The sequence below is a fragment of the Ylistrum balloti genome, unplaced genomic scaffold (genome assembly GCF_031769215.1).
Source record: "Ylistrum balloti isolate Yb309-2 unplaced genomic scaffold, AGI_CSIRO_Ybal_v1 Utg369998, whole genome shotgun sequence".
NCBI classification, from domain to species: domain Eukaryota; kingdom Metazoa; phylum Mollusca; class Bivalvia; order Pectinida; family Pectinidae; genus Ylistrum; species Ylistrum balloti.
This window is the reverse complement of record NW_026782077.1, coordinates 35,770-179,948: the sequence shown is the minus strand read 5'-3', so window position 1 is coordinate 179,948 and position 144,179 is coordinate 35,770. Positions and strand designations below refer to the sequence as shown.

The following is a 144,179-nucleotide window of genomic DNA, read 5'->3' as shown; positions in this document are numbered from 1 at the left end:
TGAGTAAACGTTGTTTTCATTATAACACACAATCTCTTGAGTAAAGGTTGTTTTCATTATAACACACAATCTCTTGAGTAAACGTTGTTTTCATTATAACACACAATCTCTTGAGTAAAGGTTGCTTTCATTATAACACAATCTCTTGAGTAAAGGTTGCTTTCATTATAACACACAATCTCTTGAGTAAACGTTGTTTTCTAATATTTTAGCCAAATAGATATTTTTGTGGCACGTTTTAATCTGACAGGTTTATGGTGCGAATACCGTTTATATGGAATATGAGAAACAAATTCTAACTTTTCCATACTTTTGCCAGAAGATGCGTCGCCCTACTGTGGCCTATAATAGAAACAGACTATAGACAATCAAGTATCATTAGCCAGTGTTGTCTCTCTCTACGATGGTCTATAATAGAAACAGACTATAGATAATCAAGTATCATTAGCCAGTGTTGTCTCCCTCTACGATGATCTATAATAGAAACAGACTATAGATAATCAAGTATCATTAGGCGGTGTTGTCTCCCTCTACGATGATCTATAATAGAAACAGACTATAGATAATCAAGTATCATTAGGCGGTGTTGTCTCCCTCTACGGTGGTCTATAATAGAAACAGACTATAGATAATCAAGTATCATTAGGCGGTGTTGTCTCCCTCTACGGTGGTCTATAATAGAAACAGACTATAGATAATCAAGTATCATTAGCTAGTGTTGTCCCCCTCTACGGTGGTAGACTATAGATAATCAAGTATCATTAGCTAGTGTTGTCCCCCTCTACGGTGGTAGACTATAGATAATCAAGTATCATTAGCTAGTGTTGTCCCCCTCTACGGTGGTAGACTATAGATAATCAAGTATCATTAGGCGGTGTTGTCTCCCTCTACGATGATCTATAATAGAAACAGACTATAGATAATCAAGTATCATTAGGCGGTGTTGTCTCCCTCTACGGTGGTCTATAATAGAAACAGACTATAGATAATCAAGTATCATTAGCTAGTGTTGTCCCCCTCTACGGTGGTAGACTATAGATAATCAAGTATCATTAGCTAGTGTTGTCCCCCTCTACGGTGGTAGACTATAGATAATCAAGTATCATTAGCTAGTGTTGTCCCCCTCTACGGTGGTAGACTATAGATAATCAAGTATCATTAGGCGGTGTTGTCTCCCTCTACGGTGGTATATAATAGAAACAGACTATAGATAATCAAGTATTATTCGCCGGTGTTGTCTCCCCCTACTGGGGTCTTTGATAGAAACAAACTAAAGATAATAAGGTTTTATTCGCCGGTGTTGTCTCGCCCTACTTTGACCTATAGTCGCCGCCAAAGTAATTTACTTCTGAAGCAACTTTACAACATCATTTTCTTTATCTACTTTTCAAGTAATTCAATGTTTTTTCTTATATTTCGTTTATGATAGTATAAACAAATCAATTCTGAGATATCAAAATGCCTGGCCGTCTCTCACTCTTATTGAGATCACGTATGATAGTTTGCAGCCAAATTGTCAATACGAAAGATGCCAGATACGTTTGAAGTGAAAATGTCCGTTTTTGCCAATTTTTCCTGTTTAACAAAAACAATTGAAGCTGATACACGCACGGAGGTATGTCAATCCTTAAATCTCGTTAGTTGGTCGTTTCACCGAAGTTTTCTCGCCACACTGACCATCATACTTTTAAAATCTACCAAATTTGGCCCTTGTGTTTTGTATAATGTCTTTTCTTTTCTAAAGGTCGTTACACTAAAGTTTTCTCACCACATCGAACTTCACTAAAAAAAATGCTCTTGTTTTTTCTATAATGTCTTTCTATTTGTGAAGATTTTATTTGTGAAATTTCATTTCAAAAACTTTACGTGTATACAACTGAAACATGGCGAAAAATTTCACGAAAATATCGTTTTTAACGTGGGATTAGAAAACCATAAAGGAACATTTGTCCTTGAAATAATCATGGATGTTTAAACCACATTTCTCGTACACACTATCTCTGTGTCTGAAATCGAGACATATTTAATAAACACCTGTCTATCAGCACCAGAATCAGACAAAACATATATCATTTCCTTCTGTTTGTCTAAATTGAATAGTCATGCCAGATAATTCCAAAAATACATATGCCTATGTGAAATACAGTCCCTCTAACCACTTGAGGATTACACATACATCCAGGAATTCGAATTCTGCGTTTTTGATCCAAGATATCAACTGCAACAAATTGTTTCAAGTGTTCACAATAGCATATTCAAATGCATATTGTTTACATTAAGTTCTCCTCACAAAGATTTTATCATTTCAAATGTTCAGAATTAAACTGGTGTATGAAACCTGTCGACACAGTGTAAAATTCGGAATAAAGAAAAAATACATTTTAAAGTCACCGGTAGTTACTGATACGGCGTCAGGATAATTACTAACTATTACTAACAGAAATCTTTTTGATTTTTGGACGGAATTTAAAAAAAAACTAGACAAATGCTTATCTTTCCTTACTGTTTATCAATTTCGGTACAACAGTATCCGTTTTGCGAGTAACGGGACATTTTCGTTTTTCCCTGAACATTTGACACAAGGACTTATTCCTAACCCACGATATATATGTATGATAGTGGAATTGTCATGTCCCTATGGTCTATCTACATTACAGCAGTATTGACACCCTCCATTAAAATATCACTTCAGCTTGATACATTTGTTTTCAAACGATAGCAGGAGCTGGAAATAGTCGTGTCGTTTGAAGTTGAGCACATCAGAAAATCTATGATTGTCCTTGATCTTTTAAACACCGCTGTACATCTCAGCGAACTTGTCTAGTGTGTTGGGCGAGAACTATATGGAAATAGTTCCCTTTGAAATTGAATCTTTTGAAATAGCACAACTTGGGTTATATATATATATATATATGTTAAAGGAGGTGGAGGTGGGGTTTATTCTTGAATTGCCATTAAACTATTTTTATTTAGACTAAGTTCGTTTCAATTTTAGATATTTTCCGCATCCGGCTTTTACTGTTCAGAAAGTAACTAAAATAAAAACCGGTTTCGCTACAGCCTTAATATCCACTTACATTCCGGATTATTTCCCAAATGTCTTTTACTGTCGTGACAAACTGAACGTAACCTCATTGCTACTTTCAGACCATACCGTTACGATCTTAAACTGAATTCTGTCATTACTGTTTTTTTCATTAAAACGATATCTTAAAGAATCGTGTAATACTTGGTCGGTCACGTGCAGGTTGGTACGAGGTCGGGCTCTTCCCTATATCAGTCATCATTCTCTCCCTTTTACAGATCGTTATCTACGACAACTGGTTTTGTAATTACTACATATGAACGCTGGACTGTAATTTATGATGCAAAACAGCCAAACGCTGTAATCAACTTTCCTTTAATGTCGATTTTTCCTTGGTAACAATTCCTTCCGTAAATCGATTTTTGCCAATATGAAGCGATCTCAGCCGCCAAGAAGGTATATTTATACGAGAATATTAACTCGGCGGTCACAATTGTAACATGTCGTGTAGTCACAAAATTCGATCCAAAGCATTGACAATCAAAATCTCTTGATATTAATTCATTGTTTCGTTACAAAGCTATTATAAAGCCAAACCTCTAGTCCAGTCCTGCCCTGCCAAGCTCAGTCCAGTCCAGTCCAGTCCTGGCAAGCCCAGTCTAGTCCAGTCCAGTCCAGACCAGCCCTGTCAAGTCCAGTTCAGTCCAGTCCAGCTGAGTCCAGTCCAGTACAGTCCAGCTCAGCTCAGTCCAGCTGAGTCCAGTCCAGTCCAGCCCAGCTCAGTCCAGTCCAGTCAAGTCTATTCCAGTCCATCCTAGTCTTTCTTCTTTTAGCTTCAATCTATAGCTATTCATGAAACAGCTCGCTCACCTTGTCATGGGGTTCATACTTTGATAAATGGTATGTGGCCTCTGACCCGAGCCATGATATATGATATATAAATATAAACGGTGTTGAAAGTCTTAGGTACAGGAAAGTGAATGGCGTAAACTTCATAAATCATTGAAATTTAATAATGCAATATTTCCCTCCTGGCATGGGGGTCTTACTGTTCGCTTCCGCAAACAAGATTATCACCCCATGCACGATCAATACTAAGCGTCTGTTTGTCAGTCCGGCCAAACTGGATTATATATCATATTTTTAATTTCGGCTACAAAACACGGTTCCATTGGGAATCGGTATACTGTTAGGCAGCCGAGCTCTGAGAATTTATGTTAGAAGTTTCTTGCAATTTTCTTGTATTACTAATAGAACGGCAACTCTATCGGGTTAACACCACATGATTTAAACAGCCAATCAGCTGGACGGCTGTGTCAGGTGGTTCAAGGCTAAATAAGACAAGGTAAAAGTCTTGTCAATAAAACAGTCCATTAAGGTTCAAAATACTCAAATAACATTTCACTCCCGAAAAAGATGTAACAAGGTAACTTTGCTCTAAAATGGCGTCGTTCTTTGTTACCTCGGTTTACACTGGCTGCGTCATGATTTTTCAAAGGAAAGTCCGTTAAAAATGGCGTGTCGTATTAAATACCAGCTAAATTAAGATCGCGGTTAATGGCTAACGTACATCGCTTTTTTATGTTTGATTTATGTCTTCATAACGAAAAAGCAAATTGAGATCGAAAGAGTGAGGGCATATTCGCTTTTGTGCTGTTTGTCAAATTTAACCTAGGTCAGAACTATTGAACAGTAAGAGGTAGGGCTTTCATATGTGTGTTCCTTGTGACAAGACCTTTCCGCTGGTACCAGCCTTTTTGACCATGCAACCTTTATCGTGACCTTTGACCTACATTTGAAAAAAAAATTTAACATTGGCCATGACTATTTCAAGGTTAGAAGTAGGACCTTCATTTTTGGCACGTGCGTTCCTTTCGACAAGACCTGTCTGGCGATACCAAATTTTTTGACCATGTGATTTTAATCTTGTTGCAACCGGGGGCACATTTTTGCATAAACACACCATGTTTATTCAAAATATATATGTATCTATTGTCGTCCTTAGAACAAAACCTTATATACACCTTCTCCACAATATATATTTACATATGGAAAAAACAATCACTATCGTGGAAACATTATCTATAATGATAATTACTGTTAAACTCAAAATCTGCTACTAGAATGACGTCACGAAAAACTGCACATGTCCGTGAAGATTTTTAAAGTAAGGTATACGGGAAGTTGAGGATTTCCGAACTAAATTGTATCCAAGTTTAATGTAACATTCAAAGTAGTGAAATTTTTTATCGAAATATTCCCTTCATTGGTATAAAGATGACACTAAATTTTTAAAAAATGTGAAAGACGCTCATACAAGAATTACCATACGTACACGAAGTATTATTTATAAGTTTGTCCCCAACAGATCACAATGAAGAACACTACAATGGCGTCTACATCGTGCGTTATAAATATTGAACTTGCGACAACCTATACTATAATACATGGGCAAGGGATATGGCAAATCTGACCTTGAAGAAGGTATGCTTTATACCAAGGTGTTACAAACCGCCTCCTGTATACCAACTCCGAGGAGTAAAAGGGCTTGGCAATGGGAGAAGATTATACGTGTCTTCAGATATTTTATCAACAACTTTTTAATCTCCTTCCTGGAGAGTTCCACAAATGGAACACTAGAGTTAACTCCCCTGTACTGTCACATTTGTGTATATGTATCGTAAAGATCACACCCACCGACACAATATTTGATAAACCAGACAAATGTGTGTACAAATTAAAATGAACAGAAACTGTAACGTTATCAAGTGATATTTTACCGTTGGATTTAATACAATTGTGTATAGTATCCGTGACAGGACTGGTTGGATGATAACAATATTGTCTGTTAATAATAGCTAACAATCTAGAGAGTGAATGGTTGATTAGAAATATCAGTGAAATATGCACCAGAAAATTTTACAGTTTGAATATTCATGCATAAGCTAGTTCTGTGCCCGTTAGTGGAAATAACGCAGATTTTTTCATAATATGTGAAGTAATTGATACGAAATATTCTACTCATACTCATTAAGACTTGGATTACAAACCACCATCTCAATATGCAGAAGGAGCTTACAAAGCTTCCTAAAGGGAGATAATTAACACTACAAGCTTATTCAAGCAACATATCACGGTTACCAGATCTTAGACTCGTAGTTATCAAATTTTATGTTGTTGAAGAAAAGGCTCATCTCAAATAGAATTATGAAAACAATATTTAAAAACGGTTACAATCAGTTGAAATCAAATAAATATGCACGTCAACTGCATTCATACCACATATAATCACATATAATCTTTTTGTTTAAATGTCCATATTCAAATGGCGTAATGTTTAGTTGTTCAAACATTCTATTCAAGTCACAAAATACATGTGTGGTTCATATCAAGTAAATTCTGACAGCGTACTAACAGGATGATCCCCAGAAACATAGGAAGGCAATACATAAGCGAACTGTTGTGTACATATCCCAGTGATGTTGACTTAACTTCCTTTAAAGCAGCATGAAATAGTATACAAATTAGTGAGGTATGAGAGGACTACACAGACAAGGAAACATTATCCACACGTCATTTACACAATTTTGATGAACTGTTGTAATACTTTTACAAGTTCATATCGCGCTTATGTCAACACAATTTGTCAAACACTTCAACGGTTCAGTATATATCAAATGTGGCATGCTAACCTGGGAACTGAGAGTAGCTTTAATTTCTTATACACTCACATTTACTTTTGAAATCATTCAAACTTATAATTCGGTTTTTGGAAACTTACCGGCACACTGAAGCAAGTCTACATACATTGATATTGAGTCAACATAACATACTATATATACCAAAACCTATCTGTTAAACAGTTAATATAGGAATAACACTGGTCCCATCGTAGACAAATTTTTATTCAATTTACACCGAGCAAAAAATCTTCTACAAAACCATTCAACCAAAAAATAAACAAAGGTTTAAAATAAATAATGACACGTATAAAAGAGTATACTATTTATAATACATTACATCAGGTGTCAACTGTTTACCCTGAAGCTTCAGTTCACTTAATCCAGAATCCTCATGACAATCCCTCCTCTGAGCTGCTGCGACAACACGTGAATGGCTATTTTTTCTCCACTTTTCTTCGCTAGAGTTAGAGCTGCCATGATGTCTTTCGGTGCTCCGGCGTTTACAAATAGACGTAATGTATCGTTTATTATAAACTTCCCTAATATTTCATAATCAGGTTTACCAAGCATAGTTCCTTTTCTCCATTTCATTGGCGTGAAAACCTACTATTGTCTGACCATTTGTCAATCTGAGGTTAGAACAATATTCCATTTCAACGAAAAATATTGAGTTTTGGCCATTGTTGAGAAAATAACGATTTTTAAGTTTTGACAGAACATCTCCCCAAGATTTGTCCTTTAATGTATTAAACCATAAAATGGCTGAGCCACGTAAATGCAAATAGAAGACAGCAACTATTCGAGCATCCTGGTAAGAGTCAATCAGATCTTTAAAAAATACATACGATTCAAATTGCGAAAGAAATTTTGCTGCTTTTTCGTAGGGGTACTCTGAAAAATTCTCAAACTTAAACCATTTATTGGACATGCTGTAAATACAAGGATGTGAATCACGTGATACAGTTGGAACATCCAATGTTTCATCATTGTCCATATAAAATGTGACATGTAGATCACATAACGGGGTGTCTCTCTCTAATTTTTTGAAGGAGTTTTCAATCTGTATTGTAACTGGAGTGCTGTTGATTACAACAGGACCAGGGTATGACGTACATGTAAGACAAAATCTGTCCAGAAATTCTGTTGTAAATATATCAGAAAATGATTCATCAGGGGTATCCTGTGTTATGGATGAGGTACCACACTGGGGTTTTGATAGCTAGTGATTGGTTTCTCCTCATTGTAATGTTCGTTTCCCGCTCAATCATAATGGCTGCTCCACGTGGGGGAAAGGTAGACACCACGTTAAAACTACAACACATTGATATGATGATAGTGGATTTATCAGACAATGGTACATAAAATATTCGACGATATTGTCATTTAAAAAATCCTTGGTACTAAGGATTCTCCACCAGTGTTTTGGGGCTTAGCAATGAGAGGAGATAACACGTGTCTTCAGACCTTTTCACAGACATTTTAGTAACAACCTTTTAACTTCTTTCCTAGAGAGTTCAACAAACATAGCACTAGAGTTAACTCCCCTGTACAGCAACTATATATATATATCATATATATAACACAAGACATAAGGGGACAAAATCACAAACGCACTGTGTCATTTCAGTTGATTCTTCAGAATCCTTCAAAAACCTCTCAATATTAAAAGGGGAATAAGTCATACACACTTGGAGTTTTATTACCTCCCGTTAATCATACAATTATGCAATATGGTAACAATAAATTTGTCAATACGGGCATATGATGCAAGACCCTAATGATACAGGTGAGACCATATTACATGTAAAGCTACAATAATCAGCAATACTAATCGACATGAGCGCGTAATACGACATGGTAATTATATTCATTTGGAGTTCTTGCCATTTTAGTGCTATCATTGTTCCATGGTTAGAAGTACGAGTGGCATCTACAGTCTAATAAATGACACTTGGATTATTTATTTTCTCACACATTTTTCATCTTACACGTAATGCTATTTATAGAATTAGTGGTTAACAAATAAACGTGATTTAGGGAGACGTACAATGGGAGCCAGTGTTACATAATAACGTTACTATTGGATTAAAGGGACGGCATCGTAAAAACATTAATTTTTGTGATTGATTTTACGTGTTTTATACACTTCCATTTACGTTTCGATGGTATCCCGATATTCACGGCCGATTTCCAATGTACAGCCTGACTACTTCTTTGATTCAAGAAACCTCTCTCAAATTTAACGTTACGTAATAGTTCTGAGACGAGGCAGTCAATTTCGTAAACACGAAAACATGATGGGTGGTAGAAATGGCAGCGATATAGTAAATAAAATTCCGTTTTTCAGCACCACATTTTGTTATGAGTGTGGCATTTCTTATTTGATAATTCTAAGTCAGTTCAAAATTACTTAATAAGTGACATCAATCGCCAACATTGTCGCGACTAATTCAGGAGGGAAGCCATTTTTGTTACCAGGCGACAGTGTTTTGTGCGCATGCGCTATCATACATGATAAAAAATGTCCATATCCAGAGTGCTGAATAACAGAAAAGGATTTCCCTTTTATAATTATTAATCAACCTCTTTATGTGCATATTTCAGCAAAAACCATCTGTCACTGATATAGGACGTTTTGGCGATAAATGTGCCGAAACACTATCTTCATGCTATATGTCACATCAGGCGTTACAGAAACAGCGATTTCATATCGTTACATCTAACTGTGACTGCGTTTTAAATATTGACGGAAATAGAGGTTCTTCCCAAAGTAATTACTTATTGGGCCGCCAAACAGCACAAAAGATCGAACACAAGCTCGAAGAATTTGTGTTTGGAATTAACAAATTTAAAAACACTCTGTGTTCATTAATTTAACAGTAAGCTTGGTAACGAATACACGCTGCAAATTGACGTACAAAAACACTTAAACCAAAGCAAACACTCTTTGATAATCGAATTGTGTTTTCAAGCGATTTAATGATTTTTACACTCGACAACAGAAAAATGATTCCAATTTCGTTTGATAAACGTTAAAATTTCAACTTAATTGAACAATATATATATATATATATATGGTCGATTCTAATCATTTGAAGATTTCTCAAACATCCCGTGTTCCAATTAATAATCACCGATTTGGAAATTTCACTTGACGTTCAATTTATTGTCATTTGAACAAACAACTTCATAAACATAAAAAAAAAATAAAAAAAAAATAAAAAAAAAAAACAAGAAAGCAACAAAATATTGTCGAGAGCTAAGTGTTAAGTTGGAGAATATGCATGACGACTCTGAACAGAATGTTAGGGGAAGGAGAGAGTAGTACACGTGTACCTTGGAGGAGAGGACAGTTTACACGTGTATGTTAGAAGTCTCTGTACACGTGTATGCTGAATGTGTTTGTGTACAGTGTGTGCTCGGAGTGTGTACAACATTAAATATGTATAGAAGTGTAAATGTGTATATGCTGAAAATGTGTGTAAACGTGCATGTAGGGAATCTGTGTGTAGTTGATTGTACAAAGGTAGGCGTGTGTACACCTGATTGCCGGATATATATGTAAAACTGTGTATCATGAATAGGTACACGTTATGTCGTGTGTACATGTATGTGTATGTTGCTTGCATGAATACAAGTGTATGTTATAAGCGCAAGTATATAAACGTGTATGTTGGAGGTGTAAATATCTACACGTGTATGTTGGAGGTGTAAGTATCTACACGTGTATGTTGGAGGTGTAAATATATACACGTGTATGTTGGAAGTGTAACTATATACACGTGTATGTTGGAGGTGTAACTATGTATACGTGTATGTTGGAGGTGTAAGTATATACACGTGTATGATGGACGTGTAAGTATCTACACGTGTATGTTGGAGGTGTAAGTATCTACACGTGTATGTTGGAGGTGTAACTATGTACACGTGCATGTTGGAGATGTGAGTACATACACGTGTATGTTGGATGTGTTACTATGTACAGGTGTATGTTGGAGATGTGAGTATACGTTTGTGTTAGTTTGAATTAGTGGGAGTTTTTATGCGAATTGTTAACATAGGGGAGGTAATTCAAATAATGGCTGGGAGCTAGGTGTTTAAATCGTATAACCAGTACAGTACCAATCTCGATCACAGGTACTTCTGCACTCAATTTTAATAGCACTTAAAAATGACAAACCACGCAATCATGTTATAGTTTGTTATTTATAGGATAAGAAATTAGGCTAAGATTTTTTAAGCGTATTCGAAATCATCATTTAATGATTTACTAAATAAATGTCATTCAACGCCGGTATTGAAGTTTAACTCCGGTATTTAAAGGTGTTTAGTGATCAATGCCGTTCAATACAAGACACATAGGAATAATACGCAAAATTAATAACTAGGTACGACTTCTTTTTTTTAAAAAAATGAATATGTTGTCGCAATTATGCCATTAATGACACAAATCAAACGAAATATGTGTGTAACCACAACCCTTGAATTTTGCAGCTCATTGTTTGTGTTTATCTATTTGATTATCGTCGGTCTTCTTCTTCCATTCTATATTCTCTGGCGCGGAAACCTGTCTGGAAGTACGTGAAATAATGAGATCTCCCGCTGGAACTCTTCTTTGAGAAAAGAGAATTTAGTCTACTTCCGGAAACATGTGGCTGGGAGTTACTTCAGTATGCCTTGTGACTGTGTCGTTAGTGTCATCCTGCTTGTCAGAAGAGGTTTGTCAGGCGAAACAGGATGCAAGAGGGGAAAGTTGCGCCACAGAATCAGCACAGAAGAAAGAAGATAGCAAGTATACGCCTTGTAAGTTAACATATTGATAGATTTAATTAAGCGCGCTTACCATTAGTATTGTTTACATGGTCAAACCGATCAAATAAAAACAATTGGAAGTCAATCAGCAATACATAAGTTGGTCTCTCATTTTGACTCAGCAAACAAGTGTCATCAGTCCTTTTTGTACCTTTTAATATTAGATTCCATGTATACTTGAAACACTGAATGGATGTTTGAGCATATGTCACTATAGGTTAATTGAAAAAGTAACATGAAGTGTGATGTGCTTTTTCAAATTTCTGTATTTGTGTAAAAAAAAAAAAAAAGAGAGAAAAAATACTGGAAGTATTTTATGGGAGCAAGATCACTCTGTATAATGACAGTTTAGGGGAAATGTAAACATTGAATGGACATCATTTTTTGTAGCAGCAACAAATTTTATCTACATCGCCTCTGTATTGCTCTCATTTTCAATCAACCTGTAAAGCAAAAAATATATTTACTTGAACTTTGAGTGTTGTGTTTGCTACAAAAGAGATCATGTTAATCTATTAATGCTATTTATAGACCCTCCTACCGGAATAGTGTACATCACTATATCCCTTATACATTCTTTTGTTAACAGCATCCAATACCAGATGGAAGAACTACCTGAAGAAGATTGACAAGGCTTTGACAGATTATACAGAGTGCAGCTCAGACCTCTGTTCCTGTCATCAAGAGTGAGTGGTTTCTTGAGAATTAATTTTGATGGTCAGACTTAAAGAATTCTGTAACAAATAGTGGGGTATAAGATGTCAGAGAATGTAAGCTCAAGACTGAGACAGATGAGTCTCAAACATGGATGGGAAACAGATTCTTTTTCTCTTAACATGACTGTGTCAAGAGTGCATAAAACTTAATAAACTTGTTTCATTTTCAATTACTTTTTATTCATTTAGATCTGCTTTTGTGACATGGCACCAGATGTCACATTAAGATACCAGACAGATCTGATGAGACCAAAAAAATCAAGTACTTGTTAGCGTGTGAGATTTTCAGGTCTCATGTAGAAAAGATTTTTATATCATGTTTATACAGCCTCAACATTAGAGACAATTAATGATATCTCCCCATGATATGTGTGTGAAAATATGCCCATGGTTTTACAGTGTGATCAGTAATGACCTACGAGTCTGGGAAGAAAAACCAGGTGGAATTACGAAAGACATGATCACTGAATCCATACAGAGAGGAGTACACTACCAAATCATCAATCACAAACTGTATCGGGAGGACCAATGCATGTTTCCTAACAGGTATAAACCTCCAATATTCTTGTCAAAATTCTCTGTTTTCCTTGTTATGGACTGTAGACTTGAGGTCTAGATCCTAGACAGTTTATAACTACATAAGATAAACGATTATTTCTGACATACAAGTGGGATTTAAGGGTTCCTTGGTACTTGTATGAAAGAACAAGAAAAACACATAGCTGCTGAGTGCCTGGAGAGGAATAAAACCCAAAATGTCTCTGGCATTATAACCCACAGCTCCACAAACTTGGCCAGCATGCTTCATCTCACTAATGGATAATTTATTAATTAAGTGTCTTTCTACCAAAATGCTTTATTTTGATTGTTTTTAAAGCAACTAACTCATTAATCTATTATTAACAGGTGCTCTGGCGTGGAACATTTCATCCTTCTTATTATAAAAAAATTGCCGGACATGGAGATGTTGATAAATGTGCGAGACTGGCCCCAGTCATCAAAACATGGTCCACCAATCCCTGTCTTCTCCTTTAGTAAAGTGGTGAGGACAGTCATTAGACCTATTGACATCATAGAATGTCATTAGACCTTTTGACATCATAGAATGTCATTAGACCTGTTGACATCAGAGAATGTGATTAGACCTATTGACATCATAGAATGCCATCAGACCTATTGGCATCATAGAAAGTCATCAGACCTATTGACATCATAGAATGTCATTAGATGCTTTAGATGTCTTAATGTGTGACCTGATAATGTCCTTCTTCACATCAAAACTCCAATGAAATTTTCAAAGAAAAAATTTTCGTGTTAATGCTACTATTAAACTCTCACACTGCATAGTAAGTGATGATTTTGTAAATACCAAAATACACAAGAAATATCAGATGATATCTATTGATTGAGAGTATCAAATTTCTTATTGTTACTTGTATGTGCAAAAATTTATATGCTATTTTTCCAAAATTGATCTCAAGATACTTTAATCAGATTACTACTGATATAAAGATATATCCTTACTTTTGGTTTCTTGTGTGCAATTGTTTTAAAAGCATTTTGGCATTGATGAATTGTCTCCCTTGAATTTGATCATATGACCTAGGTGTAAAGTGTAGGCTTATGATAACTGACAAATTTGATTTAAAACAGTATTGTATATGTAAATTAGATTTTTCTTCTTTTCGTAAGAAAAACACACTTTTTTTTTAGAAAAAGGGAGTAATTACTTAAAACTTAATTTTAAACATACATAATACGTCTTTTTCTTCAGTCAAACATTTTTCTCATTTTATTTGCTATTTCAATATTTTTGATGTTTCGTAGATGAACCAACATTGGGACATTATGTACCCTGCTTGGACGTTTTGGGAAGGAGGACCAGCTGTTTGGCCAATTTATCCAACAGGACTTGGACGTTGGGACGAGCAGAGAGAAATTATTCCTAGGTTAGCAGTGATTAGAGAGGAAAAGGAGAGATCTCCATAATTAAAAAAATTGTTTTAAATCAGAAATGGTATCTTAAGTTTGCACTTAATCTCCATCTTGTATTGTATTGTATATAGCTATCAATACTGACAAGATCAGAAAACACTGGATTGTGAAAAGACGGAATAGAATATATTGCGTTGCAAAAAAAAAAAACCAATTCGAAAAGGACACACATTTCTTTTTAATTGTAGGGAAGCAAAAAAATGGCCGTGGACAGCGAAACAAGATAAAGGTTACTTCCGAGGGTCTCGCACCAGTTCTGAACGAGATCCTCTCATATTGTTGTCTCGTAAACATTCAGACTTGGTGGATGCTAAATACACAAAGAACCAGTCCTGGCGCTCCAAGGAGGTGAGTTTTGACATAGAATTTTTTTCCATACATCATTTACTATTGATTGGTGCAGAGTGTTTTCTCGGATTCCGACACATTTTTTAGTTTTTATCTATAAAAAATCAAATGTCAGTTAGGTCAGAGGTCAGTAATGTCCACTGTCAGTAATGTTACAGGGTCAATAATGTCCATTGTCATTAAGGTCAGGGGTCAGTAATGTCCATTGTCAGTAAGGTCAGAGGTCAGTAATGTCCAGTGTCAGTAAGGTCAGAGGTCAGTAATGTTCAGTGTCAGTTAGGTCAGAGGTCAGTAATGTCCAGTGTCAGTAAGGTCAGAGGTCAGTAATGTCCAGTGTCAGTTAGGTCAGAGGTCAATAATGTCCAGTGTCAGTAATGTTACAGGGTCAATAATGTCCATTGTCATTAAGGTCAGGGGTCAATAATGTCCATTGTCATTAAGGTCAGGGGTCAGTAATGTCCATTGTCATTAAGGTCAGGGGTCAGTAATGTCCATTGTCAGTAAGGTCTGAGGTCAGTAATGTCCATTGTCATTAAGGTCAGGGGTCAGTAATGTCCTTTGTCAGTAAGGTCAAAGGTCAGTAATGTCCATTGTCATTAAGGTCAGGGGTCAATAATGTCCATTGTCATTAAGGTCAGAGGTCAGTAATGTCCAGTGTCAGTAAGGTCAGAGGTCAGTAATGTCCATTGTCATTAAGGTCAGGGGTCAGTAATGTCCATTGTCAGTAAGGTCAAAGGTCAGTAATGTCCATTGTCATTAAGGTCAGGGGTCAATAATGTCCATTGTCATTAAGGTCAGGGGTCAGTAATGTCCATTGTCAGTAAGGCCAGAGGTCAGTAATGTCCAGTGTCAGTAATGTAAGGATCAGTTATGTTAGGGGTCAATAATGTCTGTTGTCACTAAGGTCAAGGGTCAGTAATGTGAGGTTAAGTAATGTCAGGGGTCGGTAGTGTGTGGGATCAATAATTCCAGGTGTAAGTAATGTCAGAGGTCAGTAAGGTCAGGGGTCAGTAATGTCAGATATCTATATCTGTGAAAGAATTTTCAACATCAATATGAGACATTCAGCCTCCTTTCCACAGGATACATTAGGTGAAGATCCAGCTGATGAGGTACGCTTAGAGGATCACTGTCAATACAAGTAAGTGGGATATGATTCTGTTTTTGATAAATTATGTAAAGAACTTTAGATTTTAATGAGGAACAAAAGAATTTGAACCAATTTTTTTGTTATTTGGATTTGGACAAATGTATGAAGTTTAACTTTCTATAATTTTTGTGATGTTTTGATTTCTATTTATGTGTTGTTTGCTTTGTGATAACTTTCTGTGTTCTGATTTTTGTGTTATATGTTTTTTTGTTGTGATTATTTTTTCAGTATGATGCTTTTTTTGTAGGTACTTGTTTAACTTTCGAGGAGTGGCAGCAAGTTTTCGACTGAAGCATCTCTTTTTGTGTGATTCTCTTGTATATCATGTTGGAGAAGAATGGCTGGAGTTTTTCTACCCTGCTCTGAAACCATGGGTCCATTATATACCGGTCAGACAGGACCTGACCGATGTCCAGTAAGTCTTCTCTTCCTCCTCTGTAAAACCTTGAGTCCACTATATACTGGTCAGACAGGACCTGACCAATGTCCAGTAAGCCTGCGTCCTCCCCTGTAAAACCTTGAGTCCACTATATACTGGTCAGACAGGACCTGACCAATGTCCAGTAAGCCTGTGTCCTCCCCTGTAAAACCTTGAATCCACTATATACTGGTCAGACAGGACCTGACCAATGTCCAGTAAGCCTGTGTCCTCCCCTGTAAAACCTTGAATCCACTTTATACTGGTCAGACAGGACCTGACCAATGTCCAGTAAGCCTGCGTCCTCCCCTGTAAAACCTTGAATCCATGTATACTGGTCAGACAGGACCTGACCGATGTCCAGTAAGTCTTCTCTCCCTCCCCTGTAAAACCTTGAGTCCACTTTATACTGGTAAGACAGGATCTGATCGATGTCCAGTAAGTCTTCTCTCTCTCCCCTGTAAAACCTTGAGTCCACTATATACTGGTCAGACAGGACCTGATCGATGTCCAGTAAGTCTTCTCTCTCTCCCCTGTAAAACCATGAGTCCACTATATACTGGTCAGACTGGACCTGACCAATGTCCAGTAAGTCTTCTCTCTCTCCCCTGTAAAACCTTGAGTCCACTATATACTGGTCAGACTGGACCTGACCAATGTCCAATAGCCTCCCTCCCCTCTAAGTTTTCTTATTTCTATAGAACCCTGACAAGATTTAAAAACCGTCTGATTATATTTAGAGATTTTACAAAAAATCTGAGATAAATGTTTTCATAAACATCATTTGTTATGATACAGATTTCTGAAATCTGTTATTTTCACTATTTTTTGGTCATAAATTCTGTTGTTTTTTTCTACCCCAGGGATCTGCTCGAGTTTGCCAAACAAAACGACGATGTAGTAAAAAAGATAGCAGACAGGTAATTTACTATGTATAAACCCGTGTATATGATATAAAGTGAGCTTTAAGTTAGGTGATGTTTTCACTTTATCTGTGATACATAGACTATTGTGTTTATGTCTGATTGATAATCAAGCCCAGATATCTGGCTGTGGTTGAAATGTAACAATTGTATTAAATTGGGTTTTTTTTAAGCGTTTTTGCTATATGTATTTTGTGGAAATAAATTTGTTAATATGAATTTCAACAGAATTACGTAAAGGTCTATATATTTTTTTTGTTTATTGTGCAACGTTAAGGAAATGATATGTATAAACAGCATTGTAAGGGGTGACGAAATGTTGATTTGTATAAACGGCTTTTAAGGGGTAAGGAAATGTTGATTTGTATAAACGGCTTTTAAGGGGTAAGGAAATGTTGATTTGTATAAATGGCTTTTAAGGGGTAAGGAAATGTTGATTTGTATAAACGGCTTTTAAGGGGTAAGGAAATGTTGATTTGTATAAATGGCTTTTAAGGGGTAAGGAAATGTTGATTTGTATAAACGGCTTTTAAGGGGTAAGGAAATGTTGATTTGTATAAACGGCTTTTAAGGGGTAAGGAAATGTTGATTTGTATAAATGGCTTTTAAGGGGTAAGGAAATGTTGATTTGTATAAACGGCTTTTAAGGGGTAAGGAAATGTTGATTTGTATAAATGGCTTTTAAGGGGTAAGGAAATGTTGATTTGTATAAACGGCTTTTAAGGGGTAAGGAAATGTTGATTTGTATAAATGGCTTTTAAGGGGTAAGGAAATGTTGATTTGTATAAATGGCTTTTAAGGGGTAAGGAAATGTTGATTTGTATAAGCAGCTGTGTCAGTGTAACTAAAACAGGTTTTAATTTGTTACATTTATCATTTTTTTTATTTATTACAGAGGACGGCAATTTATATGGGACCATCTCACAATGGAGGATATTTCTTGCTATTGGGAAAAACTTCTTAAACGATACGCCAAACTTTTGAAATATACCCCCAAAAGAAACAAGGACTACAAACAGATTAAACCCAAGATGTCTTAGCCCACAAGTCACTGATCGTGTATCAGAAATGTCATTTTGTTTCTCCAACATCTGTCATTTTATATCAGACATTGTAGAAGTTAGATCATATTAAGATTTGTACATGGATTTATGTAGTGGTAAATGGTTGTGATATCTAGTAGTTGAAAGTTAAGATCAGAACAAGATAATTCATACAGTTGTTGACATTTTTTCCCCATATTTGAACAGAATCCCATTCCATTTTTTATCCTGTCAGAATTTAATTGTTTTATATGAGACAGTCCATAGTTAAGAGAACTATCAACTCATTATGCAATTTTGTTACAGACACCCTCCCTACACATGGTAGCTACAAATCTGTACACGGCAGCTAGCTAAATACATTTGCTATGTGAATTATTGACATATCTAGAAAACATCAAGCATTGAATGAGTAATTATTACTAATACAAATGTATTAACATTTCACAGCTTGGTGCAACAGATGTGAGGATGAGGGGTAAGGGGTAGGGCAGAAGGGATGAGTGGGGGCAGTGGGTTCCGCTGAAAAGGGGGTTAGGGATAAGGGGTAGGTCAGAAGGGATGAGTGGGGGCAGTAGGCTCCGCTGAAGAGGGGGTTAGGGGTAAGGGGTAGGGCAGAAGGGATGAGTGGGGCAGTGGGTTCCGCTGAAGAGGGGGTTAGGGGTAAGGGGTAGGGCAGAAGGGATGAGGGGGCCAGTGGGTTCCACTGAAGAGGTGGTTAGGGGTAAGGGGTAGGGCAGAAGGGATGAGGGGGGCAGTGGGTTCCGCTGAAGAGGGGGTTAGGGGTAAGGGGTAGGGCAGAAGGGATGAGTGGGGGCAGTGGGCTCCGCTGAAAAGGGGGTTAGGGATAAGGGGTAGGTCAGAAGGGATGAGTGGGGGCAGTAGGCTCCGCTGAAGAGGGGGTTAGGGGTAAGGGGTAGGGCAGAAGGGATGAGTGGGGGCAGTGGGCTCCGCTGAAGAGGGGGTTAGGGGTAAGGGGTAGGGCAGAAGGGATGAGGGGGGCAGTGGGTTCTGCTGAAGAGGGGGTTAGAGGTAAGAGGTAGGGCAGAAGGGATTAGTGGGGGCAGTGTTGAGCTTGCAGTGCTACCTATCACTCCCACACTGGGAGCCGAGGGAGATATAAGTTTGTGGTGTGTACGTCTGTCTATCTGTCCTTCACCTTTTTATCTGGAATTGGCTTTTTCTCCTGCCCTACTTGTCACTTGAACTTCTTACTTGAGCAATAGTTTCACTTAGGTCAGACTGTGTGTCTTTTATGAAAAGTAGGTCACATTGACCTATATTTTGACCTTCAACCTAAACTAGAAATGGGTGATCAGTTTCAAGTTATGGGTTTACTACCTCTTTCAGTTGGTGTAATCACTTATTCATGTGAACTTCTATAATATTGCTTACTAAAATTATTCATTCATATTTATACCATCAAATACAATTCTACATGGTTAAATAACATGGTTAAATAACATGGATACATCTTAAAAACAAACAAAAAAATATGTATTTATTTGTGATGGCAACATCAGCACTGTTCCTGATTAAATATAGTGGATCCATCAACCAGTTTTCATCTACAATTAGTTCTGCCAAAATTTGTCTTGTGGTATTGGAATGTACTTCACATGAGAGTGGGGACTGTTGTTTGTTGTATTGTTTCAATAATTCTGAGTTGTCTCCCTTTAACAATTTTCCTTGAATGAGGAAAGCGAGAGATTTGAAGTTAGCCCTTTACTTGCATTTCCAGTTCATTGCAAAAATTATTTTACAACAATGCAGTTGTGATTTCTTTTTGTATAGCCTTATCTTGTGAAAGTGTTAAATGTAATGTTTTTAGTCTTCAGTGTTTTGTTGGTGCTGGTTAGAAAAAGTTTGTATGAAATGTTGTATTTTTTCTATCTAAAAACAAAGAAATCAGTGATTTTTGTGTTCATTTATGTACAGATTTTGTAAACAAGTTAATGATTTCAACCTACAATATAGACAATCTAATCTAACTACTGCAATGGTCTAGAAGCTATGTGTTCACAGCAACAAGATATTCTTAGGATTATTTTATAAAAATTATGAAACTTGTGTGTTGGATTTCAGATGATACATTGTTGTGAGACTAAATGTTAAAAATGTTACAAATCATCATGAGAATGACAAGGTTGTTTGTTTTACATCGTCCCACCTGATTGTCTTACTACGTCAAGTGATTGACTTTATATATTAAAACCATTTGTTCTGTAGTGTCATAGTCAAACTATACCTTACTCTATTTATCATTAAACGGTTGTAACTGGTGTCTGAATCTCTGTATATGTATCAAAGGTTGTCAATTTGAAGAATAAAATTTTCATATTTTTTTTATTAATTATAGTTTTTCAATTTTTTTTATTCGCTTAAAGGGTTATAGGTGTAATACTAACAATTACAAATGTTCTTCAATAATCTATTGCATTGAAGTAGGTATAGCTGAGGACTGGAATCCCTGAGACAATCCATGTGGCATTTCAAGTGAGACCTTTTGCCATAAGGAAAGGTGAAAGTTTTATACACTATTTCACCCAACCACCCAGCAATGACTGACCTTGGGTCAATATTTTACTGGCACGGTATATTAAATTTATCAGTCAGAGAGGGCTGGATAAGTTTTTCATATGAATTATCCTTACATTCAAGATTGAAAGGGCCAAGTATAGTATATTAAATGGTTATATGACTTCTTCAGAACCATCAAGCTTAGGGTCATGATTGTTGTATACCAAACATGCCAAACAAGAACAACTGACCAGGAGCTTCTCAAGCGAAGTCATATTTATCTAACAATAAACCCAATTCTGGCACTTACTGTATACAGGGATATTTTTGCCCTTGTACCATTATACACATTTCACATGTTCATTTTGACCTTTAAGGATTATGCAAAATTGTTAAATATGTGTAGCAAATTTTCGACCCGTGTTAAATTAGCCCTCCCTGTTACTGGACTAAAAGGGTGAAAATAAAACTGGGGTGAAAATTTCCTGGTATACAGTAATAAGACCACCCAAGTATATTGCAGTCCAGAAGAATTACATGCAATGCTATATCATTGTTCTGTGAAAAGGCCAGTCCCTGATTAAGATGCAATATTTTGGCAACCTGGTCTGATAGCAGGGTATTTATATTTTGGCCAAAAATTTTACTACAGTGGCTAAACCACAGATTGAAAATATTTATTAAATGTTCTTTTTTGGTCATATTGACCCATGGTCAGCCTGGGTCATTTTTAAGTGGGGTTCCCTTGTAATAGCTGGTGGCTACCGCATTGAACAACATGTGGGAGGCCCATCACATGCCATTCAGAGCAAAATAATGTAAAATTTTCTTGCCCATGGACACAGCTGCATAAGCACATTCCTGAGAAACACTGTTCCCCATGGATACAGAACAATGACCGATAAGAAACAGAAAATCCAAACACATTTTAAATATATATCTTTTTATTTCTGTAGATGATAATAATCTTCATAAACTTTGGCAATAATACAATAGAATAAAAACGATTGTTTTACATATCACATACATGTCTTTTAAGCTGACTTTGTATGTAGATACTTCACTTACTTACTGTGTAATAATGTAGGAATTACCTCTCCCTACAGAGAAATTTCATCACTTTGTAATTACATTACCCTATGTAGGAATTACATCTCCCTGTGTAGGAATTACATCGCCCTGTGTAGGAAGTACATGGCCCTGTGTAGGAATTACATCTCCCTGTGTAGGAATTACATCTCCCTGTGTAGGAATTACATCGCCCTGTGTAGGAATTACATCTCCCTATGTAGGAAGATTCTCTAGGTTTATGAAATACAGCTAGTTGTATTTATGATTCATAAGATCGTATTGCAATAGAAATCTTCATGGTATGAATATCTACAAAAGTACGTTACTGATTGTGGATATCCTTGTTCCAGTATCACACGTTGTATCCCTCCTCTAGTGTCATGGGACATCACAGTGGAGAATGACTACACCCTACACTGTGATAGTACATCACAGTGGAGAATGACTCCACCCTACACTGTGATAGTACATCACAGTGGAGAATGACTCCACCCTACACCGTGACAGTACATCACAGTGGAGAATGACTCCACCCTACACCGTGATAGTACATCACAGTGGAGAACGACTCCACCCTACACCTTGACAGTACATCACAGTGGAGAATGACTCCACCCTACACCTTGACAGTACATCACAGTGGAGAATAAATCCTCCCTACAACGTGACAGTAGATCACAGTGGAAAATGACTTCTCCCCAGCTACATCATGATAGTAGATCACAGTGGAAAATGACTTCTCCCCAGCTACATCATGATAGTAGATCACAGTGGAAAATGACTTCTCCCCAGCTACATCATGATAGTAGATAGACTGCTGATAACACAGACACCAGTGATCCACATGTTCAGGTGTCAAATTCCTTCTCTGGTCCACAGTGACTTAACATCACAATGGACGATGCTTCCACATCACAATCTTATCACCTTATCTTGTATAATGTGGAACCAGTGTGGAGATACAGGTCCTTTTAAATAATGCTGTAAATCATAAGATAAATCAAACACTTTTAAATGAGACTTTAGCAGGTAAAACAAATTCCAGCAAGACACTCTAACAACCTGTAAATAATCACATCCCAGTAGTCTAGAGTAGGACTAGGATTTATTTGGTCCCCATTGTAAACAGGTCTACTGTAAAAAGTCATTCAACTGTTACACCTGCTGGTTTAACCTAAAATACATGTTTCTTCATACAAAGTCACTCTAACTGATCAAACATCAAAAGTAACCACATTTCTCTCAAAGTTGTTCAAATTTCTGCACAGGGTGCACGAGTACTCAGATAAAAAGGGGAAAATGGTCAATACCAGAATGATAGAAATAACTTTAACATTAATTTTAAATATGATTTGGTTTTCTTCTTCACACAATGAAAAAATGAACTTAAAAAAAAACTGAAATTTAACAGGTGCTTGTTTGATGAGGGAGATTTAAAAACATCCTATTGATTGAGTTTGTGAGGTGAGAATGTCAGATGTTGAATTATTTGTGGCACATGTTTAATTGCGGGGTGACCTTAATTGTCCCAGTCATCTTCGTCGTCATGATCTTCTGTGTCATCTTCTATATCGTCCGAGTCCTCTTCCTCATCATGATCCTAGGTATTATCTCCTCAATCATCCCAGTCCTCATCGTCATCATGGTCCTCTGTGTCGTCTCCCTGTGGTTTAGGTGGAGGTGGGATCATTGAAGATATCTTATCCATGGCACCACCACTACCTCCTTTGGAATCATTACCGCCAGACTTGTCGCCACCAGCAGTTTTTTCGCCAGAGATACCTTTCCGCCTCATCTGCAGCCTACTAAAGAGGTCAGACATAAGGTCACCTCCTCCACCTCCTCCTCCTGTCTCTTCTTTTTCTGCTTTCTGTTTTTTCTTTTTCTCCACCTTTCTATCTTTTCCACTCTTCAGCCCTGCTTTGCCTGACCCACCTGCCTTTCTTATGGCGTCCATCAGATTAGAGCGACTGTCACCAGCATTAGCAACTGCTTCTGGTATCCCTTCGGGAACCCCACTTGGAGGCCCTTCAGGGGCATCTGCAGGGGGAGGAGGGGGTGGTGGAGGGGGTGGTGGAGGAGCCCCTGGAGGGGGAGGAGCAGGAGGGCCAGGAGGAGGCGGTGGTGGTGCTGGTGGAGGGGGTCCAGCTGGTGGTGGAGGTGGAGGGGCACTGCCTCCTGAGGATGGGGCCATATCTGTTACATTCGGGACTTCAGCCTCGGGTACTACTGATGGAAGATCTGGCATGTTTCCTCCCATCACAGATGGTGCTATAGAGGGAATGGTGTCGGCAATGTAGACCAGGTCATCAGCCACACCTAAAACAGGTTAAGATAATGGTCAGTATGAGATACGACATGTCAGCAATGTAGACCAGGTCATCAGCCACACCTAAAACAGGTTAAGATAATGGTCAGTTTGAGATATGACATGTCGGCAATGTAGACCAGGTCATCAGCCACACCTAAAACAGGTTAAGATAACGGTCAGTTTGAGATATGAAATGTCGGCAATGTAGACCAGGTCATCAGCCACACCTAAAACAGGTTAAGATAACGGTCAGTATGAGATACGACAATGTCACTTTCTTCAATAGGAAAAGAAAGTCTTAGATAACAAGAAAGTTTGCTGGGGTCACTAATATTTATTCTGACATCGTGTGGCAGAAGAGCTAGAGGTAGGTAAGTAGAAGTAAGTACTTTTGAACAAGAAGATGATGCAAATAAACCAATTTTCACTTCATTTTCCAAATTCATTTAGACAAATTGCATGATGGTTCCGTTGGGACGAGGAATCAAACTTACCTGGAAGGTCAGGTAATGATGAGGGTACAGCAATTTCTGGTACATCCCCAAGGTGAGGAATATAGAAATAACTATCAGCCTGCTGGCGCTGTAGCTCTTCCCGCTGAGCAATGGTGAGGGGTGCTTCTGCTATCTCTTCCTCCTCCTCAATTGCAGTACGCGTCTTTGTCACAACTCCAAGAGGATCAAGCATCACATACTTCTTATACCTGTAAGTAACGAACATCAGATGAAATCTAAACTTAACCCTAAAATAATGTGATTCAGGATATACCGTAGTACATGTAATTATCAAAACATTTTCTTTATGAAACAACAATACCGTGGAGCAGAACAATGTACACCTGTATCAGGTGTGGTATCCAAAGGAATACTAATACAAAAACAATACAAAAATTCCTCTGCAGAAGCACAATATCATGTCATTATAATTAGCCTTCCAAGTTTCAAAGAAACTGGCTAAAAATTGAAGACGATCTCTGAATAAATTTTAAATGCTGAAAGAAAAAAAAAATGGGAAATAACTCCTCATAACATTGTTGAACTCTAATGCTGTTTCTGATCAGGAAAACACAACTTCCTGGGTACTTTTAATAAGTATATATAACATCAATCTAAAAGTGTGGAAGGAGACCTTCGAACAAAATTCTAATTACAAACTGAAAAAAATAGACAACCGAAATTCTGATAACAAATAAGATCATTATGAGGCAGTTGACTTTTACTCCTAAAAAAGCAGTCAAATCAAATTGCCGTTCAAGAAAATATAAGTTAATGTCAAGGCGAGAAAGCAAATTTGACAGAGTTATTGAAAACTGGGGGAGGAGATCCTTGAAAATTAAAAAATTGCAATGGCTGGACAGACAAATGGACAATGCCTTAATATGTCCTGTCAAAATCTTTAATGGCCTTTGTACACGTTACTTAACATTGAATGTTATTTCTTGTTATTTGAATATTGTTCAAAAGTTTATAACACATTTATAAAAATGCAGTTTCTGTCTAGAATTTCCTAATTTTAAAGCATCATAACAAAAATAAAGGATAAATGCTGAGATTTAGTATCAGATACCTAATTCTTAAACCACACTCCATGTCCTTGCGGAAATAATACACATCAAAAATAAAGAAAAATGATTATTAAAAATTCAACATACAAGTTCTCCGAAGTGTTGAAGAGAAGCAGTGAGCTGACAGATTCCACAGATTTGGGAAGTCCCCCAAGTCCCTCCTGCTGTTTTTCTCCTTCCTTTTTCTTGATGTTCAGGTGAACCATGTAGAACTGTAGTTTATCCTTCAGAGCCTTGTCATCAAGAGTCTTGTGTTTCTGCTGTACATGGTAATGTGGCCGTTTCACATTAGTGATACCATTGGGGGAACTCGTTGGGAACAACATCTGATGTTCCTCAGAATGTGCGGCAGCGGGATACTTTGATGGGGCAAAGACTTTAGTGGCTTTGTTACTTCCCTTGATTTTATCCACTTTGGCCTGGGCTAGACTTAGCCTGTCATTGACTTTCTGTAATCGAGTACGATGATCACTTACCCTGGTATTAATTCTTTGAAATATTTCATTTGCAACTTTGTCAAGATATTCTAAAGAGTCTGCTATTTGGTGCACGGTTTCATCTCTGCGTAAATCAGGGGGGATCCCCGGAACATTGCAGGATTGTAAGGACATCACTCCCGGCATTGAACTTCTGATCAATATATATGTCACACTCAGTCTGGCTCAACTACAAACATGAAAATTTGCATTGATAGAAAAATGTCAGTCACATTGTTGCCAATTGTATCTTAACCTAAAATTAGTAACTTGTCAAATGTCATTTAATATGTAGTTTGAAAACAACCTTTGACGTCTGATCTTAAGATAGAAGAACAAGGCTCTATACCTTTGTCTTACGGAGCAAAATATACGTGTACTTCTTCTAATTGTACAGAACTCGTCTCGAGCCCGTGATCATATGATCATCACACCATCCTACTTTTAGCAGCTGATCATAATCAGTGTAGCGACACGCCTCTCTCATGTTTCTTTCATGTATATTATAAGTTATTTCATATAAGTTATTTCACACAAACGAATCTTACATTTTGTTCCTGTAGTCGGACTAGCGTACGTCCAGTGCCATGTAGGTATTATAAGTTCAGTGGCGGATCTTCACTCCGGATTGTCAATGAACATTTCACTCGCTGGTGGGACGATATCACTTCCGCTTACCAAAGGGAGCAGTCATTATTTTGAACCTTGTCCGTTTTCTGTTCCGTACTTTACAAATGCCCAGGATTTTGTCCTCGATCTGAATTTAGCGGAATCTTTTAAACGATTGCTGTGAATGTGACATTCTGCAGCTCTGATTTTTTTAGTCAGCTTTTAGTATTTATCCATTAGTTCCTAGTTTTACTGCACTTCCGGATGCTGTTGTTGACACTGGCAATGCATTTACTACAATGCTATACTATTTCCAAATTAATGTTTTCCTTGTTTTATGCAACTCATATGGTATCAGGTATTTTCCCCTGCATAAAACATGACACCGTTTCTTTGAATCCTCACTGGCCATTAATAAGTCGTAGTTATATTTTTCGCCTGCTTGATTTTCAAGACTCTGTGACATAACTTTAGCCATAGTTTTACTGTTTGACAACACTGGAAATACACAGTATTTGGTTTAGCAGGTCGGTATCCATTATGTTCTTTAGCAGGTCGGTATCCATTGTGTTCATACTGCCTGGAATGACCATGGACTTGGATGGCCATTCTTATTCTTTGGTAATTAGAAAAACTCGCAATGGAAACAAATGTTATATTACTGTTACAAGTGAGCTGGATGGTACCATCCGCATGGCTAAATTTATTAGAAATTCAACACGGATAGCCTGAATGTGTGTATTTTATGTTTCTGTGTCATATATATGATAATATGCAGGAAACTCTATCTCAATACAACAGTATGTTTATCATATTCAAATTATTTTAGACACTTTATGATGTGTACATTCTATGTTATAAGGAAAGGGCGTTAATAACACTGACATTACTTGTGTCTAACCCTTTCGTCTTTTGGCAATGAACTATTTGAACTGGAAGAAGGAAAGGTCCACTTACAGCAGACAATATCTTAACTGCATTTTTTAGAATGCATAGCAATCTGATACACTCCATGTATTGAATTAATAATAACCCATAAACATCCTTATGAGTTCCATATTACTGACCAGAAGTGTTGACATTGTGGGGTTATACAGAGAGCCTATAGTCAGTAGTTCAGTTAATATCTTACTTTAATGTACAGTCTCAAAGAATTTGCCTACAGACATCTGCCTTTAAACACCTGGATACAAATGATGATTCTGTTACTGCACCCTTGGTAAAAACAACATGGTGTACATGCATGAAATGTTTCACTGATTGGACTCCAAATTAAATTGGCGCCATAAAACCCAACACATTAAGTTTTGAAACAGTATTTCCTTTCCTTTTTATACACCGCCGGAGGCAGTTGTATATTGGCATCATCTTCTCCGTCGGTCCGGCTGTACGTTCATTTCTTGTGAACGCAACTCCTCCTAAGCTAATCATCAGATTTTCATGAAACTTGCTCAATGTCACTACTACAATGGGTAGATGTGGATGATGGGGCGATTTCTTGGTTTGTTGATTTTTGTAAGATTTATGCCATTTTCAACTTTGTGTCTGTAGCTTGCTCATTGCTTATGTATACAGACATGTTAAAAGTGACGACGGCACTCTTGTTGAAACTTGTTAAAAAGAGAGCCATTTTGCTTTTTTGATCAATACAAAATTCAAATGGCCTAACTACGGACCAAAGGGAAAGATATAAGTAAGAGAAATATTCCTGCATTACATCAAAAAATGATAGCAAGGATTGTTTATGGATGAACAGACCCGAGATGAAGGGCAATTTGAACAGCTCACCATCTAATGATGGGCTAGAAATGTCTAAAGGTTCACACCTGAAGCCTGAGGAACATCATTTAGACAAGATCATAAAATATGACAACAGTGCCTGCAATGACTTGATATTTCCTACAAGCAACATACTTTAATACTTTAACTGTGTGCTATGCAAATCATACTGAAGACTGAACTTGTTTTAGCTGGATCCAAACAGCTGTCCTTCTGTGTAACTGGTGTACTGGAGACCATGATAATGGGATCAAAATAGAGAAATCTGATCACAAGGTCATGTGTTGTCCATTGTCTACCTGAGAAAGAGACAAGTGAATCATAAACAACATTAAAGATTAAAACTGCTGTTACTTATTGATCTCGACTTGAGAATACACATATAAATAAAAAAAATTGCTTGAATAACCGTGTAACTATATATTTACCTTTGCTATGACCAAAAGCAGTAGAGATTACATTAATTTTTGTATAACAACAATGATGTGATCATAGCAGCTGCACTATACAGTAATAGTACACTCGAAACATGAGGCCCATAGGGCCTGTATCACTTTCCTGGATCTTAAAGCCCAGTAATGGTACACACACATGCCTTTAGGTTGGGTATTTCAAATATTTCTAAATTAAAACTCCAGTCATTTAAACCCTTTCATGTTGAAAGACCAATGAGTAAATTCTTATATCATTACTGTCTTTCTCTTTTGATGCCAAGTGAGAGTTTATATGGTTATTGGGTTTGTATCTCGGCTAAGTCAAAAATATGACACAGAAATAATGTCCCTAAAGGTGTGCAGTACTTAAAGAGTCCATTCTTACATAACAAATGTGTTGATCTCTTGATATCAATAAATTCTATATATATAATGTTATGAGGAGGGATATCCACCGTTTGAAAGGTATAACCGCAAAATTAAGTTCAGAGGGGCCAGTTCATCATCATAAATGTGTTTATCTCTTAATGCCCAGCATGTTATTTATAGTTATGGGATGGGGATCTCAACTGTTTCAAAAATATAACCCAGAAACTGTCTCAAGGGGTGGAGCCAGGCCTAAGGGCCAATTTTAAATTACCTGCGGAATCAAAACATAGGAAATCGAGAAAGAATAAGATAGCCCTCTGACAGCCATTTTGTATAACTGATGAGATAAATGATTTATGACGTATTCTATAAATCTTCAATGAAATGAAAGCGAAGTCAGTTTTTGTTTATCATATCATTAACTTGCTTATTTTCAATGTGAAAATATTACAATAAAATATTTTTCCTCTTTTGCCAATATTCTGTTTTAATTGACAGAAAAAAACCTGTTCAGAACATACCAGTATGTACATAGAGACAATTCAAGCTCCATGTAGATCTGAATTATGGAAAAAACTTTAAAATGGCACTATTAATGGCATAATTATTAAAGTCTAAATAATAAGAAATTGTAGGTGACAATCAGAATCTGAAATGTGTATTTAGATTCTATGTTTTCTTATGACAGATTATATACTTGGTTAGAAATTAAGCTCAATGTTGAGTTAAACAATTAACTCTAACCATGGCACAAGTTATCAAGTCCAGTTAACAGTAGACTAAGAAACAATTTCCATCACCTATTACCCGTCTCTGTGTCAAACCAAAACTCCAAGTATCCCCTCTGTATTTCTCGCTCAAATGTCCTCGCTCGGTTATGGCCAAGAGTTTCCTTGACAGAAAATGTCTTACACAATGCAAGGGATATCAACATTTGCTCCTTCCATTTGTAGCACAAAATGTTTATGACAGCTTATTATATAATTACAGCACAGAGCATGCAGTTTATCTGGTGAAATGACATGGTGTATTTACATGCATGTATTTAAAGTAACCTAATAAATCTTTGTTGTATAGATACATATCTTATATGTTGAGATATTTACAACTGCATTCAGTGCTTAAATTGTGTAATTTGACCAAAGTCTGCGTAGATTTTCAACTAATGAACGTGCAATGGCATATTTGTAGGAACATTGCAAGAAATATAAAAAAAAAAATGAAGTTACACGTCATTGACACATTAATGCCAACTGAAAGCAATGCAGTGCTGAAGTATTGTTCATGTACATTAATTGTTCAAAAATTGTTAACTCCACATTGCTGCTGAAGATCTTGAATCAATTTGCTTAAAGTAAAATTAACATCTCCTGAAATGTATGTCAAATGAGAAAAAGGAGGATCTACGTAGCAAAATTCTTCATGTGAACTCGACTCATAATGAAAATATTTAGTAATTCAACTCATCAAACTCACTATAATATACAAAAGTAAAAAAATGAAAATTCCAGACAGTCTTTGAAGGTAGTCGTCTCTTGCCTCAAAAAATAGAAAGGAACTTGGTCATTATAAAAAATCAATGTCCACATTTTGTTCTAAAAGGCAAGAAACATCCTTTTATACTGGTAATGAGTATATAAATTGATCAAATATTCAAATTTATATTTAATCATACAGTAACTGAATGACTCATTTTTCACTACATTCCATTTAGCAAGAAACAAATCATATGCATTAAACAAACATGTTGAAAAATTACTTTGCACTAAAATAGAAGGTTTTGAAATTTTCAAAATAGTTTTTTGGAACCATAGCAAGAATTTACGAAGCATTTTTATTAAATTATGACTCTTAACATTAGGCAACATATTAAAAAGAACATATTGGCTTTGTTCAGGCAATGACTATTATTTTATTGTCTAAATCCTACACTGTCTGTTGTTCACATGAAATGAAAACACACCCTTCTAGCTTTGCATAATGCAGTTGCTCAGCAATGTTGTGTATGCTCCCAGTTTCAAAGTAACATGAATTTTCACTGCATGGTTGCTATTTCCTGTTATGTAGTGGACTTGGACATTGCCTATGACATAAGTCTGGAGAGAGTTAATGCTTGAAATAGTTACCACTATGATACTGCGACTCATTTCCTCTGGTATCCTATTCCCACTGACTGATGATACCTACAAAGGAGAAACTAGAACACAAGATGGTGCCCAGTTAAAATCGCCCTTTGTCTGTAGTCCCTAAGTAATCTATCCATGTTATTGCTATATCTTCTGAAGTACTGGAGATGTTTCAGATCAAAGTAGAAAAGTATAACAATGATCAGTGTCATATATAAAGATCATTCAATGTTGGGTGCCAAGTTCCCACTCTTGTCCAAAACAGATGATTTCAACTTTGCATTTGCAATATAGTTTACCAATGTACAAGGAAAGAAATGTACACTTTTCAACATTTAGCTCAACATTTACATAGTTCAGGTGCAATTTTGGTTGAAAAATGAACATTAAATTGAGTAAGGACAAAAAATACCTCTTTTTTTTAAATAAAAGTACATACATGTTACACTCTGCTTTTTTCTCTCTAGGAGCAAAAAGAAAGTACATCACATCATAATCACTGAACAAAGTGTAAGGGTGATCTAGCCGTGGTGATATCATTCCTCCAGACATTTACAAGGAAAGCAAGGATGAATACCTGATGAAATAAACCAGTGCAAATACATCTTCTTTTTATTTTGTATTACTGGAACCACTGTATTTAGTTTAACAATAAAAATTAAGGATGTTATACAAGTTTGATAAGTGCTTTACACTACCCGCAGTATATATATCTAAAGATATATACAAACATTTTGTCAGTATTCGAAATCAACAATTACGCCTAAACTAACACTATTAGCAAGTCAAATAACTGATATTTTTGTTGTAGGTGAAGAGTCTGTGTACAGGAATTTGATTATAATTTTATTTCAAACTATAATTGTGATATAGACCTGTTCTTAAGTCATTAAGACACCAGACATTTGAGCTTTTTCACCCAAAGGTGAAAAGACCTATTCTTATTAATTCTTATACTTCTTCCGTATTTTACGGAGTCTCTATTTTTAGATGAGTGAAAGAAAGGTTTATTGTTTTGTTAGTATGTTTTAATGAAGGTCTGAAGGTGCTACAGGGACATCTTCACATAGGTCAAACATCCAATATGGCCGCCATGACGTCATAAACTAAAAACATTAAAACTGCTGTAACTTAAAAACCATTCATTGTGGAGAGTTTGTGCATGTATATTATTTGTAGAAAATTTCCTTATCTATTTTTTGTCATGACATGTTACAAGAAAATATGTTGAATAAAAAAGTTCGCTGTTGGGTCAAAGGTCACACATTTTTCAAGATTTAAAAAAAATTCTTCCATAAATCGATGCAGAAAGATTATCTGATGAATTTGATGTCTTCACTTTTTTCGTAACGTTTTTCGTTACCGTTTTACGCCATTTTGAAAATTTCCTTTGATCTTTTGAAAGCCCGACAAAAAGTTTGAACTTGAATTATTCCAAAATCTTTAATAAATATCTTATTTAATTGGTATGAGAAGGTTTCCCCATGTTTATTGTAGTGATTGGTGAGATTTAAACCAGGTTGAAAAAGCAAAATGAATGGTCGCCATGACGTCATGTCTGATTTTAGCTTAAGTGTCAGTATCTCATGTACGGCTTAATGTAAAGAATTCAACTTTTGGATATGTGATGTAGAATTAGATATAAATAACATTTCTCATGAAACTTTTTTCTATAAAACGACAACTTTCGGTTTCCAGAAGGGGGTCAAATTTCAAAAGTGCGATTTTGTGATACAAAATTCAAAAAATCTTCTTTTCAAAAACCAAAAGGCCTAAGGTCATGATATTTAGTTAAAGTCATACTCAAGTGGTGGAAAATGAAGTTTGTTAATATGAACGACCTTGATCGATGTTCAAGGTCATTGGAGTCAATTATGTTAAATTCATTAAAATAATGTTTTCCTATAGCCAAAACGCGCAGAGTTATCATATTTGCTATGTAACATGCTTGGATAAAGTACTACCAAAGTGAACAAAAAATATACATTCATACGTCAACTTCCGGTTTTCGGTAGGCATCAATGTTCAAGGGTTCAATTTTGTGATATAAAATTTAAAAATCTTCTCTTCAAAAACCAAAAGGCCTAAGGTCATGATATTTCTTCAATATCATACTCAAGTGGTGGAAAATAATGTTTGTTGATATGAATGACCTTGATTTATGTTCAAGGCCACAGGGGTCAAATATGTGAAAATGTTTAATATAACATTTTTTTCAACATACCTATTGCACAGGGTTCTCATATTTGATATGTAGCATGCTTGGATAAATTACTATCATTATTGGACAAAAAAACACACCGTCATACGTCAACTTCCGGTTTTCGGTAGGCGTCAAACTTCAAGGGTTCAGTTTTGTGAAATAACCTTTAAAAATCTTCTTCTCAAAAACCAAAAGGCCTTAAGTCATGACGTTTGGTCAGCATCATACTCGAGTGGTGGAAAATTAATTTAATATAAATTACCTTGACACATGTTCAAGGTCTTTGGGGTCTTATTCTTTTTCTTCTTCCGTATTTTGAGTAGTCTCTTTTTTTTAGATGAGTGAAAGAGATTTTTAATTGTTTGGTTAGTATGAAAAGTCCATTAAATTGTTTCAAACAATTTCTAGTTGTCACTTGTATTTGTAAAACAAATTTCAACTACATGACCAAAAATTGGTTCTAATATAAATCGTTACGGAAATTGACACAGGTAGCCATATCTCAAGCTTAAGATGCAGGTAGACCTATTGTTTTGGAAAATTTAAGTCGAAACAGAGTACATTCCAGAAACGAGTGAATGGGCAAATACGTAGCTGCGTCTGAAGTCCACATTAGACTTCCGGTATTCGGGTACAGCTATCGATTCAGTTAGGCGTCGTGGCGTCTAAATTACTCGTGTTTCCGGTTTCGCCCCTGTCATAGCACATCCACACAACTTTACTCTGTGTCAATTTTCAGGTAAGAAAATTGCAGAGTCATTGAGACATCTGCCTGATTATCATGATCTACACAGCATATGGTTAGGGAAACATTAGTTGACGATGAAAACCGTCTGTTGAATAACATCATGCTTCGTTCACAAATTCAGCAATCAAAACATGACATGTTGAAACGGATTTAAGCTATCAGACAAAGCTTATATGTATCATTGTTTTTGTGTTGTCATGGTTTATAATTGACATTAGTGACATTATTCCAGTTTTTGTGAGATGGGACTTATTATTAGTTCTCTCCTAATAAGCATTGAACAGTGTCGCGATATTTCAACACCCTAAGGATGCCGGCCCAAGGGATGTAACTCGTGATCCGTATATTCTTAATGTATCCTCCAGCACATAGTGAGCATGAAAAATTACAAGTTGCACAGTCTTTTAATCATTTGAGTATTATTGTTCTGTATCATCATTAATCTTCCATGGTTAGAATTTTTATAGGAGACATCTCCTGATCATCATATAACTTTAGATATGGATATTGCGACATTTGTTTTGCCTGCGTCCATTATTTACTTACGACTATTACTTATTACTTATGACCAGGGACGTATATGACGTATATACGTCCCTGTTATGACTGATAAGTGGATTCAGGTTTCAAACTCCTATAGTATAGAAATATCTTGCTGGCTGATTTTATTATCTGATGTTGCTGTGAAAGGAGCCTGTCATAAAAGTTGCCTGTTGTAAACCTCTAACATTGTTGAGTAGTCCGACCTAAATTGCAGATTAGTTCAACTTTTCATTGTGATTCCAATTTTCTCTTTGCCTTGTAAATGATATGATACTTTAGAGTGTTTGATTCTGAAGATAAAATAAAGCAAAAAATGTGTGTTTTTGTAGCATATTGGAAAAAATTATGGTAAGTAAGTAAGGACAAAAATATTGACATGAGATCTTGATTTTATCAATTCATCTTTGAACTGGAAATAGGAAATATTTTTGTTTTGCCAAAATGAAAGTAGCAGAAAATCACATGTTTGCATAATGCTCAATCCAATCAAACTAATTTCCAAACATTTTTGTAATGCTGGGTGATGCTGATAGCAGATGATAAGTTGGTTTGAATAATCTTTCCCAGTCTCCATCATCCTGAACAATGCAGATAATAAGTCTCCAATATCTTTGTTCAAAAGTGGCGATATTTTATCTTATCAACAAGAAAATAGGAAATCTAAGGAATTATGTCGACTTCAGAAAATGATACAGTAATGTTTTAAGGTCTTGCCATTCTTACAAAACTTCCTGAGAAGGAGATGGTTGAAATGGGCTCTGTTTTTTATATCGTGATCTGTGTTCGATCAATTAGAATGTAGATTATTTTGATGGCTTTAAACCGAAATTCTTGTGAAGAGATTGTAAGCATGAAATAAGATTTTTTTCAGTATTTCAATCATTAACTTATATATTTGAATAATAACATTTTTTTTTATATCTACATGAATACTTAAGTAGATATTTTGTGGATCAAGATAATTCTGAAGCAATCATCAGTTTCTAACTTCAATCAATACTACACTAAAAGTTCCATTGACCCAGCTGGCCAATGATGATCACATTTGAACCAATTTTTCTATTTCTACACAAAAAGTCCATATTCAATACTTAGGGCTCACATTAAATCCAACTTTAAAGGATATGCACACATTGTCTTAAATCCATTTCTGTGACGAATTTGAAGTTTTAACAAAAATCCTTTCAAATTATATAAATCCACTTATTGTATAGAAGAAATAGCTGTCATACATGGAGATCTTTCCAGTAATATTTTTAGAGCATCGTTAATTTTGTTTAATCCGTTTCAGGTTCTGATCTAAAACAGAAGTTGAAGAATGAAGGCTTTGATTCTAGTGGGAGGCTATGGAACAAGGCTACGACCTTTGACATTAAGTTGTGCAAAGCCGTTGGTAGAGTTTGGAAATAAACCTATGCTTCTACATCAATTAGAAGCACTGGTTGAGGTAAACAGGAACTTTTCTCTCTCATTGTGTGATTACTGTTATTAAAAGAATATTGTTTTAAATGTTACAAAAAAGCACTGTAACACAATAACATATATAGGCACCAGTGTATGTCAACACCTGATGATAAATATAACTATATAATTGACAGTTCTTATTGAAATCCTTGCAAATAGTTCTGATTCTCCTGTAATAAGCCATCCTTTTGCTTACTTCGAATCTGAGGTTGTAATTGGTACCTCCATGATACTTGCAGGTTATCATGTGTTATATAAACATGCACGTTTCATAAACAATATAGAGTATTGCAGAACCCCATATTCAATAGCTTTTTATCCATATATGTAGTATAGCATTGGTCTCTGTAATCAGGAATTTCATTTTGGAGTCATATGATGAATATATTTTTATTTTGTACTAGAATGACTACCATAGAGAAGATGATTTGAACTCTTTCTGTATTTTCTGCAAACTAAACATCAAATTTGATATACTGTTTTAAAATTCCATTACACTGTATTGTATTTACTGCAGTCTGTGTATGGAAAAAGTTCTGTATAATAATCAATACAACGTGTTGTTTATAGTTTTTATGTATGATTGGTTTACTAGGCTGGTGTCACACACATTGTACTAGCTGTGAGTTACCGTGCCGACCAGATGGAACAGGAGATAAGGAATGTGGAAAAGAAGGTAAGATATGCGATCAAATACCTGGTATTTATCACGATCAAACGTGACATTTTACATCCAGTTTCTCTATCAGACTGGATGGTCACCAAGGTAGTCATATACCTGGTATTTATCACAATCAAACGTGACATTTTACATCCAGTTTCTCTATCAGACTGGATGGTCACCAAGGTAGTCATATACCTGGTATTTATCACGATCAAACGTGACATTTTACATCCAGTTTCTCTATCAGACTGGATGGTCACCAAGGTAGTCATATACCTGGTATTTATCATGATCAAACGTGACATTTTACATCCAGTTTCTCTATCAGACTGGATGGTCACCAAGGTAGTCATATACCTGGTATTTATCATGATCAAACGTGACATTTTACATCCAGTCTCTCTATCAGACTGGATGGTCACCAGAACTACATTTTTCCCATTAAGTATATTTTCTATGTTCTCAGTTACATCATCTGATATGTACTTAATTTTGATACTAAAGGTTGTACACAGCATGATTTCCCTGTAACACTTTTCAAGGACAGATAGAGTTGTGGGTCTTTCTTGTTATTTTATTGTCCATGCCATTTGATTGCATTACAAATACTATAACCGGTACCCATGTCAGTCCATCATGTCCTGTCATGTTCTCTCTTGTTCAAAATCAATGTCGATCTTGGTAACCTCTTACTGCTTTCTACAACTAGATATTTCATATTACATGTTTATATATGAATGTTTTGCTTTTAATTTTCAGTTGGGTGTGAAGATAATTATATCATTGGAGTCTGAACCTTTAGGAACAGGTAACAAAATATCAAAGATATTGATCTGTGAATCAAACTTTAAACATATTTGTTAACTTGAAGCTGCATCATTGTGTGTTTCGACTAATCTATATCAGTGACATGGCACTGCATTGTTGTTGTTTTTGTCTTACAGCTGGGCCCTTAGCATTAGCCAAGGATCATTTAAATCAAGATAACGAACCCTTCTTCGTCCTCAACAGTGATGTTATATGTGACTTTCCCTTTAAACAAATGGTTCAGTTTCACAAACATCACGGCCGAGAAGGAACGATAATGGTGAGAACGTTTACTTACGTTATACTTATCTCATGCATATCAGATTTTACAACATCAACATTATTATAGATAAATTGTATAAACACCAAAATTATAGTTAAAGATGTCAAGGAATAGGAGTCAGAAATGTGAAAGATGGAATCATTTAATACAAGGGCAATATTACTGTTTAATATTTCTACTCAAATTAGATCGCAGTTAATTTCCAGATACCTCAGTGACCTCAAATGATGTATGAATAAAATATATTGTAGTCATTTTCTGCCTCCCTCACTATTTTTCCCTTTTCTTTATTAAAATTTGTCCCTTGGTATCAAAATGCAGTTGACAATACTTTGTAGACTAAGTAATTCTGATCCTGATTGTAAGTAAAATATGAAATGTTTTTCACGAAGCAATAATTGTTTTATGTGAAACTGTTGTTCATTGGATGAATTAAATTGTTGCAGGTGACTAAAGTCGATGAACCGTCCAAATATGGTGTTGTTGTTTATGATGCAGAAAATGGCAGAATACAACGCTTTGTTGAAAAACCACAAGAATATGTCTCCAATAAAATTAATGCTGGGATGTATATATTTAACCCATCAATTCTCAACAGGATTCCTGTAAGTACTGCTTGTCTGATTGTATTTTACATTCTCTTCCATTACATTTTCCACTGCTTTGCTTTACAGTAACCACATAGATAACAATGGTAAAGGTATATATAATGTTATATTAGGATTTGGCTTCAAATAGTGTTATACTGTTAAGTGAATTTGAAATTCACCTTCACAGTGTGAATGGAACTGGTGTATATTGACATGCAGTTTCTATACATTTCTACAATGATAGTAATTTGGATGTGTCCATAGCTCCAAAGGTCAGATATTTGAATTGTTGCTTAGTTTTTACCTTAAGAAGGAGCGGGTGAACTCTAGTCTGGTTTTTACCTTGAGGAGGGGAGGGTGAATTCTAGTCTGGTTTCTACCTTGAGGAGGGGAGGGTGAATTCTAGTCTGGTTTTTACCTTGAGGAAGGGAGGGTGAACTCTAGTCTGGTTTTTACCTTGAGGAGGGGAGGGTGAATTCTAGTCTGGTTTCTACCTTGAGGAGGGGAGGGTGAACTCTAGTCTGGTTTTACCTTGAGGAGGGGAGGGTGAACTCTAGTCTGGTTTTTACCTTGAGGAGGAGAGGGTGAATTCTAGTCTTGTTTTTACCTTGAGGTGGGGAGGGTGAATTCTAGTCTTGTTTTCTCTTTGCCCAATCTCCTGCTACAATCCTTTGTTTATGTCATTGATATCAAGTTTGATGATTCAGAATCTGTTATGAAATACTAATGCTGATTTCAGTTGAAACCTACTTCTATTGAAAAAGATGTTTTCCCACACATGGCCAGTGATGGTGATCTATACACCATGGAACTGCAAGGTATGTCTTGAAGATGTATGAAAACTTAATATCTCAGGCTTTTTTTTATTGAAAAATATATTCACAAGAAAATTATGTATTGTCATTTGGCCTCAATCAGTTCATTTATCACTTAAATTATTTGTACATTTATGTATATCAATAACACTTGTGATCCAATTTCATATAATAATGTAGATTTAACAAATGACAAGGGAGGTAATTCAAACACAATTGTATGACAAATTGAACTAGGATTTATACAGGAAGGACGAATGCAGGTTTATACTAATCTTATTTTAATTCCATATGAGTTTTGACAAAGCTTTTAAAAGGTATAATTAAATATTCATGTCTGTCACGAATTGGTGATGAAGCAGTTTGTCAGGGTATATGAAAGGGGTCCTGTTTAGTAATTAAATGTAAACTGTTGTTTTTATTATCTGTTATGTTGATTAGAAACTGTATAAACAATAGATACAATGATTGTCAGTACAACTTAAAAAGTTATTGATAGAATTGTTTTTGCTTACTAAAGGGAGAGCATATAGTTGTCGCTTTGTCTGTTTGTCTGTCAGCCATAATTTTGCCTGAAGCAAAACTCAAAAACTACAAGAGGTATCAACATAAAACTTTAAAGTAAATAGATCTCAATGAGGGGAAGTGCAGTGTACAAGAACCATAACTCTCTTTTGCATAATATAGGAGTTGTTGCCCTTTGTTATTTTGCATACTTAGATAAGTCTCATTCTAAGAGCATAACCAGTCTCTGATGGCCCTTTTTCATTTAGTTGTTATAAGTTTGTGATCAAGTCTATGTATAAAAAAAACAACATCATTTCCTTAAAAAAAATACCCCATTAAGTTTGTCAGAAAAAGATAATAATTTGGACTGATTTTTATTTCAAATTAGAAAATTTCATAATTATGTTATTGAAAGCTTACCATGTTATTTTACATGACAGGATTTTGGATGGATGTTGGCCAGCCAAAAGATTTTCTCACAGGAATGTGTATGTACCTAGGCTCCCTACGTCAGAAGTCCCCTGACCAGTTACACAGCGGACAAGGCATTGTTGGAAATGTTTTAGTCGTAAGTTGATTAAATCAAACCAAATTCTGATTTTGTTTCAATAAAATTTAATTGGTTAGTGTTATTAGAAAGAAAAAGAACTTTCTAATATCAATTCTTTTTTAAACTTACCAATATATTCCTCAATAATTCCAATCCCAGCCCCAACCATATCTATTGTGAATCAGTACAGTTACTCACAATGCTTTATCCTTGTGCTGTAATAAGCCAACTCCCTGACTTTGAGTAACAAGTCATGTATTGGCCCTCTGGGGTTCTGTAATAAGCCCACCCCCTGACTTTGACTTTGAGTAAGAAGTAATGTGTTGTCCTTGGGATCTTGTAATTAATCCAACACCATCACCCCAACCCCTCTCCCGTTCATTCCCGAAGTTCCGACTTTAAGGAAGAAGTAATGATTTGAACATTGTAGTCCTGTAATGAGTCCACCCATAAACTTTTTATAAAAAGTTATATGTTGTTGGCCTCATTAACTTATTACAGAATAAATACCTTGTAATATCTTTTATCACAGGACCCAAGTGCAAAGATTGGTAAAAACTGTCGCATTGGTCCAAATGTGACTATAGGACCAGATGTCGTTATAGAGGATGGTGTGTGTGTGAAACGATGTACGATACTTAAAGGGGCGACCATCAAATCTCACTCCTGGCTAGAATCTTGTATCATAGGCTGGAAATGTGTTTTAGGGCGATGGGTAAGTATACTAAGAACAGAGAACACCTTCTGAGGTTGATTGGAAAATGTGCTAAAATAAAACAGAATTCCTTCCTAGGTTGATGGGAAAATGTGCTAAAAATAAAACAGAGAACACCTTCCTAGGTTGATGGGAAAATGTACTAAAAATAAAACAGAGAACTCCTTCCTAGGTTGATGGGAAAATGTACTAAAAATAAAACAGAGAACATATTCGTAGATGTATTGGTAAGTATACTAAATTCAAAAAGGGAGCTTCTTCCTAGTGTTCTCATCACTTCATTGGTGCTTGAGTGGAATTACATGTACATGGAGTTTATTGATTTATGATAAATGTTCAGAAATATATTGATGTTCAGTATAGATATATTGATGTTCAGTATATAGATATATTGATGTATATTGATGTTCAGTATAGATATATTGGTGTTCAATATAGATATATTGATGTTCAGTATAGATATATTGGTGTTCAATATAGATATATTGATGTTCAGTATAGATATATTGGTGTTCAATATAGATATATTGATGTTCAGTATAGATATATTGGTGTTCAATATAGATATATTGATGTTCAGTATAGATATATAGATGTTCAGTAGAAATATATTGGTGTTCAGTATAGATATATTGATGTTCAGTAGAAATATATTGATGTTCAGTATAGATATATTGATGTTCAGTATAGATATATCGATGTTCAGTATAAATATATCGATGTTCAGTATAGATATATTGATGTTCAGTATAGATATATCGATGTTCAGTATAAATATATTGATGTTCAGTATAAATATATTGATGTTCAGTATAAATATATTGATGTTCAGTATAGATATATTGATGTTCAGTATAGATATATTGATGTTCAGTATAGATATATTGATGTTCAGTATAGATATATTGATGTTCAGTATAAATATATCGATGTTCAGTAGAAATATATTGATGTTCAGTATAGATATATTGATATAGATATATAGATGTTCAGTATAGATATATTGATGTTCAGTATAGATATATAGATGTTCAGTTTAGATATATTGGTGTTCAGTATAGATATATTGATGTTCAGTAAAAAACATTATCGTTACGCAATCTGTTACAGAAATACAACTGTTCCAAAGAGATGGGGTATTTTAGGGTAGTTTGGACACGAAAATTAATTATATTTTATTACCTGATATATTTTCCGAACTCCAATTGATTGATGAAAATTACGACATTCATATCGTACCTTGTGTTGACACTTAGTAAATTCGCAAATGCCTTGTCGATGATGCGTTTCCAAACAAATTTACTGAGGGAAATGTGCACGTAACGTTTGTTGACACGAAAAATTACATACATTGGTCTATTTTCAATCCTATTTTTTTTCGCAGCATTAATCAAATCCTGTACAAAACAAGCATTTTTATCGATAGACCGATCATTTTGCAGTTGATTAACAACTTTTACAGCACCACAATTCTTCAGGCATTTAATAAATATGACTCGAAGTTTCACTACTCCAGAAATGTCACACTTTTTGCCTATAATTTATCCACTGACGGTGTACAACTTGTTCTGCTTCCTTGTTATTTAATCAATGAGATCAATTTGTTTTTTCATATGACGATAAAAATAAACCAACTTTGATATTTAAACAATGTTTATTCTCCATACTTGGATGATTTTGTTTGTTTTTTTATTGGATAAACTACTTTGACACTGAAATTTCATTAGCGAATTCTCGCCCATATACATGTGATAAAATTATGATTTTTGTTTTTTATGAATTTAATTATTTATTTATTTTATTCATTTATTTTTCAAGGTGAGGATGGAGAATGTGTCTGTGTTGGGTGAGGATGTTACAGTTAAGGATGAGCTGTACATCAACGGTGGACGAATTCTACCACACAAATCTATAGGAACATCAGTACCAGAACCACAGATCATCATGTAGTCTACAAATCATAGGGTGGATGGTCTGTGTACATCAGTCTCTCATCAGCTCTCAGTGTCAGTTTTAACACAAAACTGTTAACAAAAATCCCTTTTTTTATTTTTATTTAATTTATTGATAAAAAAAATTACAAAGTTTATTTAACAGAAATATGCAATCAAGGAAGACAATCTATGTAGGATTTTGAATAAAGGAATATAGACTAAAATGTAATAGGATTTCTTATGATAGAATTTCTCTAGATGTTTAAGATCTGAAGAGGTTGTTTTATAAACAATAATTGATTTTATGTAACATTCCAGCATGTTTTTAATGGAACTCTGCTAGATATGAGGTTTTGTGGTTTTAAAGTCATCTTTAGTCAAATCAAAATTGATGTTTAAATATCTGCTTTTGTGGAATTGGGTCACGGATCAAATCACTATATTTTTACCTTTTTTATGAAAGGTGAATATTTCAAAATCTTCACTTTTTGATATACAACAAAAATAGATTCATTTTCTGTATAATTTTTTACATGCCGCTGGAGGCATTCATATATTGGCATCATCTCTTCCGTGTGTCTGTCTGTATATCCATTTCTTGTGAACGCAACTCCTCCTAAACTAATCTTCAGATTTTCATGAAACTTGTTCAATGTCATAACTACAACTGGTTCGTTGATTTTTGTAAGATTTATGTCATTTTCAACTTTGTATCTGTAGCTTGCTCATAGTTGAGCCTTGTGAACGCAACTCCTCCTAAACTAATGATAAGATTTTCATAAAACTTGCTCAATGTCACTAATACAATGGGTAGATGTGCATGAAGGGTCAATTTTACGGTTCATTGATTTTTGTAAGATTTATGATACAGACATGTTAAAAGTGATAATTAAAAGGACCAAAGTTGATCTTTATATTTTGTGGCTGCGTATATTGTGTCGACGGCACTCTTGTTAATTTTTGTTTTGTTTAACATAGATCAGTGCAATTTGTCACGGGGGTTACTCCAACATATATTGTACATATATCTGAAGCTGCAGTAAACATGTTGTGTTCTCTTTCCTTAAACAGTCAAAGTAAATTAAAACAATTCAATTTCCCCTTTTTTTTCTTTTTTATTTGCAACAAACACCAACTCATTGTCTAAGCTATGCTGTATAATTATATAGAAGGCATTTTATAATACATCAGTAATGTAGTATTATGTGGACCAGAACTGTGGTTAGAATCTCTTTTTGATTTACTTGTCATTAAGGTCTTTAATTAGCAATACACCTTGGATGATTTTTCTTTTCAAAATAATAAAAAAGAATCTTGACCTTCTTATTAATGTAGCATAATAACATTGTTTACAGCTTTGTTTACAGCTGGAAATATCAGAAATAAACATTTTCAATTATGAAGTAATTCAGTTTGAAAAAAAGTTCCTGAATTCAAATGCATACAGATTCGTGGACCTTATGGTTTGTTTTGTGGGATGAATGAAAAGTACTTTTAACAAGTAAAGGGTGTATTCATTATGTTACTGTATTGTCAGTCATTTATGCGATGATGAAATTTTTGCTTTTTCCTGGTACATGAACGTGATCATGAAAATACGATCCCTGAAATGATAAGACACGTGTGTATACATGTCATTTTATATTCAGATTGTGAATTTTTCATTCATGGAAATATTGTTCATTGGTTTGAAATGAAAATTGCAAAAATTTGATTTGTATGATTGCTATGAAATCCATGAATATTTTGAGACACTGCTGTAAATAGAGGGGACAAAATCAGGTGCATCTCTATAAATATACTGCTTGTTCACGAAAGAAAGATTACCTGTCTGGCATAATTGGGCTGTATTTTTGATTGATGGGGTGTAGTTTTGACTTGTTTGACCAGCATTATACATTTCCTTTTTTAATTATGTGTATTTCATGTTGTGTATCATTGTACAAGTCACAAAGATTAAACAGTAAACAAACAAAAAAAACCCCCAACCAGTATATATATGTAATTTCACATGATCGGATGATATGAGTGAAGTGTTGATAAGTGTACCTAGATATGTATCTGTGGCAAGTATTGACACATATGAACATATGCTAAAGCTGAAACCATTCTATGCAAATTGTGTCAGAAAGTTGAGTTTTATAGCAAAGATTTAAACATAAATTCTATACACCAAACCATTAAGACTCTGCTGAAAAAAATCAATCTCTCTAATTGTGAGATTAACTAGCACATTACGTGAACTGTTTGTTTGGTAGAAACTTTAGTTTTTGTGGCTATGGAAAACTAATAAGACTGAGGATGAAAAGGTTATTTTTACTGTCACATTAAATATATCAAATATTAAAAGATTTTACCCTTAAAATGATGTCCTAGGTTTTGAACCAAACAAGTCAAATATTTATGGATATGGGAATTCCAAGTGTTGTGAAAATACCAAAACTGGTATTACTGTTGCACTGATCTAGCAGAAAGTATTTTTCTAGTCGCGGGAAACATCTAGTATTTAACCAGTGTGACCAGTCTGATTAGGATTTAAGGAGTGTCATCAAATTTTGTATCTTTTCTGATAGTGTTATCAGTGGTCACCGATAACAGTGTCATTGTATTAGAAATATGTACATGTGTTCTGAAAACTAAGAGTATTATCAGTTGTTGTTAGAGTCTAGCTGACAGAGTGGATGACATAGAGTGTAGCTCATTGTAGCTGAGTATTTACTGTGTAGATTTTTGTTTTGTTTTGGGTGTATTTATTTTTTAAACATTTATCAGTGTAAATATGCTTAAGGCTAGTTTTTCAAGGGTTCAACAGTTCAGTAATAAGATACAAATAAAGAAAACTAGACAATGTGATATGATGAATAAACATTGGTAATCATAGGAAGCAGAAAAAGACACAGTGAAATATTTAAAGATTCTTGTTGTCTATTCAGTAATTCTAACAAGAATAAAAACAAAAAAGAAAAAAAAAGCTAACTTACAGAAATTTAAATCATGGAAAATAACTTTATGTTTACAGTTAAAAAGTTTAACAACATTAAACAACATTTATTTGAGAGAATTGAATTGTGAAAACTGCTTAGTATGATGATATAGGTTTTTTGTTATAGATAGAGATGTTGATCCTGGGTGATGTAAAACTGCTGTGTGAAGATGTGAGTGATTTAACATACTTGTATGTATATATAGGTATTGTCTGGATGTGTTTTTTATACAGCCGATATTTTGTAATACAAAGTGATATTCTGGCAGCAGCTATCGTCTTCGATTTCATCTGTGAAATAGAAGCAGTCATGACTTTAAATATTTATAAAGATCTCAAATGTACACATAAATATCATGTTGACTAAATATAAGGTGAGTACTTTTAGGAAGTAAAGGTATGATTGTGTAACTGCCTTAGCTGATACCATGCTAGTTTACTTACATATGTAATGTTATGCCATGAATTTATATATATATATATATACATATATATATTTGGTCTGTAGTAAGGAGGATAAAAATCCTCAATAGTTTTTATGTGATGGTTTTTAATTATACCCTGTCATATATACATGTCAGAATAAAACTTTGGTTATTTGGAGTTCTATTTACTTTGAGGGATTTAGTTTAGATAACTGGGAAATACTGGCTTTAATTGTGTAAGGAACCAGAAAACCAATGCATATATGTTTATTTATAATTACACACTTGTAAAGTACATAACAATGTAGATAGTTGGATTTTAGCTTAAGCTGGTTGTTTTATTGCAGGGTCTCATACTGATGGCATAATAGACAAAAAACATTGACAAAGATTATTGGTGATGACAATATAGATGATCTTGTGATGAATAAACTTTGTATCATTTAATGTAATAAAATCTTGTTGATTGCACTTCCATTTGAAAAAGAATGTTTAATTATTTTTAATCAACATCATTAGAAGAACTATGGATGGGCCATAATTGACATTTTATGAAAGTGTTTTGTGAATATCCCCATTCCACAGTGTGATTTCTATCGGATTTTGAATATAGTCACTATTCAACAATTAGGATGTTGACATTTGAAGTTAATGTTTTTGTTTCTAGGTACATTTAGAAATTAATCAATGTAATCCAGATCAGGAGCACAGAACAAAACCTGAACGGTTTACAAGTTGACCGATGCCAAAATGATAGAGAACAAAGCACTTGTGAGCTGCTCATCGAAAGGAAAAGCAAAATATTGACTTTTTCATTCCTGATGCAATGACAAAAGAGTTGACTAGTTTAAAGTAAAAAAGAAATGAAGAAGTTTAAGCAGTTTAACTCTGAACGGAGAATGCAATTTTACAATGAATAAGATCAGCGAAAAATTAAAAGTTGAGATGTTAAAATGCAGAATGAAAGAATCAACACCAAAGATGGGAGTAAAACAATTAAAGGAACACCCAACCAAATGGCAGCACCGAATAAAAATCAAGATTGAACTCTTCAACACACAATACGAGTGACGATAAATGAAAATGAAAAATTTAAGAAGTTTAATACCGAATGAAAGTGATGGAAATGAAATTGGAAAATTTGCATATGTAGACACAGAAAAGTTCTTCAACAATAGTATCCAAACAGTACCTACTTCTGTCTATAGTATTAGTACAGTATCTACTTCTGTCTATAGTAGTACAGTACCTACTTCTGTCTATAGTATTAGTACAGTATCTACTTCTGTCTATAGTATTAGTACAGTACCTACTTCTGTCTATAGTATTAGTACAGTATCTACTTCTGTCTATAGTATTAGTACAGTACCTACTTCTGTCTATAGTATTAGTACAGTACCTACTTCTGTCTATAGTATTAGTACAGTATCTACTTCTGCCTATAGTATTAGTACAGTACCTACTTCTGTCTATAGTATTAGTACAGTACCAACTTCTGTCTATAGTATTAGTACAGTACCTACTTCTGTCTATAGTATTAGTACAGTATCTACTTCTGTCTGTAGTATTAGTACACTATAGTATTAGTACAGTATCTACTTCTGTCTATAGTACAGTATTTACTTCTGTCTATAGTACAGTACCTACTTCTGTCTATAGTATTAGTACAGTATCTACTTCTGTCTATAGTATTAGTACAGTATCTACTTCTGTCTATAGTATTAGTACAGTATCTACTTCTGTCAGTATCTACTTCTGTCTATAGTATTAGTACAGTATCTACTTCTGTCTATAGTATTAGTACAGTATCTACTTCTGTCTATAGTATTAGTACAGTATCTACTTCTGTCTATAGTACAGTATCTACTATTGTCTATAGTACTGTATCTACTTCTGTCTATAGTATTAGTACAGTATCTACTTCTGTCTATAGTATTAGTACAGTATCTACTTCTGTCTGTAGTATTAGTAAAGTATCTACTTCTGTCTATAGTATTAGTACAGTACCTACCTCTGTCTATTAGTACAGTATCTACTTCTGTCTATAGTATTAGTACAGTATCTACTTCTGTCTATACTATTAGTTCAGTATCTACTTCTGTCTATAGTATTAGTACAGTATCTACTTCTGTCTATAGTATTAGTACAGCATCTACTTCTGTCTATAGTATTAGTACAGTACCTACTTCTGTCTATTAGTACAGTATCTACTTCTGTCTATAGTATTAGTACAGTACCTTCTTCTGTCTATTAGTACAGTAGGTACCTTCGCTGAAAAGTACCCAAGTCACACCATATATGATATCCTGGTATGCTTAACCTTTCACAGGGTCATGGATTTGTAATAAAACAGTTAAAGTGTCCAGTTCTTAATTAGGTAGATCTGATGTGAAAAGGCACGGGGTCACGTGTCAGACCACGTTATTTTTCCATGGGTACACCAGCTTTCTTCCACAATAGGATCCCCCGCGCGATCCAACTAGGCAAATAAAGTGATATATATAAGCTGATAGCTTTTGTGAAATAAATCAAGATGCAATTAAGACTGTCGTCGATGAGACGGAAGGCGTTTACTCTTCCGGAACTCCCAGGGCTCTTTGTGTAAATGGTGTTTACATCTCGCAGTTAATTGAAAGTTGAAGGACTTGTTCCTGGTATCACGATCCCCAAGATGTCGACATTTTGCATATCAACTGACAAGGTTTGAAATATCGATCACAGTTTGATGGTGATCACGATGGCCTCCTTGAAGGCTGTTCTGTTTCCTTTATTCGGTGTAGGGTCCAATGAGTATGATGCTTGTTTGTATGCGTGGTGGGTTCTTGTTTTTACCTTGTTCTCATAGATAACCTGTCATAATTTATTTAGATTGACCAAGATTTAGATGGCGAGTGTCGTCGGTGAAGCAGGGGACTACCTTCCAGAACACTTGGTCTTATTCTACATGTAGTTTTTCAGTGTTTTGTCCACCATGTACCCTCTTTTCCTCGATATAAAGTTTAAATTCTGTTTACATGTCGATATATATATCTATCTATGAACATTTCCGTTCGCTCCTTTTCCATCAGACTAATAAAAGACACTTGGTGCTAGATAGTATCATACTCAAAACCAACATAGTCTATTTGTACAAGATTAAACACAAATTATTTCTAAATGTTTTGCTGTAAAAAGAAAATTGTAAGGATATCACTCACTTACATATGTTGAAATACTAGAAGAAATACGTAATATGTTCCACAATAAAAATGTATTTTGGTCTTTACATTGCATAACCTGGGTAGAGAGTTTGTTTTCAGCAGTATTAGACAAAATCAGTTAGAAACAGTAAGCTGACCCTCTTTGACATCAGTTCCAGTGGGGAACGAATATTCGGGGGATCTGTTTGTTGTTAGTGTTCTGGTTCCCTTCGGGTCACCTCGTCATATTCTTTTTGTACTTTTTTTTTCAGGAGTCTCCGTGTAAATCTTTCCTTTAATCATATCTTGTCCTATTTTTACTGAGCCTGAGTTTAGAATATGATTATGTTGACATGTTGATATGTCCTTGTTGGTTTTGGTAACCGTTTCAAAGTCGACTTTTTGTCCACGTTTTTTATAGAACACATCCAAACTGGATACTTAAAAATAATTTAACTGGTGCAGTTATCACAGACAGAAATACGAGCTCTTCAGTGCGATGAAATAAATCGGTAATTATTATTATTATTTTTACAGAACAATGGGACAATGGGACAAAGATTGCTCAGTAAATAGCAACTTTATATACAAATTTTTAATTCGATACAGTATGCCTAAATAGTTAATTATACTGCTTCATACAACTCTTTTGTCCTTCTAGGGCTCGTTAGTAAGGCGAAGGGCCTAAACTTTGAAAAGAGGAGGTGAGCGAGGAAAACCAAACGGATCGAAAGATATGTCAAAATTAGGTAGGAAGGTGCATCAATCCCTTAACTCAACAAATGTGTGAATTTTCACCTACATTTCTACAATGTGTCTGGTACTTTCGAAAGAATATTAGATACATGTATATGAATTAAAACGTGACTTTCAGGTTACAGCAAACCACGGGGTGACGTATTCCAGTTTATTTAGCGGGGAGATTGAAGAAAGTTCATGTTTATATATTTTTGAATGAATTGTTGTCTGTGATTTGTTATTTGTCTAATACAGAGGTGGCGCCTGGGGAATATTGGGCGTACTGTATATATCGTCTTACAAAATTTTGTGATTACCAGAGTTATTTCCCTTTGAGCAGAAACTTGGAATGTGGTATCAAAAGTACAACATGTTTCAAGTATGTTCCATATTTTATTTGGTAATTTGAATTTAGCAAAATAATTATAAATATACATCTTAACATGTTTGTTCAATAATACGTTTTATATAGAAGATTAGTTTAACTGGGAGACGCTTAAAATTTAAACAAGGGACAGTTACAAAGCTGATTTGTGTATCAGTCAACATTGTATACGCTATGTAATACAGACAATTTCCAAACGTGTCCAGCCAAAGTTCTTTTGTATTTGTTAAAACGATCGACAATGTGTGTTATTGACAATGGTCAGACATTTTATCATGCACATTTTTTGAAACTCGAAACAGCTGACGCTGATTCTGCTTAAAGTGCTGTATGCGTGTTGTATTACACAGCCTAAACTTTAACAATTATATCTTTATTGTTTTCACAGTCATTCCTAATTTGGTCCTGCGGTATCGAGTTCTAAATTTGCATTATGAGACGTTTGTACAGTCTTTGAAGCTGATATATTTTTTTTAGTGTAAAATTTCAGACATTTTCTCCTGGATTTTGTCATTTGTTATGTAATTGAAACTGATCCTGTTCATAATTAGTGTGTTTCAGTCTTAAAAAATATATTCCCTTGATCTTTTAATGAGAGACCCGGGCCCGGGGGTAGGTTGGTGAAGGGTTGGGGGGGTGGGGGTATGGGGGGGGGGGTGGGTGTCACAGACTCTCGCACATCTATGAGCAAGTGTTAAACAGAAGAGTGTAGCCGAATTGACTTCCGTTCATTGTTACCAACTTTATTCTTCGGTCTTTAATCTGTTTACCATTTCGTCACACTATTTCCGACCTCAGTGTACATAGGATTATAATGTCTCGTACACTACTTACGTCAGTGTTAGTACGCTCCACACTCAAGGTAACAGTGTAGATCTCGTACACTATGTACGTTAGTGCTAGTACGCTCCAAACTGGTTTTCTGTCTGATGAAGGTGACTGTATAGATGACTTATACTACGTAAGTCAGTGATAGTACCCTCCGCACTGCTCATTTGTCTGATGAAGGTGACCGTATAGATCTCGCACACTACGTACGTCAGTGTTAGTACGCTCCACACTGGTCATTTGTCTGATGAAGGTGACAGTGTAGATCTCGTACACTACTTACGTCAGTGTTAGTACGCTCCACACTGGTCATTTGTCTGATGAAGTGTAGATTTCGTACACTACTTACAGTGCTAGTACGCTCCACACTTGTCATTTGTCTGATGAAGGTGACCGTGTAGATCTCGTACACTACTTACGTGACCGTATAGATCTCGTACACTACTTACGTCAGTGTTAGTACGCTCCACACTGGTCATTTGTCTGATGAAGGTGACAGTGTAGATCTCGTACACTACTTACGTCAGTGTTAGTACGCTCCACACTGGTCATTTGTCTGATGAAGGTGACCGTGTAGATCTCGTACACTACTTACGTCAGTGCTAGTACGCTCCACACTTGTCATTTGTCTGATGAAGGTGACCGTATAGATCTCGTACACTACTTACGTCAGTGTTAGTACGCTCCACACTTGTCATTTGTCTGATGAAGGTGACAGTGTAGATCTCGTACACTACTTACGTCAGTGTTAGTACGCTCCACACTTGTCATTTGTCTGATGAAGGTGACCGTATAGATCTCGTACACTACTTACGTCAGTGTTAGTACGCTCCACACTCGTCATTTGTCTGATGAAGGTGACCGTGTAGATCTCGTACACTACTTACGTCAGTGTTAGTACGCTCCACACTTGTCATTTGTCTGATGAAGGTGACCGTGTAGATCTCGTACACTACTTACGTCAGTGTTAGTACGCTCCACACTGGTCATTTGTCTGATGAAGGTGACAGTGTAGATCTCGTACACTACTTACGTCAGTGTTAGTACGCTCCACACTTGTCATTTGTCTGATGAAGGTGACCGTGTAGATCTCGTACACTACTTACGTCAGTGTTAGTACGCTCCACGCTGGTCATTTGTCTGATGAAGGTGACCGTATAGATCTCGTACACTACGTACGTCAGTGTTAGTACGCTCCACACTGGTCATTTGTCTGATGAAGGTACGCTCCACACTCAGTGTTAGTACGCTCCACACTCATTTGTCTGATGAAGGTGACCGTGTAGATCTCGTACACTACTCACGTCAGTGTTAGTACGCTCCACACTGGTCATTTGTCTGATGAAGGTGACAGTGTAGATCTCGTACACTACTTACGTCAGTGTTAGTACGCTCCACACTTGTCATTTGTCTGATGAAGGTAACAGTATAGATCTCGTACACTACTTACGTCAGTGTTAGTACGCTCCACACTTGTCATTTGTCTGATGAAGGTGACCGTATAGATCTCGTACACTACTTACGTCAGTGTTAGTACGCTCCACACTTGTCATTTGTCTGATGAAGGTGACCGTATAGATCTCGTACACTACTTACGTCAGTGTTAGTACGCTCCACACTTGTCATTTGTCTGATGAAGGTAACAGTATAGATCTCGTACACTACTTACGTCAGTGTTAGTACGCTCCACACTTGTCATTTGTCTGATGAAGGTGACCGTATAGATCTCGTATACAACTTACGTCAGTGTTAGTACGCTCCACACTGGTCATTTGTCTGATGAAGGTGACCGTATAGATCTCGTATACAACTTACGTCAGTGCTAGTACGCTCCACACTGGTCATTTGTCTGATGAAGGTGACCGTATAGATCTCGTATACAACTTACGTCAGTGCTAGTACGCTCCACACTGGTCATTTGTCTGATGAAGGTGACCGTACACTACTTACGTCAGTGTTAGTACGCTCCACACTGGTCATTTGTCTGATGAAGGTGACGTACACAACTTACGTCAGTGCTAGTACGCTCCACACTTGTCATTTGTCTGATGAAGGTGACCGTATAGATCTCGTACACTACTTACGTCAGTGCTAGTACGCTCCACACTTGTCATTTGTCTGATGAAGGTGACCGTGTAGATCTCGTATACAACTTACGTCAGTGCTAGTACGCTCCACACTTGTCATTTGTCTGATGAAGGTGACCGTATAGATCTCGTACACTACTTACGTCAGTGCTAGTACGCTCCACACTTGTCATTTGTCTGATGAAGGTGACCGTGTAGATCTCGTACACTACTTACGTCAGTGCTAGTACGCTCCACACTTGTCATTTGTCTGATGAAGGTGACCGTATAGATCTCGTACACTTACGTCAGTTTTTTTTGTCTGATGAAGGTGACCGTTAGATCTCGTACACTACTTACGTCAGTGCTAGTACGCTCCACACTTGTCATTTGTCTGATGAAGGTATGTTGTAGATCTCACAACTTACGTCAGGGCTAGTACGCTCCACGCTGGTCATTTGCCTGATGAAGGTGACCGTATAGATCTCGTGCACTGCGAACGTCAGTGCTAGTACCCTCCACGCTGGTCATTTGTCTGATGAAGGTGACCGTGTAGATCTCGTATACGTCAGTGCTAGTACTCCACACTGGTCATTTGTCTGATGAAGGTAACAGTGTAGATGTCGTTACAACTTACGTCAGTGCTAGTATTTGTCTGATGAAGGTAACTCCACACTTGTCATTTGTCTGATGAAGGTGACCGCATAGTTATCGAAACGTCACATCCTAATCTTCTGCTGGTTGTAAGATGAAGGTGACCGTGTAGTCATGGAAATGTCACATACCAATCTTGTACTGGTTGTGTAATAAGAATTTCTGTTTTATTGATGTCAAATATTGGTTGTTTTTATAGCGTCTCTCATTTTTCATGAACATTCCATTTATTTTTTTAATTTTCATTCATTGCGTGTTTAAGTCCATGTGCATATATGTTGTGATTCACAAGGTCTTGATTGGAATTGCCAGAAACGTGTAAATATCACTGGGTGATTTCCGTATGTACTGGTAATACTAGCGATATGGATAACATGAAATGTGTTAATTCTCGGATGCTTCATTTGCATGAACTCCATTAATGAACAGTTGGACTATATATTTCTGAAAATAGGACATTGAATTTGATAGATATATAAGTGAATTTCTTGTTCAACACTGCAGTCAGCATAGAGCATAAAAAATTGGGCCTCTGTCAAGCAGTTTTGGTTTCAATCCAGCCGAACTGATGTACACATTCTGTTATCTCATAGAGAAAAGCTCGATTTCGTTGTACGATATGAAGCTGGACATGTTTGATACTTGTTATCCTGTCTGTGGTTCCGTTGTACGATATGAAGCTGTACGTGTTTGATGCTTGTCATCCTGTCTGTGGTTCCGTTGTACGATATTATTCTGTACGTGTTTGATGCTCGTTAGTTTACCGGTTGGTTCCGTTGTACGAAAAGAAGCTGTACTTGTTTGATGCTTGTTATCCTGTCTGTGGTTCCGTTGTACGATATTATTCTGTACGTGTTTGATGCTTGTTATCCTGTCTGTGGTTCCGTTGTACGATATTATTCTGTACGTGTTTGATGCTTGTTATCCTGTCTGTGGTTCCGTTGTACGATAAGAAGCTGGACGTGTTTGATGCTTGTTATCCTGTCTGTGGTTCTGTTGTACGATATTATTCTGTACGTGTTTGATGCTTGTTATCCTGTCTGTGGTTCTGTTGTACGATATTATTCTGTACGTGTTTGATGCTTGTTATCCTGTCTGTGGTTCCGTTGTACGATAAGAAGCTGGACGTGTTTGATGCTTGTTATCATGGCTGTGGTTCTGTTGTGCGATAAGAAGCTGGACGCTCACCCTTCCGGAACACCCGGTCTAATTTTCCTTGCACTATTTAAAGAGTCATTAATAAATCTTTCCCTTTTTTATAATTTGCCACAGTCTCATCGAATTTGTGTTTTGAATTAAGATTCCTATGAAATGTCGTTATTTACTTTAAGTATTTTGTTTAAACAAGAGAACTGAACCATACTGATGCTATTTAATCCAATACTCACTAGCGGATGCTCCGCTTGATTATTAAGTAATGTGTATACTATAATCCAGCTACACACAAACTTATATTAAAAATTAACACATTACCAACAGAATACACAGAAAACAATGAATTGGTATTGTTGGGATTTTATTCGTAATCAAAAATGTAACAACGGGATCCTTCGTTCTACACCTACTTGCACTTGTCAAATGTACATTTGCCAAAAAAGATGGAAAAAAACAGGTGGATAATTAACGTTGATTAATATGTACAGGAGCCCGACCTTCAGTGTAGCAGTCAAGCTAAAGTTTCACATTCATAAATTCACTTACATGGTCGGATTAAATCTTATAAACCACACGCAGGGAGCGAAATCTCACCAACGCAATTGTCTAGTATAATATCATGTGCTGAAAATGCGTACGCAAAAGAAAAATGTGTAGATGTGAAAAATAAATTTTCACTAGCGTATTGAAAATGAGAAAAAAAAAGAAAGAAATTGAGAGACATTCTATCTATTTTGAAACAAAAGTTGAAAATGGTATATAAATGGAACGGTTCATCACCAAAGTTTGTTAAAGGTATATATATAGAGAGAGGGAGTCCATACATTATCAGTCTTTGCAATAAATACTAGTTATCTGATAAATCGTGACATGCTTTTCTGATAGTGGTTGGTCATTCATGAAAACTCTTAAGTGTGAAATGTTTTCAATACTGTGATTTATGGGTAATTCGTTTTCGATGTTTTTACGAGCAGTTAGATTGAAAGTTAGCAAGTTTCACTACATTGTATAGGAAAGTCCATCTAAATTTTACTCGTATGTTTTTTTCTTGTACCTAGAAATAAAAAATATGTCGATACATCTTTGCCCTTTGAAATTACGATAACAAAATGTCTACTTCAATATGTTTATATAAAAAGAATACGGAAATGCAATGGACATGTTTCTAAAGCACAATTAAGATATAAAGTGTAGTTAGAAAATTCACAAAACACTCACAGGAAATCTTAAGCATCCTTACATTACAATAAAACACTGTTTGGCAGATACAGTATTACATAGGTTAGAAGCCAATTATTGTTGGCAAAGAGGGACAGGATAATGTAAAGAATTTCCAAAATGTTATTGTTGTTTTAAGTTAATGGGGAAAAAACTTCTTGTAGATTCTCAAATATCGGTAAGATTTAAGATTAGAAGTAAACTGAAGGATTTGGCAAACGAAATTCTTTACTAAAGTCACAAGTGTAATATTTTCACATCAATATATCATATACAATGCTGTTTAAAAACAGATACAAACATTATCGGTTGATGAACAGAACATTGAAGATGAACAACACGAAACTGAATTCAGTTAACATAAAATTTGCACATTGTGTTTTTTTTTTTTTTAATTTCCTATAGAAACTAATAGTGCTGATCTGTAAACACTCGTAAGTAAAACTACGGCTACCCCATGAAATAGGCACTGTGTGACGATGCCTTACTGAGATCTGTAAATAGTTAAATCGAGAACCCTCTAAAGTAGACTTGTGTGTTGATTTCTAACTGATATTTGTAAACACTTGTTAGTTAAATCGAGTATCCCCTAAAGCAGACTTGAAAGTAGTTAAATCGAGCACCCCCTTGAAGGACGCACAATTTGACGATGTCACCAAATTAACATGACTGATAATATAGAGGATGTTAGTTTCGAGGGGAACAATTTGTCGTTCTGTTGGAGAAAAGAGTAAAATTGCGACAATTACAAACTTTGAAAATGAAATATTTGAAGACAATGTCTAATTCAGTATCGCTTTAAATATGTTTTACTTCAAAAGTTTACTTAAACCCGCACTATCGTAAACCAGACTGAAAATCCACGGTAGCGTTTAGTCTTACGAGACGTATATCATGGCATGCTCGTGTCATTCTTTATGTTTGAATAATGAAGACTTATGAAAATTATAACCGTTCTGAAAAATCTAGTTTCAGAACGGAAGGAGTCACGATATAACAGTGATGAGTACTACGGTTGAAGCTGCCAGTAAGTGTATCAGTCAATCGTACTCTTCAAACAATAGTTTTGTCTTACATTAGCAAAAGAATATATTTACATATATACCTGAATGTGTTGTATTTCCAATCAACGTGAGACCTTTGAACGGTCCAGTAGATAAATAGATGTTAGATCAGAAATGGCCACGTGAATGCATTGCTGAATGGTTTAATCATAGATATAAGTAAAACTGTTCATGTGTTGTAGTAGTTATCTAATGAAGAACAGATATACCAACACACTTGTTTCCATCAACACAGTGACCTTATATAATGTGATACATGTGTGATACATTAGTGGGCCACATGTACTGTCCTATCACAGGTATGTTTATTTCTTTTCTCATGTTTGTGTATACTTTCCTCTACTCACACACGCTATGTATATATGCCTGTACATGTGTGAGAACATTTGCCTCTAACCACACATTTTTGGACATAGATGTCTTATTTGTGTATAAATATGCATGTACATATGCGAGTACATTTGCTCTAATTACACACGTGTTTGGAAAAGTTAACGTCCATTTTCCTCTTTATATCAATCCAAAAGTTTCAACATTCATATAAACCGATTATGTGTTATACATTCCGCTATTCGAAATATGTGTAATAATATATTTTAACCTCGACTATTTAACCACACAATAGTTCAGAAATACACTTATCTTGCGCCTCTGATATGTACGCTACTTTATGTTGCTACTGTCATGAAGTCTGTATTAATTTTGACTATACTGTACATATAAAGACAAGATCTCTTTCTTTACCTGCACGTGAATCGTATGAACCGGGAAGACAAGGTGTCAAATTAAACCAAAATAATTTTTAGTGTTATTACCGTTCTAATTTCCAAATAGGTCAAACCAAAATGCTATATAGAACTACCTGATGTCAATTGAGGATAGCTGTAGCAAATATTCTCGTTTTTGCGCATGTTTGGTTCTTAGTCACAATATGTCAGGTTTGTGACAATGCTACTGGAGAAAAGTTTATATCAGCTCAACAATACAGACGAAAAATGAGACCGATCATAGATAAATAAGCCATGGAATTGTCGTTCAGATAAGAGAAAATCTATTTAAGAAGATATCTTAAGTTATCATAGTTAGCGTCAGACTCCTTTTTCTTACTATATAACACTGTTTAGAAATACTTGAGAGTGTTTTAAAAATAAATTGTCTCGGAAGCATAACTCAATTTCAATGAATTTTAATCGGATTTAAAATTTCTTTATTCTCTCGGGTTCCTTTGGTGAAAGAGCCACATTTAAATTTTAAATTGAACATTTGAAGTGTCCACGTCACAGTTACTTAACTTATAACCTTAAAGGTGTACGTACCCTTAAGTCTTTGCGACACAATAAGGTAGTAAATATCACGTTGTCGCCATGTTAAGCTTACAGTATCAAGCCTTACACTTTTAAATACTTGTCACAGTGTCCCAAGATGTTACTGTATGTTCTGAACAAGGTTGGAGCTTGCTCATTTCCCAGTACCAACTAAATAAAAACGAAACTGCTGGATATTGATGTAAAGTGCATAGTGAGCCATTTCCGGCAATAGCCTGAGAACAACGAACATTCGGAATTTCCTATACACTAGACCATTCGTTAACCTCGGGACTTATCCCCAGGTTATTATAGAAAATTTTGGCAATAATGATTCTGCTGATTCCGCATGCTTAACTGCTACTGTATCACGCCCCGCTATTTCTATATAAAATCAAAACCACCAAATGTTGTTGTTGTTTTCTTTTATATCGATGCTGCCTCAGAAAAAAATCTAGTATTTGTGAAATATCGGCTAATATCATTTTTCAAACGTAAAACTACCAAACAATATCAGACGGTCATTTTCTATGAGCAAACCTTATATATAAACAATAGGGGTTTTACATGGTTTGTTAGACACTGACAAAGTAAGGAGACAATGAAGATCAGATACAGAAGACACGGCGCCAAGTTTACAATTCTGTAACTTTATAATCCTTTAGCTACTGAGAGAAGACATGCAGTAGTTAGAACATCACCGTGGGAAACATCATCGTGTAATTGAAATAAAAACATTCGACATCTATATCACAGGACAAATTAGCATCCGTTCATGGAGAAATATCTATCACGTAACTTTGTAATAACATTTCAACATACAATAATCAGAAATTTTGATAAAGCAGGTGAGATGTAGACCTATATGTACCTGTTACGAACTGTTCTGTAGAATTACTCTTCATATATAGATAAACAAATATTTATATCAAGTAAACAATGTATGTTTTCAATCTATATTTCATGTTCTATATATATCATAAAGTACATCACAAGTACTACATAAACATATCATTAAAATTTTACCAATATCATAACAGTTGTAAACCTTATCTAGTATAAGATGTATTTTATACAATATCAGAAATTTTGTAGTGTAAGTTTTATGTCTTTTATTTCAATATTTTTTAAAGATATTAATATTATCTATAAGACCCGGAATATTAATCTTCTTTTCTGTAATATTGAAGAGAGTGAAGTTACACACATATATATTTATAAATCACATCAGATCACTTTTATCAATATTTGACTTTAAAAAGAAAAAAATGCTTCCTGACAAAATTTCCATTGGCTTTTTATAGTAAAAATACACTAACTTGGAATGATTAGTGTTACATATTGTAGATATCAACACACTGACGATGAAATATTTCTTTGTTTTGTTTTTGTTTTTTTTTTTTTCCAAATTTTTGCTTGATTTCAATAAATGTCCCGTCCCGTCCCGTCCCGTGCAGGTCAGCATTTTAACAGGTATTTTACAGTTACTGTCTATTAATAATCATTCCTGTTTCTTTAGCACATGTCCACTCTGCAAGTTTGAGATTCCTTTCCGAAAAAGTTTGAAACATATTGACCATTCTCCCTACAAATATATACATGCATTCTATACATATCTTCTGTTGTACAATATTCCGCCATCTAAGTACAATTATCACAATTTGTATCAGAATGCTATTTTCTACCATGTCACTAAGACCATTTTGAAGTCCTAGTGCACTAGTGTTGCAACAGCTCAGCTATGGACGCCAAGCGCAAATTGTGTCAAGATTCTGCGAAAGGTAAGTTTCTTATATATGTCTATATATTCTGATTGTATATTTGATAAACAGTAAGAAAAGTACCGGTTTTCACCTCTAAATTAATATGATGCAACTGACATTTTAATTTGCCGTGGAGTTATCAATCACAGGTGTGCTTAAACATTTTTTGTGTTCTTATGATCAATGTTTAAACAATTTGAAGATCATAACAACATTGGGCAAGGAATAAACAGTTGCAAGCTTCAAGATCTATTTAGTCTGGTAAAGAATTGGTATCCTGCTGAGTCGGTTTTAACTGTTACAGGACCAAGCAACATTGATAAACATTTAGATTTTTGTTGTAACAGACCGTATACGGCTGGTATTTACAAACTGTCGTTACCTAGTATCTGCAGGAATTCTAATTCACTATAAACATCAGAACATATCTTTATAACTAACACTTTTCTTTATTCTTATACTAGCCAGGAAACACATTTTGGCAAAATATTCACTGGTTATGGTGCTGTTAGTGGAAAAACGAAAATGAAAGTCAACCTCCAAAATTTAAAATTTGAAAATAAATACTAAAAGCTATGAAAGCTAGCATTGAATAAAATTACTTGATGCATGGTTACCTAGGATCCTATGGCCCCTGCAATACAATGACGTATACAAGATCTATCAAAGGTATGGACTTTTTGTGTTTGTAGAAAGTGAAGTCATGACGTTTGAAATGTAAAGTCGCAACATCCCTTCCCTTGAATCCCTTCAATCAACAATTTATCTAAAAGTAAAACACTTATCACGCGAAATTGTTTCTGAGGATAAAATTGATCAATAAAACAATATATATATATAAGTGAGCGAGCTCTGCGTCGCAGGCAAAGCTCGGAGAATTCTCGTCGGGCCTGTTTGGCTAAAACAAATAAAGACAAACACAAACGAAACGACTTCTGGGGTGGCAGTATGGTTCCGATGAGGCATGCGCGAGTAAAAAAATCACTAGATGGCAGCTCAATCTGGAAATGTATCATTCGAGTATTCAGTGCAAAACCAATGTTAAGAGGTAGTATTTTTGACGTCGTTAAAGAGAAAACAAAACTATCCTATGTTGACATACACAGCGGGAGATTTCACAAAGACGTTTTATCTTGTTAAAACAAGCAGTTGTGTTCGACTGCCATCCGATAACATTTTTGAGATATGGTATCTGATCTCGCCATAACGGAGTTTCAATGAATCCCTAATGCTAAATTAATCATCGAAAAATGGCTTACACCGAGGAACACCCTCAAAAGCACAATGATGCAATGCGCTCGAAGTGACGTCAGCATTTCGTGTGTATGTGGTGAACGTCAAAAAAAGTACACACAAATAGTTGGTTGAGAAATATTGATGAATCTTATGTAGATGCCACCCTCATTGTAATGTCACGGATGTAATGAACTATTAGTACCCATAACTACGGTAACATATTTACTGCAATGCTAAATGACACTGGTTAATTTTCCAAATATGACGTCTTTGAATTTCGTCTTCATCCAAATAGGAATAATCTACTCCGTTTTGATTCCGAACGACGTCTATGTATATCTTAATCTCATAAAGAAATGCAAGCAATAGTGCACAGCACTTCCACATGTGTGCACACCTCATAAGCAATATTTGCATTAAAAAAATAGATAAAAAAGTCATGGACAAACCTTGAGCTGATTCATCCGCTGACAGTATGCATGAGATGCAAACTTACTGTTCCATTCCCTTTCACTCATTAATTCCATGGTAACCGTACCATTCTCACAAATCTTAAATAAATATATATAGAAGCAAATTTTTAAAAGAAAATGTGTTTGATTTTAAAAAAGTTAACAATTTGAAGACTCTTCATTGGTATTTACATGTTAAATCCCTCGTGGGCAAACTCACAAACTACTAGTACAGCATAAAGCTAAAGGTATTTCACACTGGTCATAGCACGGACAACGGTCACTACGCCAAACATTAAAATGATGCTATGGTTTCAAATCCGAAAGTTGATTCGAAATAAACACCTCTTAATTTCATTTTCATGCTGTTTGTTCTGTTAAAGGCTGTACACTTTCTTTGTGTTGTAATGGTGTCGTGTACTGCCCTTAACAGGTATCAGACTTACAATGCATACTTGGGACACAAGTCTAGATCCTCAAAATACATGTGACTATGGGTAGCAGTCCAGACTGCTGAAGGGTGGCTTTTAAAACTTTGTTATATTCATTGACACGAATTCAGTGCGGAATTCGAAACAAAATAAATAAATTAATTAAAATTATTTAACAATATATTATAACATATGTTCAAGAGAATAGAAGCAGGCCAGCGCCTTGATAAGTATGCACAGATTTTCTCCAAACCGATGAAAGTAGCTTGTTTAGCCACAAAAATATATATACATACATTGAGGAAACTTACTTCCTGTTTCCCTGCTTTTACGACTTAAGGCTCTTTATGAAACTAGATAACCAAAAACCGCTCGTTACAAATAGATATGAATTCGGTCACACTATTTTGTATGTTATGACAGAACCGTTACCGTGAACATGGATATATTTAGTCTGGACTGCCGCCATAGAAGCGTGGTTACATTTTGGTGCCAGCGACTGGATACAACCAAATACTATTACAAATACGCTTACCCAATCACAATTAAAGAAGCATCACTCCCTGGATAAAAACGACCACCACTCGACAAGAAATTTCAACCCAGAGAAAAAGTTAAGTTTTCCATTCGTTAGGAAATTCAACATGATAAAACCGCGATAAAAAAACTTAATGTCCATCCATATCATTCAAACAAGGGATTAAGAATAGCATATAATGAGATCATCATGGTTAAGGATTATACAAAAATGTAAATACTATTATCTACAGCTTCATGGAAGTGAAAACAGTCTCATATGATATGAAAGAATGTGAAGTATGGTATTGAAAGTAGAATTCGGGTATCTCATGAATCAAACGTTCTCGTGTTACCTTCCTCTTGTATCCGTTTTTCGTCTAATTTGAGGAACAATCACACCTACCGATATATATCGCCATACGTACTCATTAGGATTGTAGGAAACACATCGAGAAACAAAACTGGTATCCGCAAAACATTCCGATATTTAGGCCATCAATTGCAATGTGACTGAAATGTTACAATACGGCCTATAGAACAGGGAAACTGACAGATTATGTCCCTGTTTACGCACCGAACCCTTCTCGTCTCCTTTGATTAATTTCCGGTCAGCTTTTGATTGAAGAGCTCAGATGAGTGATGTAAGCAGGAAAGTGTTTTCCTGATTTCTTCAAATGACTTCACAGATGTTTACTTTGGGATAAAACCGTACTCTTTGAAACTCTTTGCTCAGAAATTTCCAGTTTTTGGAAAATAGAAAACATTTTTACCTCTTCTTGTACACGCTTTATCGCTACCTTCAGTAAGAACACGTTTTCTTGAATCGCGACAGCATCGAATATCCTACTGTTATAAATCTCGAGAGTCTCAATCACAACACGCCATTTCTATATTCCTAACTATATCCATGTCCTGTTATCACAAGGTGGAAATCCGTATGACGTTTCCTGGATTCTGTGCTAGTCCTGGGTTTGGACTGCCATATTTGGGTGATATAGTGCCGCTTGTGCTCTGGGTTTGGGCTGATTCGGTCTCTGGGGTAGTACTTGGTGTTGGGAGGGTCACAATAGCAGTGGTAACAGTAAGAGTATTGTTGGGCTTGTTGTTTGTAGATGTGCCTACAGCATTTAAACTCGACCTAGAAGATCTGTTTATTGTTGGCATTCGAATCTGTATGTCATTCAGATCATCCTTGTCTGCTTTCTGCAAAACGTATAAACAAACATATCATTAATACATATAGGAATATCATTGCTGGATCGGATTAGTCAATGACATACAATGCACATTTCTGTTTAAACCCTGTTGATGGTCAATCGGTTCTGTCACAGGAAACGAAATGAAAACCATTTCGATTTGGAAAAAGAAATGAAATAAAATAAATAAAATCATTTTGGCGATTTGAGATCGTCGTTATCAACACTTCCTTTCGCTACTACCTGACTGGTCCTATGTCTGTCAGTAATAAAGCGGGATGGTTACCGTAAATCACAACATACTGATGACAATACAAACACAGATTATAAATAACAATATCGGATTTAGTAATTACTTACAGACTACACTGAATAACAACACTCATGAAAAGCGTTTTAAAACAGCTTCAACATCATTCATATCACCACCAAATATTGCGTACATTGTGACCCAGGTACACCTTCAGGAACATTATTTGACGATGAAACCTGATTAAAGCAACCCCTACATAATACATACATTTGAAGTCTAACTATATTTCACTAATCATTTTCATGTTCTTCCGATGACCTGGTTACCGCTGCTTTGCGTGAGGTAATTTATATGTTAACATAGACTTGATATTCTGTGATATTCAAAAGACGAATGATATTCTCTATACGTGTTTTCCTGACGGTCCTTACTATCAGGCTAAAGCCATGTACAGCCAACAACAACCATCACGTGTACACAACACTTCTTGGAATGTATATTTTAGGCACGAGGGGTACCAATACAGTCACTTTGGCAAACACACATTCAACAATAGTACTCTAACATTTCGTGTTAGTAACTGTGTTCACTCTATCACTGCCTACTTTGGGACCTCCTAAATCTCTTGTCTACTCGTCAATGACATTAGAATGTGTATTTCCTATCGTCCATGATAATATTCAAGAAACGTTCTTACCGTAAATGACACGACCGAGTGTATCACCATAGTAGTGTATCACCATAGTAGTGTATCACCATAGTAATGTATCACCATAGTATCACCATAGTAGTGTATCACCATAGTAATGTATCACCATAGTAGTGTATCACCATAGTAATGTATCACCATAGTAGTATATCACCATAGTAATGTATCACCATAGTAGTGTATCACCATAGTAGTGTATCACCATAGTAATGTATCACCATAGTATCACCATAGTAGTGTATCACCATAGTAATGTATCACCATAGTAGTGTATCACCATAGTAAGGTATCACCATAGTAGTGTATCACCATAGTAGTGTATCACCATAGTAATGTATCACCATAGTAGTGTATCACCATAGTAATGTATCACCATAGTAGTGTATCACCATAGTAGTGTATCACCATAGTAATGTATCACCATAGTAGTGTATCACCATAGTAATATATGATCGTCGTTAGGATACGATATAAAACCAAAAAGAATTGGTTCCGTTCTTGTTTTACTTGTTTCCATTGAGAACCCAACTTTACTTCTTTGGATTGACCAAGGTTTACACGCCGTAGATGCAAAAGACGCTTACTCTTTCAGAACACTTAATCTTATTCTCCTTGTCCTTTTTAGGAATCTCCGTGTTAATCTTTCGTTCTTTCATGTTTCGTCCTCGACGAATTTGAGAGTGGATCTAAATACTTTTGACATGTCAGTTTTGTTTTTGGTTTTTTGTTTGTATTTATAAAACAGTGTTTCCCGTGCCTTCGATTATCACGTAAATATTACTGTTTTTACAATCTGTTACAATCTTTCACTGTTGCCATATGCACAAGTGAGTGTTTTTTCTTACCTTCTTTTCGATTGTCCTTTGAAAAGTAGAACTTATTTCACATTAAAACTACTTTCCTATAAAAGAAACACGTGACCCTCTGAATCCTATATTATCATATTATCTCCTTTCAATAAATTTTGCCTTTCTGCATATCATGAAAAATATCATGCCATCTCACTTTGTACAATTTCATAATTTAATCTCTTTTTGGAAAAATGTCTCACCTAGTAAAATACATGACTCCATAAAACCTATTGCTCCACTAAAATTCTCGTCCAAACAATCGAAATTGCCTTATTAACTTTCATTAACATTCTCACTCAAACTATTGACTTTTCCTCTTGGAAACCGTGCAACTTTTCATTTATTAATATTGGCATAGTGGAACTTCAAACTTTTCTCCCCAGCTACAGAATTCACTCTTTATTTTGAATAGCATCTGGTAAATTCTTACCCGAACTACCAAATTCTCACCATCATTGTACATTTGTGACATTCTAACACCGACATGATGAGAAATCAGTCACCAGTTTCTACATTTATATCAGTTATAAACGTGAATATTTTACTGGCTTACCCGTTATTTCCAACGTAACATTGGACCCGTTGATTCTCAAGTCTATTTCTTACCTTCATTTGTACAGCTGAGTGTTTTCCGTTGCAAATACCATTTAAAATCATGATGAAATCATATTTGTATCCCCACAAGTTCAAGTGAGCAACTTTGAATATCATCTTACCTTTTTGTACAAACGTGTAACGAAATGTATTAGCTAACTACTCTTGTACGTTTGATTAATGACAATAATTAGGTTTAAACAAACCACATTTTTTCATCGAAAAGAGAAGGTGTCCTTCATCCCACATTTGCAAATGATACTAATATATAAAGTGGAAAAATTACTTTGACGAAAATTTGAATGAATCATTAGATTTCACTCATAAGTAAATGCGTATTTATCTTACATATATAGAAATCGGGTGTTGAAATAAAAATGGAACTTTTTTGAAAACACAGAGTATTTTATACATAGCTTGAATACTATCTGATCAATGTTGAGTCAGAGGAATTGAAAAAAAATCAATTCATAGAAATTGAATCAAAAAGTTATTAAATAAATATTTTGAAAGTAAAGCTTCAAACATAGCATAATAACACGAAATAAAGTCCATTGAAATATATATATATATATAAAATGAGTGAAATCAAATGCATAATGGAAAACTATCAAAATTGCATTCCTGGTTAAGAAAAAAACGTGCTGTGTTTTTGAGATACCCGACCAATTGGTAAAATTGATGATCGGAACACAACAACAGTTCCTCATGCATTGAATTGTACAGAAGAAAAGACACGACGACAAGAGGTAAGGATAGAGGAGAAAGTCGTGCGGTTACGATGCACGCATTTGTGTTAGAAGTAACACAGAAAACAAAGTCAACTCAATGCAGATTTAAACATGCAAAGCGTATACCGTTCTAAATTGTTAAGTTAAATAATGACGAAAAATAAATTTAACACCTTCCAATCTTAGAGGGAAGAACTAAAGATAATTAATACTCCCTCGGGGTGACTCCACCCACTGTTATTAGGAGCAAGATTTTGTTGTTGTATAACTACGGAAACAAGTCGGCAAACTTAAGGGATGAAAAATAATAACCGCTCCCTACACAGCGTGCACGGTAATGACACCGGATATCCGCCCTGTCTGACAGACGCAGAAATAAACCAGTTGGAAATAAGTAGAAAGCGAGGACGATATGTCGCCAACATGTTTCCTTACCTTACTTACTAAATATCTCCGATGTGATGAGAACCTACGAGCGCAACAGCCAGTGCTTCGCCCTTTGGGATCCAGCGAGGTCAATGAAGGATCCGGGGAGGGCGGGGGAGTCTCCGAAGGCTTAGTTGTAAGGGCTCCATTAAATGTCAGTTCTATATCCCCGAATTCACGGTCCTACAAAAGGGCACATTGGTTCTACAGTTGCCAGCGCCCTCACTTTGTTATGGGAAATTAAAACTGCATTCTTTTCTCTGTTGATATCCAGGTGTGTTAACACGTATTCGAGTATTTTTTTTACTGTTCAAGGAAGGCCAATACATTCATCCCAAACGCAACACGTTTTATATACTGCTGCATCTGGGATGGTGTTTTGATAAATCTGAAGGGTGTGAAACTATAACAAATTGAGTGCACAAAGGAGCCCCGTTAGTCTACGTGCTTTTGAATTCAGAAAAAAATATGAATAGAATAAAGAATTTCTAGGCAAACTCTGCAAAGATGAAAGGTAAATATTGTTTGTTATAAAAACACTTCATTTTCGGATCTGGTGTTCGGAATAACGGGGCTCCTCTGTGTTTATATTAAGATAGAAAAATTACAAGTATTGTGTTAATTATTATCACATTCCGAAGTGATAAAGAGAAAGTTGTGAAATTATATTAAAGGTAGTTATATTTTAGTCAGGTGAAGGACACAATTGGCCCTACTTGATACCAAAAACAAGTGCAACAGATCACGTCGCACGTAACACATTCAACATCATGATAAATGTGAAAAGTTTGTTTATGGAAGAAAAAAAGTGTGATAAATATAAAGTAAAAAAAAGATTTCTTTATAATATAAATTCAATGTAAAGACTTCAATCTTCTGCCTGTCTCCGTTAGTTTGCAAAAATTTAATTTTATTAGCCAATAAGTCAGTATCACTTGAACGCTTGTTATCTACAAGGGTAATAGGTCAGTATCACTTGAACGCTTGTTTTCTACAAGGGTAATAAGCAGCTGTTATAAGCATATATAGTAAACTACAGGAATGACGTGGAAACAACTAAGCGTTCAAACCGTTACTACTCAAACTACTAACTTCCTAGAGAGTGCATCTGACGGAGACAGAATCGTCCACAGCGTATGTTAGTCATCAGAAAGGATAAACATGCAAAACAGAGTTAATTCTAAATTATTCTTATCAAGAACACAACAAGGTACAGATGATCATATATCATACTTCCTTGGAACAAGAACAACGAAACAGAGATTAAAGTTTTGAAAATATTGAAATTTGAACAAGTTAAAAATTGTATTTCTAAAATTTTGTTATTCTGTATATAAAACAATTAAAACAAATTTATCGTTTTACTTAATTATAACAAAATGTACATTTCATCATTGGTTCTTTCTGTTTTTTAATGATTTTTACGCTCCTATCAAATGCATTCTCCGGTTGCTGCTTGGCCTGTGTAAGTATATATGTAATATATATATATAGGAACGAAAGCAAGAAAGACAAGCACTCCGTAAGGACACATTTGCAAGGAAAAGGTTTAAGATATCAAAACGACGTTGCTGAAATATGTATCTTGATTATCATGTTAAATGTAACCATCTCACCAACGTGATTCTGTCAACACCCTTCCCCCATTACTCAAAAAGCTCGCCCAAAAGCCAGTAGGAATTGAGTGCAATACAATAGATGCATTTCAGTCCAGGGATATGTTGTTATAGTGGAAAATTAATTAATAGAAATAATTAATAGATAGTTCAACAAATATGCACTTATGTAGTAGACACACAATCTATAAAGGAAAAGAGGTGATTGATAACAGATGTCAGTTTTCAAGTAATACACTATACTAGGAAAAGTACACTGTATGTTTAAATACAGGGTGAAAGATCATTCTACTCCACTACAAAAACAGATATTTTATTAATAATTTTGCAATATTATTGTGTAAGATCCGCATGTGAGACGATATTCTACTGAATATATCGTAGTAATGGTTAGCAGGCAGAATACCATGCAATATACGTGTACATGAACTATGGTATATATATATATGGCGTACATATCAAGGCAGACTGGGTGTTATTTGGGTACAGACTGCAGTCTGCCGCATGTAGACGGCGCTGTTTTTGTCCACCTACCGTGGTTTTCTCTAGACAATGAAGCAGATGGTGGTGTTGCATCTCCAACATGTTTTGTTTATTGTCGTCTAATTCAACACCGCTCTCTCTTGCTCGGCGTGCTTCCTCTGCCCTTTTCTTGCTGTGAAGGAATGCCGCCCCGCTGGCTTTTTTAGCCATGTGGATACGAGCCTGCCGCGCTTTCTGTAAAAATGTAAACGTTACAAAATATACATACGCATCACAAAAACACATTTAAAAGGTACAATTTTTCAGACAGTAAAAATATCAGAATAAGTATGACAAACATTTTCCTGAAAATGTAAAAATGAAAAAAAAATCCTATTGTACATCAGATTCCTGTTAAAGAGAAACCATTGAGTAATGCCAATTATGGAGAAATTTATGAATATTAATGTTTAAGTCTGGTTACAGATAAATGTTGACCTATTCGAACGTATCAGAGACTGGTGTAATAGATCAGTTTATAAAGCTGTCTGGCCGGTGTCTCGTCAGATGTATTTAGTCGTCATATCCTTGGGATACGACAAGTTTAGATTGAAATCATGCATCCTTATCAATATATAAGAGAAGTCATGTACCCTCATTAATCAGAGGACAGAAGTCATGTTCCCTCATCAATCAGAGGACAGAAGTCATCTACCCTTACCAATCAGAGGACAAAAGTCATGTATCATCATCAGTCAGAGGACAGAAGTCATGTACCCTCATCAATCAGGGGAGAGAAGTCATGTACCCTCATCAGTCAGAGGACAGAAGTCATCTACCCTTACCAATCAGAGGACAAAAGTCATGTACCCTCATCAGTCAGAGGACAGAAGTCATGTACCCTCATCAATCAGAGGAGAGAAGTTATGTTCCCTCATCAATCAGAGGACAGAAGTCATGTACCCTTCCAATCAGAGGAGAGAGGTCATGTTCCCTCATCAATCAGAGGACAGAAGTCATGTACCCTCATCAATCATAGGAGAGAAGTTATGTTCCCTCATCAATCAGAAGACAGAAGTCATGTACCCTCATCAATCAGAGGAGAGAAATCATGTACCCTCATCAATCAGAGGACAGAAGTCATGTACCCTTCCAATCAGAGGAGAGAAGTCATGTTCCCTCATCAATCAGAGGACAGAAGGCATGTACCCTCATCAATCAGAGGACAGAAGTCATGTTCCCTCATCAATCAGAGAACAGAAGTCATGTTCCCACATCAATCAGAGGACAGAGGTTATGTACCCTCATCAGTCAGAGGACAGAAGTCATGTTCCCTTATCAATCAGAGGACAGAAGTTATGTACCCTCATCAGTCTGAGGACAGAAGTCATGTACCCTCATCAGTCAGAAGACAGAAGGCATGTAACCTCATCAGTCAGAGGACAGAAGTCATGTACCCTCATCAATCAGGGGAGAGAAGTCATGTACCCTCATCAGTCAGAGTACAGAAGTCATGTATCCTCATCAGTCAGAAGACAGAAGGCATGTAACCTCATCAGTCAGAGGACAGAAGTCATGTACCCTCATCAATCAGGGGAGAGAAGTCATGTACCCTCATCAGTCAGAGGACAGAAGGCATGTAATCTCATCAGTCAGAGGACAGAAGTCATGTACCCTCATCAATCAGAGGACAGAAGGCATGTAACCTCATCAGTCAGGGGAGAGAAGTCATGTGCCCTCATCAATCAGAGGAGAGAAATCATGTACCCTCATCAATCAGAGGAGAGAAATCATGTACCCTCATCAATCAGAGGAGAGAAATCATGTACCCTCATCAATCAGAGGAGAGAAATCATGTACCCTCATCAATCAGAGGAGAGAAGTCATGTACCCTCATCAATCAGAGGAGAGAGGTCATGTACCCTCATCAGTGAGAGGAGAAGTCATGTTCCCTCATCAATCAGAGGACAGAAGTCATGTTCCTTCATCAGTCAGAGTACAGAAGTCATGTACCCTCATCAGTCAGAAGACAGAAGGCATGTAACCTCATCAGTCAGAGGACAGAAGTCATGTACCCTCATCAATCAGGGGAGAGAAGTCATGTTCCCTTATCAATCAGAGGACAGAAGTTATGTACCCTCATCAGTCTGAGGACAGAAGTCATGTTCTCTCATTAATCAGAGAAGTCATGTACCCTCATCAGTCAGAGTACAGAAGTCATGTACCCTCATCAGTCAGAGTACAGAAGTCATGTACCCTCATCAGTCAGAAGACAGAAGGCATGTAACCTCATCAGTCAGAGGACAGAAGTCATGTACCCTCATCAATCAGGGGAGAGAAGTCATGTACCCTCATCAGTCAGAGGACAGAAGTCATGTACCATCATCAATCAGAGGAGAGAAGTCATGTACCCTCATCAATCAGAGGACAGAAGGCATGTAACCTCATCAGTCAGAAGACAGAAGGCATGTAACCTCATCAGTCAGAGGACAGAAGTCATGTACCCTCATCAATCAGGGGAGAGAAGGCATGTAATCTCATCAGTCAGAGGACAGAAGTCATGTACCATCATCAATCAGAGGAGAGAAGTCATGTACCCTCATCAATCAGAGGACAGAAGGCATGTAACCTCATCAGTCAGGGGAGAGAAGTCATGTACCCTCATCAATCAGGGGAGAGAAGTCATGTACCCTCATCAATCAGAGGACAGAAGGCATGTAACCTCATCAGTCAGAGGACAGAAGTCATGTACCCTCATCAGTCAGAGGACAGAAGTCATGTACCCTCATCAATCAGGGGAGAGAAGTCATGTACCCTCATCAGTCAGAGGACAGAAGGCATGTAATCTCATCAGTCAGAGGACAGAAGTCATGTACCCTCATCAATCAGAGGAGAGAAGTCATGTTCCCTCATCAATCAGAGGAGAGAAGTCATGTTCCCTCATCAATCAGAGGAGAGAGGTCATGTACCCTCATCAATCAGAGGAGAGAGGTCATGTACCCTCATCAATTAGAGGAAAGAGGTCATGTACCCTCATCAATTAGAGGAGAGAAGTCATGTACCCTCATCAATCAGAGGAGAGAGGTCATGTACCCTCATCAATTAGAGGAGAGAGGTCATGTACCCTCATCAATTAGAGGAGAGAGGTCATGTACCCTCATCAATTAGAGGAGAGAAGTACTGTTCCCTCATCAATCAGAGGAGAGAGGTCATGTACCCTCATCAATTAGAGGAGAGAGGTCATGTACCCTCATCAATTAGAGGAGAGAGGTCATGTACCCTCATCAATTAGAGGACTGAAGTCATGTACCCTCATCAATTAGAGGAGAGAGGTCATGTACCCTCATCAATTAGAGGACTGAAGTCATGTTTCCTTAGTGAGAAGAAGTGAGAATTCATCTATCCTTTAATTAGAAAAATTACCAATACAATAGTTATACATATATCATAGCATAAACTGTTATTTTATATGATGTTATTGTTGTACGTTTCAGTAGCAAATTATATTGATTCTGGTAAACTATCATTTCCATCTGATAATGTTGTTGCATTGATGTCAAACAATTGGATATCTTAGGTAACCTGCATTATATTCAGACATAAAACTCTATAATAGTGATTTTTAAATAAGAAAATGGTACAGAGATAAGCAGGACAACCAATTTACACGGAGGCCATTCAGGAATGAAATCGATTAGAATATTTTGCCAACTCAGATGGATACATTTTCATTTTTTTCTATTCCATACTAGAGATAAACAGTTTTTTGTTTAGGATAACGAGATTCCTCGAACACTCCGCACCAGATTACGTAAAATCATTTTAATTCAACTAGCTTTGCAGTATTCTATAGAGAAGAAATTGTCAAAGGTCTTGTAGACTGACAACAACAGGTAATGACATAAGATATTGAAGCCAGGGTACACTGAAAAGTCAATACTTCAGTGCCAAAACAAAGACACGTCCGGAACCGCAGTGAGTATATATTGATGTTAAATCAAACATGACATTTATCAGGGCATATATGATGTTTACATACCTTTTGTGCTTTGCGTTTGTCGGCTCTCTGGTTTTGATGGTAGATTCTGCTAAAGTTTGACACGATGACTGGTACAGGCAAGGCAATGACAAGGACTCCACTTAGTGAGCACACGCCACCTACCACTTTACCAGGTATGGTTTTCGGCACCATATCACCATAACTACAAAGACAAAAGAATGATGATCACTTATCATGTTTCATAAAATTATTAAAACTTCTATGCATGCTGTACGTGTCGCTATTTTCAAATAACTCCATATTTCGATATAATAAATAAATGAAATGAATAGTTAATTTGGTTACTTTATTGCGCCGCTTCGGGCTTCAAATGAGCTGACAAAATTTGAATCCACACCATGTATGGGACGTCGAACACCCCATGTGTGCTTTAATATGAATGACACCCGTTGGCCCGAATGAGAGCGCGCGATAGGTCTTACTGTGGAAGAAAACTTAATTACCCGGGACAATCTACATGGTCTCGCAGATGACCCTATACCTATTCATATTCGTCCGGGAATCGAACCCCGGATGTCAAGGTGAAAGACAAATACGTTACCACTGCGCCACTCGACAACACAATTATCTAATGAGCCGGTGTTAACAGAGATTGACAGAGAAGTTATACAGACGTATGTTTGTCATACACGTTGTTGGAACAATCACAGTGTTGTATACAAATTGGTCGTGTGTATGAATGTTACATATCTTAAGTGTTGATGTACATGTGGAGTGAGAAAGTGAGTGAAGGGGCGGTTACCGGAACAGAAATACAACACAGAGAAATGTTACACGTTTACAACACACAGTGTGTTACCGGAACAGAAGTACAACCCAGAGAAATGTTACACGTTTACAACACACAGTGTGTTACCGGAACAGAAGTACAACCCAGAGAAATGTTACACGAACACGTGGATACAACCCAGAGAAATGTTACACGTTTACAACACACAGTGTGTTACCGGAACAGAAGTACAACACAGAGAAATGTTACACGTTTACAACACACAGTGTGTTACCGGAACAGAAGTACAACCCAGAGAAATGTTACACGTTTACAACACACAGTGTGTTACCGGAACAGAAGTACAACCCAGAGAAATGTTACACGAACACGTGGATACAACCCAGAGAAATGTTACACGTTTACAACACACAGTGTGTTACCGGAACAGAAGTACAACACAGAGAAATGTTACACGTTTACAACACACAGTGTGTTACCGGAACAGAAGTACAACCCAGAGAAATGTTACACGTTTACAACACACAGTGTGTTACCGGAACAGAAGTACAACCCAGAGAAATGTTACACGAACACGTGGATACAACCCAGAGAAATGTTACACGTTTACAACACACAGTGTGTTACCGGAACAGAAGTACAACACAGAGAAATGTTACACGTTTACAACACACAGTGTGTTACCGGAACAGAAGTACAACACAGAGAAATGTTACACGTTTACAACACACAGTGTGTTACCGGAACAGAAGTACAACACAGAGAAATGTTACACGAACACGTGGATACAACACAGAGAAATGTTTTATTGCCTTGTTGACATTCGCTGAAAACCTAATGCTGTCCAATGGTACCACAACTTACACGGGAACGATGAGCTGTTACACTTTCAGACATCATAGAGACTTGATTCATTATTTATTGAAATTGATCAGCTGAGGAAATCATTATACCTCTAATTGCATTAATAAGTAATATGAAACAACACCTGTTACAATGAAACCAGGAGTCTGACAAAATCGCTCGCTGTCGAACTCAAAGATTGAAATACAAAATTGCTCGCTGTCGAACTCAAAGATTGAAATACAAAATTGCTCGCTGTCGCACTGAAAGAAGATTGAAAATAAAATCGTTCACTATCGCAATCAAAGAGTTCTGACCTATGAAATGGCTGTAGTCATCAAAGGGAATTGAAGGACAAAGTCGTTCAGTATCACCACCAAAGATGACTGAAAGACAAAACTGCTCGCTGTAATCAACATAAAGGAATCAAATTGACAGAGGAAATCAATCGTTCTCATTTGTAGAGAGTAGAGGAAAAGAATCGTTCACTGTTTATATAACAGAGAAAGTCAATATCTGCCCACTGTCAAATCATGTCATCTATAGATCGTATTGTTAATCGTGTCTCTAACAGTTAAAATATGTAATATTTAGTTCGATTTGCTCAAGCATGCTATTTTAACAATTCTGTTTATCGGGATTATTACCATGTGAACAGCCGGGGTCATTTTTAGATAGCGTCACCTTGTAGTAGCTGGTGGGTACCTCACTGAACAGCATACGGAAGGTTCGTCACATGCCATTCAGAGCAAACCGCTACCAGAGGGAATCGAACCACGCACTCCTTTTCTTCACCTAAAGTTACGTTGGCCCTCATTTATCAACAAACATTACGAACACGTCTTTAATGGCCACAAGGCACCACTCATATTGGGCAAGAAAGTCTCCATCGGTAATTAATGAACTTAAACATAGTCAACAAAGCCACTGGTAGCACTGACTTCTTATGAATTCAAACATCAAACACAACATGATGTTTGGTGAGATCAATCAAGAATTAACTAGTACCAATATTGACAGTGGCCAATCGATAAACGTCAGGGCAATATTCGGGTTTCTACCTCACTTTAATTCAGAATTCAGAATACATCCTAAAGCTTTGTTAACTCAAACCCTCCCAGTTATTTTGTAAGCGATTTAGAAAAAAGAGATACAGGAATCAATAAATACGTACAGACGGTTCATCTTCCAATCAAAATCCCCGAAATTATTATTAATCTATACAACAACTTATTAGAACCAAAAACAGGAAAGGAGAAAGCTTGAATGTAATACTAACAAGCCAACATGTCTCCTCGACACACAATTATCATACCTCGAATATTTAATTATGATGTAAGATGACCTGTCTAGTTTAGCTGATACGGAGTATATTGTAAAATCATATCAAATGTCTTGCGTGTATATAACTGGAACGGCATGATATTTGTGTAAAATATTAACATTACGCCAATACCTACTTAATGTACACCAGAAACGTCATCCATGTTCTAATATCTGTGTTCACAAGCATCATTCTAAACCGACAGCGATGCCCTAGTAATTTACAAACATTGTTTTAACGTCAATATTATCGGCGATTTCTTTAATCACGTGATTGTGATGTTTTACATTTATTATGTCGTTTGTTCGGGTGTACAGGTGTAATGCAGCTGGGATTAATTCCCCTTACCACTGTATCTGTCGTTTGTTCGGGTGTACAGGTGTAACGCAGCTGGGATTAATTCCCCTTACCACTGTATCTGTCGTTTGTTCGGGTGTACAGGTGTAACGTAGCTGGGATTAATTCCCCTTACCACTGTATCTGTCATTTGTTCGGGTGTACAGGTGTAACGTAGCTGGGATTAATTCTCCTTACCACTGTATCTGTCATTTGTTCGGGTGTACAGGTGTAACGTAGCTGGGATTAATACCGCTTACCACTGTATCTGTCATTTGTTCGGGTGTACAGGTGTACAGGTGTACAGGTGTAACGTAGCTGGGATTAATTCCGCTTTCTCCACATTTTTTATTGGACATTTCAGAACTACTTCACATCATTTTCTTATAGAAAGCTATGAAGTTGCACACGACACCGCAAATACGAAACAACCTTCTTTTCATGATTCTCTCACTATGACACAATGGATTTGTGTTGGTTTTTAATACAACCAACCTCAGAATCAAAAACCAAACCATGCATATCGACCATATAAGTTACCAAGAACCGTGACAACTGACCTGGTAACCTTGGCATTGACGGTTGGTCAATTACAACTCACTCCCCAACCCACAAAATTTCATTGAAGTGAGCTGAGAACAAATTTCAAAAGCAGGTGATTTACAGGTTCAAGACAGTATTTTGATAAATTTGTTTAGTCGATATATCTCTGTATTATGTTCATCATAATTGAGATCAGTTGAATTCATTAATAACATAAAACATATTCAGAATTACAATGCCATATCAAATTTGGTTCTCGTCTTCGAACATCGAATCATAACACAACACTTAATTCAATAAAACTAGGCAAAATATAAACAAAATAAAGATTTAAATGGAGACTCAAATTAAAACGAACAATGTAAAAACTCGTCAACATGAGATTAATCATGTACTACTATCATACGATTTAGAAGACAGCATACACAATTAGTTCGAGGCCTGTTAGCACCCAAATCTTAACTTTGTTATTTATTTTGAACCTATATCCCTTTCACATTAATCTGATATCGTTTATCAAATTATCAATTCCTGTGTGGAATGTCAAACAAGGGTTCGGAGAGTGTACGATGTCCTTTACACTTGTAGTAGTGTAATCCGTTTATGGTCGAATGAAATAATTCAGTACCAACTGACAAACTCGTGATTTGGCAGGACACAAAACAAAAGGAAAGACAACACAAGGAAATAGGATGATATCAAAATAAAAAGGAAGACAACATCAGAAAATGGGTTGATATCAAAACAAAAGGGAAGACAACATCAGGAAATGGGATGATATCAAAACAAAAGGGAAGACAACATCAGGAAATGGGATGATATCAAAACAAAAGGGAAGACAACATCAGAAAATGGGATGATATCAAAACAAAAGGGAAGACAACATCAGGAAATGGGTTGATATCAAAACAAAAGGGAAGACAACATCAGGAAATGGGATGATATCAAAACAAAAGGGAAGACAACATCAGAAAATGGGATGATATCAAAACAAAAGAGAAGACAACATCGGGAAATGGAATGATATCAAAATAAAAAGGAAGACAACATCAGGAAATGGGTTGATATCAAAACAAAAGGGAAGACAACATCAGGAAATGGGATGATATCAAGACAAATGTAAGACAACATCAGGAAATGGGATGATATCAAAACAAAAGGGAAGACAACATCAGTCACGGAGGTGGTTACGAAGAACGAATTGAAAATAAAATCACACATGTAGACTCTGATCCGTATAGAACAGGTTTAACAAGGAATATTCATTTCCTGCATGGTAAGACCATTTGATGAAGAGATAAATGATTTGTCGATACAACGTAAGCTTTAACACCATGGTATAAATAGACATGATAGTATAATCCAATGTATAACATCTTTCACTAGATTTTACAGTAATTGACATTTACGTCTGTCTCTGATGTGTCCACATGTGTCTGATAATTTGTTTAGTCTTGATAGACATGAACTTATGCCTATGAAAGCAGACTATCAGATAATTTTGATTTAATAGGTTATGTCCTTATTCGGTCAAAACCAAATACATTTATACATGAAAAGAGGAGAGATGAAAAAATAATCAGCCTTATCGTCTCATCACTGATACTTTCAAAAAGACAGGTTTTCTATGATTTTAAATATAAGTGTTAATCGTTCAGTATTCCATTATGAAATGAAATATAATGTATCGACTTTAAAAAAAAACAATAAACGGGTTTCTCCGAATGGTCGTTCTACTTCCCAGGTTTCTCCATACAATGTTACCTACAATATGATCTGTATCATTCTATCGTCATCAATGACATTTATCCTTTACTTACAACTAACTCATTGATTTACCTGTATAAATGACCTGTACGCTGTAACTCCTTGTAATAAGTTAAATTCCCATTTATGTAAATACTATATATAGATACGGTTACATGAGAGACTTAAATGAAGACAGAAGTAAAACCCTAAATTTTTAACGCCCTTCTTAGAAAGACTATTGTTAGGACTCTTGGCCCCAGATGTTCAAATTTTAGTAAGTCAACTAGTGGATAGTGAGAATTTATAATTGCTGCCACTGAACAAATGAGAATTTTAAATTCAAACGTAACATTCAAAATATATCAATCTGACCTGTCTCAACAAAACTTTGGAACTTAAGACAAGAATTCTGTTTCCGATTGCAGTGATTGCGACGGATAATAAGTGATAATAGTGTTGATATTGTCCATTCAATGCCTTGTATGGGTCCAAAGTACATGTACATCCAAAGTTTGAGTACGGCTAGTCGTCAATAGCTGGTCCATGCCGTTATACCGCTTTTAATTTCCGGTCCTCCCTTCCCCTCCCGTCTCCCCCTGTCGACGCTACAGTGTTGGCTACTTTCAGCTTAGTGACCCTATGTGTCAAAGAACTCATCGCTTTAGGCTTTTGGCGACTCGTACATGTATAAAGGTGATATTGCATAATTTGATTGTGTCTCATCTCGTTCTGGAAATGTCGACAGTGATAAGAAATGGAGCAATTTCTATTTAGAGCCTCCCTGATCAGATTAGTTGGGAGAGATGACTACCATGCTACGTGTATCATGAGAGACTCACTACTCAAGCCCAACCATCTACCATCATTTCAAAAGGTTAATGTAATTGTCTATCGATAAAAGGCTAAATATGGAAATTCTGCGGCTGCCGAGTGGTATACTGCTAACACCCTAGGTATTGAATGTCTTGTTGGATGTGAAGTGAGGACAAACCATTTTTCTCACTTGGCTTTTTGCAGCTTGTTACAGTTTCATTACAAAAGTTGTTTGCTGAAGTGATATATATTCTTTCTTAAAATTACCTCATCCATCTTGGAACAAAGATATGGTGTTTAGTATTAATCTGGAACGAGAGAACAGTTGTAATTGCAGCGTCATAAGTATAGTGATAAATGGCGGTACAGCGTCATCACATTTGTTGCACATAATTGTACTACGTCATCAGTTTAATATGGCGTTACAGTACCATCAATGTGTAGACAATGCCATTAAGTAGGTGACTCAATATCTGTTGTTAGATACAGAGTTACCTCTCCATATTTGTACTCAGAATGTGATATACCTAAACATCATCACAAGTAAATATTCAATAGTCACGGGACATGCTACAGCTCAGCGTGACGTGATTCAAGCGTTTTCTACAGAACATGTCTATTACATCAGTAAGCACTAGAGATACCGGAAATGTAGCTGTATTTCATCATAACCTGCCATCGTAAACCTCTATTGAACATAAATATCCCCCGGTCAGTAAACCATAGTAGAACTGGATAGTCAGTCAATTCACAAACGAGCACGCTCTCCTGTCAATTATTGATTGAAAGTCGAAATTACACACATGACAGCAGATCCTCAGTATATATATCTGATCAGGCGCACATCGGTTCTAGTTTCACAGATAAATACTGAATAGTACTAATGAATAACAAAAACCGGTCCTGTTTTTCTTCTGTTCATTTATACCACTAAATAATTCGACAGTCTCCACTTATTAAAACGTGATATATTTGCCGGTTTCTGATATTGAGATTTGATACGTCCTTTCGTCAGTTCATTGAACAATCTCAAGCAGTGTCATACGGTACAGAATGGGCATAGATATACCTAGAAAACCAAGGTAACACAACGTATACCTAGAGAGATTACAGGGTACAGTAACACAATGTATACCTAGAGAGATTACAGGGTACAGTAACACAATGTATACCTAGAGAGATAACAGAGTACAGTAACACAATGTATACCTAGAGAGATTACAGGGTACCGTAACACAATGTATACCTAGAGAGAATACAGGGTACAGTAACAATGTATACCTAGAGAGATTACAGGGTACAGTAACACAATGTATACCTAGGGAGAGTACAGGGTACAGTAACACAATGTATACCTAGATAGATTACAGGGTACAGTAACACAATGTATACCTAGATAGATTACAGGGTACAGTAACACAATGTATACCTAGATAGATTACAGGGTACAGTAACACAATGTATACCTAGAGAGATTACAGGGTACCGTAACACAATGTATACCTAGAGAGAATACAGGGTACAGTAACAATGTATACCTAGAGAGATTACAGGGTACAGTAACACAATGTATACCTAGGGAGAGTACAGGGTACAGTAACACAATGTATACCTAGATAGATTACAGGGTACAGTAACACAATGTATACCTAGATAGATTACAGGGTACAGTAACACAATGTATACCTAGAGAGATTACAGGGTACAGTAACACAGTGTATACCTAGAGAGATTACAGGGTACCGTACCACAATGTATACCTAGATTACAGGGTACAGTAACACAATGTATACCTAGAGAGATTACAGGGTACAGTAACACAATGTATACCTAGATAGATTACAGGGTACAGTAACACAATGTATACCTAGATAGATTACAGGGTACAGTAACACAATGTATACCTAAATTACAGGGTACAGTTACACAATGTATACCTAGAGAGATTACAGGGTACAGTTACACAATGTATACCTAGAGAGATTACAGGGCACAGTAACACAATGTATACCTAGAGAGAGTACAGGGTACAGTAACACAATATATACCTAGATTACAGGGTACAGTTACACAATGCATACCTAGAGAGATTACAGGGTACAGTAACACAATATATACCTTGAGAGATTACAGGGTACAGTAACACAATGTATACCTAGATAGATTACAGGGTACAGTAACACAATGTATACCTAGAGAGATTACAGGGTACAGTAACACAATGTATACCTAGAGAGAGTACAGGGTACAGTAACACGATATATACCTAGATTACAGGGTACAGTTACACAATGCATACCTAGAGAGATTACAGGGTACAGTTACACAATGTATACCTAAATTACAGGGTACAGTTACACAATGTATACCTAGAGAGATTACAGGGTACAGTTACACAATGTATACCTAGAGAGATTACAGGGTACAGTAACACAATGTATACCTAGACAGATTTCAGGGTACAGTAACACAATGTATACCTAGATTACAGGGTACAGTAAGACAATGTATACCTAGAGAGATTACAGGGTTCAGTAACACAATGTATACCTAGAGAGATTACAGGGTACAGTAACACAGTGTATACCTAGACAGATTTCAGGGTACAGTAACACAATGTATACCTAGAGAGATTACAGGGTACAGTAACACAATGTATACCTAGAGAGAGTACAGGGTACAGTAACACGATATATACCTAGATTACAGGGTACAGTTACACAATGCATACCTAGAGAGATTACAGGGTACAATTACACAATGTATACCTAAATTACAGGGTACAGTAAGACAATGTATACCTAGAGAGATTACAGGGTACAGTAACACAATGTATACCTAGAGAGATTACAGGGTACAGTAACACAGTGTATACCTAGACAGATTTCAGGGTACAGTAACACAATGTATACCTAGAGAGATTACAGGGTACAGTAACACAGTGTATACCTAGACAGATTTCAGGGTACAGTAACACAATGTATACCTAGAGAGATTACAGGGTACAGTAACACAATGTATAGCTACAGAGATTACAGGGTACAGTAAAACAATTATAAACCAAGATATATTACAATGTCGATTTTTTCAATATGTCGAGAATTTATCAGCAAACGAATTGATCTGGTTTGATGCATCCGTGTGAAGACAACAAAGAAATCCCTCATCCAGTGTAGGATTCGCATCAGTGATCTGCTGGGGTCATGACCTCGAACTATTTACTGATGTATACGTACCTACCTTTATGCACCACAGAGACGTCTAGTATACACATATATAAACTAATAGTCATACAATTATGGACTTCTATTAAGGTCAATGTATGGTGTGATCAACACAAGCAAAAGCACCATGAAACACAGTGTTGATTGTAGTATATCTCTTTGAAGTCTTATTTATAAAAGATTAAATTGTAGTCTATAGGTCGAGTATAAACAATCATAATTACTTGTTGATTTTTTTATTATCCGTAGACTAGTAAACATAGCATCGCTATGGCAACCCAGTCTTGCTAAAAGCTATTCACAGAATTTCTTCACAAAACACTTTCTTGGTACACACATACACACAACTAACACATCATCCACAGAATATTTTAAGTACACAATCACAAATTAAATGATAAAATGATAAAACAAAAACAAGCAAAAACAAACGACATGAAGTAAACAAACAATAAAAAACAAAAAGAAAAAACAACATGTTACGTTCTTAAATAAAACCTCAATGAGTAGGAAACATTTAAAAATGTGTCAGCTTTTGTTTAAAAATTGGCACAGCTATGGTTTGTTTTCTCTGAATCTGTATCAGTCTCCGAATCTGTATCACAATACAAAACCTTCAAAAAGCATCGCGATTGCACCCTACACTCCCAGCTTCTAAAGTGTTAACCCACACTAGATAACAATATATCTTGTACATTATGTATACAGAAAACCTCACTGCAAATACGCTTCACACTGGTCATTTCTCTAAAGAAGGGGACTGTAGTTATCGTCACACACTAGTTAACTTCTGGAACACAGTTAGTTGCCGATAAATCTATATTACAAACACTACAATCGAGTATCCTTAGAGCTCCTGTTCCGAATTTCTCGTTTGGCAATTATTCAACTTTTCATTACCACCTGAAAAAAGACTGTTTTGTTTTCAAAATATGCTTTCCATGTTTCGTCTGGAAGAAAGTTAATTTTCACCGAACAAGACGACCCTCCTGTAATTTAGAACATTTGTACTTGGAGAACTCTGCGTCGAGTTGATATATTTCATACTCTACCTCCACGAACACCTCCTCCATTCCAAAGAACTAATTAGTTCTATTCTGATGTTATATGCCCACTGATAAAAAAGGTGTTTATTTCTTATAGAAAACGTGATGTTTTTACCGCCTCGCTGATTGTTCAAAAAAATAAAAGGAAAAATTCTCTAGGATGATTGTTATAACACCGTTAACTAGCATATGTATGTTCTAAAAGTGTTTTCTAACGTGGGGAAATACCTGATCTTATTTCTCTTTATTTCCACCATATTTCCTGGACTAAAATACAACAAAAGTTTATATGACAACATTTAGTAAAATCTCATGTTCACAATGTATATCATTTATAGGGCACTTAAGTTATAACTGACCCAAAGAACAAACCTCTCGTCAAAGTTAAGAGAGAATTGCTCCATTTCCTAAAATACCCATCAGTGAGATTTGTTTTACTAGCACAATGGGTATACAAATGTATCATTACTGACGGGGCATTCAGCCGTGGTATCTTTAACGTTTATCACAACGATCTCTAACTTTTGAAATCACAGATGAAATTTATCTGGCTACATTACATGGGGAGCCAACGCCATGTCCATTCAAACTGCAATCATCAGACCGTATATGCCATGAATATGACCTTCCACCATCAATTACCTTATTGTTCTTACTATATGTACATATACTAGGAAAAACAACAAGAAAATACCAACGTGTCAATATGATCATAATCCAATCTCAAATTCAATAAAATATAAACAAGAGAAAGATTTACAAAGACACTTCTGAAAAAGTACACGGATAATAAGACCAAGTGTTCCAGGAGAGTAAGCGTCTCCTGCTTCATCGACGACACCCGCCATGTAAATCTTGGTCAATCCAAGTCAGCAATGTCACATTCTCAGATAGGATCGACTTATACAACACCAGAACCAGCTGTTACTACAGAATATATATTTTCATGGTATTAAGACTATTTATCTATATATACCTATATATATATTGTAGATTTGTATATACAGTCGTTGGTATCGTTTACGTTTTAACATATATATTAGAATTGTATCCTCTATGACATTCTGTCTATGTATAATATTCAAGGTAATATATATATATATATAGGATCTTACATGAGTTTGTATGAGAATGAAACTAGTTGATTTTTTTTATGTTAGCGAGTGTTTTACGATATGAAATTTAAACACTCTAATAAATGGCATAACTCACTTGTGACATGGAATCGAATTTAAGCTTTTTTATCACAAGATCGATTTTTCATGCAAATATGGTAGAAAACGGACATTTCTACGTCAGACGTTAACATATGTCTCTATCTATGGTGTCAGTAATTACGTCACAATACCATCAGCAAATTTCCTTTTCTATAGTGACGTGACATTAAGCATTATTACATACATGTAGTATGCAAAAGTTTGACAAGGATATATTCAAAGACTAAAAATTATCACGTGATAATTATTTATAATGGAATATTACCATTTGTCCATGTTCATGGAATTCACGTCAGAATATTCTGCTTATATACAGCAATCAAAAAGGACTATTTATCATTGTTGTCAATAGATAGCATTCAACTAAGAAGATCTCGTACCAAGCAGAAAGTAATACCTAATATATTAAAAACCGGAAGTAGAATTAAATTGTTTTCTAAATTATGATAATATTTCTACTGTTTTGATTTACTGTTTACAGATTGACTGTTTTAAATTAACTACGCCAGAGGCGAGTTTTTTTCAACAACGTCCATGCGTGTTATTCTATGCCATTCCTCGTTTTTCTTGCGAGCTCTTTATCTGTTTCAATGTTTCTCAAACATTCGTTTCCACGAGCTCTTTATGTTTCAATGTTTCTCAAACATTGGTTTCTACGAGCTCTTTATGTTTCAATGTTTCTCAAACATTCGTTTCCACGAGCTCTTTATCTGTTTCAATGTTTCTCAAACAAGCCACCTGCATTTTATTTGACGTTTTATCAAATTGTAGCAGTAACAGAGGACACAATAAGATTCCCCAGTGTATGTGAATTTCCGGTATTTTGAAACCGGAAGTGAACGCATTAATCTAATCAAATGGCATTATTATACAAACCTGCTGGTTCTCGTCGTCACTTAATTAATTGACATTTCAAATAATATTAGTTAAATTATATTTAATGGAAATGCTGTTATTCAAACACACACTTAACATGTTATACAAAAATCATGCCGAAAGACATTATAAAAAAAACACTTTTCATTATTTATTTCATTGTGTACTTTCAAGAAGTGGCAGGTCGTAAATATGTAAAAGTTTAATTCATTGTTGTTACCTAGGAAATTAAGAGCTCACTTTGAAAGGTGTTTAACAACCAATTCTGTCCCGGTAACTTTTAATCCACGGAATCAAACGGGTTCTTTGTGTAAAAGTCAAAACTATAAAATAACGTTCAATGTACACTGACCGTAGTAAGCGGAACACAATAACAGTTTAAACATCATAAGTACAGGTAAATTTGTTTAGATTTCACGCCTTTCCGTCTCATTGATGTGTAATGTATTTTTCAGACTGTGTTAATGGTTGATTTTGTGGAAGATAACAAAATATAAAAAAACTGAAATACAATAAGAAAGATCAAATATTTACATCAAGAAAAAATGTGATGTCAGTAAAATGGGATAAGCCAGTCATAAACATCTTGTCGAGATGAAACAGTAAGCGGAGGAAACCCACCTGGGCAGATAGATGTTCACGCACGATATAGGATGACAGAGCCCTTGCACGTCTTAGCGAACGGAGACTGTGTAAGCTTGTGTGTTATACCAACACCAACATGTTTATTGATCTAGGTTATATTTGATAAAACATTCGAGTATTCATTCTGTCTTAAAAGTTGATGTTAAACCACGTGCTGAAGGTATTTTTGAATGGTCGCCATTGATTGTTATAAGATTATACGGTTCGACCTTGTTTAATAAATGTTTTTAAAAAAATGATCAATCGATTTATACTGCGGTAAATGGAACCGACTCGGGAGTGGTGTGAGAATGACAGCACAGTCAGGACGTCATCGGCAATGCTTAATATTACACACAGTCGTGTCATGCCGGTCTGAAAACTTACAGCAGCCTCCAGGGTAACAGACAGCTGTGGTGTATAGCCTACCATATACTGTGGCGCCTGATACATTATCACTGAGAAATGAAATGAACAATCCTTCGATTAAAATAAACAATTGTGTTGTTTAGTAAAGCAGGCTGGAAGTAAAGATAATGACGAGGGTCGCCCATTAAGATAAACTTATGTTAAGATTCTAGAAACAAAAGGGAGATATATGAAAATTATGAAATGTATTGAATTATATGGAGACTGCTTATTCCTTTCTAGATTGTGACATTTCCCTTATATAAATATGTACGCCCTTAGTATCACTGACAAGTTCGAAAAGGACGAAACAGCTGTAGGCCGTAGTTCGATTCATTCTTTGGCTCTACTGTGTCTAACTAAGTTGTGTAAAATCTTTGATGTTTAAATCTGTTGATCTTTAGGAAAATGATAACCAAATGGTTCATGAAATAATCTTTATACATAATTCTAAATATAGCATCAAAGCCAACGTATTCGAACAATATCTTCCTTAATCCATAGCGGTTTTAAAATCCGAGTTGATTTGTTTTACATAAAAGTGGCGATTCGTCCAAAACTTATGACAGTTAACGACGTCTGTCCAATAGACAGACTGGCTAAACACAAGCTAACATTTCTATAAACTTCTTCAGAATTCTAGGATAATCTGAATTTTAAGATAATCTATATTTTGTCATTGATAGCTGTGTCTATCGAATTTTAATAAGAAACTTAGTTTTATTTTCAAGTTCTTCGTCCTCAGCTGTTGTTTGCAGTTTTTAGAAGGACGTTTTTTTCAAGTAATACCATGTGAATGTATGCTTAGGCAACAGGAGAGAATAAAGGTCTTCATCAAAATCACTAGCTGTCCAAGACAACAACGTCAACAAATTTCTGCAGGCTGTTTTCAATATTCTAAATCAGAAAGACAACATATAATAATGAGAGAGGTCAATTGTATATATATTTGTTCACAATATCTTAGTTTTCATGGAGATAGTTTTTCATATTACAGGAATGAATTAACGTACCCGCATAGGGTTAAGATCAGCTGTTTCTCATATCTATTTGTCTGTTTGAAAAAAAATACCGGCATATCAGCTGAATCTCCATTCCAACTGGAACTCTATGAAACTACAGTAACATAGGAACAACGGATTTACAAGGAAACTCATGTAAAAGTACTATGAGATTAAGACCAAGTATTCCTGAAGAGTGAGCTTCTTTTGCTTCATCGACTACAGCAGCCACGTAATTATTGGTTCAAGTAAATAATGTCACGTTCTTAAATGAGAACAATGTAAACAACAACAGCCAAAATAACGAGCATGGAACACGCCCAGCTTCATATAGCACAAAGAAAGTAGAATATTTCCAGATCTGATCGTTCTGACTACCTAAAACCTCACCATGATATACATCCATCCGTTGATATAACATTGATTGTGTTTGGTCTGTAAATACAAATTTCTTTTTTTTTAATTTGCAGCAAACTATATAACTGCATTCATTGATTATGAACCTTTGATGAGGTCAATATTTTCCAATTTCTATCGATATTACCCAATATTAACCAATATCAAAGGTAAGCAATCTTTATACTACAAATGTACCGGTAATATCCAGGTTAATAGATAATTTTCATATTTATATATACACAGTGTATATAACTATATTTTTACAGAGTAAACAAATTCTAAAACCTTTCGCAAAATAAATTACCCAAATGAAAAGATCACAAATAATTATCATAGAGACCTGTTTCATATTCTGGGGTTAATATGGTACGGTTGATCTTAATTCAGAAACATGGAGTCCATATGATCCTCATGTTCTATATTTAGAAACACAGAGTTGAAATGGTCCGGCTGTTCTAAATTTAGAAGCAGGGAGCCCATGTGTAATACATCGGCGTGACGTGATGATCTTTTTATCAAATCAGGACAAGAGAAGCTCTTGACCAATGTAATATTATAATTTTTAATTGCAAATGCTGTTACTCAACGGCTCTTTTTTCAAAGAAAACCGTGCAAACACCACGTGACTTTCATTGACATTGACTGGAAGCACAAACACTTATCATCAACATCAACGACTGCTTTTGTTCTTGATTTTAACACGCCTTAATAAAGAGCTATAATTTATTGTATTGGTTATTATTTGAAAACCCTAGATATATTTGCATGACAATGTGCAAAACACTTGTGTCAAAAATCACACGGCATGGTTAATTAATAATTACAAACATGTTCTCACCCCCGTCTTTAACAAAGTGATTAAGAAATTAGTAAACACCACATCCTTGCTAATGATCGTAAACAACAGAAAACGTCAGTCTAATAGCAAACAATACCGCCTTGTTTATTAATCAGAATTAATGGTGGAATCTGTTTACAACTATGACTTATAGCCTGTGCTTTTGTCTTCGAGTGTCGCACAAAGCACCTTCGTGAGAAAAGAGATAAGTCGGTATACCATTTTATTTCCTGTTGTTTTCATCCTTTCACTTCATGGTGTTTCATTTTGTTTAACCTTTTTCATTTTATTTTTTTTTTCGAAACGATATCATCTTAAAATGAATTCCATTTCACTACTCGAAACGAATAGTATTTACATAAGATACAAGAAACCCGGTACACGGAACAGAACCAATGATAATTGGAATCGCTTTTGGCGTCTTAGATTTGAATTAACTCGGTAAAATTGTAGAAAATTTCATTATTTTAGTAATTCAAAAATAACGACAAGTCCATTACATTGTAAACGCTACAGGGCTACGTGTACTTCTACAATATATAAGATATCTAGTAAAAACGCAATAAAACTGCCAAAACCATTTCAAAAAGTTGTATTATCGGGTTATAATGTGCAACATTCAATTTTCTTTGGGAACAAACATATTGGTAACTGTTTATATAGTGTGGTTTACTGACTAGGCCAATGTCCCCGGGGAAGGCCAACTGAGTAAACTACTAATTGGATTGAATATCATTATCATGGTTCTGGTGTGCATATTGGCTGTTATCGGGACATTTACAACACATACATATTAATGGGACCAGTGGAATAACTCGCAATGATATAGTAACTGTCATCCTGTAACAGAATCATATAAAAATCAATTATGGCATAGAAAGTACATGATGTGGTATCTCTTGGTATCAGCAGATTTGTATTGCGATCGACCACAGATCTAAACGCAGATGACGGATAATCACATCAGCCAATCAGCAGCCTCTTTGGGTTCTCTAAATCGAAAATGAATTACCGAGGTCTATAGCTTCAATTTTCGGATTGCCAGCGATGTAGATTACAAGTGTGGAAATACAACCGATCGATTGATGTACATGTAGGCTAGAAGGTGTCTGACACATATTGAACCAGAGAAAATACGCAAGTATGAATATATTACACAGGTATATATGTGGGAGACAGGTATAATACTGTACTGATGAAAAGTGTATAAATATGTATATATTACACACACACACACACATACACATACACACACCCTCGCACACCCTCACACACACGCACACACACACACACACACACACACACACACACACACACACACACACACACACACACACACACACACACACACACACACACACACACACACACACACACACACACACACCCCACCACCACACACACAAACGAGTATATCCTGGGGGAGTGTATATGTACACACCCGGGTATATCTCAAGCTAGTGCACATACCTGTATTTCTCCAATAATACATTGCTATTCCACTCTCAGACAACTGAGTAAACGTGGTTACGGTTGGATAAATATATGATATATACCATAGTGGTTTATAGTATAGTAATATATGGCCTTTCGGTCTTTTGATTGAGGAGTTGAACTTTGACCGAAAGGGTTCTACACGCTCTCGCGGAAATTTAAAACCGCATTTAGCAGATCGAAACTGATTTTTGAATTATTGAATTTCGATCAATTCATTGCTTGGAATATATTAAAACAATTTATCACTTATTGTGGTTTGTGATAAATTATCAAATTTTAACGTATTTCTAACATAATCAGTTTTGCAAATTAATTAAAAGCATTTCACTACCAGTCATACTATTACGCCCAAACTGATGAAACAAAACACATGATGGTTCAGTGGGGAGTGTATGTACACAGACAGGTATATATACTGGGGAGTGTATGTACACATACAGGTATATATACTGGGGAGTGTATGTACACAGACAGGTATAAACTGGGGAGTGTATGTACACATACAGGTATATATACTGGGTAGTGTATGTACACATACAGGTATATATACTGGGGAGTGTATGTACACAGACAGGTATATATACTGGGGAGTGTATGTACACAGACAGGTATATATACTGGGGAGTGTATGTACACAGACAGGTATATATACTGGGGAGTGTATGTATACAGACAGGTATATATACTGGGGAGTATGTATACAGGTATATATACTGGGGAGTGTATGTATACAGACAGGTATATATATTGGGGAGTGTATGTACACAGACAGGTATATATTGGAGAGTGTATGTACACAGACAGGTATATATACTGGGGAGTGTATGTACACAGACAGGTATATATACTGGGGAGTGTATTTACACAGAAAGGTATATATACTGGGGAGTGTATGTACACAGACAGGTATGTATTCTGGGGAGTGTATGTACACAGACAGGTATATATATATATACTGGGGAGTGTATGTATACAGACAGGTATGTAAAGTGGGGAGTGTATGTACACAGGTATATATACTGGAGATTGTGTACACAGACAGGTATATATACTGGGGAGTGTATGTACACAGACAGGTATATATACTGGGGAGTGTATTTACACAGAAAGGTATATATACTGGGGAGTGTATGTACACAGACAGGTATGTATTCTGGGGAGTGTATGTACACAGACAGGTATATATATATATACTGGGGAGTGTATGTATACAGACAGGTATATATACACAGGTATATATACTGGAGTGTATGTACACAGACAGGTATATATACTGGGGAGTGTATGTACACAGACAGGTATATATAGTGGGGAGTGTATGTACACATACAGGTATATATACTGGGGAGTGTATGTAAACATATAGGTATATATACTGGGGAGTGTATGTACACAGACAGGTATATATACTGGGGAGTGTATGTACAGGGGAGTGTATGTACACAGACAGGTATATATAGTGGGGAGTGTATGTACACAGACAGGTATATATACTGGGGAGTGTATGTATACAGACAGGTATATATATTGGGGAGTGTATGTACACAGACAGGTATATATTGGAGAGTGTATGTACACAGACAGGTATATATACTGGGGAGTGTATGTACACAGACAGGTATATATACTGGAGAGTGTATGTACACAGACAGGTATATATACTGGGGAGTGTATGTACACAGACAGGTATATATACTGGGGAGTGTATGCATACAGACAGGTATATATACTGGAGAGTGTATGTACAGGGGAGTGTATATACACAGACAGGTATATATAGTGGGGAGTGTATGTACACAGACAGGTATATATACTGGGGAGTGTATGTATACAGACAGGTATATATACTGGGGAGTATGTATACAGACAGGTATATATATTGGGGAGTGTATGTACACAGACAGGTATATATACTGGGGAGTGTATGTACACAGACAGGTATATATACGGGGTATATGTACAGGGGAGTGTATGTACACAGACAGGTATATATACTGGAGAGTGTGTACACAGACAGGTATATATACTGGGGAGTGTATGTACACAGACAGGTATATATACTGGGGAGTGTATGTACACAGACAGGTATATATACTGGGGAGTGTATGTACACAGACAGGTATATATATATACTGGGGAGTGTATGTAGTGGGGAGTGTATGTACACAGGTATATATACCGGAGAGTGTGTACACAGACAGGTATATATACTGGGGAGTGTATGTACACAGACAGATATATATATATACTGGGGAGTGTATGTACACAGACAGGTATATATACTGGGGAGTGTATGTACACAGACAGGTATATATATACTGGGGAGTGTATGTACACAGACAGGTATATATACTGGGGAGTGTATGTACACAGACAGGTATATATACTGGGGAGTGTATGTACACAGACAGGTATATATATATATACTGGGGAGTGTATGTATACAGACAGGTATGTAAAGTGGGGAGTGTATGTACACAGGTATATATACTGGAGAGTGTGTACACAGACAGGTATATATACTGGGGAGTGTATGTACACAGACAGGTATATATACTGGGGAGTGTATGTACACAGACAGGTATATATACTGGGGAGTGTATGTACACAGACAGGTATGTAAAGTGGGGAGTGTATGTACACAGGTATATATACTGGAGAGTGTGTACACAGACAGGTATATATACTGGAGAGTGTATGTACACAGACAGGTATGTAAAGTGGGGAGTGTATGTACACAGACAGGTATGTAAAGTGGGGAGTGTATGTACACAGACAGGTATATATAGTAGGGAGTGTATGTACACAGACAGGTATATATAGTAGGGAGTGTATGTACACCGACAGGTATATATATTGGGACAGTTAAGGTACACATGTGCAACACGTTGATCGTTAGAGTATGGTGACATAATCACTTTGAACGATTAAAAATAAATTAATTATTCATTTGTTACTGTACCCTTTTCCAGCTGAGATTGAATATATCGTTATAACGTTTGACACGTACACTGTAGTGGTTACATCTTGTGGGCACACGACAGATGCTTAATCCTCTAGTCTGAACATTTCCAATTTAAAACCTCTGATAATATTTTACCAATCGGGTTATTTAATTTGTATATTTGAATTGTAATTTTTCCAAGTTAATTATTTTTTCACCGATTAGCGTAAATACAAACTTGAAAGGAACATAATGGCTAGTTGCGGGATAGAGATCACAAGTCAAAGTGATCACTAACTTACACATCCACAAAATACATAAAAGATTGCGCGGCACAGATAACAAGATCATAAATCACAATAAATGTGCGCTGCCTTGATGTGAAGAGCGTACACGTTGATTGGCCTTGTAACCAGGCGTTAATCGTTACTTGGCTGTGGAATCCATTATGTAACCTATTGTTACTAAAGCGTTACTACAACCGCGTTTTCAAACTTAAAATTGCAAGGGTAATTAAAACACGGCAGTTTCAAGATATAAAACCAGACAACTCAATTTGAAATTGTTTATTAAAAGCAATTTAGTTTTGATAGTCAATATAAATTTTAAGACATAAAAACGCAAAAACTGTGCCAGAAGACAACGACTACGTCTTCTTATGGCCTAATCTCATTGATTCCCGCAAGGGGGCGTGCGTGGTAATCTACATCATGACAACGCTTTGTTGAGGCGCGACTTATTAAGTGCCGGGCTGTGTATTATTTGAAGTACTCTGAAGCTGTTTCCTGTAAGGTGTTAACAAGGATTCTGACACTGGTATCTGTTGTCTTCCTCGTGACTGTGTCATTACTGTTTTACAAAATCAGGAATGCCTGCGTGGATGTCGATGTGTACTCGCTGACAATGACCGTATTCTCCAGAGAAAATATCCGGAGCTACATAAAATCTTAACAGCGGCAAGAAACACATTATGTGTACAATAGTAACTGGAATATTGATAGTCTACGATATTAAGATAACTGAGAGAAATGGTGTCAACGCACCTCAAAGTAGGTTTTAATCAAGAAAAATTCCTAATGTAAATAGTTGTGTTTTCTTTTACCCTATAACCCCATCTTCCTCAAGCAAACCAAACACAAGGCTTGTGTATGATCCGAAATATGTGTTGTAGAAAATAATAAAACCACTGGCATTTCACTTATTTTTATAATATTTTCCCCGTCTTTTTTATCTCCAGATGGAATGTGCGCAGGACTATAAAGTTCTTACACATTTTTGAAAAGTTCCAAATTAGAAAATACTCATAATCATAGTTGAACTCAATGAATATAAATCGATTTAAATTCGGGCCTCTGTAGCGGTTCTGTATTTTCATATCGTATTCCTGACATATGCGTAAATTGTAATTATTTTTATAGCTGTAATAAATTACTGTGATGACGTCAGTGCGAGCTAACAAGACGCATTTAACATATTAAGAATGCATTGTACGCTTTCTCAACATGATTCATAGTAGCCAATCAGAGACCGTCTTGATGTTGTGTTAACTCAGCATTATATGTTATTTTTGTCTAATGACTTGATAAACAATAACACATTTTATCTTCCACAGCTCAATAAAAACTGACGAATTTAGGCAATGTATTCCTATCAGATGAAAACGGATTTATATGTAAAACATTCTTCTGGAAATGTCTTTTATTTCCTGTCAGGCTATTTCTAGTCAAACTTAAGTCCTTTTCATCGTATAATACAGTGTGATAGCACTATAAAATCGACATCACTTTCGCACAACCACAAAGTGCCTTACACGAATATTTAACAGCCACTCACGCATTTAACTCATGTACACACCCTACATATTTTAGGAGACCGCCCTTATATGACCATAACTGTTGATCGGACGTTCAGTCATAACCTTAACCTAGTACCACACGAAATCAACCTGTCTGATGTTGTGGTACTTAACCGTAGCTATATATAACACTCCCAATCGATATCCAACTGTGTTTAACATTCTCGACCTCGCCCTTCAAGGATGTCTTTCCTTCTTCCCTTTCATTATTCAACCGCCCAGAATGGTTTTCTATACTTCAATTGAATAAGATTATAAATACACCCACCATATGCAAAATTTTTTAGGACCAAACTGATGTTGTGGCGAAAAGCTATGATATTTAGCATTGTCTACGGGTCATTCTTATCTTTGTTAACCAAAACAAAAACAAAACAAACAAATCATACGAGACACTAAGGCCTTCAACATGTTAAGGTTTTCAGGTAAAGTTCAATACCTACGTCAACAAAAACAACCTAGTTAAGGCAATCCTCAGGACACGTCATATGTAAATCAACTGTCTATGATCAACTGGTGTACATATGATCAACTGGTGTACATACAATTGATGTACACAGACACAATTGGTGTACACAGACTCATAGACTTAATAAGTCTACATATACTTAATTGGTGTACATAGACTTAATTGGTGTACATGGACTTAATTGGTGTACATGGACTTAATTGATGTACACAGACACAATTGGTGTACACAGACTCAACTGGTGTACATAGACTTAATAAGTCTACATATACTTAATTGGTGTACATAGACTTAATAAGTCTACATAGACATACACAAATGAGAATAATATCCGTACAAATTAGTACTTAATACACGTGTTCTGCGTGCCTGATTATACGTAAAACTAATTTTGTCCTTCTATGATTTTCAAGTGATGTGAAAGATAAAAAATGTATATATTCTTAGGGAATTCAAATATCACTAATCTGCCGATAAATAATTTAGTCGTTTTACATATATTTATGTATACCCGACATGTCAACATATTTTTTTAAAATTCGTAATAAATATAACGAATGCAAAGTGTCCACACAATAGTTTGTTTGTCTTTTTTGAAACCGTAAAAAATGAATGCACCACGACATATATAGATTTTACAGTGTAAGCAAAAATTAAGATTTTACAGTGTAAACAAAAAAAGAAAGATTTTATAGTGTAAACAAAAAATATAGATTTTACAGTGTAAACAAAAAATATAGATTTTACAGTGTAAACAAAAATATAGATTTTACAGTGTAAATAAAAATATAGATTTTACAGTGTAAACAAAAAACATAGATTTTACAGTGTAAACAAAAATAAAGATTTTACAGTGTAAATAAAAATATAGATTTTACAGTGTAAACAAAAAATATAGATTTTACAGTGTAAACAAAAAACATAGATTTTACAGTGTAAACAAAAAATATAGATTTTACAGTGTAAACAAAAATATAAATTTTACAGTGTAAATAAAAATAAAGATTTTACAGTGTAAACAAAAATAAAGATTTTACAGTGTAAATAAAAATATAGATTTTACAGTGTAAACAAAAAATATAGATTTTACAGTGTAAACAAAAAACATAGATTTTACAGTGTAAACAAAAAATATAGATTTTACAGTGTAAACAAAAATATAAATTTTACAGTGTAAATAAAAATATAGATTTTACAGTGTAAACAAAAAATATATATTTTACAGTGTAAACAAAAATATAGATTTTACAGTGTAAACAAAAATATAGATTTTACTGCGTAAACAAAAAATATAGATTTTACAGTGTAAACAAAAATATAGATTTTACAGCGTAAACAAAAATATAGATTTTACAGTGTAAATAAAAATATAGATTTTACAGTGTAAACAAAAAATATAGATTTATACGGAGTTTTCTGAAAGTAGTAATAAAAGGTGTTAGCACTGATTATCAGATGAAAGATAAGCGTCCACTGTGAAATACCTGTAAGGTGAAAACGTTCACATAAACGTGCAGTTTAAGCGAATACAAGAACCGGCTGGTTCGTCCTCTGAATGTAAAGATGGTTTGTCAATACCTTAAGACGGTCAATTCGTAAGATGAGCAAGAAACATAACTATGCTGCCATTTAGCAATGATAATCACATTACGCTTAGCCTGGGATTGGTTTCTAGCGCCATAGACTAGTCATCGAGTTATGCTGTAAACAGTGCGAGATATGCTGGTCCGGTTTCCCGTGGATTAGGAAATACCATCATGATGGCAGACCTACCAAAACCAATCCAGTCTTTCACTAATGTCTTCTACTTTCGCCACAGGACGCTAGTTAAAACGCTAAACGTCCGCCAAGAGAACAATATTGTACGATTTCTTGAACTTAAACCATAGAAAAGTCTTTTAGAATATATTTATCTAGATAATGAATGGGCAGTTCAGACATGGCTACCGTTACTGTAGGACAGTGTTTAAATGCTTTCCGAATCAACATTTTAAACATATTACCCGATCCCCGAGGGATGTTTTCGCTCTCCATCACAAGCATATCATTGGTTCTAGGTTTAGCTTTTTCACTTTTTTTCCCTCAAAGTTTTGCATCTGTGATATTGACGGTTAGGCACTGGCCCAATAGTTACATAATGACATTGACGGTTAGGCACTGGCCCAATAGTTACATAATGATATAGACGGTTAGGCACTGGCCCAATAGTTACATAATGATATTGACGGTTAGGCACTGGCCCAATAGTTACATAATGACATTGACGGTTAGGCGCTGGCCCAATAGTTACATAATGACATTGACGGTTAGGCACAGGCCCAATAGTTACATAATGATATTGACGGTTAGGCACTGGCCCAATAGTTACATAATGATATTGACGGTTAGGCGCTGGCCCAATAGTTACATAATGATATTGACGGTTAGGCACTGGCCCAATAGTTACATAATGATATAGACGGTTAGGCACTGGCCCAATAGTTACATAATGATATTGACGGTTAGGCGCTGGCCCAATAGTTACATAATGACATTGACGGTTAGGCACAGGCCCAATAGTTACATAATGATATTGACGGTTAGGCACTGGCCCAATAGTTACATAATGATATTGACGGTTAGGCGCTGGCCCAATAGTTACATAATGATATTGACGGTTAGGCACTGGCCCAATAGTTACATAATGATATTGACGGTTAGGCGCTGGCCCAATAGTTACATAATGATATTGACGGTTAGGCACTGGCCCAATAGTTACATAATGATATTGACGGTTAGGCGCTGGCCCAATAGTTACATAATGACATTGACGGTTAGGCACAGGCCCAATAGTTACATAATGATATTGACGGTTAGGCACTGGCCCAATAGTTACATAATGACATTGACGGTTAGGCACAGGCCCAATAATTACATAATGACATTGACGGTTAGGCACAGGCCCAATAGTTACATAATGACATTGACGGTTAGGCACAGGCCCAATAATTACATAATGACATTGACGGTTAGGCACAGGCCCAATAATTACATAATGACATTGACGGTTAGGCACAGGCCCAATAATTACATAATGACATTGACGGTTAGGCACAGGCCCAATAATTACATAATGACATTGACAGTTAGGCACAGGCCCAATAGTTACATAATGGTATTGTAGCAGGTTTGATCATTCAATTCTCCAAAAAAAAAAAAAAAAAATTATAAATTTGTAATTAGTCTATTCATTAAATAGCATGCCCTATCCCCAAAGAAAACTAAATGAAAAAACGAGAGAGACAGAAAAAAAAAGAAACGAAAACAAAAGTATTTTTTAAAAACTAATTCTGATGATATAATGTTCACATCCTTCAACTGTCAAGATTTCAGATATATGTAATATATTTGGATCTTGTTGAAAATTTGGTTTTTCCTTCACATAACAAAAATCTGCCTTTAGTTTAGTATGTGTCACCCGATGAGTTCCGAGAATAGTACACTCCCCTTACTTCACATATGCGGTAAAGCCATACAGATAAGCCACCGATAGATAACAACTTTATAGTAGATACAAAGTTACAACGGCTGGAAAAATACGACGACATCGACTTCAAAGAATCCCCAGTACAAAATGGGGGTTAGTGCAACTTTCCCTATGTTTTTCGACATCAATCGCGTCTAGTTTAGATCTTCCGAAATTGCATCAAATGTTTAGCACCACTGACGAGTACTGGAAGGACAAAAATCTGTGCGATACAGTTTAATTAATCTCATTCTAAACCGCGTTGAAATGTGTTATTCACTTGTGTGTCTTTTGTATACTTTTAGGAAACCCCAAGCCACCTAATGTGCCCACAAAACCTGTCCAATGTCGTTACAGAGGTGTCGCTTCCACAAGACAATTAGGTGGCAACAATGTACTTCTCTTCAGAACCAGCAAAGATGAACGGTGATACAAATACACTGCTTGGAATGTACTTTGTGAAAAATGCGTTCAAATCAGCAAAGAAGCGGAACTAATGGCGATACTGGTTAACGATATCTGGGGTTAGATGGTAAGATATCTCTACAGACTATTGGCATACCAGTGAGAAATAAATGTACTCCCCAAGTCACGTGACTTTGTTACGAGGCTAAATATATCGAAGAACAGACAAAAACTGGGGACAAAGACAAATTCCTTCAATTCTACATATGTTGATAATGTATTAAAAGACAAGAATTTCATTGACCACGTACTTGACGCTGTTCTAAGATTTCTTATACATGAAAATTACAAATTTTCTTCAATGTTGGAGTTGCTGTATCTTCCTGTCAGGATTTGCTTTTTTTCGATCACTTTGGATTTTCCTCAGTCGCCTCTTATGTTTAAAATTTAGGCCCTTGTCATCACTGACGAATCCTGGAAGGACGAAACAGCTGTATGATGTAGCATCACTGACGAGTCCTAGAAGGATGAAACAGCTGTATGATGTAGCATCACTGACGAGTCCTAGAAGGACAAAACAGCTGTATGATGTAGCGTCACTGACGAGTCCTAGAAGGACAAAACAGCTGTATGATGTAGCGTCACTGACGAGTCCTAGAAGGACAAAACAGCTGTATGATGTAGCATCACTGACGAGTCCTAGAAGGACTAAACAGCTGTATGATGTAGCATCACTGACCAGTTCTAGAAGGACAAAACAGCTGTATGATGTAGCATCACTGACGAGTCCTAGAAGGACGAAACAGATGTATGATGTAGCATCACTGACGAGTCCTAGAAGGACGAAACAGTTGTATGATGTAGCATCACTGACGAGTCCTAGAAGGACAAAACAGCTGTATGATGTAGCGTCACTGACAAGTCCTAGAAGGACAAAACAGCTGTATGATGTAGCGTCACTGACGAGTCCTAGAAGGACAAAACAGCTGTATGATGTAGCATCACTGACGAGTCCTAGAAGGACTAAACAGCTGTATGATGTAGCATCACTGACCAGTTCTAGAAGGACAAAACAGCTGTATGATGTAGCATCACTGAGTCCTAGAAGGACGAAACAGTTGTATGATGTAGCATCACTGACGAGTCCTAGAAGGACGAAACAGTTGTATGATGTAGCATCACTGACGAGTCCTAGAAGGACGAAACAACTGTATGATACAACATCACAGACAGTTGTATGATGTAGCATCACTAATGAGTCCTAGAGGACGAAACAGCTATATGATGTAGCATCACTGACCAGTTCTAGAAGGACTAAACAAGTCCTAGAAGGACAAAACAGCTATATGATGCAGCATCACTGACGAGTCCTAGAAGGACAAACAGCTGTATGATGTAGCATCACTGACGAGTCCTAGAAGGACAAACAGCTGTATGATGTAGCATCACTGACGAGTCCTAGAAGGACAAACAGCTGTATGATGTAACATCACTGACGAGTCCTAGAAGGACAAACAGCTGTATGATGTAACATCACTGACGAGTCCTAGAAGGACTGCTAACATCACTGACAAACAGGACTAAACAGCTGTATGATGTAACATCACTGACGAGTCCTAGAAGGACTAAACAGCTGTATGATGTAGCATCACTGACGAGTTCTAGAAGGACTAAACAGCTGTATGATGTAGCATCACTGACGAGTCCTAGAAGGACTAAACAGCTGTATGATGTAGCATCACTGACGAGTTCTAGAAGGACTAAACAGCTGTATGATGTAACATCACTGACAAGTCCTAGAAGGACAAACAGCTGTATGATGTAGCATCACTGACGAGTTCTAGAAGGACAAACAGCTGTATGATGTAGCATCACTGACGAGTCCTAGAAGGACTAAACAGCTGTATGATGTAGCATCACTGACGAGTCCTAGAAGGACTAAACAGCTGTATGATGTAACATCACTGACAAGTCCTAGAAGGACAAACAGCTGTATGATGTAGCATCACTGACGAGTTCTAGAAGGACAAACAGCTGTATGATGTAGCATCACTGACGAGTTCTAGAAGGACAAACAGCTGTATGATGTAGCATCACTGACGAGTCCTAGAATGACTAAACAGAATGTAGACAAACAGCTGTATGATGTAGCATCACTGACGAGTCCTAGAAGGACTAAACAGCTGTATGATGTAGCATCACTGACGAGTCCTAGAAGGACTAAACAGCTGTATGATGTAGCATCACTGACGAGTTCTAGAAGGACAAACAGCTGTATGATGTAGCATCACTGACGAGTCCTAGAATGACTAAACAGCTGTATGATGTAGCATCACTGACGAGTTCTAGAAGGACAAACAGCTGTATGATGTAGCATCACTGACGAGTCCTAGAAGGATGGAACAGCTGTATGGTGTAGTTTGATTCATTGTTTGGCTCTATTGTTTCTGACTTAATAATTAAAAGGTGCTATTCACGTGTCAGTCTTGTGTGTACAATCACCAAAGACATAAGTATCTCCCCAGTTGGTCGTTAAACTCAGTCTTTTCCTACATGGACAAATTTCCAACAAACTATATGATAAGCGTGACTGTTTCAATTTCCCTATTGTAAATTTTATTATTTCTTCTGGAGGACAACATCCCTTTATCCCGAGCCTACGGTGTGTTAACATGTCTCTATCGTTTCTATAGCCTTGTCCCAACATCAGGATTTTCGTGAAAGAGGTCGGAAACTGACTCACAAACAACACATCGCTTCCAGAGATGAAGGCTGATGAAAATTATAGGGAAGTTTTGCTGTCGTCATAGTGATCTCATTTAGAAATATTATATTTGTTTGCGCGAAGTTGAACTGGTTTGTCTGTATTTCCGTAGTTGTTGGGAATATGACGAAGATAAACATGGCAGATGTCATCATCGAAGCAGGTGATGCTTACACTTAGAGCAATAAGTGATCTGATTCCCCCGGTACTTTTCAGAAGTGTGTAAATCTTTCTTTTTAGCACCCGGATCGGGGCATGTTGCTTTTGTGCTGTCCGTTTGTCTGTTGTCAATTTTAACCGTGCTCATAACTAAAACATCGCAAGAGGTAGAGATCTGACCATGTGACCTTGACCGTGACGTTTGACCAACATTTGATTTTTATCATCTTTGGCCATAACTATTGTATCGTGCTCCTTGTGCCAAGACCTTCTCAGTGGTACCAAAAAGTTTTGACCATGTGGCCTTGACCGCGATTTTTTACCTACATTTGTTAAACTTAAACATTTGCCTTAACTATTGCACTGTAAGACATAAGCTTTCACTAATTGTGTATGTAATCAGCACGTGCCTTACAAAGTACAGTTTTAATTACTCACTTCAGAATTTTGTTGCAGCCGGGGGCGTAGTGTTTTATAAACACATCTGATTTGTGTTTGAATTAAGATGTCGATATTTTATTATTTTCTTTTAGTAATTTGAAGAGTCAAGAGCTTAGACAGAAGGGTTTAAAGCAAACAAGAAAGCGAGATCAATACGCACCCCCTCCCTGACTCCCACTTGTAGCCGACACGCAACTTCGTACTCGGTGCCCACATGTGTATACCGGATCGTTGTCACGCCACAGTCAGATCGAACAAATAACTAGAGTCAACATGTTGATGATTTCATATTTTAAGAAGTTTGATGAAATATGTATGACATTGGAGACAAAAGGAAGCAAGCCTTTACGTATCCTTCTTGATCCTGAATATATAAACATCACCGGTAACATACAATTACCAGGTAGGGGTCGAGCATTGCATATTAAGCAACATCTCATGGTTATTTTCACAGTTCGATATCACAAATAACATCCTGAGAGATATGTGGCAAATGAATTTTGTCGGGTTCCACATGTATTAGTTATAGAGCGCATAAACAATCAATCTAGCGAGTAGACAGTAGTTATCGTAAATGTTTTTCGCCATATTGATCGTACCTTCAGCCGTCAATCCATTTCAAGCAAATACTGTTGAACACTTAGATCTCGCCTCTTCGCTGTTTAATGATATCATCCACACAGAATCCACGCCTCGCGCGTGGTCATGGCTTTCGTCTACTTTGACGGCATTGGGAAATGTGCCGGCATGTTGCCGCCATGACGGTTTGTGCAGACAAATGTAATGATAATCACTCACTGCCGATTGTTGGTATCAGTGGTACTTCAGACTAATAATCAACGTCACGCGCAGGCTATATGTAAATATGGTTTCAAAGTCTTTCATTAAACCTCATTCCGGCAAGCGCGTATTGTAGTGAATAGTGCTGATCACATGAATTTAAAGAAAATTGCCACTGTCTTATTTTCCCAGTTGTACCCCTCTCCTCCCGTATTCCGTGATATCGGTTTGTCTATTTTTGGTATGATAAATATTGCATTGTTCTTATTTGAAAAGAGATGGATATTTGTTTACCTGAGTGTATCATGTGTTGCGCCGCTCGCTTGAGTACACACTGGGGAAACAGCACAATTCGGAAGAACAATTGATTTTCTTTTGAACACAAAAAATATGATTTTTTGATCATCAACGTTTCGAAATGTTTATTTATCAGGTGTTATAATGTAATAGCTGAGCAGTTCTACACATTATCATTCTTTTTAAACATTGTTTACTAAAACATATAGATATTTTCCCTGATGGCGGTTTGTCTGATGTGGATCTATCAGACATAAAACATCTGACAAACAGTTGTAACCCTTGCATATCAGGTCTCAGAGTCAAAGTATAGGGTCTACTGCAATACATTTTATGTTCGCAAGAGACACGAAAAGTGGGGCTACTGCAGCATCGTAGCTTCCATCATTATCATCTACTCATGGGAACATTGAAGAAACCAAAGATCCTGATATCTCCCCTTTTCCCCTTAAATTCCTAGCTGTTCTTTCTTCTTTGTTTCTATACTTTGTTTTCCACTCTCGATGTCCCTTTAGACATATCACCCACACTGTTGTGAGGACGTTTAAGTGTGCGTAAATCTTGACCATTAAGAAATAGGCCATTTCATTAATTAATATATAAAGCTAAATATTTCATCAACATTTAAAATCGAACTATGTTGACATGTCGATATTTTCTTGTTGTTTTTAACATATTTGAAAATTCAATTAGGGGAATAATAAAATATGGAAATGTTAAAAATGAAAATATTTACATTATGAAATGCATTATTTCAATACCCGCTTAATAACTGGCGAAGTTATAAAAAGTCATGGTTTTCCTCTGATAACCAGATTGTTAATCCTGATGTTTAGTGTTTTCCTTCATTAATATCCATTTTTCACACATTCACAAGTTTAACCTAAAATGGAGTCTTTCGGCCGAGAATGTACCACCTTAGAACACCATATTTGGAGTCTTTCGGCCGAGAATGTTCCACTTTAGAACACCATATTTGGAGTCTTTCGGCCGAGATTGCACCACCTTAGAACATCATATCTGGAGTCTTTCGGCCGAGAATATACCACCTTAGAACATCATATCTGGAGTCTTTCGGCCGAGAATATACCACCTTAGAACACCATATCTGGAGTCTTTCGGCCGAGAATATACCACCTTAGAACACCATATCTTAGAACACCATATCTGGAGTCTTTCGGCCGAGAATATACCACCTTAGAACACCATATCTGGAGTCTTTCGGCCGAGAATATACCACCTTAGAACACCATATCTGGAGTCTTTCGGCCGAGAATATACCACCTTAGAACACCATATCTGGAGTCTTTCGGCCGAGAATATACCACCTTAGAACACCATATCTGGAGTCTTTCGGCCGAGAATATACCACCTTAGAACACCATATCTGGAGTCTTTCGGCCGAGAATATACCACCTTAGAACACCATATCTGGAGTCTTTCGGCCGAGAATATACCACCTTAGAACACCATATCTGGAGTCTTTCGGCCGAGAATATACCACCTTAGAACACCATATCTGGAGTCTTTCGGCCGAGAATATACCACCTTTAGAACACCATATCTGGAGTCTTTCGGCCGAGAATATACCACCTTAGAACACCATATCTGGAGTCTTTCGGCCGAGAATATACCACCTTAGAACACCATATCTGGAGTCTTTCGGCCGAGAATATACCACCTTTAGAACACCATATCTGGAGTCTTTCGGCCGAGAATATACCACCTTAGAACACCATATCTGGAGTCTTTCGGCCGAGAATATACCACCTTAGAACACCATATTTGGAGTCTTTCTGCTGATAGTTCCTTGGTATCAAAAGAAGTAACAATCTTTAAATAATTCACATGTTCATACATTTATTAGCTTTTTTTAATTTCTTGGAAGAAAATCACAATATTTTAACAAATATCAGGAGAGAATACAAAGTACCGAACGGACTTTGCCGAGTCATTTTAACACCCCCTCGCACGATTGGGTAGCCTTCTTGTGTTAATTACTCGTTCCAGTGTGTGCGAGATACTAACACCATCAATGTCTTATAGCAATGAACGTTACACAAGGAGTGTTTGAACCGACTACGGCGGTAACTGTAAATAAGTGAATAAGCAATGTCCGCTCTTAGGATTTAAAAAAATTGTATGGTTTTTATCGTCTGATATGTTTTACTATAATTTCTAGACAAGGGATGTCTGCTCTAATGAGCAATCGACCTGTTTTGGGTGCGAGATTCCGAAACTGTTAGGGTTTCCTAAGCAGTCTTTTACGACTAAGCAGGCAGTCCTGTGTGACCTGTTGAAAAAACAACTACATATTTAAAACCCAAATCTTTTGGTTAAATTCTCCTATCATACTAGTAACGGCTACATGGAAACTGTGTTAGCTTTTTGTAATAACATTCCACACACAGAGTACAATCGATATATTTAAATTATTACAAAAAACTTCCAACCAATCCTCAGTAAGAATTCGGTAATGAACGACCGTTTACACTGAACCCCATCTGCAAACAGAGTTGATGCTAACCCCTGGGACCTATCTTCATAACGAAGAAGAGTTCTTATCCGCCCTGTTACGTCACGACTAGATTATCGTGGAACCGGTGTGAATATTTCCCAGGGATTACCAGGACAGCGCTTCAGTCTACAACAGGCTTAGCTCAACAGCTTCAAGTTCAAGTATAGCAGCATCCTCACCACTACAACAGAGCGAGAGAGACAACGGTCTCCAACAATCGATATTTATGTATCTATAACAGTACGTTCCGTTGCTGACTAGATAGAAATACTGCTGGGTTTGCTTTTTCCTGGCTTTGATAGTGCCGCCTGAAGTTATACACCACCTCCCACCACCACCACCTCCCACCTCCCACCACCACGGCCACCACCGCCACCATGGTCATCAACATCACCACCTCCCACAACCGCCACCACCACCGCCACCACCTCCCACCTCCCACCACCACGGCCACCACCACCACAGCCACCACCACCACGATGCCCACCACCACGGCCACCACCACCGCCGCCACCGCCCACCTCCCACCACCACGGTCATCAACATCACCACCTCCCACAACCGCAACCACCACCGCCACCACCTCCCACCTCCCACCACCACGGCCATCAGCGCCATCACCTCCGACCACCACGGCCAACACCACTACCGCCGTCACCACCACGGCCAACACCACTACCGCCGCCACTACCACCACCACGGCTGCAACCACCACCACCACCACGGCCAACACCACTACCGCCGCCACCAGCACGACGCCCACCACCACGGCCACCACCACCACTAACCACCACCACGGCCGCCACCACCACCATAGCCACCACCACCACTTCGCTGTGTGTTTTACAGGAGAATGAATGGTCATCAACTAGAATCTCGTACATTTATTTTAGTCAAACAACAAGGATGACCAGATTGTTTTAAAGGGAATCGAATAATGTAAACAAACCAACATACATATCGTATCCAGAGAGCCAGATCCTGTGACCTATGATAAACAGTAACTTGTAATACAAAGAATCAAATCTCCCATTAACACACAGAAGAACCACAAAATTGAGCTAGATTCGTACAAGTGTATTTGTCACGTCAAGTATGAACTCGGAGTTTGAATTCAAATAACTAGATCGTGATCCGTCTCAGCTAACTCAAAAACAGAAGTGTGCCGCTCGTAAGATTTTCTACATCTTCTACTATCAGTGTCCGAGGTCACTACCTCTTCTATCACCCTTGTCTAAGTTCTCTATCTCTTGTATATCCCGTGTCTAAGCTCACTGTCTCTTCTATCACCCGTGTCTAAGCTCACTGTCTCTTCTATCATCCGTGTCTAAGCTCACTACCTCTTCTATCACCCGTGTCTAAGCTCACTATCTCTTCTACTATCAGTGTCTAAGCTCTCTGCATCTTCTATCACCCGTGTCTGAGCTCACTCTCTCTTCTATCACCCGTGTCTAAGCTCACTACCTCTTCTATCACCCGTGTCTAAGCTCACTACCTCTTCTATCACCCGTGTCTAGACTCACTGTCTCTTCTATCACCCGTGTCTAAGTTCACTGTCTCTTCTATCACCCGTGTCTAAGCTCACTGTCTCTTCTATCACCCGTGTCAAGACTCACTGTCTCTTCTATCACCCGTGCCTAAGCTCACTGTCTCTTCTATCAACCGTGTCTATGCTCACTATCTCTTCTACTATCAGTGTCTAAGCTCTCTGCATCTTCTATCACCCGTGTCTGAGCTCACTGTCTCTTCTATCACCCGTGTCTAAGCTCACTACCTCTTCTATCACCCGTGTCGAATCTCATTGTCTCTTCTATCACCCGTGTCTAAGCTCACTGTCTCTTCTATCACACGTGTCTAAGCTCACTGTTTCTTCTATTACCAGAGTCTAAGCTCACTGTCTCTTCTATCACCCGTGTCTAAGCTCACTGTCTCTTCTATCACCCGTGTCTAGACTCACTGTCTCTTCTATCACCCGTGCCTAAGCTCACTACCTCTTCTATCACCCGTGTCTAAGCTCACTACCTCTTCTATCACCCGTGTCTAAGCTCACTGTCTCTTCTATCACCCGTGTCTAAGCTCACTGTCTCTTCTATCACCCGTGTCTAAGCTCACTGTCTCTTCTATCATCCGTGTCTAAGCTCACTGTCTCTTCTATCACCCGTGTCTAGACTCACTGTCTCTTCTATCACCCGTGTCTAAGCTCACTACCTCTTCTATCACCCGTGTCTAAGCTCACTGTCTCTTCTATCACCCGTGTCTAAGCTCACTGTCTCTTCTATCACCCGTGTCTAAGCTCACTACCTCTTCTATCACCCGTGTCGAATCTCATTGTCTCTTCTATCACCCGTGTCTAAGCTCACTGTCTCTTCTATCACCCGTGTCTAAGCTCACTGTTTCTTCTATTACCAGAGTCTAAGCTCATTGTATCTGTTATTAGACGTGTCTGAGCCTAACACCTCTTTGACCACTCTTTTCTAAGTTTACTGATTTTTCGAAACAAACCGAGATTGAGCACGACGGTGCTTTAGATTACTATCTAAACTCGACGTTAACATTTTAAAACCAGATATAAGACGGTATTCATACAAGATGGTAATGATAGTTACATGCAAGCTGCGGTCTTTAGTTTATCACAAAGGAAAATGATTTGTCTGACGTTAATGAAATATTACAATAGTTACACCAGTGAATTGATAGCATCTTTCAATATAATTTTAGAGATGAGGACAAGATGGGAGGTACACATTACCCATAATCCAATTAATCTCATAATAATGAACGTCGGGTACATGTGCATTGAACCGTGCCAATATTCCACGAAAACATAGCATGAAGATCGTGGCAAATCTCGTGGATAAAAGGTTCGTCCCTCGGCAGTGTCTTCCACCATCAATACAGTCTGTATCTGTACAGCATTAATACAGCCTGTATCTGTACAACATTAATACAGCCTGTATCTGTACAACATTAATATAGTCTGTATCTGTACAACATTAATACAGCCTGTATCTGTACAACATTAATATAGTCTGTATCAGTACAACATTAATACAGTCTGTATCTGTACAACATCAATATAGTCTGTATCTGTACAACATTAATACAGCCTGTATATGTACAACATTAATACAGCCCGTATCTGTACAACATTAATACAGCCTGTATCTGTACAACATTGATACAGCCTGTATCTGTACAACATTAATACAGTCTGTATCTGTACAACATCGATACAGCCTGTATCTGTACAACATCGATACAGCCTGTATCTGTACAACATTAATACAGCCTGTATCTGTACAACATCGATACAGCCTGTATCTGTACAACATCAATACAGCCTGTATCTGTACAACATCAATACAGCCTGTATCTGTACAACATCAATACAGCCTGTATCTGTACAACATCAATACAGCCTGTATCTGTACAACATCGATACAGCCTGTATCTGTACAACATCGATACAGCCTGTATCTGTACAACATCAATACAGCCTGTATCTGTACAACATTAATACAGTCTGTATCTGTACAACATCAATATAGTCTGTATCTGTACAACATCAATACAGTCTGTATCTGTACAGCATTAATACAGCCTGTATATGTACAACATTAATACAGTCTGTATCTGTACAACATTAATACAGCCTGTATCTGTACAACATCGATACAGCACAGGACGTTAGTCTAATCGAAATTGCATTCATGGTCGTAAACTATTCCTCACTGACCTCATTCAGTATGTGTGATGTTGATTTTCTCTGATGTCTCTTTATCAAGACTCTTTTTAATGATATCGTTTTGATCTCTTACAGAAAAATTGACCAATGAGAGGATCTGGTATAATGAAATCGCTTCTGTTGTCCTCGTCAACAGTACGAAGGTAGATGGACAGCATCACCGACCCATTAAACAGTACGAAGGTAGATGGAAAGCATCACCGATCCATTAAACAGTACAATAGAAAACTGACAACGTGAATGACCCATCAAACAGCACAACTGGAAATTGACATCAATAAGCCATCAAAACAAAATGGATGAAGGAAGACGTCAATAAGCCATCAAAAATAAAAAGGAAGAAGGACGACGTCAATGACCCATTAAACATTACAATGAAAGAATTTAACGGTAAGACGTATTAGGACGATGTCACCAACCCATTAAACAGTAGATCAGTATAAAGCATCTGCTCCAGACCTAACAACTTTTATGACAAAACGTAGTTTCTGTCAATGCCCCTTGAATTTTCATGAAAGAATAATTTCTCTGTCATCGATCGACCCCTGAAATTGAATGAAAGAATTAGGTCCTTGTCACCGATCTGTTATATAATAAGTCCGTTGTCAACTTGCACAATTAAAATCCCTGATGGTATAAGCCGACAACCTCATTGCCAGCTGTAATACAATAGTCACGGTGACGTATGGTACCATCGATTCAATTTGCAGCAGCCGTTAAATTATTCACTCAAAAATTACTGACCTGGCCATGGATGGCTGCCAATTGAACATTGCCTTAGTCACTGACAATGTTCCCGTGAAAAGGATATATCACTCGGCATTTGTATAATGCCAAACTACACCGGAGACTGGCCAGAGACTTGCATTGTAGTGTCATTACTTGATATAGACATGACAGATAACACTCGTATTTAATATCATTTGAAAGGCAAAACCATGTCGTGTGCAAGTCAGCCATCAAAAATATATGGAAAAGCTACTTGCATTACCAAAGTCTCGCATGGACTAGACCACTTAATTCACGTGTAAAAACCTAAAACGCTGACTTTTTTCACGCGTGCTGTCACCCATAACATGAGCTAGACAGCAAAACATAATGCTATTTCACGTGTACCAAGCTACAGGATCAACTAGAAGCAAATAGAAATGTTACAAATGTATTTCAGGTGTACAAAGGTCATATCACGTGTACAAATCTAAAGATAATTAGACAGTAAGCACTGGTGCTATTTCACGTGTACAAATCTAAAGATAATTAGACAGTAAGCACTGGTGTTATTTCACGTGTACAGACCCAAAGATAATTAGACAGTAAGCACTGATGCTATTTCACGTGTACAAATCTAAAGATAATTAGACAGTAAGCACTGGTGTTATTTCACGTGTACAAATCTAAAGATAATTAGACAGTAAGCACTGATGCTATTTCACGTGTACAAATCTAAAGATAATTAGACAGTAAGCACTGATGCTATTTCACGTGTACAAATCTAAAGATAATTAGACAGTAAGCACTGATGCTATTTCACGTGTACAGACCCAAAGATAATTAGACAGTTAGTACTTATTAAGGTGTACCTTCAAATATTAAGCCAATTGAGACAGTACTGCTTGATATAAGCACGCCAAAGTGTCCTGTCCATTTTTCGAAATTGTACATTAATTTATACTCCAAATGGCGCTGGCGAAGTTATTATGCTGGCGCACGTAATCTGACAAATTCAGCGTAACTTCTTCAACGTCGGGTAAACAAAGACTGAACAAAAACCTGCCTGGTGGAAGTTCTGTTGTCTAAATTTTCAGAGGTTCACCACTCTCATCAACCTAGCCAAAATGCAGCTCACATTTCAAAACGCTGACCATGTATTCTACTTATATATAAAATCGAGCAACATGGAAAAAAGACTTATGTTTATAATTTGACCTTTTGAATGCGAGATTATGTCATTTATTTAGATCATAAATGTCATTTCTATGATGTTGAAATCTTGATTTAATGATAGAATAATTCAATGCAATCTGTCAACACTAACAGCGAACCGTCGTAATTTCCTTATTAGCAATAATGACATCGTAATGGTCAAACGCTTATATGTAATACATGCACAGTGTATCTCTCTGTGTGTACGTTTGATATCAATGTACAACTAATCAAATCCACCTATTAATCTAGATGTTTATCGTCAGTAAGCATTGCCACGATGTAACCTTACCAAAGTCAGCTGTGTATTACCAGCACATGAAGTACCAAACGCGTCGAGATATTACAAACAATGTCAGTTTGTCATTCCTTATAACGGAGATGAACACCGAAAAATGATAAGATATAAGTATTGAACTGTTGAACTGGAAAAGAAATAATTCAATAGGTGATTCTAACGGACTTCATTGAATTTTGAACATTTCCTGTCGGCATTCATATCGTTCATGAATGCCACAGCAGTTCTATGCTTGTATATAAAAACATTGACACAATCACTAAATGCTATTGACCTATGATATAGTTATAGTGAATATAAACTCTTTTGAAATGTCCAACTGGTCAACTTTACTTTGCGTGTCTTTATAACCATATCGACAATTAGGTATATCTTTGCCAAAAGTCGTGATAGCTGTTTTTTTTCGAATTAACACGACTTGTTAGGATAATTATCTAAAAATATGTTACACTCATACAATCCAAAATATCCACATGGAAAACATACGCCACAAAATGGACATTTTTATACCTACAGGTATATACAATGTGTAAGATAATCTACTGTCCTACTACAATGTTTGTCTCTGTTATTCGGGTATCTAATTCAAGAACGGAAATGAATACGATTGTGACGTCATTGTAAACAAATCATGTGCGATGTACGCTTGATTCTTTTGGACGAAAAGTGACAAAACAAATGAATATACCTGTATCTACAATATGACGTAACACACACTGTGACATTTAACTTAATTTTCGATTTGAATAATTGAGTGGAGCACGGGTTTCGATTCCTCGAACGAACGTGGAAAGGTCAGAGGTCACTTGCAACGTGGCCTTTCCCAGGGTTCCCCTCTCACGGAGTGGTTGGTATCCGCTGAATAATAGGAGTGAGTGAATTACATGAAGACTGCTTATATTCAATAAGAATTTCACGGCGATCACATTTGTGACAAAAGATGTTGAGATTTGAAGTGTGTTTTATGGTAGTTGTTTTCATCGGACAACACGAGCACAATTTTTCTCAACCAGTTATTGATCGAACACCTGTTCAATACCCCAGAGGTCCTTAGCGTGCTGTCTTTATCGCAGTCACAATTATTTTTCTATAAAAGGAAAGCGTTAAAGTATTTAAAATTTGAATATAACTGAAAAGTATCCTTTTGGGTAAATTTATTCATTTTTGTGTTTATTCATTTATCTATTTTTTTTAGTTTATAAACAACGTTAATTTCGCCTAAGATATATTTTGTTTTTCCTTGAAAGGCCAAAATTAAACAACACTGATAATATGCAATACTACAGCAATTTCAATTCGCATAAAAAATTCAGCTTTGGAATCATACTAGAGACGGATTGTCATCCCATCATTTTTTATGTTGGAAAATATTCGGTGGAAAGATTTGGTATCGAAGGACATTCGAAATTGAAAATTCATCACACTTGACTCGGGTGAAGTATTTAAAGCACACTCTGACGTCACCAATTAACATCTTCCGGTTTTCGCAAAAGCCATTTCCTGAAGCAGATCGCGGGCTGAATTTCGGAAAAAGAACTGCAAATCAAATGAAGAGACTTGAAGTCCTCTTAAACATTTCCTATTGAACTCTGGCATCGGTGCTCTATGGGGAAAAGTATTAGTTTGATAAAAGGGTTTTTTCCTGCACGAAATAATGGAAACAAAGTCTTCGTATGAGCATTTTAAAAGCGTGCACAGATAACTAAATAATGGAAAAGAAACATATCTTCTAAAGTGTAATTTTGAATAAAAAATAAACATCTGTTACAGAGAAGATATCATGGTATTGTGTATACAATCAGGCAAACTTGCCAAAGTAAGAACAGTCCCAACATGACATGTCTCTCCTCATGCTGCTATTCTCAATTGAGAAAATAAATTTCACAATTGACTCCAAATTTTACTTTTCCTTAAAGCCCCAATATGCGTAACATTCACCAAAACTTTAGTGTAGAATCACACTTAATTATTGAGATATTCTCTAAGATGTAGTTAAAATTAAGTTATTCAAACAATAGTTACCATGACTTTCTGCATAAAGTATTGATATATGAGCAGTTGAAACTCGCTATTTGTAAATACACCTCCATTTTAAACACGCCGCCATCGAAATTACGTTTGTTGCCGAACGACGTCGGAAAGTTTGTGACCTGATCCCGCGAGAGTTGAGATTTCTACTTATAGAGGAAGCACATGCAGATATGTCTACTGTAAGTTTTTGTTTACAAACATTGTTTGCGAAGTCTTGTCGTAGACTTGAGGTATTCCTGTGATAAACATTCAGTTTTTGGGAAATTATTAAAAGGAATATTTAGTTTAGAAACGATACGACGCACAATTATCACGTAAGAATTCAGAACTGGCCTGATGTATGATTGGAAAAAAAGGAAGCGACTGGTGAACGTCTGTACTGTGTCTGCATTGTTTACACACGCGGAATATGCGCATGCGCAATGTTATCGTTACGAGCGGTAATGTATGAATTATTGTGGATCCCACATTGTTTATTTTCCGATTTTTTCAATTTTTATTTAAATTGAAAACAGTCAGTTTTATTTTGTTTAATTAAAGGAAAATATTTGTTTTGTTGCATATATTACGGGGAAAATAAGATAAAGTTTGTTTTTTATAGTGATTTTTACGTATATTGTAGCTTTAATCTTGAAAATGTCGGTTTTTTTTTTAAATTTAGACTTGTTTTTTTTTTCAGGAAATAAAAAAAAATGCCTGCAGACACTGAAGTGATGATATTTAGAAATATGCACAATCTCATTGAATCAAGCGATAGATTTTAAACGACAATAAGTCTAGTTTCTTTGTTCGGAGATCAGTGTAACTTTCCAGTATGTATTTAAATACTGGCTTAGATTCATGACCTTTTGGTTTACCGAATGCTGCAATTGCAATTTGTTTTGGGAGAGGACGTAAATAATGTTATAGTGGCTTGTGTTCTGTTCTGTTGCTGATGATTATGGCAATAACATATGATTGAATCGATCGAAATCCAAAGTCAAATAGCCCTACTCTTGTATCTCTCCAAGTTTATCAAGGTTTCTATGTTATCTACGGCACGAGTTACACTGATCCTTGTACAATTTGTTTACACCTACATCCACAATGAGGGGAGATACAGTAGCGTGTCTAGCACTGGTCTAAGAGAAACGGACAGAAGGTATATTTCCCGAGGGTCGTGTTGAGTACACATATCTTATAGCCCACTCCTGCGAGGCGGCTCCTCCTATTAATTATAGCACAATAAGTCTTCAGCAGACCGCTATGTCTCACGGCTCAGTGCAGATTCCTAGTAACACGTATACCGTCGATTTCGCTTTGAGCTGGTCACGGTTATAAACCTAGATATGGCAAGGTGGAAATTTAATTCATTAAAGACGTTTTTACGTATGTACCGCGAATTCTCATACTTACACAGAACGCGTGATGGCCCAAAGCATCTCCAAGCGATCTTTGCAGAGTTTAAGCTTCCATTCGAAGACCTAGACTATTTTCTTTTATCGGTTTCACAACTTGGACTTGGCTGTTCGTTTATGTATGGACCTACTGAGTTTGAAGACGTCGAAGGCTTGCATTAATATTTGCAAGCCTGTTCTATTTATGCCTGAAACATTACTTTTAAAACATTTTCTTGCCATTTTTATACCATATATCGAAAGCGAAACTGGTTGTACACAGATTTGATAATTAGATATTTTGGGATGTACTAAGTAACCACTAGGTGTTTATAAACCACCAATAAGTACCATGACACTGTTAAAACAAATGCAACATTTACACATATGTCTTTGTTCAATATACACTAGTTCGTGTTATCGTATAAACGTTCCGCTCTGCATAATATCATTCCCTAGCGGTAATTTTTTCGTTTTATAAATACCACAGATTAGGAATATGTCTCTAAAATTAGACTATTATTTGTATTAAAACATATGGTACGATGATAATACGTGTACATATTGAAGATAAATCTTTGATAAAAACAAACGTTTACATTACAAGGATGGAGTTTATTTTTAACACGCATAAAGTCGCATGACTTAATAATTTCAAATACCAAAATATATCTAAATTTACGAGTGACCACTGGCCAAATGAGTTTGAAGAAATTTTCACACAATTTTAACAGATATATTTAACGTATTGTTCTGTAGTCAATAGAGTTCGAACCCCAGCGACCTTAATACTCTTACGGAATCTTCCAAATACACTGATGCCAGTTCAGTATCCTAAAAATGACGCAGAATATCAACTTTTGAAAACGTGAAAATATGTTAGTCCTTTAAAGATAAACCCCATTTATGTCAAGCAATAATGTCATTCACCAGGTAAATTATAGCTCATTTTGGATAGTAAAATTACTCTGAAATACAAGCAATTACACTGAAATCCCCATACTTATACCCAGATACTAACGGTTATATCAAAATGCTAACAGTTATACTGAAATATCAAAATTACAAATACACTAAAATACAATTATACAGTTACATTTTCAATAAATATTGCAAGAAAAATAGAACACGTGGTCACTGTCGTAAAATATCAGCTGTATTTTGGCTCTGGACAGAAAGGCAAAAGTGTCTCACAAGAGGCTAGCCACTTGTGTTATTCTTCGCCCTTGCCAAAATTCAGCTCATATTTTAAGACACTGACCGCGTATTCTCTGTATCTTATATATTAGACAACCATACTCAGATTTGTCACAATGGGCAGAACAGATATCATCATCTTCCATCCCTCTCTGTCTACGAACACTTAAATTATCATTTAACATCCGGGTACACATAACTAACATACACACATTTATAGAAAACTTGATGAGGTAAAGATATGAAAAAAATTACCAACTGACATGGCTTATAACCTCTGGCTTGCACTTAATATGTTATCAAACATGTGCAATATTCTATCATAGAGAAATGATTGTATCGCTTTCGTACATATATATGTATCAAATTAGTACTACACACAGAAATCAAATTCAAGTGTAGATGCACGTGCAACCTTTGAATTTCGCAGTATTCTTCTTTTTCTTAAGTTCATCCTCTAGAATCACTTTTTACTATAAAGTAATCTTGTGTTTTAATTGAAGAAAACGTGAATCGGTGCAGCCCGTGCGATGTACTTAATAACTTCCGGCGTATTACCCCTTGATTCCACCAAACAAGTGCCCGATAGGAATGTATCCGTGGGCTGTGAAACAGTATCTCTAACTTCGTCCATTAACTTTTTGTTTTTGATAGGGTAAAATAACAAAGTCGTAGACACGTACAAAAAGATAAAGTTTTGTGTAAATCAAACAAAAGAGATTTACTTCTATGGAGTTTAGTTTGGCGGTATTCTTTTCTTTTCCGTTTTGGCGCATACATCATCCAGCTCTGTCATGGATATGCAACATTGTTTTCTATATTCGATCTTATAAAGCAGTGATTTGAAATCATCTATTGTGCGGAGCAGACCACTGTCCATTCAATGCATTATGATTCAAATATGTGTAACATGTTTCGTGTGTAACATTGAACAGGACTTGGTTCAGACCACAAACATGCACATTCCACGACTTTGTGCGCTTGTAGAAAACTTGTAATTTTTTTTTAACATAGACATAACATTGATGCATTACTATAACACATACATCTAAAAAACAAATACAATTTTATCATAGGTGGGTCCACGTGCGTCATACAAACACGTGTGTAACACACGTTATCTTTTACATGCCGTTTTAGCACGCGTGCATCTCCACGCGTTTAATTGGCACATTATGCATGTACATTTAACCTATGCTGGGTGTATATTGATGAAATCGCATGTGTGACAGTTACTTTGTGGTAGGATCATCAACAAGTGAAGAAATAAGACAAGCCGTGCCTACGTCATGGTCACTCGGTGTTTAGTGTGATATATTCCAGTAATTATCCCCTGATTAGTACACATAGCTGAAATACACGGTGTTGCCCGAGAGCGCGTACAGGTATGGTGGATAGTGATTGTAGTCAGGAACATATGGCTCTCAAAATAAACACAGCTAATTGATGCTGGGCTGTTCTGGTTCACCACTACTCTATGCTTGGCAAAGCTTTTAACTTACTACATGTGTATTCTTAATGTAAAACACGTGCATACACACGACCATACTGTTTGGTATGTAATAATCAAACGATGTTCGTCATATACAGTATTGATGTTTCAGACAAATGGCCTGTCCCAAATATGTGTTAACCTCTCAGACATTTCGAGGTTGAGCTATAATATGAGGGTAACATGACAATGACGGAGGACTTTGATACGCTTCACACGACAGCAAAGGTTTTACAGAAACATACAAGTAAAAGGTCAAGGACATTTAAAGATAAATTCCCTACGTATCCCCTCATTTTCTCAATTCATCCCTTAATTCATTAAAGATTGAAAGAATGAATGATCTTCTTGAATGGCAACCACCCCCTCCACGCCTTTTTTCCATACCCTGAATGCCGAAATATATTTGCCTACCATGGACAGGACAATGATTGTTTGATAAACCACCATGTTTTTACCCACATCGAATAAAACTCCGATAAGTATTACCTGTACACCGTCGTTACCTATGAACATGTGTCGTTTCGTCTCTGATGCAAATGAATCCCGTTGGATACACAAATCTCTCTCAAAAATAATTATTCTAAGCTTCATGTTTCGAACCTTACCTAAAGCTATTTATTCGTGTTTTGGTATCGACTCTATGGTCAGGAAGCGTTATGTCATCCTATTTATAAAGGGCATAAGATTACTCCATATTAGGAATTTAATTGAGAATTTAATCTTTTATCTGTTTTCTTATCGTTACGGACCAATAATCTCAGAGCTAAGTCTTTAAAATAAACCAATTGTTTAAGAGCGATTTCTAATCACAATGAACCAATCAAATTCTACGTTGGAAATATCATCACAGCACACAAAAAGAGCCAATCAGGTGACAGGGGCGGGGTTTATATTCGACCTTGACATTTATCTATTCTATCAGTATCGCCTGCAGTAATTCTCCGATCGATAACAAACTAAGAAGGCTCTACTTTGCCTCACGGCTTCGAAAATTGCTTTTTAAACGTGTTTGTGCAGTTCAGTTTAATTATACATTGGAAGTTCGGTATTTCTGAAGCATTCTAGTTTCGGGTTCTCTTTGACTTGAAAAATTCCGTTACAGGGTGATCGAACATTCAGGGTTCAAACCGCTGAATTTGTTGACCTTTTAAGAATCCATTTCCATGGCTTTTGGCGAAAGTTTGCTTCTCTGAAATAACTGGATGAATAGTTCGTGCCTTTTCTATATTTACCTATTACAATGATAAACCATGTTGTGTATCGTTTATCTTATCTTTCTATACCCAAGTTTCCTAATTCAATCCTTACACTGACTCGTGTCAATTATTGGTTTTCTGATAAACAGCACACATCATATATAATATCGAGTATGTTTACAACGTCTGAATACTTCCTTGATAAAGTTGTTACATATGATCATTGTCTGTAAAACCCATCGATTCTTTGAAAGACAAACCAAAGGTCAGGAATAGTTTTTTTTTCATGAAAAATATTATATTCAACTAATCGATCAGAGGCAATCTAATCTAAAATTTTACCACACACATTAGAAATACTTTTGTCAAAAATGAATGCCTAGGTCCATTAATAGTAATGTCAGGCCATACGACAAAGCTGCGGATGGTTTTGGGGTTGGAGTTGGGAGGGGAGGGTCATGAGTTATATAACAGGGATATAGGAAATCTTTTACTGGAACAATAGAATAAATGAACATACACCTGAACAATACTTTCCTCGTTTCTTTTGTCATAGAAAGAAACAGTGGTTTAGTATGACGTGATAGCCAGACCTAGTCTTCTACCATTCGCTGCATGTGAACACGTGAACTTATCCACATTTACAATACCTGTTCCCGTGAATAACAGGTTTAGGGGAGGGAGCCATGCCAGACCACCTGAGAGATGGTTCAGTCTGTTACACAGGTTTACTGTAGTCGACATGTAAACTCATGCACGTGTAGTATGCTATTTCTATCTGCAGTCAGCATTGTTAGTTTTGTACTTTGCTTTGCTGTGAACTATTTCCATTAAATTGATATCATAATCCTCTATTTTATAGCACTCTATTTACAGATTTCTCTACTCCTCACTACACACGCGTTTTTCGTAATATGACATTACTTTTAGACTAATTGAACGTTGATATGGCGTTTCAAAATTTCAAATACTATACATTTAATTCTACCGTCAAAGTAATAGCCTTTGGCAGAACTAAGGAGTCCTAGAACAACGAGACAGCTGCATGATGCAGTTTAATTCATTGTTAGAATCTAGTTTACACTATAACTAATGCAATTTATTTCTGAAAGGCGTTAATATGTAATAACTTGCATGTCTTTTGCTTTTCCAATAGTGTTCATAAGGGTGACCGCCTTATATTCCGAAGGCCCAATAGTCCGACGGCCCTAAAGTCCGAAGGCCCGATAGCCCGAAGGTCCAATAGGTTTTTATCTCGCGCCATGTTCGCCGCTCATGTAAGTCGGATTCCCCGTACTGTTCACCTTGCATGCTTTCTTCTACATTTTTTTCGCGCCATTTCTGTTAATGTTCCCGTCGCTTACAAATATAAGTCGCCTTTCACTTCACTGTTATAGTACAAGATAAAAGAATAGGGCGATTTTTTTTCTCGCGATTTTTTGTGCCAAATCCTGTAATAAATGTTAGGAAGATTTCTGTTACTTAACTATTTTTCTCTCTAAATTTCGTCATTATTTCATTTACAGTTAAATAAGAAACAAAAATATCGTAACCATTTTCGGACTATTGGGCTTTCGGACTATTGGGCCTTCGGACTTTTAGGTCTTCTGAATATAAGGGTGTCACCGTTAATAAGTGGCTGTAATGTTTAATGTGACACTATTCTGTGTTCAGCTGGTGGGACTTCAGTATCTGCGAGCCCCACGATCGTAGGACGCCGCCAAACATGGTATCTTTATATCTCTCTTTCCTAAAATTCCCATTGGTCTGTAAAACGCTACCTTTGATCTTAGCGTTGAACGTTCGACGAACTGAAGAAGACTATGGGTTCTGTGTCCATGTTGTGACGTAACTAAATCATCACAACGGCGTTACGTTCTACCTTCTTGTAGATCATGCTGTCTTAGGTGGAACTCACAAGGATTAGTTAACCTCTTGTCACTATGAGAAGTGACCGCGCGGAGTGTCATTCAGTGTGTTGGTAATATTGGTGCCCTTGTTGTCAGTATAATGTGATGGGGCAGAGTGTCATACTGATGTGTCCATGTTGTGACAGTGTGATGGTTATACTGGCACCCTTGTTGTCAGTATAATGTGACCAGGCAGAGCGTCATACTGATGTGTCCAGGTTATGACAGTGTGTTGGTAGTATTGGCACCCTTATTGTCAGTATAATGTGACTGGGCGGAGTGTCATACTGATGTGTCCAGGTTATGGCAGTGTGTTGGTAATATTGGCACCCTTGTTGTCAGTATAATGTGACCGGGCGGAGTGTCATACTGATGTGTCCATGTTATGATAGTGTGATGGTTATACTGGCACACTTGTCATCAGTATAATGTGACTGGGTGGAGTGTCATACTGACGTGTCCAGGTTATGACATTTCAGTGTGTTGGTATTATTGGTGCCCTTGTTGTCAGTATAATGTGACCGGGTGGAGTGTCATACTGATGTGTCCATGTTATGACAGTGTGATGGTAATATTGGTGTCCTTGTCATCCGTATAATGTGACCGGGTGGAGTGTCATACTGACGTGTCCAGGTTATGACATTTCAGTGTTATGGTAATATTGGCACCCTTGTTGTCAGTATAATGTGACTGGGTGGAGTGTCATACTGACGTGTCCAGGTTATGACATTTCAGTGTGTTGGTACTATTGGTGCCCTTGTTGTCAGTATAATGTGTTCGGGTGGAGTGTCATACTGATGTGTCCAGGTTATGACATTTCAGTGTATTGGTAATACTGGCACCCTTGTTGTCAGTATAATGTGACCGGGCGGAGTGTCATACTGATGTGTCCAGGTTATGACATTTCAGTGTTATGGTAATATTGGCGCCCTTGTTGTCAGTATAATGTGACCGGGCGGAGTGTCATACTGACGTGTCCAGGTTATGACAGTGTGTTGGTACTATTGGCGCCCTTGTTGTCAGTATAATGTGACTGGGCGGAGTGTCATACTGACGTGTCCAGGTTATGACAGTGTGTTGGTACTATTGGCGCCCTTGTTGTCAGTATAATGTGACTGGGCGGAGTGTCATACTGACATGTCCATGTTATGACATTTCGGTGTTATGGTAATATTGGTGCCCTTGTCAGTATAATGTGACTGGGCGGGGTATCATACTGACGTGTCCAGGTTATGACAGTGTGTTGGTACTATTGGCGCCCTTGTTGTCAGTATAATGTGACTGGGCGGAGTGTCATACTGACATGTCCATGTTATGACATTTCGGTGTTATGGTAATATTGGTGCCCTTGTCAGTATAATGTGACTGGGCGGGGTGTCATACTGACGTGTCCAGGTTATGACAGTGTGTTGGTACTATTGGCGCCCTTGTTGTCAGTATAATGTGACTGGGCGGAGTGTCATACTGACTTGTCCAGGTTATGACAGTGTGTTGGTACTATTGGTGCCCTTGTTGTCAGTATAATGTGACTGGGCGGGGTGTCATACTGACGTGTCCAGGTTATGACAGTGTGTTGGTACTATTGGCGCCCTTGTTGTCAGTATAATGTGACTGGGCGGAGTGTCATACTGATGTGTCCAGGTTATGACATTTCAGTGTTATGGTAATATTGGCGCCCTTGTCAGTATAATGTGACTGGGCGGAGTGTCATACTGACGTGTCCAGGTTATGACAGTGTGTTGGTACTATTGGCGCCCTTGTTGTCAGTATAATGTGACTGGGCGGAGTGTCATACTGACATGTCCATGTTATGACATTTCAGTGTGATGACACTTTAAAAGGTCCGTCAATACAATCATCGTCCGTGAACCTCTTTGTATAGATTCGACTATCGGAATAGCATAGTCCTTCTCAAATATAAAATGGTATCTTTAGTTCCAAACTATCACAAAGACGCCTACACGAACATATTGCTAACTCTCTCTACACCGGCACTCAATATAAACACAAGCCCAGCATGCATCGGGAGGCCGTACTAATCAATGACCAAACCTGTTCTCATGACCAAATCACTTATCACTATGGCTATACCGTGTCATATATATCACAGCTAACATAGCAATACCATTTTATATATCACATCTCCCATACCATGTTATATATCACATCTCCCATAGCTGTACAATGTTATTAATCAAATCTCCTATAGCTATATCGTGTTATTAATCACATCTCCCATAGCTGTTCCATGTTATATATCACACCTCCCATAGCTATATCATGTTATATATTACATCTCCCATAGCTGTACCATGCTATATATCATATCTCCCATAGCTATACCATGTTATATATCATATCTCCCATAGCTATACCATGTTATATATCATATCTCCCATAGCTATACCATGTTATATATCACAACTCTATAGCTATACCATGTTATATACCACATCTCCCATAGCTATACCATGTTATATATCACATCTCACATAGCTATACCATGTTAAATATCACATCTCCATAGCTATACCATGTTATATATCACATCTCTCATAGCTATACCATGTTATACATCACATCACCATTACCATGTTATATATCACATCTCCTATAGCTATATCGTGTTATATATCACATCCCCTATAGCTATACCGTGTTATATATCACATCCTCTGTAGCTATACCGTGTTATATATCACATCTCCCATAGCTATACCATGTTATATATCACATCTCCCATAGCTGTACCATGTTATATATCACACCCCCTATAGCTATACCGTGTTATATATCACATCCCCTATAGCTATACCGTGTTATATATCACATCTCCCATACCATGTTATATATCACATCCCCTATAGCTATGCCGTGTTATATATCACATCTCACGTAGCTATACCATGTTAAATATCACATCTCCCATAGCTATACCATGTTATAAATCACATCCCCTATAGCTATACCATGTTATATATCACATCCCCTATAGCTATATCGTGTTATATATAACATCTCCCATAGCTATACCATGTTATATATCACATCTCCTAAAGCTATACCATGTTATATATCACATCACCCATACCATGTTATATATCACATCTCCTATAGCTATACCGTGTTATATATCACATCCTCTATAGCTATACCGTGTTTTATATCATATCTCCCATAGCTATACCATGTTATATATCACATCTCCCATAGCTATACCATGTTATATATCACAACTCTATAGCTATACCATGTTATATATCATATCTTCATAGCTATACCATGTTATATATCACATCTCCCATAGCTATACCATGTTGTATATCATATCTCCAATAGCCATTCCATGTTATTAATCACATTTCCTATAGCTATATCGTGTTATATACCACTTCTCACATAGCTATACCATGTTATATATTACATCTCCTATAGCTATACCATGCTATATATCACATCTCCCATAGCTATACCATGTTATATATCACATCTCCCATAGATATACCATGCTATATATCACATCCCCTATAGCTATATCATGTTATATATCACATCCCCTATGGCTATATATGTTATATATCACATCTCCCATAGCTGTACCATGTTATGTATGACATCTCCCGTAGCTATGCCATGTTATATATCACATCACCCATACCATGTTATATATCACATCTCCCATAGCTGTACCATGTTATGTATGACATCTCCCATAGCTATACCATGTTATATATCACATCCCCTATAGCTATACCATGTTATATATCACATCACCCATAGCTATACTATGTTATATATCATATCTTCATAGCTATACCATGTTATATATCACATCTCCCATAGCTATACCATGTTATATATCACATCTCTCATTGCTTTACCATGAAATATATCACATCTCCTATCGCTATACCATGTTATATATCACATCCCCTATAGCTATACCGTGTTATATATCACATCGCCTAAAGCTATACCATGTTATATATCACATCACCCATACCATGTTATATATCACATCTCCTATAGCTATATCGTGTTATATATCACATCCCCTATAGCTATACCGTGTTATATATCACATCCTCTATAGCTATACCGTGTTATATGCCACATCTCCCATAGCTATTCCATGTTATATATCACATCTCCCATAGATGTACCATGTTATATATCACACCCCCTATAGCTATACCGTGTTATATATCACATCTCCTATAGCTATACCGTGTTATATATCACATCTGCCATAACATGTTATATATCACATCCCCTATAGCTATGCCGTGTTATATATCACATCTCCCGTAGCTATACCATGTTAAATATCACATCTCCCATAGCTGTACCATGTTATATATATAACACATCTCCCATAGCTATACCATGCTATATATCACATCCCCTATAGTTATACCATGTTATATATCACATCTCCTATAGCTATACCATATAATATATCACATATCCCATAGCTATACCATGTTATATAACACATCTCCCATACCATTGTTATATATCACATCTCCCATAGCTATACCATGTTATATAACACATCTCCCATAGCTGTACCATGTTATATATCACATATCATATAGCCATACCATGTTATATATAACATCTTCTATAGCTACACCGTGTTATATATCACATCCCCTATAGCTATATCGTGTTATATATAACATCTCCCATAGCTATACCATGTTATATATCACATCTCCATGTTATATATCACATCTCCTATAGCTACCGTGTTATATATCACATATAGTTATATATCACATATACCATGTTATATATCACATCCCCTATAGCTATATCGTGTTATATATAACATCTCCCATAGCTATACCGTGTTTTATATCACATCTCCCATAGCTATACCATGTTATATATCACATCTCCCATAGCTATACCATGTTATTTATCACATCCCCTATAGCTATACCGTGTTATATATCACATCCCCTATAGCTATACCGTGTTATATATCACATCCCCTATAGCTATACCGTGTTATATATAACATCTCCCATAGCTATACCATGTTATATATCACATCTCCTAAAGCTATACCATGTTATATATCACATCTCCTAAAGCTATACCATGTTATATATCACATCTCGTGTTATATATCCATAGCCATGTACCATATATATCCATACCATGTTATATATCACATCACCTATAGCTATGCCGTGTTATATATCACATCTCCCATAGCTGTACCATGTTATATATATAACACATCTCCCATAGCTATACCATGTTATATATCACATCACCCATACCATGTTATATATCACACCCCCTATAGCTATACCATGTTATATATCACATCTCCTATAGCTATACCATGTAATATATCACATCTCCCATAGCTATACCATTGTTATATATCACATCTCCCATAACTGTACCATGTTATATATCACATATCATATAGTCATACCCTATTATATATATATCACATCTCCCATAAACGCATTTTAAAAAAGTTAATTAAAGCAATCCAGTCTTTTTCATGATTTCCGATAAAAAAAAATATAACTATGTAAATTGGCGGAAATGTTGAATGTTTTTGTCGCAGTCATTAGTGGTATGAACAGCTGGCATTATTGTGTTACAGTCAACTACCTTACATATATACCACATTCAGGGACTATCGTGTTTTGTGCTTTTTATATATACATATATATCTCTCGGGCCTTATAGAAAATCGACCCATGATAGTAAGTGGATTCTGTATGGGATCAGTCACGCCATCGTCCCTTGGCTACTGACTCAAGATATGCAGGAAATGACAATTGCTAGTATAGAAGCCCGCCACAGTGGCATTGAAAACAAAATCCACGACAAAGAGTGCCAAATCGCCAGCGATTGATTCGATGTCTGCTGTTGACACACCCATTAATGTCTGAACGGGCTACAGGTGGCGCGCGTGTTGTCAGTTTCCATTGCGATGCATTATTTTGCCAGTCTACATGACTAGTCTGGAGAAGTCTTGTAATAAACTAAGGGCAATTCATTAACGGAGAGTATTAGAGTGAGGTGGGGAGGGGGGCGTCTGCATCACGTGACGCTTTTTGTATTATGTATTATAAAAGGGCATATGTGAAACCTTATCTACTGAACGAAACTCTTATCACTTCATATTATTTTTCTTTGAGGCATTTATAGCAGTAGTGAATACCAACCGATTACAGTTCAATGCTTATGACTAACATCACGGAAAAAGTAACTTACAATTTATCAAGATTTAACATTTGGTGTGTGTTACCGTACGTTTTTTTCAACGTATTCAACAAACGTAACTTCATCACAATGACGACGTCATGGCATTCACATCCACTATGAATGTCATCCCTATATCGAGGTATATCGTGGTACTACCACAAAATTTCAAAACTAAAACGTGATATGTTTTTCAAAAGTATTGAATATTAGAATTCTTTTTTGCATAATTGAATATATATATGTATATATTTAATGCACATTCCTTGTGAAATCATTCAAATTATCTACAGCTTACAGACAATGTTCTACTTTTCCAAAGGGTAAATAGTGTTTCGGTGTGAAATAGGAGTGGATCATTGTTATACACACACGTGGTGAGTGCATAGTAGCTGATCAACTACAACTAATTACACACAGTACACAGTCAGATAGGCAATGTACTGCAGCCTCTTACAACCAAGAATAACACCGAGATGTTGTAGGCGTACAGCTTCAACCGACTCCGTGCATTTTTTTATACTATTGTACTAATCAGTGACATCTGCCATTACTGCTGTAGTGGTACTGAGAAGGACTTCGGTACCACATCTACAGACGTGTGTGTTGTACATTGCAGCGTCATTCGATACTCGGGCGTAACGTGGATAGTGAAATCTACATCACCATGGTTCACCTGTAACCCGGGTGTAAACATGTACACGTGTCATGGAATAATTTCAACATGTGTTTCATATCTAAAATATTAATCCATATATTGTGAAGCAGAGTAAAATAATTAATAAATAAGTCATCTTATTTTATGCGTGTTACAAAAATACCGAATACACACACAATAGCGTCCGCGTCAGATCGATATACCTGCGCGCAGTGCTGAAAGCCTTCTAAGCTTAACGTTAGTTTTAACCCAGACGTTCAACAGAATTTTGCCGACATCATTACTAAATGGTATGATATTTTTACGCACCTAAAATGATTGTGAATCAGACAACATATGTTTTCAAACTGAATTTTTAATCCTAAATTAATTTTATGATTGTAATGTGTATCTAAATATGCTGATAAGCTAAGGCAGGATCAAGGCATCTGTTGCATAGCTGAAACAACTAACATCCATTCCTCAAATTGAAGCGTTGCCGATCAATTATCCATTACCTTCTGATCATAGTACTGGTAAATTATCAATTAATGACACGAATACCTGACGATACAGGTAAACACTCACTATATCAGTACCGGATGCAAATTGAACAAACATCAGAACTACAACTGGTGCTTATTGCATACCTAAATATATCGATCAGTACGCCTAGTGCTTTAGATGGTAACGGATGGCTTCGATAAAAACGGTGGAGAAGGGATGGGAGGAAGTAAGGGGTGGGAGGAGAAGGGCACAGGAGTGAAAGGGCAAGGGGGAGGGGCAAGAAGTGATGAAATGATATGCCAATGTATTAAAGATTTTAGGGTAGGGGAAAGGCATCAATATCAAAATATACAGGAATACAGACAATAAGGAAAACGACGCTATTTGATGTAGTTCAATTCTTAATATTGAGTGGAGGTCGTGGTTAGGTCATGGTGAGAATTGTAATGAAGGTCGTGGTGAGATCGTGGTGAGATGTGTGATGGAAGTCGTGGTGAGATGTGTGATGGAGGTCGTGGTGAGATGTGTGATGGAAGTCGTGGTGAGATGTGTGATGGAGGTCGTGTTGAGATATGTGATTGAGGTCGTGGTGAGATGTGTGATGGAGGTCGTAGTTAGATGTGTGATGGAGGTCGTGGTGAGACGTGTGAAGGAGGTTGTGTTGAGATATGTGATGGAGGTCGTGGTGAGTTATGTGATGGAGGTCGTGGTGAGATATGTGATGGAGGTCGTTGTGACATGTGTGATGGAGGTCGTGGTGAGATATGTGATGGAGGTCGTGGTGAGATGTGTGACGGAGGTCGTTGTGACATGTGTGATGGAGGTCGTGGTGAGTTATGTGATGGAGGTCGTGGTGAGACTTGTGATGGAGGTCGTGTTGAGATATGTGATGGAGGTCGTGGTGAGATATGTGATAAAGGTCGTGGTGAGATATGTGATGAAGGTCGTGGTGAGATATATGATGAAGGTCGTGGTGAGAAATGTGATGGAGGTCGTGGTGAGACGTGTGATGGAGACTTGGTGAGATATGTGTTGGAGGTCGTGGTGAGATGCGTGACTGAGGTCGTGTTGAGATATGTGATGGAGGTCGTGGTGAGACTTGTGATGGAGGTCGTGTTGAGATATGTGATGGAGGTCGTGGTGAGATATGTGATAAAGGTCGTGGTGAGATATGTGATGAAGGTCGTGGTGAGATATATGATGAAGGTCGTGGTGAGAAATGTGATGGAGGTCGTGGTGAGACGTGTGATGGAGACTTGGTGAGATATGTGTTGGAGGTCGTGGTGAGATGCGTGACTGAGGTCGTGTTGAGATATGTGATGGAGGTCGTGGTGAGATATGTGATGGAGGTCGTGGTTATATGTGTGATGAAGGTCGTTGTGAGAGGTGTGATGGAGGTCGTGGTGAGATGTGTGATGGAGGTCGTGGTGAGTTGAGTGATGGAGGTCGTGTTGAGAAATGTGATGGAGGTGGTGGTGAGATATGTGATGGAGGTCGTGGTGAGATATGTGATGGAGGTCGTGGTGAGATATGTGATGGAGGTCGTGGTGAGATGTGTGATAAAGGTCGTGGTGAGATATGTGATGGAGGTCGTGGTGAGATGTGTGATGAAGGTCGTTGTGAGGTGTGTGATGGAAGTCGTGGTGAGATGAGTGATGGAGGTCGTTGTGAGATGTGTGATGGAGGTCGTTGTGAGATGTCTGATGGAGGTCGTGATGAGATGTGTGATGGAGGTCGTAGTTAGATGTGTGATGGAGGTCGTGGTGAGATATGTGATGAAGGTCGTGGTGAGATATATGATGAAAATCGTGGTGAGATGAGTGATGGAGGTCGTGGTGAGATATATGATGAAGGTCGTGGTGTGATGAGTGATGGAGGTCTTGGTGAGATGAGCAATGGAGGTCGTGGTGAGATATGTGATGGAGTTCGTGGTGAGAAATGTGATGGAGGTCGTGGTGAGATGTGTGATGGAGACTTGGTGAGATATGTGTTGGAAGTCGTGGTGAGATGCGTGACTGAAGTCGTGGTGAGATGAGTGATGGAGGTCGTTGTGAGAGGTGTGATGGAGGTCGTGGTGAGATGTGTGGTGCAGGTCGTGTTGAGATAAGTGATGGAGGTCGTGGTGAGATATGTGATGGAGGTCGTGTTGAGATATGCGATGGAGGTCGTGGTGAGTTGAGTGATTGAGGTCGTGTTGAGAAATGTGATGGAGGTGGTGGTGAGATATGTGATGGAGACTTGGTGAGGTGTGTGATGGAAGTCGTGGTGAGATGAGTGATGGAGGTCGTTGTAAGATGTGTGATGGAGGTCGTTCTGAGATGTCTGATGGAGGTCGTGGTGAGATGTGTGATGGAGGTCGTAGTTAGATGTGTGATGGAGGTCGTGGTGAGATATGTGATGAAGGTCGTGGTGAGATATATGATGAAAATCGTGGTGAGATGAGTGATGGAGGTCGTGGTGAGATATATGATGAAGGTCGTGGTGTGATGAGTGATGGAGGTCTTGGTGAGATGAGTAATGGAGGTCGTGGTGAGATATGTGATGGAGTTCGTGGTGAGAAATGTGATGGAGGTCGTGGTGAGATGTGTGAAGGAGACTTGGTGAGATATGTGTTGGAAGTCGTGGTGAGATGCGTGACTGAGGTCGTGGTGAGATGAGTGATGGAGGTCGTTGTGAGATGAGTGATGGAGGTCGTTGTGAGAGGTGTGATGGAGGTCGTGGTGAGATGTGTGGTGGAGGTCGTGTTGAGATATGTGTTAAAGGTCGTGGTGAGATATGTGATGAAGGTCGTGGTGAGATATGTGATGAAGGTCGTGTTGAGATGAGTGATGGAGGTCGTAGTGAGATGTGTGATGGAGGTCGTGGTGAGATGTGTGATAAAGGTCGTGGTGAGATATGTGATGGAGGTCGTGGTGAGATGTGTGATGGAGGTCGTGTTTAGATGTGTGATTGAGGTCGTGGTGAGATGTATGATCAAGGTCATTGTGAGATGTGTGATGAAGGTCATTGTGAGATGTGTGATGAAGGTCGTGGTGAGATGTGTGATGGAGGTCGTGGTGAGATGTGTGATAAAGGTCGTGGTGAGATATGTGATGGAGGTCGTGGTGAGATGTGTGATAAAGGTCGTGGTGAGATATGTGATGAAGGTCGTGGTGAGATATGTGATAAAGGTCATTGTGAGATGTGTGATGGAGGTCGTGGTGAGATGTTGGTGTTGGTTTTGATTATTGTCGATATTTCTGAACGTTCCATATCGAAACGCTTTGATGAATTGATATGAATGACGTAGGAATTGGATTTGCGGAGTCCAACGTGTTATTGAATTGATAACCTGAATTTCCCTGTATTCAGATGAACAATCCATTGACTTACGTGCTATTTATTATAAACGCCTATGTCAAACTCCATGTACACATTTCTGTTTCATACCTACCCAAAGAAAGTGTTTGTTTACTGGGTTTATTGCCTCGTTTACAGACAAGGTCTTTTGAGGTGGCGTCATCTCGTGGGAGGTGGAAACCTTACTGAACAACATACAGGAGGTCCGTCGCATGCCAAGCAACTGAGGTGAGGTATTTTGTCAAATGACTCAATTAAGAGAGAATACAACGGCCAGATTCCCAGCTCCTGAAGAACACAAATGGCTACGGTAGCTTTCTTCGAACGATACTCTGGGTCTTCATCTCAGGTTGAATAAGCCGATCTTGGCTCCATATAAAATCACATTCATAAGGCTGTAAATTATATCATTTCATAAGAAACCCCCTCACCAACACACACATATTCCGTAAAATGAATGCAACCGATTTGCATTTATACCCTCATGAACGCTAAACACATTATTCAATGCATCCAATCAATACCATATCTGCAGCTTTATATTTCTGTAATTGATACTGAATCATGACGTCCCATGATTCGGCACCTATTTTTTATCAATGACTTCCTGAATCTCATTCTAAAACAACAAAAAGGGGGAGGGGGTTAGGCCAGTTTCTAGTTTCTCAAGGGGGTGGGGAAGGGGGGAGGAGAGTATCCGTTCACATCTATGACGTCATGCATGTCCTCGATACACAGAGTTCGGATAAAAACTCGGTCAAAAGAAGGTCAGTAGGGGTAAGCAAAAATAACAATTCATTCCCTTGTTGGTGAGATAGCGGATCTCGACCCTCGGGGAATGATTATCTAGTTGCAAACATTCTTCAGGTTTCATTTTTGCAAATTTAATAATCTTTCATCTGGAATTGAGATATCCCTTTCACACGAACATGATGATTCAATAATGATATTTTATTAATCTTGATGAAAGTCATACGAACTATCTTGTACTACAATTACTGATACAGAACCACCTCGCTAAACATGCATTATTATTTACGCTTCTAGTGTGAATCTGTGTACAACAGTAGAAAAAGCAGAAAAGTTTAACCTGCCGACATGTCAGTATTGTGCTAGCAGTACAGCTAACAGGCATGTCAGTGACGTTTGGCATGCACTATGGACCTAATGTATACCGGGGTTACTGGTTGATACAGTTTCCCTTACCCCTCCCTCTAAAACCCTTCTGGTACACACCACTGATCATTCCTGGGTCCCAATCAGAATACCACACACACTTGCTCGCATAACAATCATCCTGGTTACCAAGGCAACATAGCAATTGAAATGCAAGGTATTTTCGATGATATCTGGAACTAAAAATTACACACTTAAATTTGTGTGCACTGAGAAGCAATTATTTTGATAATTATAAATGTCGTCATATTATGCGCAGTGTATACACATGCAACAAAGTGAACATTTTCTCTCCTACGCCAGCACGCGCGCACGTGCACGTGGTTTTGAAGGTTGCCAGGCCACCTGGTTGGCACGATATGACGTGTTGGAGGCCTCAAACTTGTACACAGCATTGTAACAACTCACTTCAACACGTCAATATCCCTTTGTTGAAATTCTCGGTCAGTCGGTACAAAGCAATATTACCTGGTCTACAGCGCGCGAGATATATATAGTTAAGGTTTATTTTGGATGCAAGGTTGATATTCATCATCCATATTGACCATTTGACAAATATGTGACCGACTTGGCAGTAATTCTCGGTGTGACTGTCGAAGATAGTGTACGTGTGTCAATGACGGAATATTATCGATCGCTGTGTATATGTATATATATAAACGATTCCTGCTAGTCCTCTGTGCGACAGTATTGTATAAACCTATTCCAATCGTACAGCACGCGTGTGATGTCGCTGACGCCATTGTGACCTGGTGATTTTTTTTGTGATGTCACACTGACGTCACCAAGTATAGAAGTGATGTATATTATCATTGAAAAATAAAATTTCATTAAATGTTACCATGGTAACTTGGGTGTATCATATTTTAATTAGCGGCGTAACGCATCAACATGCGGATATTTAACAATAAAGTCATCACGTGATAGTAACCTTTTATCGATCGAAACGGTGAGCTATATATAGACCTGTACGACTGTTACGTCAGAAGACGGTTTCTCTGTTCTTGCCTTGCCATTCCGAATGTCGTAGATTGAATGATAAGAACACTTCGTCATTTTATGTATATACGTGGGTTTTACAGTGTGTGACGATAGTTTTTGTTGTATATTCTAACAAAGTCTGCGGGCGGCGCACTCGTGTGATATGAAGCATACTTTCTTTTTATCCAACAGTATAATCATTCTATAAAGAGCAAACCAGTCTGGATCAACAATCCGGTTATGTCTGGAGGATAATAGAACCAGGAATGGCGTCAAACTAACACAGTGGAATAGTCCCAAAGTATCAGTTGATTTACGTACATCTTACAGGTGTATATATAAATATATACATAATGCGATATGAGGAGACTGTGATATAAAAATAGAATATATGTATTGACTATAGTACTTACCCTAGCGTTGTCATAGTAACTATTGTGTACCAAAACGCCGATGGAATGCTGGTAAATCTTGTGTTGGGTACATTCTTCTCCGCGTAATACATCACTGTTGCAAAGATAATAATAGCCATAGTCAGCGAAAAAAGCAAAAAGCCTAACTCGCTTGCACAACTTTTCAAAGTATATCCAAGAATTCGTAATCCCTGTGAATGGCGCGAGAATTTAAAGATCCTAAAAACTCGGAATACTCGAAGTGTCACAAATGCGCCGCTGACGTCATCGTTGTCTGTCATTACAAGCCCAATGTAATATGGAAGAATAGCCACCACATCTATGACACTCATAACACTCCGCATAAATTTGCAGCGGTCAGGTGCAGCGTATAATCGCAGAAGATATTCAGCCGTGAAGATCATCACACAAGCAGTGTCCAAGCAGAAAAAAGCGGTTTTAAAACGTACTCCACAAGTCGGAGTTTCGTCCGTCCCTGGTTTCTGACCACATGGTATGGTGTCAACCACGTTGGCCATAACGGATACGGCGATAAAAAACCCTGTGACATAATAAAATACCAAAGCTGCAGTGCCAACGTGGGGGTTCTCGAAAGCCCTCCATAGCCGCTCCCTGAGGTTCCTGGCTGGATCTAGGTCCGCGTTTTCCGAATTTTGATCATCTAAAAGTCTTTCAGTATTTTCCCGTCTTCTATCCCGGTAATCCTCGTAGCAACAATCACCGATAAGGTCCGGCATGATCCCAAAGAAAGCCAGCTCATCATCGTATGCCGATATGCATTCATGTTTTGGATAATGTAATTTCCCTGTTCTATAGTAATTAAGTATGTGTCGAAAAAATTCCGGATCCCGGTCGAAAAAATAATCCTTTGAGTCATCGTCGAAGAAAAACTCCTTTTCATTAGAGCCTAGTAGAGTGTCCGGGTATTTTTCCACTGTCGTTCGCCAAGTTTCGAACTTCCTGCCACTGATATTAAGTGTTAGTTTTTCGTCGCCCCTCCTATTCTCCGCTCGCACCACTGGCTGGGGGAGGGGGTTCTGTGCCACGGGAACCCACCCGATGGCCGATGCCCGGGCAAACGGTAACCAGGCGGCAACAGAAGCCATTACGTTCGCCTTGGATGACGTAATAAAATCAAAATTCTGAAGGAATACAATTTTGAATATTTAAGGTGAACAATATTAGGCGAAAAGGGTAGAATAGGTGAAGAGAACACGTCGTTTTAAATGTTCAAGATAGCCTGAATTACAGAACAGACATCGTTTAGAAAATTGTGACTTCTAAAGGACCAAAAACAATAGAATGTTTCCAAACCATACCTTGAAGGTGCCTATCGCTTGTCATTCTGTGTACAAGAGAGTGGTTGATCACAGCTGTAATGTATTCAGCGTTCCCTTTAGAGCCATCCCGTGTTTACCCAGTAGCCATCACACTGCTCGAATGCACAACAATTCAAAACATATCTCCAAAGAAATGCTAAAATCACTTGAATTTCGACTTCAAGAAGTTGCTTGCATGCTGTCGTGTTTCAGAAGACCTTCCTACTGTTGATCTGGGGTAGCCGCGTGTGTCCGTAAGCAGTATCCATTCCTGGCCTGCCGCTGTCGGAGAATACAAGCGCTGAGAAACGGCGCTTTGTTGGTTGTCGCTGTTTCTCATTAAAACATCGTATGTGGAGAGCGAGCCATATAGAATTTACGATCGATATCCACCGCCGTGTTCAAAGCCCGGCGAGAGGCGGGATTCAGCGAGACATAATTAGTTTCCCTCATTCAAAATTCAACAAAGAGTAACAGTTAGTTTCCTCTATTTCAACACATCTTTTGCCGAGAAATGTGTACAAATAAAACCAAGGTACCGACCCATGTTCCGCTAACAACCCTCGGCATTACAACACGTTAGCTAAGGCTATGTTTTTATTTCGCCGCTGCGGTAACGTTACGATTGATTTTCGCTATTATATATTGTTCCTGGGCCAAGCAACATTTTCATGTACAAATCAATATTACAAAAGGCAAAAAGGGCTTGCGGATGTGAAGATACCAAAGCACACTATACACCCGTGTGTTCTTCATGATAGATGTACCGTCATTGTCATTTGAAGAGAGTGAATTTAGGACTTGTCACTATTTTATACAGAGCTTAGACAACGATGGTAGCGCTATACCGTATGTAGACATTGGGAGTAGCACTGTTACCGTGTGTAGACCATGACAGTTACACAACAGTTACCGTGTGTAGACAAAGACAGTTACACAACAGCTACCGTGTGTAGACAATGACAGTTACACAACAGTTACCGTGTGTCGACAGTGATAGTTACACAACAGTTACAGTGTGTAGACAATGACAGTTACACAACAGTTACCGTGTGTAGACAATGACAGTTACACAACAGTTACCGTGTGTAGACAATGACAGTTACACAAGAGTTCCCGTGTGTAGACAATGACAGTTACACAACAGTTACCGTGTGTAGATAATGACAGTTACACAACAGCTACCGTGTGTAGACAATGACAGTTACACAACAGTTACCGTGTGTCGACAGTGATAGTTACACAACAGTGTGTGTACAGTTACACAACAGTTACCGTGTGTAGACAATGACAGTTACACAACAGTTACCGTGTGTAGACATTGACAGTTACACAACAGTTACCGTGTGTAGACAATGACAGTTACACAACAGTTACCGTGTGTAGACAATGACAGTTACACAATAGTTACCGTGTGTAGACAATGACAGTTACACAACAGTTACCGTGTGTAGACAATGACAGTTACACAACAGTTACCGTGCGTAGACAATGAAAGTTACACAATAGTTACCGTGTGTAGACAATGACAATTAGACTGTTGTACCGTGTGTAGACAATAATAGCAGATCAGGACACTGTTATACCATGTGTAGACAATGACAGCTGGTCAGGATACCATTATACCGTGTGTACACAATGATAGCTGGTAAGGACACTGTTACACAGTGTGTAGACAATGAAAGCTGGTCATGATACTGTTGTACCGTGTGTAGACAATGATAACAGGTCATGATACTGTTGTACCGTGTGTAGACCTTGATAGCAGGTCATGATACTGTTGTACCGTGTGTAGACAATGATAGCTGGTCAGGACACTGTTATACCGTGTGTAAACAATGATAGCTGGTCAGGATACTGTTATACCGTGTGTAGACAATGATAGCAGGTCATGATACTGTTGTACCGTGTGTAGACCTTGATAGCAGGTCATGATACTGTTATACCGTGTGTAGACAATGATAGCTGGTCAGGACACTGTTATACCGTGTGTACACAATGATAGCTGGTCAGGATACTGTTGTACCGTGTGTACACAATGATAGCTGGTCAAGACACTGTTATACCGTGTGTAGACAATGATAGCTGGTCAGGATACTGTTATACCGTGTGTACACAATGATAGCTGGTCAGGATACTGTTATACCGTGTGTAGACAATGATAGCTGGTCAGGATACTGTTATACCGTGTGTACACAATGATAGCTGGTCAAGACACTGTTATACCGTGTGCAGACAATGATAGCTGGTCAGGATACTGTTATACCGTGTGTACACAATGATAGCTGGTCAGGATACTGTTATACCGTGTGTAGACAATGATAGCTGGTCAGGATACTGTTATACCGTGTGTACACAATGATAGCTGGTCAGGATACCATTATACCGTGTGTACACAATGATAGCTGGTAAGGATACATACTGTGTACACAGTGTGTCAGACAATGTAAAGATAGCTGGTCATGATACTGTTATACCGTGTGTAGACAATGATAGCTGGTCAGGATAGTTATACCGTGTGTACAGATAGCTGGTCACTGTTATACCGTGTGTAGACAATGATAGCTGGTCAGGATACTGTTATACCGTGTGTACACAATGATAGCTGGTCAGGACACTGTTATACCGTGTGTAGACAATGATAGCAGGTCAAGACACTGTTATACCGTGTGTACACAATGATAGCTGGTCAGGACACTGTTATACCGTGTGTACACAATGATAGCTGGTCAGGATACTGTTATACCGTGTGTACACAATGATAGCTGGTCAGGATACTGTTATACCGTGTGTACACAATGATAGCTGGTCAAGACACTGTTATACCGTGTGTACACAATGATAGCTGGTCAGGACACTGTTATACCGTGTGTACACAATGATAGCTGGTCAGGATACTGTCAGTTTTGTTTTGTAGAGAAAACTTATCTAGTTGTTGCTGCTATCGATTATCGTCCATATTCATGTTAAGCACGTTTATTGTTTCTTTAAATGTTGTGCCTGAACTTTTTGAAATAAAGTGTTTAGAAGTCAATGTAATTTTATGCTTCATTTATGTCAATGCTATTTTCCTTTATTATTTCGGTATAGTGATGTTTTCTCCCGATGCTGTCAGACATAACATGTGGTGAACATATCTTAGGACAGAGGTGGGTTAACGAATCTGTGTGGATTTTCAATCATCACCCAGCACCTCGGCTATACAATATACACACAGTAATCTACTGTTAGGTAAATTGACCTCTGTACAACTGCTCTGTAATTTCGCGAGACTGGTCCATACACAGAGAAGACAATGTTTGGATAAGAAATTAAATTTCTGGAGCTTTCAAATCAATATGGTTTGACTCCAGTGTGAATACAGGTGTCTCGGCTCTGCCAAAGTGTTGGAGAATTAAAAACCAATATCATATAGATAACTTAGAACACCCTTCGTCTCCGTGTGTTAGTCAGGAAGACGATGAGATCCCGGATGAAACAAACGCTATCAACGTGATTCACCTGTACAGGCAAATAGGCCAATCAATATATTGATATACTTATATCTTAAAGCGTTCACCATGCGACCGAACACTTATTACGTCACAATGGTCACTCTACGAACGGACCGCCTTGGTTTATCGATTGCGAAAATTCCAATACAGGCCAAAATCCATAACATTACTTAGCGACGGTTTCAGCTTACCGTATACAAACAAAACAGGCCCGTTAATAAAATTGGTCGAAAAAAATCGATATTTGAAAGGAGGTGAAAATTTTAAATTGTTACATTTTAATAAATGTGATATCTATAGCAACAGTTGACTGTGCAGTTTACTTTTGTCTTCATCGGTACAGTGTTGCTATCGACACGTTCAGTACACACGCACTAGTACATACAGTGACCTTGTTAATAAGATTATCCTACTTACGTGTGTTAGTTACCTTTATAATCAGAGTATCTGGCAGCACGTGCGAGACACCCACACCTTTATTTTAACCTGAGACAGCTCAGTGCAAAATACTACAAAATTCAAGAGAAACGTGATTTTTGCTGCGTTAACTTCGAGTAGAATAGAGTTTTGAAATCAATTCGGACACGACCGCCATCATTTTAGAAATAGCGTAGACTATGATGAATATACTACATTTCGAATTAGCTGATGACAGATAAATCGCTTTCTTGTAGAAACCAGGAAAACTGATACAAAACATTTTATAAACCTTAACATCATCAGCATTGCTGTATTTCGATACAGAATTATAAAAATAATTTCTTTGAAATTATTCCGAAGTTGATCAAACAGTATCAGTATGGATGATTACATTGACACACAGTAATACAAGCATTGGCAGTCAGATACATCACAAGGTAAACACTCTGCATAAACTCTGGTAAATGGTGTAATGTGCAAATGAAAAACTAGACATGTTGTTATCATGAAATGCAAAATAATTTGTTTGACAATACCAGTGCTGAGAATGGGCGCGTTCCTCTCTTTGCACTGAAAACACAAAAATAGTATTTTCATCTGTCTGCACTGAAAATTGAAAAATTGATACGTCCCTTTTTCTGCACTAAAACTGGACAACGGGTACATCAAGCTCTCTGCTTTGGAAACAGGAAAATTGGTATGTCCTTCTCTTTGCATTGAAAACGGAGCCGTGGGTACGTCTCTCTCTTTGTGCACTACAACCGGAAACGTTGGTACGTCCCTCCTCTCTCTGCACTACAACCGGAAACGTAGGTACGTCCCTCCTCTCTTTGTGCACTACAACCGGAAACGTGGGTACGTCCCTCCTCTCTTTGTGCACTACAACCGGAAACGTGGGTACGTCCCTCCTCTCTCTGCACTACAACCGGAAACGTGGTTACGTCCCTCTTCTTTCTGCATTACAACCGGAAACGTGAGTACGTCCTTCCTCTGTCCGCACTAAAAATGGAAACGTGGGTACTTCCTCCTCTGTCTGCACTGAAAATGGAAACGTGGGTACGTCCCTAAGTACACACTGAAAATGGAAAATTAGGAAAATTACAAGGTAAATACTGAACTTATCACATAATACATGTTGAATTTGGGGAAGTTAATGCATACATACTGAAAACTCAAACTGAGGGCTGTCCACACTTTGTAAATATTCTATGACTTTATATTGCATGGTGCGGGGGAAAACTTTATCATATTGTCTGAAAATGTTCCCGAAAGTTACAACGTGATTTCGTTTTATTGGAACAGTTCACAGAAACCTGATGACGTGGGAACTATGTATTTGATTTTCCTAAATCAGTCACGTGGACTGTGAAATTGACTACATGTGTATAACGTCATTTAACTGACAGAAACAGCATACCGGATCTTTCTCAGTCTATTTCAGGTGACAAGTTGGCTCGAGACATCGACAACTGGTTCTCTTCCGATAATGTCAACTGAACTAATATTATCGAAATCTTCATCTGTCACACTTTTGATTCCAAGTATGAGGAACCGCACACTGTGTGACATTTCAGAAGGTTCGCTACGACACAAAAAAAAACAAAACATTCAGACATATTCGCGAATATACTGACTTTGAATTCGCAAATGAAGGGCTATTAAATATATGGACTCCGATATCGGTGACCGAGTAAGAATGGATGTCATCAAGAATTATTTCTGTACAAATAATCGCAGGGGATTTGAATTCGCGATTGACTCTCCGCGCGTATTGCCGCGAAAATAAATCCCACGCGAAATATAAGTAATTTACAGCAATACAACATCAGATAAAGTATGTATAAACATGATATACATACATAACTGTTAGTGCAGCATCACTTACGATACCTAGAAGGACGAAACGGCTGCACGACACAGTTTAATAACTCTCATGTATATACTTCTTACAGAAGGTTTCATAATTCAGCATCACTTCTGAACCACAGAAGGACGAAACAGCCGTATGAAGCAGTATAATTAATTGATTTTAAAGAACTGCGAAGAACGTTTCACTAATCCTAAACACCGCTCCTAAAAATATTTCTTCTATAAGAATATTTTATTTTTTCACCCTGTACACATCATATCCCATTCTAAATTCTAAGAAAGCCTTCTTTCTCTCGTTATATGGAAGACGAAATCATAAATATGGTCGGTTGAGAACATCTTCGTCGAGTTTGGTGGCAAGATCTTCCAGCAGACAATAAGCATACCATTGGAAACTAATTGTGCCCCTAGTTGGCTCACTTGTTTTCATACGAGGGTGAATTCATCGAAGGGCTTCTCAAATTAGGTCACAAAGACCTTGCAAAGTCGTTTAATTCCACTTTCAGATATGTTGATAA

General features: G+C 37.0%; 4 protein-coding genes across 5 annotated transcripts; 2 read left to right on the top strand and 2 right to left on the bottom strand.

Annotated features, from left to right (window-relative positions):
- The first annotated feature begins 11,357 nt into the window (after nucleotides 1-11,357).
- On the top strand, nucleotides 11,358-18,591 carry LOC132548037 (protein O-glucosyltransferase 1-like). The gene is made up of 10 exons (XM_060211857.1): nucleotides 11,358-11,511; nucleotides 12,110-12,206; nucleotides 12,636-12,782; nucleotides 13,143-13,278; nucleotides 14,064-14,185; nucleotides 14,420-14,579; nucleotides 15,662-15,720; nucleotides 15,977-16,144; nucleotides 17,011-17,067; nucleotides 17,966-18,591. The coding sequence occupies exons 1-10, from the start codon at nucleotides 11,358-11,360 to the stop codon at nucleotides 18,108-18,110; spliced, it is 1,245 nt and encodes a 414-aa protein (XP_060067840.1). The 3' UTR covers nucleotides 18,111-18,591.
- Nucleotides 18,592-21,591: 3,000 nt separating this feature from the next.
- LOC132548028 (WASH complex subunit 1-like) lies at nucleotides 21,592-26,690 on the bottom strand. The gene is made up of 4 exons (XM_060211848.1): nucleotides 26,604-26,690; nucleotides 25,667-26,245; nucleotides 24,510-24,718; nucleotides 21,592-24,023 (listed from the first exon to the last, which is right to left on the bottom strand). Exons 2-4 carry the CDS (start codon nucleotides 26,200-26,202, stop codon nucleotides 23,320-23,322), a joined length of 1,449 nt encoding a protein of 482 aa, XP_060067831.1. The 5' UTR covers nucleotides 26,203-26,245; nucleotides 26,604-26,690; the 3' UTR covers nucleotides 21,592-23,319.
- Nucleotides 26,691-34,246: 7,556 nt separating this feature from the next.
- LOC132548025 (mannose-1-phosphate guanyltransferase beta-like) lies at nucleotides 34,247-47,074 on the top strand. Its single transcript, XM_060211844.1, has 10 exons — nucleotides 34,247-34,314; nucleotides 36,158-36,313; nucleotides 36,926-37,006; nucleotides 37,754-37,802; nucleotides 37,939-38,081; nucleotides 38,531-38,689; nucleotides 39,414-39,492; nucleotides 40,437-40,564; nucleotides 41,079-41,261; nucleotides 43,080-47,074. Exons 2-10 carry the CDS (start codon nucleotides 36,185-36,187, stop codon nucleotides 43,209-43,211), a joined length of 1,083 nt encoding a protein of 360 aa, XP_060067827.1. The 5' UTR covers nucleotides 34,247-34,314; nucleotides 36,158-36,184; the 3' UTR covers nucleotides 43,212-47,074.
- Nucleotides 47,075-55,952: 8,878 nt separating this feature from the next.
- Nucleotides 55,953-138,384, bottom strand: LOC132548026 (potassium voltage-gated channel protein Shal-like). 2 transcript variants are annotated; one of them, XM_060211846.1, is made up of 5 exons: nucleotides 136,560-138,384; nucleotides 74,473-74,635; nucleotides 70,506-70,688; nucleotides 68,365-68,538; nucleotides 55,953-64,798 (listed from the first exon to the last, which is right to left on the bottom strand). In XM_060211846.1, the coding sequence occupies exons 1-5, from the start codon at nucleotides 137,663-137,665 to the stop codon at nucleotides 64,514-64,516; spliced, it is 1,911 nt and encodes a 636-aa protein (XP_060067829.1). In that variant the 5' UTR covers nucleotides 137,666-138,384; the 3' UTR covers nucleotides 55,953-64,513. The 2 variants fall into 2 exon arrangements, with proteins under 2 accessions (XP_060067829.1, XP_060067828.1); XM_060211845.1 differs by lacking the exon at nucleotides 68,365-68,538.
- Nucleotides 138,385-144,179: the final 5,795 nt, after the last annotated feature.

What these genes read in the sequence shown, in the direction of transcription:
- LOC132548037 (XM_060211857.1), top strand. Translation starts at nt 11,358, where the DNA reads ATGTGGCTGGGAGTTACTTCAGTATGCCTTGTGACTGTGTCGTTAGTG. An exon ending in GAGGATCACTGTCAATACAA is followed by an intron (nt 15,721 to 15,976) that starts GTAAGTGGGATA and finishes CTTTTTTTGTAG; the next exon opens with GTACTTGTTTAACTTTCGAG. An exon ending in GTAAAAAAGATAGCAGACAG is followed by an intron (nt 17,068 to 17,965) that starts GTAATTTACTAT and finishes TATTTATTACAG; the next exon opens with AGGACGGCAATTTATATGGG.
- LOC132548028 (XM_060211848.1), bottom strand. Translation starts at nt 26,202, where the DNA reads ATGCCGGGAGTGATGTCCTTACAATCCTGCAATGTTCCGGGGATCCCC. An exon ending in TTCAACACTTCGGAGAACTT is followed by an intron (nt 24,719 to 25,666) that starts GTATGTTGAATT and finishes CGTTACTTACAG; the next exon opens with GTATAAGAAGTATGTGATGC. An exon ending in ATCATTACCTGACCTTCCAG is followed by an intron (nt 24,024 to 24,509) that starts GTAAGTTTGATT and finishes AACCTGTTTTAG; the next exon opens with GTGTGGCTGATGACCTGGTC.
- LOC132548025 (XM_060211844.1), top strand. Translation starts at nt 36,185, where the DNA reads ATGAAGGCTTTGATTCTAGTGGGAGGCTATGGAACAAGGCTACGACCT. An exon ending in AATTAGAAGCACTGGTTGAG is followed by an intron (nt 36,314 to 36,925) that starts GTAAACAGGAAC and finishes TTGGTTTACTAG; the next exon opens with GCTGGTGTCACACACATTGT. An exon ending in AATGTGTTTTAGGGCGATGG is followed by an intron (nt 41,262 to 43,079) that starts GTAAGTATACTA and finishes TTATTTTTCAAG; the next exon opens with GTGAGGATGGAGAATGTGTC.
- LOC132548026 (XM_060211846.1), bottom strand. Translation starts at nt 137,665, where the DNA reads ATGGCTTCTGTTGCCGCCTGGTTACCGTTTGCCCGGGCATCGGCCATC. An exon ending in GTTACTATGACAACGCTAGG is followed by an intron (nt 74,636 to 136,559) that starts GTAAGTACTATA and finishes TTGTCTTTGTAG; the next exon opens with TTATGGTGATATGGTGCCGA. An exon ending in GGAGATATTTAGTAAGTAAG is followed by an intron (nt 64,799 to 68,364) that starts GTAAGGAAACAT and finishes TACGTTTTGCAG; the next exon opens with AAAGCAGACAAGGATGATCT.